The sequence below is a fragment of the Taudactylus pleione genome, unplaced genomic scaffold, assembly GCF_031769625.1.
Source record: "Taudactylus pleione unplaced genomic scaffold, aTauple2 ptg000322l, whole genome shotgun sequence".
In the NCBI taxonomy this organism is placed as follows: domain Eukaryota; kingdom Metazoa; phylum Chordata; class Amphibia; order Anura; family Myobatrachidae; genus Taudactylus; species Taudactylus pleione.
Genome location: NW_028284723.1, coordinates 4,492,183 through 4,636,361, shown reverse-complemented (window position 1 = coordinate 4,636,361; position 144,179 = coordinate 4,492,183). Strand labels below are relative to the sequence as shown.

Genomic DNA, 144,179 nt, shown 5'->3' with positions numbered 1-144,179 from the left:
CCACACGTCATAGGGGTAGTGGATGGCACTCACATAGCACTTCAGCCCCCTGCATGCAGGGAACAAATCTATAGGAACCGAAAACATTTTCATTCCCTAAATGTAATGGTGCTATGTGATGACTCTCTCCAGATCCTCTCCCTGAATGCCAAATTCCCAGGCTGCAGCCATGATGCGTATGTGATCCAGCATTCAGGGATTTGGCCAAAATTAAGCAAACTGCAAGCTGGTGACGCGTGGATTCTTGGTAAGTAAAAATCCAGTATGTATCTCTAGTAATAGTGTAAACAGGTTTTCATGGTAAATGTATGTATCTTTTGGTATCCCATTTCCATCAGGTGACAGTGGATATCCTTGCACGCCCTGGCTGCTGACTCCTTATTTGACTCCCACACCAGGACCCCAAACTCACTATAATGCTGCTTTTACTGCCACCAGGCAGGTGGTGGAGCGCTGTATCGGCCTTTTAAAGGGCCGGTTCTGGTGTCTCCATCAGTCTGGTGGTGCACTCATGTACTTGCCGGATATAGTTTCTCGCATTGTGGTCCTTTGTGGGATTTTACAGAACATTGCAATAAGGAGTCGAGTACCCATGCAGCCAGAGGAGGACTTGCCAGAGGATGGCCCCCCGGAGGAAGGTGTTGTGATGCTGTCGGGGGGGGCCAGACGCGATTATGTTGTTTCACGTTTTTTTAGGTAGGAATATTTACATTTTTTTATTAAACAAAACACTTTTTGCAAATGTATTTTAATGTGTACCTTTTTCTTTTGTTTTCTTTTCCTACCAACCAAATCACAACACTTTCCAAAACCTGCAAAAATAATGGAACCCATTGGCAATACCCTGTATGTTTTTGGACAACTAACACATTTTGCACGGATATACCCCAACATGTTTAGTTAATTTGCCTTTTGGTTTTATAATTTGTATGTTTCCCATTCAAATATCTTTTTGGTTTTTACTATCATTGTTTATGTTTGACTAAGCCAGATGTTTTCTTTGCCCAAATCCTGAGGACATTTGTTATGTGTGAATGTGTTATGAAATTATTTTTACGAGTAAAAGCCTGTTGGCAACATGTTTGTTATTTAATAAATGTTTTCAATTAAATACAAATGTTATTTTTTTTTAAAAAAATGAAAGCCATTTTGAGGTGGATAATGTATGCCAACCCCTAAATAAAAAATATACAACATTACTGCAAATGTACTTAAGGTTTACTAATACATTTTTGCAGTTCTTACACTATGGAAAAGCACCCACCTTTGTTCACAAAGTTTTTAAAATGCAGAATTACACCCTTTAATGTGTTGCAAAAAAGAGGACAAATGTTTGAAACACAAAAACTTTAATGTTTTTTGTCAACAAAATAACTATACATCCTCCAAACGCCCCACTATTCTTTGGAGGCAGCAGTAGGCCTGCATTAAATATCCAGAGGTGTCTCTTAGCTCCTCCCTTAATTCCCTCAGGATGTGGATTAGATCTGTGGAACAAAAAATTTTTTTGGAATTAAATACTTCATTAAAAGTACAAACATTTGAACATTACACATTATTCAATGTACCAAAAAGTGTTTAAACACAATGATGTTACAGTGTGTTTGAAAGTATCAGCCACACATTATTAATAGGTTTATACTATTATGTTGTTAAAATAATTTGAAACCTAAACTATGTGGCATAAGCCAAAAACCACTATGATGATGTTAAAAATAATGGGAGGTGTATTCTTAAGTCATGATGGCCATATCCTTAAAACACAATGCACGTATTCACTTCTAGAATGTTCTTGATAAACCTAAAATACAATGTGTTTGTTTGCTATGGAAAACATCACTTTGTACATTAGTACATTTAAACATAGTGTACACAACATCAACAAGGGTAGTCTGGTTCCTAGCACCTTGCCAAGGTGTGTGATATGTCTTTTTACATTGTAAAATACTAATCCGAATGTAATCATTATTTCCTAAAAATACAAAACATTTTTAAAAAACCACTAAACCTATATTTTTGTGGTCCACAATAAAAAAAAGGCCCAGGCACAAAACCTAAGGTCGTAATTGTGAAAAACAGCATTATTGCGCAATGATTTGGAACCCCAGACAGAAATTTTAAAAACCCCCAAAAAAGTAATACATTTGTACAAATACATGGATAACAGCAACACCCAAAAAAAACAACAACAAAAAAAACATACCCTCAGAGTGGTCGGACACAACCACAGATGTGGGCGGAGATACTTCCGGTGAAGGAGAATATTCGGGAGTTGGGGGAATGATGGAAGGGGAAATTGACCAGGAAAGATCCAAGGGAGGGGACATTTGAGAAATTTGGGATGAGTGGGCAGGGGAGGGAGGAATACAAGGGGAGGATTGGAAGAGGGAGGGAGGTACTGGGGGAGTATGGTGGTGGGGAGGGAGGGCTGGGTAGAGGAGAAGCAGGAGGTGAGGGCTGCAGGTTGCCACCAGCATGTCTTTGCATTCTGCGTGCCCTTCTCTGTCTCTGCTGTGCTTCTAAAATGTAAACATAAAATAAAAATAAAAAATTAGTTTTGAATTTCGACTACACAATACAAGTACACTTTACACATTCTGGACAATAGGGACAACATACAGGAGGGTTTTTTAACATTGACTAAAATAATTGGCAAAGGAACATACATTTTTAAAACAGTCCACTAATTATTACTTTTAAACAAACGCATACTTACGTCTGCGTATTTGCGCCCGCAAATTCATCAGGAGCGCAGGAGACCGGCGGCTCAGGTCAGACCAGCGCCTCTCTAATTGGGCAATATTGCGCCTGTAGCCCGCTGATCGGAGTGCTCGCCTTACCTCCGCATAGGCCGCTCGCTTTATGCGGTTGGAAATGGGCCGCACAGTGTGGGTAATCCGCCTGTCCAGGATATTTACCAGGACAAGCAACTTTCTCCTGGTAAAGGCCGCGGCTCTCATGATGGCAATGGCCGATTTTTCAGAAAATTTCAAATTTACATGGGGTACAAAAAATATGATTGGCTAAAATATTTACACTTTCCTCAAAAAAACCACTATTGGCCAATCCTTTAATCATGTGTCCCGAAAAATAAGGTCACATTTGATTGGCTACAACACGCAGTCTGCAATTGCAAACATAAGAGTGCAAATGATCCTAACGCAAAATGCACATGCATTTATAAAGTTAACACAATTAGCAAAAGTACATTCACAGTTAATAAACCTTAATTTGTTTTTCAAATTGTGTGAAAAAAAAGAGAACGGAGAAAACACCCACGAAATGAACAATAAAGTTTATTGACACATGATAAAAAACTCGTTTTAAAGAACAGCAAGAGTTAAACACTTAATTAGATAATTGACAACAAGCTAATAACAAGCTGATCGATAGTCCATGTAAACATGACATGTGACCATCAAAACAGCACGCAAACATCAGAACATAATTAGCATACAGCGACTGACAGCGCCTGACTACGATTGACTCGTTCGTTCGTTCGTTCAGATCAGTCGGTAGCTAGAGGAGGTGCAGTCACTTTGTTTACGGTCACCCTGCCGTACGATCGGATTTTGCGACCGTTGGCCGTACGACCGTGCGGCCGCTACGACCGACTCTGAATGAAGTCATATATACCTACACTACCCCCCCCCTACACTATATAAAAGTGGAAGAAGAAGGTGTACTGCATGATATGGTACTGCATGATAGGGAGGGTCAATTATTTAGGGCTATGTGATATAGTGGTAGTTATGGAAAAATAAATTATGTCAGAGAAGTAGTGTTGGGTATAGTGGGGTCAGGGCATAGGGGGTAATGCATAGAGGTAGTGGTGGGAATGGAGAGGTCAGGGCAGTATGGCAGAGTTGTAGTGGTTGGCATAGAGGTGTCATTGGGGTAATGCAGAGTGGGCATAAATATGTCAGGGAAGGAGAAAAGCAGTGAGGTAGAAGTGGGCATGGAGATGTCAGGGGCAGTAATGCAGAGAGGTAATGGTGGATATAGAGGAGTCAGGGGACAGGTGTAGTGCAGAGTAATAGTGGTGGGTCGATGATGATAATACAGAGAAGCAGAGGCAAGCATGAACGGGTAAAGGGAAGTAATGCAGAGTGGTAGTGTTGGGCATGGAGGGGACAGAGGGTAGTGTAGTGTAGTAATGGTGGGTCAGGGGATAGTGCAGTGTAGTAGTGGTGGGTCAGGGAGGTAACGCAGAGAGGTAGTGGTGGGCATGGAGGGGTCAGTGCAGTGTAGTAATGGTGGGTCAGGGGATAGTACAGTGTAGTAGTGGTGGGTCAGGGAGGTAATGCAGAGAGGTAGTGGTGGGCATGGAGGAGTCGGGGTAGTGCAGTGTAGTAGTAGTCGGTCAGGGAGGTAACGCAGAAAGGTAGTGGTGGGCATGGAGGGGTCAGAGGGTAGTGCAGTGTAGTAGTAGTGGATCAGGGAGGTGACGCAGAAAGGTAGTGGGGGGCATGGAGGGATCAGTGGGTAGTGCAGTGTAGTAATGGTGGGTCAGGGGGTAGTGCAGTGTAGTAGAGGTGGGTCAGGGAGGTAACGCAGAGAGGTAGTGGTGGGCAAGGAGGGGTCAGGGGGTAGTGCAGTGTAGTAATGGTGGGTCAGGGGGTAGTGCAGTGTAGTAGAGGAGGGTCAGGGAGGTAACGCAGAGAGGTAGTGGTGGGCATGGAGGAGTCGGGGTAGTGCAGTGTAGTAGTAGTCGGTCAGGGAGGTAACGCAGAGAGAGGTAGTGGTGGGCATGGATGGGTCAAGGAGTAGTGCAGTGTAGTAGTAGTGGGTCAGGGAGGTAACGCAGAGATGTAGTGGTGGGCATGGAGGGGTCAGGGGGTAGTGTAGTAGTAGTGGATCAGGGAGGTAACGTCGAAAGGTAGTGGTGGGCATGGAGGGGTCAGGTGGTAGTGCAGTGTAGTAGTAGTGGGTCAGGGAGGTGACGCAGAGAGGTAGTGGTTGGCATGGAGGGGTCAGGGGGTAGTTCAGTGCAGTAGTAGTGGGTCAGGGAGGTGACGCAGAGAGGTAGAGGGGGCATGGAGGGGTCAGGGGGTAGTGCAGTGTAGTAGTAGTGGGTCAGGGAGGTGATGCAGAGAGGTAGTGGGGGGCATGGAGGGATCAGTGGGTAGTGCAGTGTAGTAATGGTGGGTCAGGGGGTAGTGCAGTGTAGTAGTGGTGGGTCAGGGAGGTAACGCAGAGAGGTAGTGGTGGGCATGGAGGAGTCGGGGTAGTGCAGTGTAGTAGTAGTGGGTCAGGGAGGTAAAGCAGAGAGGTAGTGGTGGGCATGGAGGGGTCAGGTGGTTGGGAAGAGAGATAGTGTTGGGCATGGAGGGGTCAGGGGGTAGTGCATTGTAGTAGTGGTGGGTCAGGGAGGTAACGCAGAGAGGTAGTGGTGGGCATGGAGGGGTCAGGGGGTAGTTCAGTGCAGAAGTAGTGGGTCAGGGAGGTGACGCAGAGAGGTAGTGGGGGGCATGGAGGGGTAAGGGGGTAGTGCAGTGTAGTAGTAGTGGGTCAGGGAGGTAATGCAGAGAGGTAGTGGTGGGCATGGAGGGGTCAGGGGGTAGTGCAGTGTAGTAATGGTGGGTCAGGGGATAGTGCAGTGTAGTAGTGGTGGGTCAGGGAGGTAACGCAGAGAGGTAGTGGTGGGCAAGGAGGGGTCAGGGGGTTGGGAAGAGAGATAGTGGTGGGCATGGAGGGGTCAGGGGGTAGTGTATTTTAGTAGTGGTGGGTCAGCGAGGTAATGCAGAGAGGTAGTGGTGGGCATGGAGGGGTCAGGGGGTTAGGAAGAGAGATAGTGGTGGGCATGGAGGGGTCAGGGGGTAATGCATTGTAGTAGTGGTGGGTCAGGGAGGTAACGCAGAGAGGTAGTGGTGGGCATGGAGGGGTCAGGGGGCAGTCCATTGTAGTAGTGGTGGGTCAGGGAGGTAACACAGAGAGGTAGTGGTGGGTAGGGAGGGGTCAGGGGGTAGTGCAGTGCAGTAGTAGTGGGTCAGGGAGGTAACACAGAGAGGTAGTGGTGGGCATGGAGGGGTCAGGGGGCAGTCCATTGTAGTAGTGGTGGGTCAGGGAGGTAACGCAGAGAGGTAGTGGTGGGCATGGAGGAGTCGGGGTAGTGCAGTGTAGTAGCAGTCGGTCAGGGAGGTAACGCAGAGAGGTAGTGGTGGGCATGGAGGGGTCAAGAAGTAGTGCAGTGTAGTAGTAGTGGGTCAGGGAGGTAACGCAGAGAGGTAGTGGTGGGCATGGAGGGGTCAGGGGGTTGGGAAGAGAGATAGTGGTCGGTATGGAGGGGTCAGGGGGTAGTGCATTGTAGTAGTGGTGGGTCAGGGAGGTGACGCAGAGAGGTAGTGGTGGGTATGGAGGAGTCGGGGTAGTGCAGTGTAGTAGTAGTCGGTCAGGGAGGTAATGCAGAGAGATAGTGGTGGGCATGGAGGGGTCAGGGGGTTGGGAAGAGAGATAGTGGTGGGCATGGAGGGGTCAGGGGGTAGTGCAGTGTAGTAGTGGTGGGTCAGGGAGGTAATGCAGAGAGGTAGTGGTGGGCATGGAGGGGTCAGGGGGTAGTGCAGTGTAGTAGTAGTCGGTCAGGGAGGTAACGCAGAGAGGTAGTGGTGGGCATGGAGGGGTCAGGGGGTAGTGCAGTGTAGTAGTAGTGGGTCAGGGAGGTAATGCAGAGAGGTAGTGGTGGGCATGGAGGGGTCAGGGTAGTGCAGTGTAGTAGTGGTGGGGCAGGGAGGTGACGCAGACAGATAATGGTGGGCATGGAGTGGTCAGGGGGTAGTGCAGTGTAGTAGTAGTTGGTCAGGGAGGTAACGCAGAGAGGTAGTGGTGGGCATGGAGGGGTCAGGGGTAGTGCATTGTAGTAGTTGTTGGTAAGGGAGGTAACGCAGAGAGGTAGTGGTGGGCATGGAGGGGTCAGGGGGTTGGGAAGAGAGATAGTGGTGGGCATGGAGGGGTCAGGGGGTAGTGCAGTGTAGTAATGGTGAGTCAGGGGGTAGTGCAGTGTAGTAGTGATGGGCAGGGCCGCCATCAGGGGGGACTGCCGGGTCTGGAGTCCCAGGCCCGGGCAGCAAGGGGGGCCTGCACAGCGACAGACTTACCAGTCATGCAGCAGGTGTCCCTTGGGAGTAATGGCCCTCATGTATTCCCCTAACATAGCAGATCCTTCTCACTGAGGATCCGCACCGCAGCGCCGGGCATCTCACTGACAGTGATTACAGAGCAAGCATATCCTCCTTTACTTCCTGGTGGCTGTCCCCTCCTCCAGACCAACCACCTGACAATGAGCACAGACAGAGCAGCTAAGCAGACAGCATATGCCTGAGAGAGCTGCAGTGTGACTCACCAGTCTGCCCACACGGACTCTCTGCAAGTCTGACTCCTGCACCTTGCAACAGACGGAAGTGAGCCGGAGTGCCTCTCAGGACACTGACAGAGGTAAGTTAATTGGGGAGGGGAGGTGTGGGGCACCACTGAGAGACAGGGGGGGCAATGATGCAGAGGGGAATGTCTGGGGGAGAGCACTTACAGATAGAGGGGAATGTCTGTGTGTCTGGGGGGGCACTGAAAGATAGAAGGGAATGTGTGTGTGGGGGGGCATTGACAGACAGAGGGGAATCTGTGGTGTGGCACTGACAAACAGGGTGTGTGTCTGTCTGGGGGGTCACTAACAGAGGTGAATGTGTGTGGGGGTTACTGACAGACAGAGGTGAATGTGTGGGGGGTTACTGACAGACAGAGGGAAGAGTATGTGTGTGTGTGTGGGGGGGGGTCACTGACAGACGGGAGTGTGTGTGTGGTGGGTCGCTGAGAGAGGGGAATGTATGGGGGGATCGCTGGGAGAGAGAGGGGAATGTGGAGGGGATCACTGAGAGAGGGGAAAGTAGGGGGTGTCATTGAGATGGGGGAATGTGGGGGGATCTCTGAAAGAGGGAAATGGAGGGATCGCTGAGAGAGAGTGAAATGTGATGGGATTGCAACTCGTACAATAAAGTTTTTATTTTTTTTATTGAGGCAAGGCACGCATGACGCCATTACATCATGCACGCTGCACCACTGACAGAAGATCAAGGCTGCAGCACGAGCAGGAACAGCCAGAAGATATAGGAGAAGATAAATGTCTGTGGGCTGTAGGGGGCAGAATAGAGACAGAGGGGTGCTGGCTAGGGAGACACTGCGGGGCTGGAGTTGCAGAAACACGGGGAGGTGGGGGGGCCCTGCCTATTTTGTGAGTCTCGGGCCCCACAATTTCTGATGGCAGCCCTGGTGGTGGGTCAGGGAGGTAACGCAGAGAGGTAGTGGTGGGCATGGAGGAGTCGGGGGTAGTGCAGTGTAGTAGTATTGGGTCGGGGAGGTGACGCAGAGAGGTAGTGGTGGGCATGGAGGGATCAGTGGGTAGTGCAGTGTAGTAATGGTGGGTCAGGGGGTAGTGCAGTGCAGTAGTGGTGGGTCAGGGAGGTAAAGCAGAGAGGTAGTGGTGGGCATGGAGGGGTCGGGGTAGTGCAGTGTAGTAGTAGTGGGTCAGGGAGGTAACGCAGAGGTAGTGGTGGGCATGGAGGGGTCAGGGGGTAATGCAGTGTAGTAGTAGTGGGTCAGGGAGGTAACGCAGAGAGATAGTGGTGGGCATGGAGGGGTCAAGGGGTAGTGCAGTGTAGTAGTGGTGGGTCAGGGAGGTAACACAGAGAGATGGTGGTGGGCATGGAGGGGTCAGGGGGTAGTGCAGTGTAGTAGTAGTGGGTCAGAGAGGTGACGCAGAGAGATAGAGGTGGGCATGGAGGGGTCAGGGGGTAGTGCAGTGTAGTAGTGGTGGGTCAGGGAGGTAACGCAGAGAGATAGTGGTGGGCATGGAGGGGTCAGGGGGTAGTGCAGTGTAGTAGTAGTGGGTCAGGGAGGTGACGCAGAGAGATAGTGGTGGGCAAGGAGGGATCAGGGGGTAGTGCAGTGTAGTAGTAGTAGTGGGTCAGGGAGGTAACGCAGAGAGATACTGGTGGGCATGGTGGGATCAGGGGGTAGTGCAGTGTAGTAGTAGTGGGTCAGGGAGGTAACGCAGAGAGATACTGGTGGGCATGGAGGGATCAGGGGGTAGTGCAGTGTAGTAGTGGGTCAGGGAGGTAATGCAGAGAGGTAGTGGTGGGCATGGAGGGGTCAGGGGATAGTGCAGTGTAGTAGTAGTGGGTCAGGGAGGTGACGCAGAGAGATAGTGGTGGGCATGGAGGGATCAGGGGGTAGTGCAGTGTAGTAGTAGTGGGTCAGGGAGGTAACGCAGAGAGATAGTGGTGGGCATGGAGGGGTCAGGGGGTAGTGCTGTGTAGTAGTAGTGGGTCAGGGAGGTGACGCAGAGAGGTAGTGGTGGGCATGGAGGGATCAGGGGGTAGTGCAGTGTAGTAGTAGTGGGTCATGGAGGTGACGCAGAGAGATAGTGGTGGGCATGGAGGGATCAGGGGGTAGTGCAGTGTAGTAGTAGTGGGTCAGGGAGGTGACGCAGAGAGGTAGTGGTGGGCATGGAGGGATCAGGGGGTAGTGTGGTGTAGTAATGGTGGGTCAGGGAGGTAACAGAGAGGTAGTGGTGGGCATGGAGGGATCAGGGGACAGTGCAGTGTATTAATGGTGGGTCAGGGAGGTAACGCAGAGAGGTAGTGGTGGGCATGGAGGGGTCAGGGGGTAGTGCAGAGAGGTAGTAGAGGGCATGAAGGAGTCAGGGAGGTGATGCAGATTAGTATTGGATGGGTATGGAGGGGTCAGGGAGCTGGTGTAGGGGAACGCACAGACTTGGGGGCAGGCTATGACATATCTCCACCTTTAGCTGCATGTAAGTTAGTAACATGTATAATAGGTGACAATTATACCTCAGCCAGACTGACACTGGTCACAGCCACCCACTCCCCCTCCCCCAATGATGTCATGCCGGTGGGCAGGGGGTGGGAGAGTGAAAAACTGAATGGGGAACATTTTGGACTGGAATTAATTCCACATCATGAATGGGGCTGAGACTGCTGGGAGAAGGCTCCAGGTACCTGTTGCTGCTCTGTATTTGGTGACAGGCTGGGAGGAGGGGGTCTGTGTCTGATTGTGTAGGAATGGGGCATTCCTGCTAGTGCCTGTGCATACTGTGCATCCCCTGTGCATTAGGAGCAAATACTGGAACAATAAAATTACAAGACTCTTACTTGCACATTTCACTTACATTTGCTGCTTCCAGAGGCAGAATCGCCCCTTCTGTGACACAGTCAGCCAGGCAGCAGCAGGGAGGAGCTGATTCGTGTGTTTCTTCATGTCCCCCGACCCACATGGTGGAAGTGATAATCTCCCTGGCCCCGTGCAGCTTAACCCTGTGTAGCCAGTACAGTAGCCCCTGTACAATGACTGACCTTTTGCTTCAGGCTATCTGCTTTCATGCAGTCTGTCCTTCGCGGAGGAGAACAGAATGGCAGAAGGAGCAGGGTGGGAGGAGCTACTCCCACCCTGCTCCTTCTGCCTTTCTATTCTCCTCTGCGATGGCTGGACCTGGTATATGTCAATGTGGGCGCTGTGCAGGCAGCCTTCTTCCAGCCAGCGACACAGTTGTCTGACCTCCGGCTGCTCCTTCTCATTATGAAAATAAATATATATCCTTTAGCTGCATGGCGATGGTTTGGCAGCCAGGGTGCGTTTCCTCATGCATGTATGAGGAGGATCAGATTCGCTGCTGGGCTGTATTCACGGAACTGCTTTTCCTGTACTGGTCGGACTGTGGACATGGCCGGGTTGCTTCAAAAGTGCAGTGGTGGCAGGGCAGCATGTCCATGATGTCAAACATCATGACATCTCGCGGCACGTAGGAGGTGCGGAGTCAGTGTCAGTGACTGTCTGTATGCGGTGCATGGAGGGCTAATGAAGCCTTCCACTGCACCGCCGCTATGCTGGCGGCATGAGACCCGCTGCCCACAGCCAGCAGCCACGAGGAGCGGGGCCTCGGGCGGCCACAATAGTATTATGTAACAGTAAGAAAAAAATAATTCTGTCATGCTGCTGTCGGGCCTATTTTTATGGTGGGCCTGGAGCTGCCGCTCCATCAGCCCCATTGTTAATGCGGCCCTGGATATATCCGTCAGCTGTGTACCCACTTTAAGATTGGTGGTGGATTATCTTCTAGGGGGCACCAGCCAAAATCTTGCCTAGGGCACCAAATTGGCTAGGGCGAGCCCTGAATCCAAGGTTTCTCAAACTCTGCCCTCAAGGCACCCTCAGTCCAGGTTTTAAGGATATCCATGCTTGAACACAGATCGTATAATCAAACTGACTGAGGTACTAAAGAAGTTACCTGTGCTTAGGCATGGGTATTCTTAAAACCTGGACTGTTAGGGTCCTTTGAGGACTGAGTTTGAGAACCACCGATAAACTATTATACAAGATAAATAATATACATCAGGGGCACAAGTTCATACTAGTCCAATCAAAATAGACAATGGTGCCGCCCCCCCTTCCTGGTAGCTCCGTGTTGCGCATGTGCCAACGTCAATTGGCGCATATGCAGTAGTATGGAGAGCCGTACTGGGATCAAGTGGCTGATCCCAGCATCGGTACAGGCAGAGGGGTAGCCGGCGCTGGGACAGAGTACATGTTCCCTGCGCCGGTCAAGCGTCGGGCGTGGCGTTCCGTGTGGCGGGTATTTGGCTCTGGCCACGAGCCAAACCTGGCTGTCGGGCCAGCAGCCAATAGGAGGCGAACGCGACGAGCCAATCACGGCTCGCCGCATCATAGCCCCACCCACTCGCGCCATCTTGTTTTAGACGGTGCTGAGCGGGAAAAGGCAGTCCGGCGGCAGAGAGGGAGGAGAGAAGACCTCCTAAAGAGTAGAAGATCGGCGCGTCCACTGGGGCGGCAGCCGCGGAAGAGGCCAGAAGATGCCGCTGTCAAGAGAGAAGACAGGCGGCGCCGACTGGAAGAAGAAAAGAAGTGGCGGCGCCGTTGGCCAGCGGCCGAAGAATGCGGCTGAGGACCGGAGAGGACTGCGGGGGGGGGTAGTAAAAGAGCATCACGAAGTTCCCCCCCACAGCCTCTTCCAACGGAGCAGGTAGGCCCTCCGCGAGGCCTACCTTTTACCCCCTCCCTAGACCACCAGGGTTGTCGGGCACTAGGCCTGTGGGGCATAGTCGGGCACTAGCCCGTGCGCAAATAGGCGGGCACAATGCCCGGGGCACAATAGCGGGCATTAGACCCCGTATAAGGATTTCCCCTTAAGTAGGTTTAAGTGGCCTGGGTACTAGGCCCAGGCCACTAATCAATAAAGTAGGCGGGCACTAGGCCCTATATAGTAAGCCCCATCATTAGGCAGGCCCCTAGGCCTGAGCCACGTTTTGGAAAGGGGACTCTGGGCAGTAGGCCCAAGTCCCTCGTGTACCCTGCAGTAGGCAGGCATAAGCCCTGAGCCGCTGGTAAGTCCCTGGGTGTAAGGCCCATGGCCCTGAGCCCATTAGGTGTGCCACTCGTATAGAAAGGTAGCCCCGCATAGTTGATTAGAGGTTTGAGCAGTGGTGGAGAGCTGTCCGGCTCCCACCAATGAGGTAGTGTTTTCCCCAGTCACTGAGAAGAGGAGCTGGCCACCTCTGGATAGGTAGGAAGCAGGCATTTAAAGGGACAGCACCGTGTTTTGCTCTTGTATACTTATAGTCTGTGTTTGGTGTTCCGTGCAGGGCAAAAGTTTAGTTATTGTTATACATGTCGCACTACACACACTGTAGGTTGAGGGCTATGTCATTTTAGTAAGTGTAGTTGCGTGACATAGGTTTAGGCCCTGCACGGCTGTGTTGTGTATCTCCTTAATGGGACCTGTAGGCGAGTGAGAGGACGAAGAGCAAGAGTGGACACGGTGAGAAATATCTGTGTGTACTGTCTCTCCCTGTTTGTTTGTCACTACCTATCCTTCCTTCCTTCTGGGCGGACGGTGAACCTTGCAACCTAGTGCAAGGATGGATCTTCACCTGGTGTGTGAGTACCGATAGGTGAAAATTCGGGATCTGAGGCCAAAAGTGCCAATGATGATCTTCACTTAAAATCTGAATTTATCCCTCGGTTCGGTAGGGCGTGTCGGTTGACGTGAGGAGGGACGGCACTCACATTGTCTCCTTCCTCCTAGGTCATCGTGTCCGTGTCCTATACGGGAGTTCCAGGACCGTCTGTTCAACACACGGCCTGAAGGTGAGAGGGTGCGACGCAAGGTAAGGAACTGAAGTACACTTGCACGGCAGCAGACACTGCACAGCACCACCTCTTACAGTAGCACAGCTGAGGGGGCAAAGGAAGAAGTAATGTGATCGCTATTTCATCACATTACTTCTCAGTGATTGCTGGGACGGGTTCTGCCACCTTTTTTTTTTTGACAGATTTTAAGTTGTTGTATTTTTCAATTCATGGCATCAGACTCCACCATGCCCCTACATATTCCATAGCCCACGCATGCCGCCTTTAGCATCAGTGCCCCCTCATGATCCTTCTAGCTTTCAATAATCTACCAAGCAGCAGGGCAGGTAGTGTTTCTTACACATGCAGGGCCGGATTAAGGTCTGTGGGGACCCCTGGGCCAACAAACTTGTGGGGCCCCCTATCAGTGATCCGAGTATATATATATTAGGGGTGTGCACCGGCCACTTTTCGTGTTTTGGATCTGGATCTTTCTTCGTGTTTTGGATCTGGATTGGTTTTGCCAAAACCACCCTTCCGTGTTTTGGGTTCTGGGTTTTGTGTTTTGGATCTGTATTTTTTTTTAAAAAAGAATAAAAACAGCTAAAATCACAGAATGTGTTGGTTTTTCTGCTCCTATGCTATTATTAACCTCAATAAACTTAATTTCCACTCATTTCCAGTCTATTCTGAACACCTCACACCTCACAATAGTGTTTTTATGTCCAAAAGGCTATGCTAAGCGACACGAGTGGGCGGCACAAACATGTGGCCCATCTAGGAGTGGCACTGCAGTGGCAGACAGGATGGCAGTTTGAAAAACTAGGCCCCAATCAGTACATAATGAAAAGAAAAAAAAGAGGTGCAAGATGGAATTGTCCTTGGGGCCACCCACCCACCCTTATGTTGTATAAACAGGACATGCACACTTTAACAAACCAATCATTTCAGCGCCAGGGTCTGCCACACGACTGTAGCTGTAATGATTAGTTCGTTTGGGACTCCACAAAACAAGCTGGCAATTAATCTGTTCCTGCACAAACTGGCTCTACGGAGGCAAGATGTCGTCCTCATCCTCCTCATCCACCGATTCCTCACCCTCTTCAGTGTTGTGTACATCCTCATCCTCACAGACTATTAACTCGTCCCCGCTGGAATCCACCACCACAGGTCCCTCTGTACGTTCTGGAGGCTGGTCTCCCTGGAAGAGTTGGTAATTCATTTTTATGAACATCATCTTCTCCACATTTTGTGGAAGCAGCCTCCTATGCCTTTCGCTGACAAGGTTCCCGGCTGCACTAAACACTCTTTCGGAGTACACACTGGAGGGGGGGCAACTCAGGTAAAATAGAGCCAGTTTGTACAGGGGCCTCCAAATTGCCTCTTTTTCCTGCCAGTACAGGTACGGACTGTCTGACATGCCTACTTGGATGCTGTCACCGGTGTAATCCTCCACCATTCTGTCAATGGTGACAGTATCATATGCAGTGACAGTAGACATGTCAGAAATTGTTGCCAGGTCCTTCAGTCCGGACCAGATGTCCAAACTTGGTCCTGCCTGCCCTGCATCACGGCCAGCGGGTTGCTTAGGATACCTAAGTTTTTTCTTGGCAGCCCCAGTTGCGGGAGAAAATGAAGAAGGAGCTGTTGACGTGTCACGTTCCGCTTCAGCTGACAGTGTTTTCACCAGCAGGTCTTTACACCTCTGCAGGCTTGTGTCGGCCGGAAAGAGAGACACCACATAGGCTTTAAACCTAGGATCGAGCACGGTGGCCAAAATGTAGTGGTCTGATTTCAACAGATTGACCACCCTGGAATCCTGGCAAAGCGAATGAAAGGCTTCATCCACAAGTCCCACATGCCGAGCGGAATCGCTCCGTCTTAGCTCCTCCTTCACTTTCTCCAGCTGCTTCTGCAAAAGCCTGATGAGGGGATTGACCTGACTCAAGCTGGCAGTGTCTGAACTGACTTCACGTGTGGCAAGTTCGAAGGGTTGGAGAACCTTGCACAACACAGAAATCATTCTCCTCTGCGCTTGAGTCAGGTGCATACCCCCTCCTTTGCCTATGTCATAGGTGGATGTATAGGCTTGAATGGCCTTTTGCTGCTCATCCATCCTCTGAAGCATATAGAGGGTTGAGTTCCACCGCGTCACAACCTCTTGCTTCAGGTGATGGCGGGACAGGTTCAAGAGTGTTTGCTGGCGCTCCAGTCTTCGGCACTCAGTCGCTGAATGTCGAAAGTGGCCAGAAATTTTTCGGGCCACCCAAAGCGCCTCCTGCACGCCCGTCGCTTTTCAGAAAATTCTGCACCACCAAGTTTATTGTGTGAGCAAAACATGCTGGAATTTGCCCAGATGTAATGCCCGCATAATATTGGTGGCGTTGTCAGATATCACAAATCCCCAGGAGAGTCTAAGTGGGGTAAGCCACTGGGCGATGATTTCCCTCAGTTTTTCTAAGAGGTTGTCGGCGGTGTGCCTCTTACTGAAACCGGTGATACACAGCGTAGCCTGCCTTGGAACGAGCTGATGTTTCTGAGATGCTGCTACTGGTGACGCTGCTGTTGTTGCTGCGTAAGGTGATACATCTACCCAGTGGGCTGTCACAGTCATATAGTCCTTAGTCTGCCCTGTTCCACTTGTCCACATGTCCGTGGTTAAGTGGACATTGGGTACAACCGCATTTTTCAGGACACTGAGGACACTTTTTCTGACGTTTCTGTACAGTCTGGGTATCGCCTGCCTAGTGAAGTGGAATCTAGACGGGATTTGGAACCAGGGACACACTACCTCCATCAATTGTCTAAATCCCACTGCACTAATGGCGGATACCGGACGCACGTCTAACACCAACATAGCAGTCAAGGCCTCAGTTATACGTTTTGCTTCAGGATGACTTCTGTCGTACTTCATCCTCCTCGCTAAGGACTGTTGGAGGGTCAATTGTTTAGTAAAAGTAGTGGTGTTCCTACTTCCTCTCTGGGTTGATGAACGACTCCCAGCAGCAGCAACAGCAGCAGCGGCAGCAGTAGGCGTAGCAATGCAGGATCCTCCGGAGGAATCCCGGATAGGAGAGTCAGTCATGCCGAGACATGGCCTGCAGGACTGCTTCCGATCCTGACTAAGGAGGAAATTGACGAGGAGGGAGTTGACGGTGTGGTTTGCAGGCGCTTGGATACAACAGGACAATGGGATTTAAGTGTCCCTGGACTGCTTACGGTCTTAGCCAAAGTTTCTGAACTTGACAGTAACTTTTTATGAACGCGCTGCAGGTGCCGTATAAGGGAGGATGTTCCTAGGTGGTTAACGTCCCTACCCCTACTTATTTCACCTTTACATATGGTACATATGGCAAGACAGTTGTTGTCCGGATTTGGATAGAAATATTGCCAGACCAAAGAGGTGGAATGTTTGGTCTTCTGCCCAGGCATGACCATGATGGTCTTTTTCATCCCACGGACAACAACTGTCTCCCCCGGAGCCTGATTTAAACAAACCACATCACCATCAGAATCCTCCTCGCCAACTTCCTCCTCAGCGCCAGCTACACCAGTATCCTCATCCTGTTGTACTTCAACAGTGACATCTTCAATTTGCATATCAGCAAGTGGACTGTGGGTGCTCCTTTCAGCACTTGCAGGGGACGTGCAAATGGTGGAAAGAGCCACCTCTTCCCGTCCAGTGCTGGGAAGGTCAGGCATCGCAACCGCCACCACACTTGGACTCTCCTTGGGGATTTGTGATATCTTCTTAGAACGCACAGTTCTTCGCTGTGCTTTTGCCAGCTTAACTCGTTTGATTTTTTTAGCAGGAGGAGGGCTTCCATCGTCATGTGAAGCTGAACCACTAGTCATGAACATAGGGAAAGACCTTAGCCGTTCCTTGCCACTCCGTGTCATAAATGGCATATTGGCAAGTTTACGTTTCTCTTCAGATGATTTAAATGTTTTTTTTAAGGTCATTTTCCTGAACTTTGTCATTTGGGATTGTATGTGCCCTCTACTATGACATTGGGCATCGGCCTTGGCAGACGACGTTGATGGCATGTTATCGTCTATGTCATGACTAGTGGCAGCAGCTTCAGCACTAGGAGGAAGTGGTTCTTGATCTTTCCCTATTTTATTTTTATCGGAGAAAGTTTGGTCCTCCATTTATGTTATATTGATTTGATATATAATATTGATTTGATATATACGTGCGGCTAAGGCGCACACAAACACAGAAAATATTTTTTTATTTTTGCTGGAGAGTAGTGCACTTTGTGGGTTACACCACCCTTTAAGAAATGAGCCAGCCGACTCTTTACTTATGGGACACAGGCGCACGCTTGGCGCTGCTCCTTTCTTGATGCACATGCAGCCACAGTGCACACAATTCACAAACACAGAAAATATTTTTTTATTTTGTTTGGAGTGCACTTTGGGTGTTACAGCACCCTTTAACGGTCAAGCCCGCCGGCCCTTTACTTATGACACAGGCGCACGCTTGGCACTACTCTGTTGATGCACGTGCAGCTACTGCGCACACAATTCACAAACACAGAAAATATTTTTTTATTTTGTTTGGAGTGTACTTTGGGGGTTACAGCACCCTTTAACGGACAAGCCAGCCGGCCCTTTACTTATGGGACACAGGCGCACGCTTGGCGCTGCTCCTTTGTTGATGCACGTGCAGCCACAGTGCACTCAATTCACAAACACAGAAAATATTTTTTTATTTTGTTTGGAGTGTACTTTGGGGATTACAGCACTGTTTAGCGGACAAGCCAGCCGGCCCTTTACTTATGGGACACAGGCGCACGCTTGGCGCTGCTCCTTTGTTGATTCACGTGCAGCCACAGTGCACACAATTCACAAACACAGAAAATATTTTTTTATTTTGTTTGGAGTGTACTTTGGGGGTTACAGCACCCTTTAATGGACAAGCCAGCTGGCCCTTTACTTATGGGACACAGGCGCACGTTTGGCGCTGCTCCTTTGCTGATGCACGTGCAGCCACAGTGCACACAATTCACAAACACAGAAAATATATATATGTTTTGTTTGGAGTGTACTTTGGGGGTTACAGCACCCTTTAACGGACAAGCCAGCCGGCCCTTTACTTATGGGACACAGGCGCACGCTTGGCGCTGCTCCTTTGTTGATGCACGTGCAGCCACAGTGCACTCAATTCACAAACACAGAAAATATTTTTTTATTTTGTTTGGAGTGTACTTTGGGGATTACAGCACCGTTTAGCGGACAAGCCAGCCGGCCCTTTACTTATGGGACACAGGCGCACGCTTGGCGCTGCTCCTTTGTTGATTCACGTGCAGCCACAGTGCACACAATTCACAAACACAGAAAATATTTTTTTATTTTGTTTGGAGTGTACTTTGGGGGTTACAGCACCCTTTAACGGACAAGCCAGCTGGCCCTTTACTTATGGGACACAGGCGCACGTTTAGCGCTGCTCCTTTGTTGATGCACGTGCAGCCACAGTGCACACAATTCACAAACACAGAAAAAATATTTATTTTTTTTGCACTTGGGGGGAGCACCCCTGATGGACAGAGCACCCCCTGGACAACACTACAGCACCCCTCTAGGACTGGGACACTGCACAGGACTTTGGAGTGGACACAGCCCCTATGGACAACTGACTGCACAACACAGTCCAGCCAGCCCCTATGGACTTTGAATGAGTGGACACAGCCCCTATGGACAACAGCAGCGCAGCACAGCACAACACTACACTGCACTACACTACACTGCCCAGCCAGCCCTAACTCCCACCCTCCCTCTTCACTGTCCACAGCCGAGTGAGAAAATGGCGCCGACGCGGGTACCTTATATAGGATCCAAAACCCACGAGACCCGGAAGGCGGGATGATGATGTTTTGCCTCGATTTCAGATCCGAGTCAGGCGGGAAAAGTCGAGCCTGACTCGGATCGGCCTCGGATCGGGGGGGCTCGGGGGGGTTCGGATTTCAGAAATCCGGACCCACTCACCCCTAATATATATATATATATATACTGTGTGTATATATATATATATATATATATATATACAGACGCACACAGTGAGCCCTCCCCCCAACCAGCCCACCAGCAGCACCACACTTTAAGAAAAAAAAACATTAATTAACTCACCCTCTGGGCCGAGGCAATATCACAGCAGCAGCCAGTGACTCAAGGCAGCGCCTGCAGGTCCTGTCTTCGATTCACCTCCGCGGGCTCCAGACTCGGCTGTTGAGGGGGTGGGCAGGAGTGGGGCTGCGCAGCATGACCTCTGACGTCATGCCTGTATTGCTGTACAGTCCTACTGCACAGCCTGCCCACCGGCCGGACGGAGTAGCGCCGCGCTCTGAGCCCAAGTGCTCAGCTAGCGCTGTCCGGCTGAAGTGACAGAGGACTGCAGCGAAGACAGCTAAATGTGGGGATGTATCAATCCTTTAAGGGAAGTCTTGAGGGGGAACAGAGACTTACATTACGTGAGATGTTTAAAAATAACATTTTAATAATAATACATTTCATGCACGTCTAAACATAATACACTATATGATGGTATTCCCAAGTTCAGGGTTGTAATGCAGTTCTATATTTACCTCAGTATTCATATTGTCATTACTGACCACCATCATAATTTTGTTCCTTTGTTTTACCTTGTTATTACATTTTCCACACTTCAACACAATAGGAGCATACTGGACACATATGCCAATTGCTATGATGATGACCAGTATAAGGATCAGGAAGTTGCCTACGCTTGCGATCATTTCCTGGGCCCATTTCCCTAGGCCTGAGTACCATTTTACGGGGATCAACCATGACACCCATTCCTCTACTTTTTCCTCTACTTCAGCCACTGAAGCATTATGGTTCTTCCGAAATTCCCATTTCAGCTGCAGAAATTCATCCATCTTTCGATCTATTACCTCCTTGGGATCGCTGGTATCATTGGTGAAATAGGTGCAACACTTCACTCCAAATTGGGTGGCCAAAGTTACGCAATATCCTCCAGTGACAGCGGTTAAATAATTTAACACTAGCCTGTGTTGCACCAGTTCTTTCTTGTACGCTTGCAATTCTCTACCTGTATACCTGAAGGTGTCATCATACATCTTGGTGATATTATCTATCAATTTAGCAAGACCCTGAATATATCTACAATTTAGTGTACCCCGAGCGATCCTGGAGGGATCCAATGCTACTAAAACTTGAAAGCCAGTTGTCTCACTAATTAACTGAGTGGCTTTATGCAAATCACCAGGTATCATATTTCTTTTGTCTCTATGTTCATACTGTGTGTGAAGATATGGTGATGGTGTGTTTTTATGAATACCGAGCATTTCAACATGTGTGAGGGTCATAACCTCTGGGACTACTCTTCCCAGGTAACACAAACCTTCGGAACTCGGGGAGAGCCACTTATACGCTTTTCTTCCACATATAAAATATACATTATCGGGGAGAACATAAGGAATAGAATGCATCATTATCAATAAACACATTTCCCTTGCAAACAGTCCTATCTCAGGCTCTTCCATCTGGTACATGCAAGTTTCTGGTTGTATTATCTTAGCACAATATCCATCTGGTACCTTACCAATAATTTCTTTGGTGGAACTCAATGTATAACGATACCTAAAGCTTCTCCCATTAGATTTAATTGAGCGTAACAGATCATGATTCGTAGACTCATTATCAGTTCTCAGTGAGAAGGTCATCGTCTGATTATTCCCCGTCACTTCCCAATTCCCTGGTTTATTGGGGTTGGTTATGTTCAAACACAAAACTGATCTAACTGCTTGGAATTGATATAATTTGAAATGAGGTGGTTTGGATGAGAGGAATTTTCCAACCAAGGTTTTCCCTTAATGCTATTCTGAAATTTCCGTGGTATTCAGCAGAAATGGCACCAACCCTACATTATTTTGACCCTGTGGCACATGTGAGCACACCCAACAATCAGTTTTGTTTAAAACTTTGCCTATCATGCTATGATAATCCTCTAAAGGATACCCACCCCAATACGGGTTATATTTAGGTTGGCACCTTTGGATACAGTTTTCATCAACTAGGGACCCACAAAACTCACAAATACAGGAATCTTCAGACGATAAACCTCCACACCGTTCCCGAGTATGCGAAATAACAGCTCTTTTAACAATTACAGTACTAAGATTTGTCAAACACTCCCCTGATTGGCATAGCACTCCTCCTGACTCCACTCCATCAGCACTCCCATCAGCTCCCATCTCCGCTATCGGTTCCTCGACACAGAAACCGGACATTCCCGAACCAAACAGGATGGTGAACACTCTAGAAGAGAATATGAAAATGAACACAGCAGGCCAGTCCATTGTCACAACAAAGACTTGCAAATTTATTTTGGTTCAGGTATCTCACTATGACCTTTTCAATCCTCCCGGAATAAGCTTGCAATCGACAGGTCCACCTTATCAGCCTTGTCTCCACCTTGTTTCTCCACCGGTTGGTTGACCTTTTTGCAGTGAGTGGAATGGACCCAGGTATCTCTCTCAGCCACCTTCAAATATGTAGTACTTGTCAGTAGCACCTGGTACGGACCTTCCCACCGATCAGTCAAACAACCTGAATGCAAGAAATATCTGATCATAACATATTCTCCTGGTGCAACATCATGACAGTTAGTTTCAGGCATTTCATGGGACAACAATTTCAGTTTCTGCTGTTGCTGTTTTAACTGTTTACTCATTGATATAAGATACTTTACAGTTACCTCGTTGTTACCCTTCAAGTCTTCCTGTGGACTTATAATCAAATGAGGTTGTCTACCAAACAGTGTTTCAAAGGGGGACAGATTTAGAGGGGGTCTAGGTGTGGTCCTTATGCTATGCAGGACCAACGGTAATGCTTCTGGCCATCCTAGTCCAGTCTCTGCAATGATTTTACTTAACTTATTTTTAATAGTCCCATTCATCCTCTCTACCTTGGTGCTGGCCTGCGGTCGGTAGGGGGTGTGAAGTCGACTATTGATACCCATCAGTTTTGAAAAACATCACCTGTGAAATGGGTACCCCTATCACTCTCAATAATTTTAGGGATACCATATCTGCATACAAACTCCTGTACTATTTTCTTGGCAGTAAACACAGTATTAGTAGCCGCTGGGTAGGCCTCAACCCAGTTGGAAAATACGTCAGTACACACTAATACATACTTGAGATTCCTGTAGGGTGGTAATTGGATGAAATCAATTTGTATTACCTGGAAAGGTCCATCAGTCGGTGGAATGTGGGATGGTTTGGTAGGGATCGCTTTCCCTATGTTCTTCCTCAAGCAGGTCAGACAGGACATTGCTCTCTTTTCTGCTTGTGAAGAAAAACCCGATGCGCACCAGTATACTCTCACCAATTTACACATACCTTGCTTTCCCAGATGAGTCAGACCATGTGCTGCCTCAACCAGGCTAGGGTAATATGCTTTGGGGGCTACTGGCTTACCTTGTCCGTCCCTCCAGAGCCTGGAGGACTCCTGCCCACATCCCTTGGACTTCCAGATGGACTTTTCCTGGCTTGAACACAAATTTTGCATCTCAATTAGTTTCAGAATATCACCTGTTTGGAAAGACATAGGCCCTGATTCAGAGCCGCTCGTAAGCGGCCGCTCGTTCGTTCTGACCGATGTTCGCACATCTGCTCATGCGTACGTATTGTAATACGCATGCGCGAACCAGTCAGTGCGGCCGAAAATCGTTTGTTCGCTATATAGCGAATGCCTGCTACTTTGAGTGACAAGAGGAGGCGTATGTGGGTGTTAACAGGGGAAGGTGCTTGAAAACGGGGAGTGGAGAACAGAACGCAGGCGTGCTTAAAGGTCAAAACGGGCGTTTTAAGGGAGTGCATAATTAATCCAGCAGCGTCATTGACCACGTCACTTGTTTTTTTTTAACTCAGAACTGCTCGCAAAATAGCGGTTGAAAAAGCCAACCACAAGAATAGCGAGCAGTTCATACGCTGTACGATGTACTAGATTAATCTAATAAATAGCGGACATGACGTATGGTGCGAGCGGCAAGGGGCGTTTTTTTCAAAATTACAACCGCAAGTTTTGCTCGCTCGTTCAGACTTAGAGGCGTGAACAGACCGCAAAGTGCGAACGGTTCATTTGAATTGCCACCCCTTTTTATAAAACGAACGACCGCAAATAGCGAGCGGCTCTGAATCAGGCCCATAATTTGTTCTCACATGTATGGGCTTTGCACTTAATTACTGCCACTGTTTTGGGCAGTTGGATTGCTTTTAAAAGATGTTTTATGTGTCTGGAATGTGCAACTGGTGTGCCTGCTGCTGTCATAAAATTTCTCAGACACCATAGAGCTCCAAAATCGTGCACGACTCCGAACGCATACCTAGAGTCAGTGTAAATGTTAGCAGATTTGCCTGCTGCCAGTTCACACACTCTTCTTAGTGCTACTAACTCTGCCACCTGGGCTGAGTGAGGAGGACCAAGAGGTTCAGCTTCTATGATGTCTGTGTCATTTACAACAGCATAACCTGTACATAATTCACCTGTGTCTGTTTGTCTATGACAAGTCCCGTCCGTGTAAAATGTCACATCCACATTCTCTAAAGGTGTATCACGTATGTCAGGTCTAGTAGTAAAGGTCTGATTTAGATATTCCATACAATTGTGTGTATCGTTATGTCCGCTGAACTCACTTCCCACCAGCAACTTGTCTCCTTCCACCATTTGTACATCATGTTGTACACATGGTAAATACGTTGCTGGATTCAGCGTACTGCATCGTTTAACAGTGATGTTTGCAGGTGCAATTAGAGCTAGTTCCCATTTGGTAAACCTAGCTGAAGAAACATGTCTGGTTTGGGCAGAGTTCAGCAGAGCAAATACAGCGTGGGGAGTGTAGACAATCATATCATGGCCCAATACTACGTCCTCACTTTTACTCACCAATAGAGCCGTTGCTGCTACACTTCTTAAACACGTTGGGAGTGATCTTGCTACAGTGTCCAATTTGGCACTGTAGTATGCTACGGGCCTACTGGCATCACCATGTTTTTGTGTGAGGACACCTGCACCACAACCAGCGGCTTCCGTACAATACAAATCAAAGGGTTTTTCATAATCAGGTATTCCCAATGCAGGTGCTTTTGTCAGACTATTGTTAAGCTTAAGGAAAGCCTGCTCTGTTTCCTCTGTGTGTACGACACGATCGGGCTTTGAGGAAGAAACTAAGGACCTCATTCAGAGTCGGTCAAAGCGGCCGCACGGTCGTACGGGAAAGGGGCCAGATATGCTAATGATTCCTTCGCAAGTTGCGTCCCTAAGTTCAGATCGGTAGCTGGCCGACCAAGGGGAGGAAGCTGCCGGAATTCAAAAAAATAGACCCCCTTCTCGTACGCATTGCACGTCATCTCCGGGCATATAAGGAGTAATCGAGACCATCGGGATCCATCGGAACTGGTCGTAGAGCTTAAGGTTGACCATACCCTCTCTTAAGCTCTACGATCATGTCAGTGTAAAAACCTCCCATGTCACATGTGCCATGACGCTACTTTGTTAATTATGCACTCCCATAAAACCGTATGCACTCCCATAAAACGCTGTTCGCATAATTGGGCACGCCTGCGTTCGGATCTCCACTCCCCCGTTTTCAAGCACCTTCCCCTGTTACCACCCACAAACGCCTCAATCTGTCACTCAAACAACCGACCTGGCTGTGTTCAAGGAGAGAGAAATTTCTGATCGTAGCGACTAGTTTGCGCACGCGCATTGCGAACTTTACGCATGCACAGTATAGCAAACATCGGTAGCGTACGACCGTGCGGCCGCTTCGACCGACTCTGAATGAGGTCCTAAGTCCTGTAAAGGGAAGGCCAAAATAGAAAAACCTGGGATCCATATTCTACAGTATCCACACATTCCCAAGAAGGTACGAATTTGCTGTTGGTTCTGCGGCAGTGTCATGTTCTGTATAGCTTGAATTCTGTAATTTGTGAGATGTCGTAACCCCTGAGTTAGGCAGTGTCCAAAATATTTTACTCTGGATTGGCACGGCTGTAGTTTGTCCTTAGCCACCTTGTGTCCTGTGTGCGAGAGGTGAAGCAACAAAAGTTTAGCCTTTTAAAGTTACCATTACAGGGCTTACGTTTGCCATTAATCCAGTGTCCTGTCCATCCTTGGTCCAAAGTGAATCTGGAATTTGGGATAACATTTGATCTACCTGAGATGAATTTTCATTTACACTGGTAGAGTGATACATTATCCTTTGGGGAGTGTCCAATATATCCCTCACCTCGTGCGCAACTCTCTCTGGGATATCTAGAAATACACCATCAGGGGTGCAATATATGACACATCCCATCTTACATAACAAATCTCTTCCCAGTAGGTTAGTAGGAGCCGCTGCAGCCAGAAGGAAAGAATGCCTAGTATGCAGCGGCCCGATAGTAACCTCTGTGGATTTTGTTAAAGGATAATGTTGCACTTTACCGGTTACGCCCATTGCTGGTACTGTCTCGTTGGTTACCTGTAAATTAACGGGAGATTTTATCACTGACCTGGTCGCCCCTGTGTCTACAAGAAAAGGATATTTAGTACCAGCTACATCAACCATCATGACTGGCTCTTCCCTAGCACCTCCCGTTAACCTGACTATCTATAGACTACAGGTATGACCTGGCCCCTAGTGTTGGCTCCCACTCTCCAATAAAGCATTAACGGCCACAATTGGAGCTGGTGCCTGTTGGACATTTGCTGGTCTCTGTGCATATCCCTTATGGGGATATCTAGGTTTCCCCTGATTTGGAGGTGCTACCCTTTTTGCCGTACTGTTCCTACTTACATGTCCTGGCTGGTTACAATTGAAGCATGTTCTTGGATTGGATGAAGAAAAGGGTTGTTGTGCGAGTTGAGCAGGAGGGGGAAGTGGCGAGTATGGGAAAGGATATTGAGGATAAGGTGGGGGATATGTAGTTTGTGGGTAGTATGGGACTTGTGGTTGTGTAGGATAAGTGGGATAGGGCTGTTTTTGCTGTGGTGTAGGATTAGTGAGGGTGCATAACTGTTCAGGTGCAGGTGTGTGTGTGGGTGCAGGTATGTCTGCTGGCTGTGATGTTACCGTAATTCCTTCCAGAGCTTGAATACTGACGGCCATTAGTTTCTTGATCTGTGTCTCTCTCTTCTTTGAGATGTTTTTATCATGTTCTATGGGGGATTCTATGAGGGTATCTATTGTAACTCCCCTCCAGCCAGGCTGTGAGGTCTGAACCTGAGTTTTTAGGTTCTCTTTAAGGCCATCCATGAGTATGGTGACAATCATTCCCCTGTGGTGAATGCTATCTTTAATATCCTCTAACCCAGTGTACTGGGTGATAGCCTGCAGAGCCCGGTCGCAATAATCTTCTGCAGATTCACTCTCCTTTTGCTTTATGGTGAAAATTTTGTTCCAGTTAACTACTACTGGAAAATGTACACCCAATTGAGTTATAATACGGGCAATGTTACCTTGGTTTACTTGGTCTGTTAAGGGAACGTCACCATCCAATACACAATCCGTGATAAATTTTGTCACGACGATATTGCGTGGTAGACAGGCCCTTAACACCACCCGCCAATCTTTATTGGTGGGCTCATGAGAACTACCCAAATTTTTCAAAAATCTTTGACATTTGGCTAATTCCTTCTTGGGATCGGGGAAATCATTTATGATGGAATTTAGCTCTGCTCTCGTCCAAGGACAATGCATTACCACATCCCTTGTAGGTACAACTCCGTTCACATCCGCATTCCCATTCGGAACAGTGATTGTCCGAATGGGATGCAGACCAGCCGCAGTGATACCTTTGACCTTATTACCTGGCTGGGGGTTTAGGGCCTGATTCAGAGCTGCTCGTAAGCGGCCGCTCGTTCGTTCCGAGCGATGTTTGCACTACTGCGCATGCATACGGATCACAATACGCATGCGCAAACCAGTCAGTGCAGCCGAAAATCGTTTGTTCGCTAAATAGCGAATGCCTGCTATTTTGAGTGACAGGAGGAGGCGTATGTGGGTGGTAACAGGGCAAGGTGCTTGAAAACGGGGAGTGGAGATCCGAACGCAGGCGTGCTTAAAGGTCAAAACGGGCGTTTTATGGGTGTGCATAATTAATCCAGTAGCGTCATTGACCACGTCACTGGGTTATTTTATAGTCAGAACTGCTCGCAAGATTGCGGTAGGAAAAACCAATCACAAGAATAGCGAGCAGTTCATACGCTGGTCGATGTACTCGATTAATCTAATAAATAGCGGACATGACGTAGGATGCGAGCGGCCAGGGGGCGTAGTTTTCCAAAAAACGACCGCATGTTTTGTACGCTTGTTCAGACCTAGAGGCGTGAACAGACCGCAAAGAGCGAACGGTTCATTCGAATAGCCACCCCTTTTTTCTGAACGAGCAAGCGCAAATAGCGTCTGGCTCTGAATGAGATCCTTAGTCTGTTGCTGCAACGTATAGTATTAACAGCTTCTTCCACGGGCGCAGAGGAGTTTAACACTTCCCGTGCTGTTACTGATGGAGATGGTGGCACCACTTGGGCTTGTCGTGGTGTCGCATCTAACATGTGTACAGCATGGGAAACGGCAGACATAACAATAGGCTCATCATCCGCATCATAAACATTTTCTTTATGTTACTTAAGAGAGGGTAGAAATTGCTTGATACATTTTTATGAGTTTTTTCAATGACTGTACCTGCACCCCCATCCACATAAGGTGGTGGTGGTGCGCGTGAACTACTGACAATACCTTCCGCAATGCTACCTTGCCGCACGTGAGTGCCATTTTGCGGCTCGCACGTATTACAATCCAGCGCCGCGGGTGTATTTGCTGGCAATGCGTTTGCAATGCTAGTTTGCGTCGCTTGTGCATTTTTAAGCCACGCATCCCCTTCATGCTGCCACAATTTTAAACATTCATAATATTTTACATTTTTCTCTCGAGAACGCATCAGAGTGATGTGATCCTTAACATTATCCAATACATCTTTATCAAAACTACCAATTCTGGGAAACGGTCTAACACTCTTCATCGTTATTTTAAACCATACGTCACAATACCTTATTGCATAAGTACCGTACTTAGTATGCATAATACGACGGGCCGATCCAAGCGGCGCTTCCATTAGCAGCACATCATTGTCTAACATTTCTATTGTTTGCGTGGCGCCCATCTTGGGACAACTCCTACGTTTTTCAATAAAAATTTAAACTGGTGAAAGATAATTAAGATACTTTCACTTACCTGCGAACGCCTTTGAAAAAGGGTGTATCCGCAAACCCTATGGAGGACTTCTAGACGCTTCCACTCACCTACGGCAGTAAAGGCCGCTTCCGCTCAGCAATCCCTTTTTGACTACCTTTCAACTGCTAGGGGGCAGCTAAGTACCCTTTGTGTTCCAGTTGATTTCGTCCACCCTCTCACCAGCTCACAATCACAATTTAGCCAAAATTATGCGGTTCAATTATAGTGTTCAAATAAGCCTAACAGATCACACACATTGATTACTGAACGCTATAATCATGCTGGGAGCCGAACACTAACAAAAATAACAACCCATACACCTGCTTTGTGTAAAGTAAATGGTAAGCTGCACTTAAGGGTCCTACGATACCCTTAACATTTAGGGCCCGTGTTACACCCTAAACAAATACTCACAGTTACACACTTTTTTCCTGCGCAGAAAAATACACGTTAACCCAGTTATTGGCAATAATTGAAAGAATGTAAACTCAACAGCTTTGTTCAAACACATGGCAGCACTCCCGGAAGTACGTATACGCTATTGTGTGACTAGTCGCATACACAATAATGCGACCACTACACAACCGTATGACTTAATGTTAGCTGCGTATGCAAAAGTGTGTCTCTATTGCATGCGCAAAAATGCAACTCAGCCACGTGCACAATACTGCGACACCCTTTTTAGCGTAAAATACTATCAACAAAGGAAAACAAACTTTTTCCTTTCTTGTCCCTGGATTCTAGTCAGCGTCCCTTGCTCACAAGATAACGAGTAGCGATCTCTCAGCACCAAGTGGTTGCAGATAATACTGCGTGTGGCCACTATCCACCCTTTGGTGAGATATCGATAACCATAGATATATCGTGTGAGTAGGTAAGTGACCTCACTCTACGAGCCCCCAACTAAGGATACTGGATTACTACCTCTATACGCACCTGCCTATAAACCTCTAATATTGACGCAATTTGCGTACGCAGTCATACAGTAAAATAAAGACTTTAGACCTTGAACATGTGTTTCCAAAGCACAAAGTATTATTCAAGTAAAGTACAGTCAGTTACACGCTGTGATCTAAGTACAATTTAGCGCAAAGAATTATACAAACCCAAGATACAGTCATACATACGCACGCGCTCTGGACCAGATCCCGGCATCAGCAAGATAACCTCCGTCTATCAGCAATCAGCAAGAAGGCTCCCAAATGGGGTCACAGCCCACACATTTATACCCTTCCTGAAATAGACAACACAATAGAGAAGTTTGTTGCTGATCCCATTGGTTCCCCATCGTGGTGTGCATGTTACAAGGCATTTAACAGGTTGATTCAAATGGACACAGAACAGCCTCCAACAGCTTGCTGCCTCCGTTTCCCAGAAACAGACAAATCTCAGGTGCACAACTCCAAATGATTAATAATATATATAAATGCAATACAATTTTGCAATCAATAGAGGTTTTTAGCATAATCATGGCCAAGGTTATGGACCTACCCACCATATCCAGGTAACTTCTTTCAGGTAGGTCCCTAACATACTAGGGTTCAAATCCAGAGCGCAGGACTCCCCAAAACTGGCCCAGCCAAGCTGCCCCAGGGCACCACCATAGTAAGAAAAGTGCAGTGTAAAGAGATAGTTAGGAGCAGCTGCAGCACACAGAACAGCCATTTAAGAGCTTGCTGCCTCCGTTTCCCGCCTCGTGCAAATCTTGGCTGTTGGTTTTACAATGTACATTCTGGTGCTTCAAGCCTTTAAGGTCCATAAGTTGCGAATGCAAGTTGCGATCTCCACACCAATGGTACCGGGAAGCTGTTGAGAGAGTGTGGATCAGTATAATACCAAACACGGCTTCCTTATCACGTATTAAACCTTAGATACCAAAAATAGCCTTCATTTCACAGCATTTGTAATAAATGAATAAAACTTGGATCTTTTACTTTATAGCTATGGAACCTTTTGTGTAAGTGTGCATTATGTAAGTATTAGGGATATGGGTAAAGACGCTAGTTAGTTTTGTGCAGAAGCGTGCGCACTAAGCTAATGTAAAGCGTTCGCATGCTGGGCTTTATACATTCGCTAATGTGCGACATTTTATCAGTGCAACTCTGTGTATTAATGTGTGTATGAGGCATGGAAAAAGATGCGATCGCTTAATGTTAATAGTAGCATCGCCATATGTACTTAAGTATGAGTTTAGCTAAAATGGCGCTGAGTGGCCATTCGCAAAATGGCGTCTTGCCGATCTCATTTCCAAAATGGTGTCTTGCAGCCATTCGCAAGATGGCATCGTTTCGATCTTATTTTGAGCTGATCTTGTCTCAGCCAATTATCCAGCTTCGACAGCTCCCCAGCTATTCTCATACACGTCCCTGTGCCCTCCAACTTGCCACAACCCCCACTCACCAACTTTTCTCAAACATGCCCCCTGGCTCAGCAGCATTTATTAAACATGTCCCCCTCCACAGTCTGCAGCTCTTATCAAACATGCACATCCAACCACTGCTCAGCAGCTTTCACACATTGCCCTGGAACAGCAGCAGCAGCAGCCCACCCTCAGCTACAGCCGTACATGGAGATCATCTAGATGCCTTTCACAGAGCCGACACTGACATCATCAGTTATTGTCCATCATTCCCTATTATCCATGTGGATATAGAGGGGTAATATAAACCTGTGCCCGAAAGAATGGGGAGCCCGCGAGGGGACACATTTCTTTGTTTGGTGGCCTCTATGGGCATAGAACCGCACTTCCGCTCTCACCCCACGTCACTTCCAGGTCCTTTCAATGAAGGGGAAATAAGCTCAACCCAGCCACTATGCCCTACACTCGTGCACTACAGCACTCACATGATATAATGCAGCAGCTGGACATTTTCTGCAGGGTATTTAGCATAGCCATTGCCGTGCAGAGCCGAGAGCCGGGATCATCATCCAAGCACCAGAAGTGATGACACCAGGGCAATAGCGGGTGCCTGGCATAGATGGAGAGGAATCCTCAGTGCCCGCATGACAGCTGGCACACAGAGGTCAAGTCTTTCATTGCCTCAGGGAGATCCATCACTGAGTCTTATCACTTTTTTTTGTTTATATCTACTGAGGTAGTGTTACTATTATTATACTGTACCCTGTTATTGAATTAAGCTTAGTTTATACCAGTTCCCACATAGCCATTGTTTTGTGCTGATTCTGTACCTGTTACCCATTTCCAGTTGCTCTTACTAGGGAAGTCTTTCAACCATCAATGATTAACAGCCATTGATGGTTTGATGGCAATGGACAACACTTTTACCATCAATGATGGATCACCGATGGCATGAGAGAGAACCATCGAAGGGCTGCCACTGATGGTTAAAAAACATTGACCATTGATGGTAGAACCATCTATGGGCAACTCTAGCTCTTACATGCTTTTGTTTTGTGGTGATTACCTTGATAACTAGCCTCACTAGATTACAACATAAACCTTAAGGTCCATCTTGTTGATGGAATACATAATTTCATGAGTACTACTTGTTTACCATGCATTCCCTGACAAAAGTATTTCTTAATAGTATAATATTGGAGTACCTGAGCGCTGACTTTGCAGATTTATACTGTATATGTATACAAGCAACCCACCCCAGCATTGCACTGGACCAATTTGACTTTACAGCCATAGTCTTTTTTAATCGAGGACATATACAATTGCCTTGTAGATGACATTAGTTGTTTTTCCACCTGACGCCAACACTAAAAGATTTAGGCCCTCATTCAGAGCCACTCGCTATTTGAGGTCGTTCGTTCTAAAACAAGAGGTGGCTATTCAAATGAACCGTTCGCTGTTTGCGGTCTGTTCACGCCTCTATGTCTGAACGAGCGAACAAAACTTGCGTTCGTTTTTTGGAAAAATACGCCCCCTGGCCGCTCGCATCCTACGTCATGTCCGCTATTTATTAGATTAATCGAGTACATCGACAAGGGTATGAACTGCTTGCTATTCTTGGGGTTGGTGTTTGCTACCACAATTTTGCGAGCAGTTCTGACTATAAAATAACCCAGTGACGTGGTAAATGACGCTGCTGTTTTAATTGTGCACACCCATAAAACGCCCGTTTTGACCTTTAACCACGCCTGCGATCGGATCTCTACTCCCCGTTTTCAAGCACCTTCCCCTGTTACCACCCACATACGCCTCTTTCTGTCACTCAAATTATCAGGCATTCGCTATTTTGCGAGCACATGAATTTCGATCGCACTGACTGGTTCGCGCATGCATATAACGATCCGTACACATGCGCAGTTGGGAAACATCGCTCGGAGCGAACGAGCGGCCGCTTACGAGCGGCTCTGAATCAGGCCCTTAGTTTTGACGTGACACGCAAAAAAAAACACGTAAAGTTGTCATTGAGCAGAACAGTCTCCAATAAGGTCAACTCCAGCCACGTTAGGTGTCTGTCTCTGTGCTTCATTTGTTGCAAAAACAACAATTTGGTTTCAGTAAACAGAGTTAACATAAATTTTTCTGGAGAAACCGAATAATATGTAGTAATTGCTACATGGTTTAAAATAAAGGCCCTGATTCAGAGCCGGACGCTCTGACCAGAGCGCTCGCTCTGAATCAGGGCCCACCTCCATAACTATGGAGCGTCCTCCTGGATGCTCGTATAGCTGTGGGTCACCACCCACAGCCTATACGAGCGTGCAGGATGATGGTCGCGAGCAGAAGCCTGCGGCTGAGTTTCTCAACCGCAAGGCCAGGAGTGATTTTGGCTCTATCAGAGCCAAAATCACTCCCACTGACATCACTAGTGATGTCAGTGGGGCCGGCTTCTGACGGTAGGCGTTCCCTTGGGAACTCCTCCGTCTGGCAGGCACGCCCCCGGCACGCCCACCGAAGGGGGCGTACTGTCAATCAACATCGACAGCACGCCCCCTTTGATCAGACACAACGAGCGAAGGAAAGTCCTTCGCTCGTCGCGTCTCGCACATGCGCACGACGGAGCTCCCTCCATCGTGCGCATGCGCAGTGCACACCATCGACCCACTTGCGAGCGGTCAGCCGCTCGCGAGTGGGTCTGAATCAGGCCCAAAGTCCATTGTTGTGATATATCTTTAGCGGTTTTGGCAGCGCAAGCCAAGAAAGCGCTCAGACATCCGTTTTTTTATTGACTTGCTTCACTAAAATCCTCACTACTCGGCTCCCTTTATGTCATACATTAATGTTTTATACACCTAAACCTTCCTCAACAAATGCTCTATATAATAGTGAAAACTGCATCAAAATCCGTCCAGTGGTTCTCGAGATTAGCTCGAACAAACAGACAGATGCCTACCACGGACATTATTTTATACTATGCGATATTGTGTGTGTATATATATATATATATATATATATATATATATATCATCCATGTGGCGGCACTCCTTGAAAGATACTACAAAGACCACTGCTGGAAAATGCAACATTTCAGTGCTTTAATATGCGCTTTTGTCAAGCATAAGGTACAAACATGAATAACACGTACCACATTTATATAGCAACTAGACAGCAAGTGCTCCAACACCATGACTTCCTGGTTCCGAAAACAGAAGTCTCAGAGCCAGGTTGTGACATCATTTCCCCCACCAAAGTGATCGGTTGCCATAGCAACCTACCAACACACAATGTAGTGCCCCTTATACAGTGCCCCCAGTAGTGGCCCCCCTATGCAGTGCCTCCATTAGTATTCCCCCTTATACAGTGCCCCCAGGTGGTTCCCCCTATGCAGTTCACCTTATACAGTGCCCCCAGTAGTGCCCCTTATATAATGCCCCCAGTAATAGTCCCCCCTATGCAGTGCACCCACCCCTATGCAGTGCCCCTTATATATATAGCACACAATAAAAAAAACACTTACCTGAATCCCGCCATCTGCTGCTGTCCTCTCCTTCGTCCTCCTGGCCCTCTTTCACTGCGGGGGCCGGAAGATGGAACTCACGAGTGAGCACCAGGCCGACTTCGGCAGTGGGCGCAGCAGCCAGTGAGAGTCTGTCTGACTTTCATTGGCTGCTAAAACAAACACACCAACTCCGGCAGGGCTATACACTTACTGATTGGTGGGCAGGGGGGGTTTCTGGGCTTCAAAGCCATAGCAGAGGTATGCATAAATTAGGCGTTGCAAGACCCTACGCAGCCTGAGCTCTCACTGCATGCAGGAGATGTAGCAAAGACTGCGGGAGGGTGAGGTCAACCACTAATTGTTACCGATGTTTCCGCTGTCTTGCGAGGTATAGAAGACGCAAGTTAAGGGAAGTGGGTGGTATTGTGTAGTCCTGAGCGTCTACTTATTCTGCTGCGATATGCATTCATTAGCATATTCTCGCAGCGGCCGCGTGCGTGCGCACACTTGCGTTCCTTGCTGAATCAGGCCCTGGGTCTGTAAGCAGCACTGTTTGTATTTATTTTAAAAAAATTGATATGTGTAACAGATATATTAATGATGCCACGATGGTTCAATATGTTACATAAATAGCTTAATATAAGTGATGATATACTGTAATCTAGATATTCCTTTCACTTGCATTTTATAATCACTTATATATTGAGTTAATTTGTACAACATTGCCTTCTGGTTTATTTTGTACAGTAATCTATTTTATTCATGTAAATCAAGTTATAATTGATGTTTAAATGTATCCATATGATAGCTGTAACTCAGCAGTATTGCTATGGTTGGTTGCTTTGTGATGTATATCTCTCCTGTGACATCACAGTGCTTCCCCCTATAGCATCCTGCCTACAGTAATCTGCCAAGATTCAACAGTTACCTGCCTAGAAGCAGGATTAAAGGTAAGTTATTCATAGAAGGATAAGATGTGGGTGGGAAAGAAAAGCAGGGTGCAGGCTATAAGGGTGAGAGGCAAGACAAGGATGATAGAATAGGGAATAACTGTGAGAAGTACATGATATAATGACTAATATAGGATAAAAACTGTATAATGTAGTGTCACATAAATGAAGGGGTTAGTATGGAGAATAAACACAATAGACACTTTGAGTTAATTGTTCTTATTTTGACATTTGCAATGTCCTCAGTAGTTGGAGGGTCAGTATATCCCCTTTATATAGAAGTTATTCCCTCTTTACAGCGACACCAGTGTTATCATTTTATCACTCTGCTTGTTTATCCACTAACAACTTTTTCCTCCTTTTCCCCTTAGACGTCATCGGTTGCTGATATCAGGTAAGTATTAGTGGGTATTAGACCCCCGCCCCGTATCTATTAGTACACCTCTTACTGCCCAGAGGGAAGGGCGATCCTGAAGCCATGGTTCCCCAGAGGTTTCCCCCACAGGGGGTTTTTCCTCTCCTGAGTGCTGAAGGATGACTCTTCGTGAGTCCAGAGGTTGCCCAAGTTTGTGGCTTTTATGCCATTATGATGTTATTCACTTACTACATATTCATTTTATTATATATAGAAAAGTAATATATTAGGCTTTCTCCAGCTAAATGCTGCAGTAAAGCTTTGTTTTAGTTTACTAAATAGACCCCATAACTATATTTTATCATACAATAAAAATATGTTTTACGTATTCACTGACTGAGTCTCCATTATTTACTGGGTGCTACTTTCACAGGGACCTCATATTATATGGGTGTTACTGTCCTGTCCTGCTGGGTCACCTGACCTGCTATATAGCAGCCACACAGGTCATATGTCACATGCAGCACTCAGGGTCATGTCCCTCTTTCATTTAATCAGCAAATTACATTTATAACTGACAGTATCTTTGTTTTCATAAATAAGGTAAAAAAATTGCAGTACAAAATATTATTAGAAAAAGTTTCCATCTTCAGATAACGTTCTAATGGCTTGTCAGTACCCACCTGCAACATCTACTAAGTGATTTGTTTTATTCTGTAGACTAGAATAAATGGACTGTAAGATGGACCCAACACAAATGAAGGCAGAGTTAGCAAATTATTAGCTGTAGTCAGGGTTGTAGGGAAGGCGGTTCAGCATCTGTATTAGCCCATGTTAGTACCACTTGCCAATGTTGTGCCAAAGCACCTGCTGTAATAGATTATAGGTGGGCGGACACCCAGCTGTACCAGCTACCCCTAAGTTTACAGGAGAATGAACTAGACGTCATAACATCCATCAGCTCATCCCCCAGACTGCGCAGTGCAACACAGAGGAGCCCGGCCCCAGAGAGACCAGCGGTGACTTAGAACATGGAGCTTTGGGCGATTGTAATAAATAAAGTAAAGGGAACAAGCTCTGAGCTCAGGTGTGTATGTGGGGTAATAATGATAAGATGAGGAAACAGATGTACAATGTGTACAAAATCTTTACTGGTCTGACAACACATAGGTATAATCTCACATCCTATAATGACTGACAACATAGGCGAATTGATTCCTAAAGTGGATTTGGGCATTCAAATTAGGAATATAGTCTATCTCAGCATATGCTGTGGTCTCCTTATAATGGTAGATGGGTTCATAGGAACTACACAATTGTTCCAATCATTAATTAGACTTATTGGGATAGTAATAATCTGGCAGTAAATTGTCTGATCCTATGAGAAAGTTCAAGAGAAGTGAGTAGAAAAAGGTTTATCCAGGTGTTAAAATCACCTTATGTGGGAGTTTGGTCTTTAGGAAATGTTAATGTCAATTTTATTTTAAACAATACAGGAATACTGCATCCTGCACCTCCTATTCTATTGCTCACCCAGTTGCTAATAATGGATACTTGCTGTGTAGTTTTCTCTGGATCCTGCCATAGATACCTGGCTGCAGAAGTTAAAATGAAGTTGGCCTGATGCTACGATAGCTGCCCCGGCCGGGGGCTCATGCAGTTTTGTAGCTCTTGCTGACTTTAGGTGTCAGGTGATTCAAAGGCGGATCCTCGTGGCGATATAGGGTCATCACTTCTATGGATTCTTCAGTAGCTCTCTTGATGCTGAAGGTCCCAATGGTCACAGCGAGTGCTCAGTCTGCAGAGTGCACACATGTTCCAATATATATCAGGTGTGCTAGGCTCCGCTAGTCCTCTGGATCCACGAGGATGGTGTAATACAGTATAGACATTAGGTAGCCATAAGCTGGTAAATTTCAAGAAGTGTCCCTAATAGGTAGAGATGCAGCACATGAATATTTCCATAAGCCCCAAAACCTCATTTTTGACTGAAAATAAAAATTCCAAAAATTTCTGTTTGTTCATTTGTTTAAAGCGCCAACATGTTTCTGCATGATAAATTGAGTTCTTCAGGGATGTGTCCTAGTATGACCCATGGTCAGATTACATAGGGGTGCAGGTAACTAGACGTATTCCTATTGGTTACATATTAGTCAAACCTTAACATTTGGTTTATGGGTGAATCATAGGTGTATGTATCATTGGTAAGGGTAGTACTATTCTTATTAATAATATATCCAGTTATACAGGTCATGCAGGCAGGGATTAGATTATCACTCATGTATGAGTAAAGCTGGGTACATACACACTGATAGATATATCAACCGTTCCATTGAACGCCCAATATATCTATTGTACATCGGTGGGTGTGTACACCCGATATGTCTGTCTATGATGTCATTCACAGACGTATCAGATGAGCCCTGTAGCACAGCAGATGCCTTTGGGCTGTGAAGCAGCCTCTGAGCTGTGTAGCAGCCTTGAGGGCTGAAAGACTTGGCAAGAAGACGCTGAGGTGTGCTTTGTATCGCCGGGATGACACTAGCAGTTGTACACAAGATTGCATACACAGGACGCTGAGGTGCGCTTAGTGCCACCGGGATGACAGCAGCAGTTGTACAAAAGGTTGCGTACACTGCACGCTGAGGTGCACTTAGTGCTGCCGGGATGATACTAGCGGCAGTACACAAGATCTCATACTCTGACGTGCGACCTGTGGCGCCAGGTTAACACACGCCACAGGACGCTGGGTTGCGCACTCTGATGACTGAGTGGGGTCTATGCCGCCTGGATTACACAAAAGGCAGGAGGCAGGAATGCAGATCGTGCCGCCAAGATGACAAAAGCAGCATTTAGTACAAATTGCGGACCGTGCTGCCTAGATGACACAAACGACAGGAATAATGAAGCTGACTGGATACAGGTAACTCGACTGAATACAGGAGACCAAGCTAGAATCGGAAACACGTGAATTCTATCACCGGCATTGGAGTAGCATTCACAGGAGAAGGTCATGGACGCAGGAGCCAATCCGGGCTGATCACAGAATGATAGACAGGAGGCAGGTGGAGCTTCAGGGAATGTTGGCCCGGCGTTCACCTTGCACAGAATTATTAGATGGGTCGTCGAATGGCCCAAACGACCTAGTGTGTACCCAGCTTAACATAGTAACATGAGATGCTGCACGTTGATGTGCATAATCTATACAGATTATGTTCTGCACTTATGTGTGACACACATCTCTTTGTCATAGTAATGGAGTGGAGTTACTAGTATCACGCAGGGCCACCATCAGGGAGGGACTGCCGGGACTAGAGTCCCGGATCTGGACAGAAAGGGGGCCCGTCCAACTGCAGAGCAGTTAAGCTCCGGGTGCATTTTGAGGGCAACACCGGTCATGAGCCAATCGTAGCTCGCGGGCCAGCAGAAAATTATTAGTGGCCACAGCGTTGGTTCCTAATTGGTTGCCGGTCCGTGAGCTCCAAGTAACTCGCCGCTGGCACTAAATTCAAAATGTCGCTGCCTTCCGGCCCCTGTCTCTGTCCAGGTGAGGCCGTGAGCGGCAGCCAGTCCAACAAAAGCCAGCCAGTGGGGAGAGGCTGGGCCGGGAGGAAAGCAGCCGGGGTAGAGGGAGGAACAGCAGCAGCGGGGGAGAGGGAGCAGCAGCGGCAAGGGGAGAAGCTACCTTCTACAGCCGCTGTGTAGAGAAAGAGGTGCTAAGACGGGCAGGAGAGGCTGCATTTGATCCCACTTCCCGTCCAGGTACAGAGACTACTGCTATCCCACTTTCACCCTGCTTTTCCACTTTTATCCTGCTTTCCCACTTTTATTCTGCTTTCCCACTTTTATTCTGCTCTCCCACCCTTACCCTGCTCTTCCACCCTCACCTTGCTCTCCCACTTTTACTCTTCTCTCCCACTCTCAACCTGCTCTCCCACCCTCCCCCTGCTCTCCCACTTTTACCCTGCTCTCACACCCTCACCCCTATCTCACACCCTCACCTCACTTTCTCACCTTCACCTCTATATTATAGATTAACATGTTATTACACCCACGCCCACAGCCCAAACTTTGATATTTAAAAAAAAATGGTTTATGTACCAATTATTGCCACACCTGGCTCTGCTATAGTTCCACCCACATCTACAGCAACGCCCACCTCTGACAAATTGCCCCCCCTCCATCCCAAGGGGAGGGGCCTGCCCTGCCTATTTTGACAGTCCCGCCGGGCCCCACAATCTCTGATAGCAGTCCTGGTATCACTGCTCCCATCAGAGACTCAGCAGAGAGAAAAACAGCCATAATCCCAGATAGATAAGCTTTTAAAAGCTACACCCATGCCAAGATATTAATCCTAACTACTTTAAGGGAAAAAAGAGCAAATAAAAATTTGAATCTTTTGATTTTATAAAACTGTGTTATATACTCAACATTTCTTTTTGCATATGACTACATTACTGAGATTTATTCTCATATGTAAATAAAGTGTATAGCAGACAATTCAGTTTAAAATCTAATTGCCAACTGTCACTAATACCCAGGGGCAGTGCCGGTATATAGAGATTGGTACCTATATATTTTATTCCCTGGAAATTTTCCTATTTTTAATAATGATCAACTGCACAATATAAAATCCTTTTTACTGCATCTTACATACAATTTGTACAACCGATTCTTATATTTATTGGAGATGTAAGTAATATGCAGTACAGTGCAGTATATTTATTGGAGACGTAAGTAATATGCAGTACAGTACAGTATATTTATTGGAGACGTAAGTAATATACAGTACAGTACAGTATGCTGATTACAGTACTCTGAGCTCAGACTGTAACTCACTAAAGTATGTATGTAGCCATTCCCACTGAAAAATGAAACCGTTCTAAAATGTTGGCAACTGTGCACTTGATTATAGACATGTAATCCAAGGTTTCTCAAACTCTGCCCCTCAAGGTACCCTAACAGTCCAGGATTTAAGGATATCCATGCTTGAACACAGATCGTATAATCAAACTGACTGTGGTACTAAATAAGTTACCTGTGCTTAAGCATGGGTATCCTTAAAACCTGAACTGTTAGGGTCCTTTGAGGACCGAGTTTGAGAACCACCGATAAGCTATCAAGAGAAATAATATACATCAGGGGCGCAAGTTCATACTAGTCGAATCAAAATAGACAATGGTGCCATCCCCCCTTCTTGGTAGCTCCGTGTTGCGCATGTGCCAAAAGTCAACTGGTGCATATGCAGTAGCACAGCTGAGGGGGCAAAGGAGGAAGTAATGTGATCACTATTTCATCACATTACTTCTCAGTGATTGCTGGGACGGGCGCTGACACCTTTTTATTTGTCAGATTTTAAGGTTTTTGGGTTTTTTTTCAATTTATTTATGGCATCAGACTCCACCATGCCCCTACATATTCCATAGCCCACACATGCCGCCTTTAGCATCAGTGCCCTCTCATGACCCTTCTAGCTTTAAATAATCTACCAAGGAGCAGTGCAGGGCAGGCAGTGTTTCTCACACATGATCCATGTCCCCATACAAAGCAGCTTTTTCACACATGCCTCCAATGCTCCCCAGCTATTCTCATACACGTCCCTGTGCCCTCCAACTTGCCCCACCCCCAACTCACTAACTTTTCTCAAACATGCCCCCTGGCTCAGCAGCATTTATTAAACATGTCCCCCTCCACACTCTGCAGCTCTTATCAAACATGCACATCCAACCACTGCTCAGCAGCTTTCACACATTGCCCTGGAACAGCAGCAGCAGCAGCCCACCCTCAGCTACAGCCGTACATGGAGATCATCTAGATGCCTTTCACAGAGCGGACACTGACATCATCAGTTATTGTCCATCATTCCCTATTATCCATGTGGATATAGAGGGGAAATATAAACATGTGCCCGAAAGAATGGCGAGCCCGTGAGGGGACACATTTCTTCGTTTGGTTGCCTCTATGGGCATAGAACCGCACTTCCGCTCTCACCTCATGTCACTTCCAGGTCCTTTCAATGAAGGGGAAAAAAGCTCAACCCAGCCACTATGCCCTACACTCGTGCACTGCTTATATCATGTGACTGCAGCACTCACATGATATAATACAGCAGCAGGAAATATTCTGCAGGGTATTTAGCATAGCCACTGCCGTGCAGAGCCGAGAGCGGAGATCATCATCCAAGCACCAGAAGTGATGACACCAGGGCAATAGCGGGTGCCTGGCATAGACGGAGAGGAATCCTCAGTGCCCGCATGACAGCTGGCGCCCAGCGGTCAAAGCTTCCATTGCCTCTGGGAGATCCATCACCAAGTCTGATCACGTTTTATTTGTTTTAGGGGAGTGCATCGGCCACTTTTCGTGTTTTGGTTTTGGATCTGGATCTTTCTTCGCGTTTTGGATCTGGATTGGTTTTGCCAAAACCACCCTTCCGTGTTTTGGGTTCTGGGTTTTGTGCTTTGGATCTGTATTTTTTTTTAAAAAAGCATAAAAACAGCTAAAATCACAGAATTTCTGTGTTTTTCTGCTCCTATGCTATTATTAACCTCAATAACCTTAATTTCCACTAATTTCCAGTCTATTCTGAACACCTCACAATAGTGTTTTTATATCCAAAAGGTTGCACCGAGGTAGCTGGATGACTATGCTAAGAGATACGAGTGGGCGGCACAAACACGTGGTCCATCTAGGAGTGACACTGCAGTGGCAGACAGGATGGCAGTATGAAAAACTAGGCCCCAAACTACATAATTCAAAGAAAAAAAAGAGGTGCAAGATGGAATTGTCCTTGGGCCCTCCCACCCACCCTTATGTTGTATAAACAGGACATGCACACTTTAACAAACCAAACATTTCAGCGCCAGGGTCTGCCACACGACTGTGGCTGAAATGATTGGTTCGTTTGGGCCCCCACAAAACAAGCTGGCAATTAATCTGTCCCTGCACAAACTGGCTCTACGGAGGCAAGATGTCGTCCTCATCCTCCTCATCCACCGATTCCTCACCCTCTTCAGTGTTGTGTACATCCTCATCCTCACAGAGTATTAATTCGTCCCCGCTGGAATCTACAACCACAGGTCCCTCTGTACGTTCTGGAGGCTGGTCTCCCTGGAAGAGTTGATAATTCATTTTATGAACATCATCTTTTCCACATTTTGTGGAAGCAACCTCCTACGCCTTTCGCTGACAAGGTTCCCGGCTGCACTAAACACTCTTTCGGAGTACACACTGGAGGGGGGGCAACTCAGGTAAAATAGAGCCAGTTTGTACAGGGACCTCCAAATTGCTTATTTTTCCTGCCAGTACAGGTATGGACTGTCTGACATGCCTACTTGGATGCTGTCACCGATGTAATCCTTTAACAGATAGACGCACGCTTGTCACTGCTGCTTTAAGGATGCAGGTGCGGCTACAGCCCACACATTTCACAAAGAGAAAAAAAAAGAAGAATATTTTTATTGTTTGTGGAGCACACTTTGAGAGTGTCACAACTAGGGATGTGCAGGCTCGGATAGGTTCGAGTTTGCACGTGGAGTTCGGATTTTTCCCTCCAAAAAAACGGAACTCAGAAAGAGGCAAAACGTCATCTTACATGGACGAACATCATCATTCCTGGACAAAAGTCCAGGAATGATGATGTTCGTCCATGTAAGATGACGTTTTGCCTCTTTCTGAGTTCCGTTTTTTTGGAGGGAAAAATCCGAACTCCACGTGCAAACTCGAACCTATCCGAGCCTGCACATCCCTAGTCACAACCCTTTAACAGACAGACGCACGCTTGTTGCTGCTGCTTTAAGGATGCAGGTGTGGCTACAGCCCACACATTTCACAAAGACAGAAAAAAAAGAAGAATATTTTTATTGTTTGTGGAGCGCACTTTGAGGGTTACACCTCCCTTTAACAGACAGACGCACGTTTGTCGCTGCTGCTTTGAGGACAGTATCATATGCAGTGACAGTAGACTTGACAGAAATTGTTGGCACGTCCTTCAGTCCGGACCAGATGTCCAAACCGGCCCTTGATTTATGACACAGGCGCATGCTTGGCGCTGCTACTGTGTTGATGCACGTGCGGCTACATCGCACACAAGTCACAAACACATAAAAAAAATAGTTTTTTATTTTTTGGAGCACTTTGAGGGTTACACCACCCTTTAACAGACAGACGCACGCTTGTCCCTGCTGCTTTAAGGATGCAGGTGCGGCTACAGCCCACACATTTCACAAAGACAGAAAAAAAAAGAATATTTTTATTGTTTGTGGAGCGCACTTTGAGGGTTACACCACCCTTTAACAGACAGACGCACGCTTGTCGCTGCTGCTTTGAGGATGCAGGTGGAATCTAGACGGGATTTGGAACCGAGGACACACTACCTCCATCAATTGTCTAAATCCCACTGCACTAATGGCGGATACCAGACGCACGTCTAACACCAACATAGCAGTCAAGGCCTCAGTTATACGTTTTGCTTCAGGATGACTGCTGTCGTACTTCATCCTCATCGCTAGGGACTGTTGGAGGGTCAATTGTTTAGTAAAAGTAGTGGTGTTCCTACTTCCTCTCTGGGATGATGAACAACACCCAGCAGCAGCAACAGCACTAGGAGGAAGTGGTTCTTGATCTTTCCCTATTTTATTTTTATCGGAGAAAGTTTGGTCCTCCATTTATGTTATATTGATATATATGTGCGGCTAAGGCACACACAAACACAGAAAATATTTTTTTATTTTTGCTGGAGAGTAGTGCACTTTGTGGGTTACACCACCCTTTAACAAATGAGCCAGCCGGCTCTTTACTTATGGGACACAGGCGCACGCTTGGCGCTGCTCCTTTGTTGATGCACGTGCAGCCACAGTGCACACAATTCACAAACACAGAAAATATTTTTTTATTTGGTTTGGAGTGTACTTTGGGGGTTACAGCACCCTTTAACGGTCAAGCCAGCCGGCCCTTTACTTATGACACAGGCGCACGCTTGGCACTACTTTGTTGATGCACGTGCGGCTACTGCGCACACAATTCACAAACACAGAAAATATTTTTTTATTTGGTTTGGAGTGTACTTTGGGGGTTACAGCACCCTTTAACGGTCAAGCCAGCCGGCCCTTTACTTATGACACAGGCGCACGCTTGTTACTACTTTGTTGATGCACGTACGGCTACTGCGCACACAATTCACAAACACAGAAAATATTTTTTTATTTGGTTTGGAGTGTACTTTGGGGGTTACAGCACCCTTTAACGGTCAAGCCAGCCGGCCCTTTACTTATGACACAGACGCACGCTTGGCACTACTTTGTTGATGCACGTGCGGCTACTGTGCACACAATTCACAAACACAGAAAAAATATTTTTTTTTTTAGCACTTGGGGGGAGCACCCCTGACGGACAGAGCACCCCCTGGACAACACTACAGCACCCCTTTAGGACTGAGACGCTGCACACGACTTTGGAGTGGACACAGCCCCTATGGACAACTGACTGCACAACACAGTCCAGCCAGCCCCTATGGACTTTGAAGTAGTGGACACAGCCCCTATTGACAACAGCAGCACAACACAGCCAGCCCCTATGTACTTTGAAGTAGTGGACACAGCCCCTATGGACAACAGCAGCACAGCGCAGCACAGCACAACACTACTCTGCACTACACTACACTACACAGCCCTAACTCCCACCCTCCCTCTTCACTGTCCACAGCCGAGTGAGAAAATGGCGCCGACGAGGGTACCTTATATAGGATCCAAAACCCGTGAGACCCGGAAGGCGGGATGATGACGTTTTGCCTTGATTTCAGATCCGAGTGAGGCGGGAAAAGTCGAGCCTGAGTCGGATCGGCCTCGGATCGGGGGGGCTCGGGGGGGTTCGGATTTCAGAAATCCGGACCCACTCACCCCTAATATATATATATATATATACTGTGTGTATATATATATATATATATATATATATATATATACAGACCCTCTCACCCCTAATTTGTTTATATCTACTGAGGTAGTGTTACTATTATTATACTGTACCCTGTTATTGAATTAAGCTTAGTTTATACCAGTTCCCTCATAACCATTGTTTTGTGCTGATTCTGTACCTGTTACCCATTTCCAGTTGCTCTTACTAGGGAAGTCTATCAACCATCAATGATTAACAGCCATTGATGGTTTGTTGGCAATGGACAACACTTTTACCATCAATGATGGATCACCGATGGCATGAGAGAGAACTATCGAAAGGCTGCCAGTGATGGTTAAAAAACATTGACCATTGATGGTAGAACCATCTATGGGCAACTCTAGCTCTTACATGCTTTTGTTTTGTGGTGATTACCTTGATAACTAGTCTCACAAGATTACAGCGGGGTACTACTTTTTTTCATGCATTCCCTGACAAAAGTATTTCATAATAGTAAAATATTGGAGTACCTGAGTGCTGACTAGATTTATACTGTATATCTATACAAGCAACACTCCCCAGCATTGCACTGGACCAATTTTGAATTTACGGCCATAGTCTTTTTTAACCGAGGACGTATACGTTGCCTTGTATATGACATTAGTCGTTTTTCATCCTGACGCCAACACGAAAAGATTTAGTTTTGACGTGACATGCAAAAAAACAATGTAAAGTTGTCATTGAGCTGAACAGTCTCCAATAAGGTCAACTCCAGCCACGTTAGGTGTCTGTCTCTGTGCTTTATTTATTGCAAAATAGCAATTTTGTATCAGTAAACAGAGTTTACATCAATTTTTCTGGAGAAACCACATAATATGTATCAAACTCTACAGGGTTTAAAATAAAGTCCATCGTTGTGATATATCGTTAACGGTTTTGGCAGCGTAAGCCAAGAAAGCGCTCAGACATCTGTTTTTTCATTGACTTGCTTCACTAAAATCGTCACTGTTCAGCTCCCTTTATGTCATACATTAAGGTTTTATACACCTAAACCTTCCTCAACAAATGCTCTATATAATAGTGAAAACTGCATCAAAATCCATCCAGTGGTTCTCGAGATTAACTCGAACAAACAGACAGACGCCTACCAAGGATGTTTCCGCTGTCTTGTGAGGTATAGAAGACGCTAGTTAAGGGAAGTGGGTGGTATTGTGTAGTGCTGAGCGTCTGCTTATTCTGCTGCTATTGCCGAGCGTATGCATTCATTAGCATATACTCGCAGCAGCCGGGTGCGTGCGAGCGCACACTTGCGTTCCTTGCTGAATCAGGGCCTGGGTCTGTAAGCAGCACTGTTTGTATTTATTTTTTTAAAATTTATGTGTGAACCAGATATATAAATGATGCCACGATGGTTCAAAATCTTACATAAATAGCTTAATATAAGTGATAATATACTGTAATTTAAATATTCCTTTCACTTGCATTTTATGATTACTTATATATTGAGTTAATTTGTACAACATTGCCTTCTGGTTTATTTTGTACAGTAATCTATTTTATTCATTTAAATCAAGTTATAATTGATGTTTAACTGTATACATATGATAGGTGTAACTCAGAAGTATTGCTATGGTTGGCTGCTTTGTGATGTATATCTCTACTGTGACATCACAGTGCTTCCCCCTATAGCATCCTGCCTACAGTAATCTGCCAAGATTCAACAGTTACCTGCCTAGAAGCAGGATTAAAGGTAAGTTATTCATAGAAGGATAAGATATGGGTGGGAAAGAAAAGCAGGGTGCAGTCTATAAGGGTGAGAGGCAAGACAAGGACTATTGAATAGGGAATAACTGTGAGAAGTACAGGATATAATGACTAATATAGGATCAAAACTGTATAATGTAGTGTCACATAAATGAAGGGGTTAGTATGGAGGATAAACACAATAGACACTTTGAGTTAATTGTTCTTATTTTGACATTTGCAATGTCCTCAGTAGTTGGAGGGTCAGTATATCCCCTTTATATAGAAGTTATTCCCTCTTTACAGCGACACCAGTGTTATCATTTTATCACTCTGCTTGTTTATCCACTAACAACTTTTTCTTCCTTTTCCCCTTAGACGTCATCAGTTGCTGATATCAGGTAAGTATTAGTGGGTATTAGACCCCCCCCGTATCTATTAGTACACCTCTTACTGCCCAGAGGGAAGGGCGATCCTGAAGCCATGGTTCCCCAGAGGTTTCCCCCACAGGGGGTTTTTCCTCTCCTGAGTGCTGAAGGATGACTCTTCGTGAGTTCAGAGGTTGCCCAAGTATGTGGCTTTTCTGCCATTATGATGTTATTCACTTACTAAATATTAATTTTATTATATATAGAAAAGTAATATATTAGGGTTTCTCCAGCTAAATGCTGCAGTAAAGCTTTGTTTTAGTTTACTAAATAGACCCCATAACTATATTTTATCATACAATAAAAATATGTTTTACGTATTCACTGACTGAGCCTCTATTATTTACTGGGTGCTACTTTCACAGGGACCTCATATTATGTGGCTGTTACTGTCCTGTCCTGCTGGGTCACCTGACCTGCTATATAGCAGCCACACAGGTCATATGTCACATGCAGCACTCAGGGTCATGTCCCTCTTTCATTTAATCAGCAAGTTACATTTATAACTGACAGTATCTTTGTTTTCATAAATAAGGTAAAAAAATCGCAGTACAAAATAATATTAGAACATTTTTCTATCTTCAGATAACGTTCTAATGACTTGTCAGTACCCACCTGCAACATCTAGGCAGAGTTAGCAAATGATTAGCTCTTGCCAGGGTTGTAGGGATGGCGGATCAGCCTCTGTATTAGCCCATGTTAGCAGCACTTGCCAATGTTGTGCCAAAGCACCTGCTGTAATGGATTATATGTGGTCGGACACCCAGCTGTACCAGCACCCTCTAAGTTTACAGGAGAATGAACTAGACGTCATGACGTCATAACATCCATCAGCTCATCCCCCAGACTGCGCAGTGCAACACAGAGGAGCCCGGCCCCAGAGAGACCAGCGGTGACTTAGAACATGGAGCTTTGGGCGATTGTAATAAATAAAGTAAAGGGAACGAACTCTGAGCTCAGGTGTGTATGTGGGGTAATAATGATAAGATGAGGAAACAGATGTACAATGTGTACAAAATCTTTACTGGTTAACTATATAATAGATGACAACACATAAGTATAATCTCACATCCTATAATGACTGACAACATAGGCGAATTGATTCCTAAACTGGATTGTGGATTTGGGCATTCAAATTAGGAATATAGGGCCTGATTCAGACCCGGTCGCAAGCGCTGAGCGCTCGCAACCGGGTCGATGGTGGCCCAGAGCGCATGCGCGCGATGGAGCCGACTCCGTCGTGCGCATGCGCAAGACCCGAATAGCGATGGGTAATCCGTCGCTCCGGGTCTCGCACCAAAGGGGGCGATGTTGAGTGACAGCACGCCCCCTTTTGTGGACGGGCCGGGGGGGTGGCTGCCATGACGGAGGCGTTCCCATGAGAACGCCTACCGTCTGGGGATGGCCCTCCTGACATCACAAGTGATGTCAGTGGAGAGCTTCCGGCTCTGTGTGAGTCGAAAGCTCTCTGGGACTTGCGGCCACGAGACCTTTCAGCTCAAACATCATCCTGGCCGCTCGCATTAGCTGTGGGTGGCAACCCACAGCAATGCGAGTGGCCAGGAGGCCGCTCCATAAAAAAAAAAAGATGCCCTGATTCAGAGCGAGCGCTCTGTCAGAGCGTCCAGCTCTGAATCAGGGCCATAGTCTATCTCAGCATATGCTGTGGTCTCCTTATAATGGTAGATGAGTTCATAGGAACTACACAATTGTTCCAATCATTAACTAGACTTATTGGGATAGTAATAATCTGGCAGTAAATTGTCTGATCCTATGAGAAAGTTCAAGATAAGTAAGCAGAAAAAGGTTTATCCAGGTGTTAAAATCCCCTTATATGGGATATTGGTCTTTAGGAAATGTTAATGTCAATTTTATTTTAAACAATACAGGAATACTGCATCCTGCACCTCCTGTTCTATTGCTCACCCAGTTGCTAATAATGGATACTTGCTGTGCAGATTTCTCTGGATCCTGTCATAGATAATCTGGCTGCAGAAGTTAAAATGAGGTGAACCTGATGTTACGATGGCTGCCCCAGTCAGGGGTCATGTAGTTTTGTAGTTCTTGCTGACTCTAGGTGTCAGGTGATTCAAATACGGATCCTCGTGGCGATGTAGGGGCATCACTGGATGCTTCTGGATTCTTCAGTAGCTCTCTTGATGCCGAAGGTCCCAATGGTCACAGCAAGTGCTTAGTCTCCCGAGTACATACATGTTCCAATATATATCAGGTGGGCTAGGCTCCGCTAGTCCTCTGGAACCAGGAGGAAGGTGCAATAAAGTATCGACATTATTTAGCCATAAGCTGGTAAATTTCAAGAAGTGTCCCTAATAGGCAGAGATGCAGCACATGAACATCTCCATAAATACCAAAACCTCATTTTTGGCTGAAAATAAAAATTCCAATAATTTCTGTTTGTTCATTTGTTTACAGCGCCAACACGTTTCTGCACGATAAATTGAGTTCTTCAGGCATGTGTCCTAGTATGACCCATGGTCAGATTACATAGGGGTACAGGTATCTAGAAGTATTCCTATTGGTTACACATTGTTAACTAGGGATTAGCCAAACATTAACATTTGGTTTATGGGTGAATCACAGGTGTATGTATCATTGGTTAGGGTAGTACTATGCTTATTAATAATATATCCAGTTATACAGGACATGCAGGCAGAAATTAGATTATCACTCCATGTATGAGTAAAGCTGGGTACACACTGATATATCAACCGTTCCATTGAACCCCCAATATATCTATTGTACATTGGTGGGTGTGTACACCCAATATGTCTGTCAATGATGTCATTCACAGACGTATCAGATGAGCCCTGTAGCACAGCAGATGTTACATCTGTTGCAGATCATCTGCTGGCGTGTACGGGCGATCCGCTGATCGCCCGTACACATGCTGAAGGGACCCGCAGAAGAGTGACAGCTCAACTGGGCAGGCAATTTAAATGCCTGTCCAATTGTGATGTCAAGCCCGGCACATCAGGCAGATGGTATCCGATCTTTAGTTTGGCTTCAGTTAGATCGACAATACATACATCGACTACCGTACATCGACACTATCTTGTCCGAAAAGTACCTTAGATCAACAAACAATAGTTTGAACTCTCTACTAGATCGACCAAACACTACATCGACCTGCACATTAGATTGACATTACAATACATATGATTGAAACATAGCATATCGGGATAATGAAGATCGGCAAAACACAGGACAGACATAATATAAATATCGACAATTAATAGATCGACAGTACACAAATAGACATATGAACAGATCGAAAATATTTAGATCGACAGCAAATAGTTCGACATATCAAAGATCGAACAGTATTAGATCGAATTTAAATAGATCGAAATTATTTAGATCGACAGATAATAGGTCGACATATAATAGGGGGAGAGGCAGCAATTAGAGCCAAGGGGTGCAGGGTGACTTTAGGGTGCTAGCATGGCCAGGAGCGCTTGCATGGATGTAAGGGCTGGCTGGGAGCTGTGGTTCCACGGTTGAAAGTAGAGCCGGGAAATGCGCTATTAGCGGGCAGCGTGTATACCTATTTGGATTGTCTAAAACGAATGTGTCAAGCTTTAATTTGTCGATCTTTTATTTGTCGACCTATTATCAGTCGATCTAAATAATTTTGATCTATTTAAATTCTATCTAGTACTGCTCTATCTTTAAAATGTCGATCTTTTTGCTGCCAATCTATATATTTTCGATCTGTTAATATGTCTATTTGTGTACTGTCGATCTATTAACTGTCGATCTATTAATTGTCGATCTATTAACTGTCTACCTATTTTGTTTCGATCTTGTATCATTGTCTAACTGTTAGTTGTCGATCTAAGATGTGTCGCCCTTATATACCTTTCGATTTTAAATATTTGATATATTACATATCGATCTAATGTACCGTTCAACTATACTACTGTCTGACTATTGTTACTGTATATCTAAATTACATGTCTGACTAAGGTGGTTGACCTATTAATGTTTGATCAAGGTGCGTCCGATCTAATGAACCATACCACAGGCAGACAATTGCTAAGTGTGTATGTGTTAAGGCTCAGGTTAGACAATAGGGTATTAGTCCAGCAACAGCCTTGAGGGCTGGTATACCTTGGCTTGATTTGGCCATGTAGCAGCCTTGAGGACTGGAAGTGACTTGGTTGGCTGTGGCCTGTGGGCCAGTAACATGAGATGAAGCCTTTGGGCCGGTAGCAGCCTTGGCTGGTTGTGTCCAGAGGACCAGTAAGATGAGATGCAGCCTTTGGGCCGGTAGCAGCCTCTGGGCTGAGTAGCAGCCTTGAGGGTTGGAAAACCTTGGCTTGATGCAGCCTCTGGGCCGAAATATCAGTCACTGAGTAGAGTAGCAGCCTTTGGGCTGTGAAGCAGCCTCTGAGCTGTGTAGCAGCCTTGAGTGCTGAAAGACTTGGCAAGAAGACGCTGAGGTGCGCTTTGTGCCGCAGGATGACACTAGCATTTGTATACAAGATTGCATACACAGGACGCTGAGGTGCGCTTAGTGCCACCGGGATGACAGCAGCAGTTGTACAAAAGGTTGCGTACACTGCACGCTGAGGTGCACTTAGTGCTGCCGGGATGATACTAGCGGCAGTACACAAGATCTCATACTCTGACGTGCGACCTGTGGCGCCAGGTTAACACACGCCACAGGACGCTGGGTTGCGCACTCTGATGACTGAGTGGGGTCTATGCCGCCTGGATTACACAAAAGGCAGGAGGCAGGAATGCAGATCGTGCCGCCAAGATGACAAAAGCAGCATTTAGTACAAATTGCGGACCGTGCCGCCTAGATGACACAAACGACAGGAATAATGAAGCTGACTGGATACAGGTAACTCGACTGGATACAGGAGACCAAGCTAGAACCGGAAACACTTGAAATGCTATCACCGGCATTGGAGTAGCATTTACAGGACAAAGGCCCTCATTCAGAGCCGTACGCTCTGAGCAGAGCGCACGCTCTGAATGAGGGCCGGGCTCCATTTTCATGGAGCGTCCTCCTGGACGCTCGTATAGCTGTGGGTCACCACCCACAGGCTATACGAGCGTGCATTTTGATGGCCGCGATGGTCGAGACCATCGCGACCATCGAAATTGCGAGCCGGAGCCTGCGGTTGAGGTTTTCAACCGCAAGCTCCGGAGTGATTTTGGCTCTATCAGAGCCAAAATCACTCCCACTGACATCACTAGTGATGTCAGTGGGCCGGCTTCTGACGGGAGGCGTTCCCGTGGGAACGCCCCCGTCAGGGAGGCACGCCCCCGGCACGCCCACCAAAGGGGGCGTGCTGTCAATCAACATTGACAGCACGCCCCCTTTGATCGGACACAACGAGCGAAGGACTTTCCTTCGCTCGTCGCGTCTGGCGCATGCGCACGACGGAGCTCCCTCCGTCGTGCGCATGCTCAGTGCATAACATCGACCCACTTGCGAGCGGACAGCCGCTCGCGAGTGGGTCTGAATCAGGCCCAAAGTCATGGACGCAGGACCCAATCCGGGCTGATCACAGAATGATAGACAGGAGGTAGGTGGAGCTTCAGCGAACGCTGGCCAGGCGTTCACCTCGCACAGAATTAGCGGTGCGGTAGTTTTTGACAGAATGCACTTGCCAATCATCAGATGGGTCATCAAGTGGGCCAAATGACCTAGTGTGTACCCAGCTTAACATAGTAACATGAGATGCTGCACGTTGATGCCATCAGGGAGGCACTGCCAGGAATATAGTCCCTGGGCTTGGACAAAAAGGGGGCCCAGCCAACTGCACAGCAATTAAGCTCCGGGTGCATTTTGAGGGTGACACCGGCCATGAGCCAATCATAGCTCGCAGGCCAGCAGAAAATTAGTAGTGGCCACAGCGGTGGTTCCTGAGTGGTTGCCAGTCCGTGAGCTCCAAGTAACTCACCGCTGGCACTGAATTCAAAATGTCGCTGCCTTCCGGCCCCTGTCTCTGTCCAGGTGAGGCCATGAGCGGCAACCAGTCTGGCAAAAGCCAGCCAGTGGGGAGAGGCTGGGCCGGGAGGAAAGCAGCCGGGGTAGAGGGAGGAACAGCAGCAGCAGCAAGGGGAGAAGCTACCTTCTACAGCCGCTGTGAAGAGAAAGAGGTGCTAAGATGGGCAGGTGAGGCTGCATTTGATCCCACTTCCCGTCCAGGTACAGAGGCTCCTGCTATCCCACCGTCACCCTGCTCTCCCACTTTTACTCTTCTCTCCCACCCTCACCCTGCTCTGATCTATCATAGAGTCCTGCTACTTGCCATTATGCTGTAGCAGAGAATGGGAACTGAGAGACCCGTGTGTCACAGTAACCCCACGAAATTAAAGTAAGGTCACGACCCTGTAGCAGGCATTCATTTGAACCCCTATTTGTCATACTAAATTAGCATTGGACAAATAAGGGGGGAAGTTACTGGGCTGCAGGCGGGAGGTGAAAAGAATATGAGGTCAAGATATACCATTGGTTATTATTAGCCTTAGACAGCCACGGAGAAAGGTTAGGTTACAGTGGCATTTATACCATATAGTACAGAAAAATAAAGGTATGGGGTGTCAAGAGCCCGTTCCGTCAATGAGTTCTGCTGCTTCCCATCTTGCAATAAGCAGAGGCTGGGAAGTGAGAGACTCGAGCTTCACAGTGGCCCCAAGAAAAATATAGTCAATATCAAATCCTTTCAACAGACATTCGTTTCTAACCCTTTATTGTCTTGCTAATTAGCATAAGGACAAAAGTAGAAGGGGGAAATTATAAGCATATAATCATATGAGATCATTCTAAATCTCGTTGTACATATTTAATTAAATACCTTGTCTGTTGTGAATGAATAAAGTGGCAGATAGCCAGCAATTTATATCATGCAACGTTCTTAATAATTCAATTATAAGTCAACAGAAAAATAATTAAATTCTCATTGAAAATATACATATAGTTGTTATAACATAGCAATGTTAGATCACAGGAACTACATCTAAAATACAAGGGCCGTAGACTCTATATGCAAGAAAAAAATAAAATAAATAATAAAAAATCCCCAAAATAATTATATGAGAAAATTCTGAGTCTAATGGTATTATATTTATATATCTCATCTATTATGAGAAATCTAAAGTGGCAGCTTGTCAGCAAATTGTGTCATGCAGCGTTCACAGTATACAGTAATACTCATAAATTAAAAGAAACTCTGAAAATATAATATAAAATTCACATTTAAATTATAGACTTTGCTATTGTAATCTAACAATGTTGAATCACAGGGACTGCATCTAAAATATAAGAACCATAGACGCTACATGCAAGAAACATCTCCCAATAAAGTTAAATAATTAAATCCAAAAAACGACCTGGGTGTAGGGGTGTCCTACATTGTGCACATGCAGGGCACCCTGGGGACCGATGCGCGTTTCGCCTGCGATCACGGAAGAGTCAGCTGGGACGGGTTCTGCCACCTTTTTTTTTTTTCAGATTTTAAGTTGTCTTTTTTTTTCAATTCATGGCATCAGACTCCACCATGCCCCTACATATTCCATAGCCCACACATGCCGCCTTTAGCATCAGTGCCCTCTCATGACCCTTCTAGCTTTAAATAATCTACCAAGGAGCAGTGCAGGGCAGGCAGTGTTTCTCACACATGATCCATGTCCCCATACAAAGCAGCTTTTTCACACATGCCTCCAATGCTCCCCAGCTATTCTCATACACGTCCCTGTGCCCTCCAACTTGCCCCACCCCCAACTCACTAACTTTTCTCAAACATGCCCCCTGGCTCAGCAGCATTTATTAAACATGTCCCCCTCCACAGTCTGCAGCTCTTATCAAACATGCACATCCAACCACTGCTCAGCAGCTTTCACACATTGCCCTGGAACAGCAGCAGCAGCAGCCCACCCTCAGCTACAGCCGTACATGGAGATCATCTAGATGCCTTTCACAGAGCGGACACTGACATCATCAGTTATTGTCCATCATTCCCTGTTATCCATGTGGATATATAGGGGAAATATAAACATGTGCCCGAAAGCATGGCGAGCGAACACATTTCTTCGTTTGGTGGCCTCTATGGGCATAGAACCGCACTTCCGCTCTCACCTCATGTCACTTCCAGGTCCTTACAATGAAGGGGAAATAAGCTCAACCCAGCCACTATGCCCTACACTCGTGCACTGCTTATATCATGTGACTGCAGCACTCACATGATATAATACAGCAGCAGGAAATATTCTGCAGGGTATTTAGCATAGCCACTGCCGTGCAGAGCCGAGAGCTGGGATCATCATCTAAGCACCAGAAGGGGTGACACCAGGGCAATAGTGGGTGGCTGGCATGGATGGAGAGGAATCCTCAGTGCCTGCATGACAGCTGGCGCCCAGCGGTCAAAGCTTCCATTGCCTCTGGGAGATCCATCACTGAGTCTTATCACGTTTTTTGTTTATATCTGCCGAGGTAGTGTTACTATTATTATAGTGTACCCTGTTATTGAATTAAGCTTAGTTTATACCAGTTCCCACATAACCATTGTTTTGTGCTGATTCTATACCTGTTACCCATTTCCAGTTGCTCTTACTAGGGATGTCTATCAACCATCAATGATTAACAGCCATTGATGGTTTGTTGGCAATGGACAACACTTTAACCATCAATGACGGATCACCGATGGCGTGAGAGATAACCATCGAAGGTCTGCCACTGATGGTTAAAAAACATTGACCATTGATGGTAGAACCATCTATGCGCAACTCTAGCTCTTACATTCCTATGTGTTGTGGTGATACCTTGATAACTAGTCTCACTAGATTACAACATAAACCTTAAGGTCCACCTCGTTGATGGAATACATAATCATGAGTACTACTTTTTTCCATGCATTCCCTGACAAAAGTATTAAATAATACAAAAATATTGGAGTATCTGAGTGCTGACTTTGTAGATTTATACTGTGTATGTATACAAGCAACCCACCCCAGCATTGCACTGGACCAATTTTGAATTTACGGCCATAGTCTTTTTTAACCGAGGACATTTACGATTGCCTTGTAGACGACAGTCGTTTTTTCCTCCTGATGCCAATATGAAAAGATTTAGTTTTGACGTGACACGCAAAAAAACACGTAAAGTTGTCATTGAGCTGAACAGTCTCCAATAAGGTCAACTCCAGCCACGTTAGGTGTCTGTATCTGTGCTTTATTTATTGTCAAAACAGCAATTTTATATCAGTAAACAGGGTTTACATCAATTTTTCTGGAGAAACCGGATAATATGTATCAATCTCTACAGGGTTTAAAATAAAGTCCATTGCTGTGATATATCTTTAGCGGTTTTGGCAGCGTAAGTAAAGAAAACGCTCAGACATCCGTTTTTTCATTGACTTGCTTCACTAAAATCGTCACTGTTCGGCTTTCTTTTTTGTCATACATTAAGGTTTTATACACCTAAACCTTCCTCGACAAATGCTCTATATAATAGTGAAAACTGCATCAAAATCCATCCAGTGGTTCTTGAGATTAGCTCGAACAAACTGACAGATGCCTACATTATTTTATACTATGCGAATATATATATATATATATATATATATATATATATTATATATGTGTGTATTTTTATGTATAACATGCACAAATTAACAAATAATAGTCCAGTGACCTCACCTGTACAGAATTTATATGCAATGGCGTCACAATGGGGGTGCTGTCCGCACCCGGGTGTCACCTGCCAAGGGATGACTCCAAGGTGCAGACTCCCCCTCTCTGACAGGAGTCGGGTGCTGCACTGTAGCATTAAGTGCAGCACTTGGCTCCTGTCACTGAGGGAGCCGGCCGGCACTCCACACAGGGACCTCCTGCGCCCACCCTGCCCCAAGCAGGGAGTTTGGGCCGCGTGGTCACGCCCCTTCCCATGTGGTCACACCCTTCTCATGTGGCCACACCCCCTTTTCAGTAGTGCGTATCTTTCCCCACACTGGGTGACTACGCAGGGAGGGACGCCACTGTATATATGTACAGTTTATATATATATATATATATATATACTGTACCAGTCAAAAATTTGGACACACCTTCTCATTCAATGGTTGTTGTTTATTTAAATTATTTTCAATATAGTAGATTAATGCTGAAGACATCAAAACTATGAAAGAACACATGGAATTATGTTGTTAACAAAAAAGTGTTAAACAAATCAAAATATGTTTTATATTTTAGATTCCTCAAAGTAGCCCCCTTTTGCTTTGATGACAGCTTTGCACACTCTTGGCATTCTATCAATCAGCTTCGTGAGGTAATCATGAGGAAACAGCTTACACAGGATTGAGGACCACTACAGACACACACACCTCTATCACTAAAAAACAAGAATGCAGCAGGCAAATAAATACAACAAGCATGATTTATTAAAGACCCCCCCAGTAGTACCCCTTATACAGTGCCCCCAGTAGTGTATGCAGTGCCTTCAGTAGTGCCCCTTATACAGTTCCCCCAGTAGTGCCTCTTATACAGTGCCCCCATTAGTGCCATTGCCCCTTACGCAGTGCCCCAGTGGCGTATCTATAATGGGTGCAGTGTGTGCACCGCACACCCTGCACCCATATTAGTTTAAACTTACTTGTCCGTGGTCCCACATCGGGTGTCAGCGCTGCTCAGAACACTGGAAAATGGCCGCCGCAACCATTTTTCCGGTGTTCTCCGCATGTGCAGTAGACTCCAGGCACATTCTAGTGCCCGGAGTCTACTAATGCTCCAGTGCAGTGCCCCCAGTAGTGGTCCCCCCTATGTAGTGCCCCAGTAGTGGTCCCCCCTATGCAGTATCCCCAGTAGTGCTCCTTATACAGTGCCCCAGTAGTAGTCCCCCCTATGCAGTGCCCCTTCAGGGCCGAAACTAGGATATCTGTCACCCGGTGCAAGGCAGTAATTTTGCGTCCCCTCCCTTCCTGTACCTGAATTTTGTCCTTGCTCCTCCATAAGGCAGTGCACTACTCAGACGTCCCTGGTATAGTGACTTACATTATTCCACACACCATAATGCCCATTACACATTATGCCACACACTGTAATGCCTATTACCAAAGTGCAACTTACATATTTGCTCGACACCATTTTATGCCCTACAGTAAGGGTTCTAATTACTTTAAAATTACCTGCTTGTTGTAAGGGGTTTTATGCTCATTACCATTTCCATGCTCGTTGCCAGGGGTTTCATGCTCGTTGCCATGTGGTTTCATGCTCGTTGCCATGGGGTTTCATGCTCGTTGCCATGGGGTTTCATGCTCCTTGCCATGGGGTTTCATGCTCATTGCCATGGGGTTTATGCTCGTTGCCCGGGGGGTTTCATGCTCATTGCCAGGGGGTTTCATGCTTGTTGCCAGGGGGTGTCATGCTCGTTGTCAGGGGATTTATGCTCACTACCGGGGGTTCCATGCTCGTTGCCAGGAGTTTCATGCTCGTTGCCAGGGGATTTATTTTCATGGCCAGGGGTTACATGCTCATTGCCAGGGGGTTTATGCTCACTGCCAGGGGATTTCACGGGAGAAGATGCAGCTTTCAGCATCTTCTCCCAGCAGCGCCAGCGTTCCCAGCACTTCCGGGAATGCTGTGTGCATTGCGCTGGCCTAACAGACACTAGAGGTCCAGTAGGACCTCTAGCATCTGTCTCCTGCTTGGCGGCGGCCATTTTTGGATGGCCGTTTTCAGCAGAGTCCATGCGGACAGATAGTCCGCATAGAATCTGCTGATAACAGCCATACAAAAAATGGCCGCTGCCAAGGAGGAAACAGACACTAGAGGTCCAGTAAGGACCTCTAGCATTTGTCTCCTCTTTGGCGGTGGCTATTTTTGGATGGCCATTTTCTGAATCTGCAGCCCCCAAGCCACCACAAGTCAGGCTTTTTTCACCCCCTGCATTCTGGCACCCGGTGCACATGCACCTCTAGCCCCCCCCTAGTTGCGGCCCTGGCCCCTTACATACATATGTATATAGGACAAAAACACAATAAAAAAAACACTTACCTGGATCCCCGCGCCTGCCGCTGTCCGCTCCTCCATCCTCCCAGCCCGCTCTGCACTATGGGAGAGACATCATGATATCTCTGCCATCACCCACTGTGGGAGCTGGAAGAGTCCAGACTGACTTCGGCAGTTGGGGGTAACAGCCAGTGAGAATCTGTCTGACTCTCATTAGCTGCTAAAACAAACACAACGCTGCTGGGCAGTACGAGTGTACTACCTGGCGCTGGCGACGGTGTGCTTGTTACTGTGTAGTGCGAACCGCACTCACTGTGGTCTGTACATAACACTTACTGATGGTTGGGCAGGGGGGTTTTCTGGGTACTCAGAAACCCCCCCCTGCATGCACATATGCAGCCCAGCACAGTTTACTGGGCATATTGAAGCTAGTGGCTGCGTGCTTGGATTTTGCCGGACATCCTGAGTAACCTGAGGGTTACTCAGATGTCCGATGTTCACGCAGTTGATCCGATGCTGTGTCTTCGAACGTAGCAGCAATAAGACACCTCTTGCACCTTTTTCATATGTAGCACAGCCACTGCGTACAAAGTCACAGCGGCTGTGCTATAGCGCCCATCTCTGAATCAGACCCATACACATAAGTTTAATGAAATTGCTGACATTTGACCCCCAATAATCTTTCTTCCCTCAGGTTGAAAATTGTAAAGAACCAGACCCTAGAGAAGTGTCAAGTTCTCAGCTGAGCTCCATTACCTTATTAGCTATGTGATTAGATCAAGAAATGAGCTCAGTTCATGTGGTGTTGAACATTAAAATGTATTTTATTCAGTTCACTGATCTAATAAGCGTCATGGATGATTTAAATTCTGAATATGATCCTATCACCAGTGTATGATGCTCAGGAAGCTCTTGAAAGTGGCAATATCCTATAGACCTCCTCCTTGTTACATTGTACTAAAATGAATATAGAGCCTTTTCATCTGTGGAGTAAATCCCACTCCTGGTTTATCCTGTACAATTCCGCTCAAAGCAATAGAATGTGACAGGTGAAAATAGTCAAATCTGCTTTAGCTCTGTAATTTAAAAAAAGGGTACATAATCTATTTAGTGTAAGAGAGGTTAGCAGGTCACAGATGAAACAAAGCTTCATGTAGCCGCCACAAAAATTGTTTATATCAGGCAACAGAGATGTAAAATAGTCTCAATAAAAAATGGCTTTATAAGGTACATTTACCTTTGTTGTGGGAAGATCGGGAGCGGAGCATTTGTACCAAATGCAGGGCCAGATTAACAATGGGGCGGATGGAGCTACAGCTCCAGGCCTCCACATAAAAATAGGCCCATCAACATGACAGCATGATTACCAGCTGCCTAACTGGCCATACATTTTAAGTATTTAAATCGTTTTTCATTGTGTTCATAGTTTTGAGGGTGTATACACCAGGGTGACTGACTACACTCAAGCAGCACCAATCACAACTCTTCCTCCTTCTCAGTATAGGCCCTTGAACATTTTCAGCTCCAGGCCCATGTGGGCCTTAATCCGGCCCTGACCAAATGTCATGTATGATCAGACCCAGGGCCTTAACAAGGGCTCTGAACGCCATGTGCCGGCCCGCCCCCTTTGCGCATGACATCCTGCATAAGACGGTGAGGCCACCGGCACGCAGAACTGCAGCAGTGCCCGTAGAGTCTTGAAGTCACTCCGGGCAGCTCTAATTATGGCAGGGTTCCTTCTTGAAGAGCCCAAAGGACGCTACAGGTTGCACTGCCTCAGCGATTCTGGAGGCAGGGTGTCGTTTCAGGCACCCTGTTAGACAGAAGCGAGGGCCGTAGAAGAGCAACGGTGCCACCCACAGAGCCTCACCAGCCACACACCCCTAGTTATGGCCCTGATCAGATCAGGTCATTTGGCCACACACCAAAATGTTACACGATTCATTCCATATACCATTTTTCACAATTAGCATTAGAAGTCCAAAACCTATACATAACATACATTCTAATATATCTGCTATGGCTAAACCTTCAGTCTTTCCTTTCTCAAAAATTCTGCAGCACAAGTGGGCTAAGTTAGTCACGCCACATGTTGTGTACTTCTCCAGATTTTTCTGCAGTGTTATTACCAAGTATATTGGACCCAGCTAATGCCTGGTTGAGGGTTATCCCCCTTCCCCACACACTTACTTATGAAGAGCTATGGACAGAACAGCTTCATTAGCCACAGCGCAATTCTTCTCTCAGCTTGAGGTAATAGGGCATTTCTTGGCATGTACCCCACTATTTGCATGTACATACAGTTTTTATCTGTTATTTATATTATTTTTTGTGACTTTATAGAATGCAGTTAATAGACTGTATTTTAGGGAGTGGTTGTCTATATTGTGTGTAGGTGAAGTTACACTTTAAGAGAACATATTTTAATAATATTTTTAATAATACATAATGTATTTTTCTATTATTCCAGCTGACAGAATAAGTCAATCTCTTTATATGTTTGCTCATTATGTTCTCGCATTTGGGACCATGAAAACCTGACCCTGTATAGATTTGTCACCTTATACTACAAGATATGTTTTACTTGACAGACAATTCATTTTACCAGACAAACACATTTCGTTTCTGCAGTGTGCACCTACATTGGCTTCTGCAAAATAAATAGTTGTGTGCCTGCTATGTCTCTATTCTTCTCTACAAGAATTTATTTTATTCAAAGGAAACGCATGAAATTTCCATTTCAGTAAATAGCACATTTCTAACAGTTTTTGTGGCATTCCATAGCATTAAACATTAAGGGCTATACATGGAGGGAAATCAATTTTTCAAAAGTTAAAAGGTTAATTCTGCTTAAAAATAATAAACTACATTTTTGGTAGACTTAAATGTCTTTAGTAAAATTCTACATTTATTTTTATTTAGCAAATTTGAGGACAGGAACAAGGAGAATCTGCTGCTAGGACCATAAAACCCAAAGGCAGTTTCACCAAATCCATAGATCCAAGAAGAAAATCTTAGGCCTTTATTAGTTAGTGGCTGATTCTTAGTTGGGGGCACAGCAAATAAAGCAAGTAACTGTGTACCTGGTCAAACCATGTTGCACTGCAAGGGGTGCAAATATATTTATCGCAGTCTAGGCTGGTGAGCGATCCTATCAGGATTGTCTTTCGCAGCAGCCCCTCAGCAGTGCCTGTGGCTGGGGGAGAGAATGGAAGCTGTAGCTTCCCTGATTCCCCTGAACTCGGGCTGTAGGAAGGGAATACATACGAATTACCGGTGGTCCCCTGGCCGGCGTTTGGAATCCCGACACCAGGAGGCCAGCAGAGGAGGAAATCCCGATTGTCTAAGGTAAGTATACACTAATCTAATTCTAAGCCCTTAACCCTAATCCTCCTTTAGGGTGCCTAATCCTAACCTTCCCCCCTCTAAGTGCCTAAACCTAACCCCCCCTTCCACGCCGCCTAAACCTAAGTCCCCCCCGGGGGTGCCTAACCCTAACCCTCCCTCTCCCTAGCCTAACCCTAACATCCCGGGGGGGTGCCTAACCCCAAGTCCCCCCCGGGAGCCCTAAACCTAACCCCCCCCCTCCTCACGGCTGTCCGCAGCGGTGCCCAGCATCACTTCGATCGGGATGCCGGGCACCATTCTCCCGGCATCTGTAAAATGAGCGCCGTCTACATCTAGATGCCGGTCATTTCACCCTCGCCGGGATATGACAGTCGGGAAGCCAGCTGTCGATTTAATGTCAACCGGCTTCCCGATTGCATCCCTGTCTGTCTTCCTGAGGCTGCGGGTGGGTGATCCTTTTAGGATCGTCCCACTTCAGCGACCCGGCCACAGGAGGAAGCATCGGGGAGGCTGTCATGAGGGGCCAGCCAAGTGGGATGAACATAGCAGCTGGCGAAAGAATAGCTCCCAGCAGGTTCCTCTGACACGTTTGCATCAGAAGCGACTTTGTCAGGGTGAGGCCAGCTGGTGTGGCCACATGTCATGTAACCACGCCTGGCAAGTTGGTAATAAAAATATAAGTAAATATAACATCCAATTCTTATATGGGGTCTCACTCAGGTGGTCACCTCTTGGCTTTGACTCAAGACTTGAGAAGCTTGAGGCTCTTTCATCACTGGTTTGATTGGTTCTGATAACTTACTGAATTATCATGATAAAACCTTGAGATACAGTAGTTCCATTTCCCTGCTTTACAGGACGTATATGCCAAGTTACTTAGCAGGGCCTATATGTCGCCCTCTCTGTCTTACCTGATGAGTCAGGCTCCTGGTCGAAATGTGCTACAGTGCTACTCTCCTCCAATGTTTCTGGGAATGCAGTAAAATTGACCGTTCTTGGCTTATATTAATGTGATTATCAGGCAAAGTTTCCCTAAAAACCAGATTCCCATGTTATATTATAACTTTGACATTTGGATTCCTGGATTTTCAATACACCCTGATCTTAAGCTATTCCTCCTGTACACAGTTATTCTGATAGTAGCTCAAAGGGTAATTCTCCATAAATGGATATCTACCTCCCCTCCTTCACTCGCCCAAGTAAAACAAGACCTCTGAGAAATGTTATATTTAGAAAGATGCTCTACAATCCCAGACTTAGAAAAATGGGTGGAGAAATGTTATACCAGATGAGGAATATTTAGGGATATTTTAGAGCCTACTTTGTAATAGGATATACTAAAAAGGTGGCTCTATGACCTGATATCTATATAGACAATTGGGACGTGTTTCAGCCTGATCTCCTCTCTGTTACTGTAGCAGAATCATCTCCTCCTTGTTTGCATCCATTATTTATCAAGCGAGCTTGGGATGTGGGTGGGTCTTGTCAGTTGATGTGCACCCAATGGACAGACAACCTTGTTATTTAACTTATTATTTGTGTTGTCTCTTTTTGTTCTTTTTTTGATTGTTTAATGTTCTGCTCCACCACATTGGACCTCTTATGTAAGGAATGACTGTACTCATCCCTGCTGATAGGCACCATTGTATGAGAAAGCATTCTCTCCTTGATCACTATGCCTTTGTTGGGGCCTGTTGTTGGGAATGGTTTTGTTTTTCTTTATTGCTTATCATTAAAAGAAATTAAAAAAAATTAAATAGCTTCTTGTGTTATTTTCCAGCAAATACAGTGACAGTGTGTTCACAATATTGATACTTCTTAAAACTTAAAACTAAGGTTTCCAATTATATTTTCCTAAACATTTTATTTCTTGAGTACTGAAAAATGTTTTGCTATAAAACATTGTTGTTAAAAATGAGCATTACATACCAGGGTTTGGGTGTCTTATCACTTTATGAATTTAAATATGAATTTATAAGTTTTAACCACATTATTCGTTTTAAATATTGTAGTCATAAAGAACATTTATTGTTTCCCCCTCATTACTACACAAATCTATCCTTTAACATATTTGGCATATCAACCCACATATAAATTCAGCTGCTTTGGGTAGACTGAGCTTCAGGGATAGATATAATAAAGCTTCTAAAACAGACAAGTGGTGATGTTGCCCATAGCAACCAATTCGATTCCAGCTAACATTTCTCTGTTGCATGCCAGAAAATGATTGGTTGCTATTGGCAACACCACCACTTGTCTGTTTTAAAAGCTTTAGTAAATCTACCCCTCACTGTTACTATAAACAAACAATTTCAAAGGTTTAATGCGCACATCCACTAAGCGATATTAATGAGCGATTGCACGATTACGACATCGTAATCGTGCAATCGCTCATTAATCGTGCACAAATCATACACTATAATGTTGGAAACGACCAGCGATGCCCGCTCCCGCTGGTCGTTTCCGACGTCAATCAATGCCCGAACATGCCGGTCAATCTGCCGATAACGATAGATTGACCATGTTCGGGGATGAGGGAGGGTGCCTGCACTGAATGACTAATCATTCAATGTAGGCACTGCAGGGGATGGGGAATGACTGCACGATTACAATGTTGTAATCGTACTGTCGTTACCCCATCACCTAGTGGATGTGCGGCTTTACAGGGACAGAGAGATATGTAGAAATCAATTAGCTAAACAATATAGTTGGGTTGATTATTCTCTGAATTCAGTTAACTTATTTTAGCACTAATGACTTTAGGACAAGTTACTCTAATTTACTGTCTCAATTAGGCAATTTTTCATTAAAAATTAAAAGTGTCAGTGCCCCAATTTCAAGCACAAAATACATATATATATAACACATTCATTTTATCAAAAAAATAAGTGCTTTTATGTGGGTATTCCATAGGAGCTCCATGACCACCATAAAAGACTAAGAGTGCATGCATAGGCTGTAAAGAGCAGCAGATAGGCTCGGAACATAAGGCTATCTAATCTGTAGCACAGACTGAGCCAGCGGGCATGCCAGGCTTCTTCTGACTCCATTCCTTGGACGTAGGAACGGATTGATGTCAGCTCCTGTAAGATCTGCTCCATCAGTGGGTCATCTGATATAGCAGGGTTTGGAAACACATCATCTTCTATACCACAGTTGCTTTCTGGAAAGCAGAATTAAAGCCATTTCAATGAGTAAAGTCTTAAAGAGATACAATGGATACATTTTAGTAAATAAAATGCCTTTCAAACAACTGTGGCATGTAGAGTTAGCTTGTAATAATCAACAATGTCATCAGCAGAGGCAACACAAGGATGGAAGATTCTTCTCAGTAAAGAGCCATCTCATCTTTGACCACTGCACCCTGAGTCATAGGATGATGGGTTACCAGCAAACTACAAAGGGAGAGGGTCCTGAAGAAGTGTTTAGCTAATGGAGCCCATCTCCTATTTGTGAAACTATAAAATCTCTTCAGGTCAGCCTTCAGTGAATGCTAAGAAATGTATCACCTGAATTTTTGCCAGAAAGACAATTTAAACCTCTTGGAAAAGAATGTGCAGGGTCCCACTGGCCTAGATTCTTCTGAACTAACCCAACAGTCTGAGAGATAAATCCATGGGGAAAGTAATCAGTTCTGAACTGATGAATGAAAAGCCAAGTCACCCAAAACTAATTTAAGATGCCTAACTCTGTCATGACCTACTCACAACAGGATCAAATAAAACTGAATCCTGGATAGACTATAAATAGAGTGTATTGGAACCTCACCACTAATTTTATTCTGTCTCCACTAGTAACACCTACAGATAATAAAAGTCGAGTTGATGACATTAGCAGCTGCCTCTGTGCTGTTTTCTTTATTTTAAATCATTGGTGCCCTCTTTGAAGCAAGGGGATGTAGTCAGGATACCGGCGGGCGCTATCCTGCCCGTCGATATCCCAACACTTACATCAAAGATAGGCATTGAAATCCCGACGCTGATCATTAGCCCCACTACGGAATCCCGACACCCGGCATACCGAATGAGGGTATGCCGGGTGTCTTAGCGTTTAGCCATGGGGGGAGGGTTAGGTTTAGGGATCCCCTGGGGTGACTTAGGGTTAGGCACCCCCCAGGAGGGTTATGGTAGGGGAAGGGGGGTTAGGCTTAGGCATCACTGGGGTGGGTTAGGGTTAGGCACCCCCCAGGAGGGTTAGGTTTAGGGTGCGGGGAGGGGGGGTTAGTTTTAGGCACTAATAGGAGGAGGTTAGGGTTAGGCACTAGGGGGGAGGTTAGGGTTAGGCACCCCTAAAGAGAGGGTTAGGGGGGGAAGAGGGGGGGTTAGGGTACTTACCTTCAGCTTTTGGGATTTTGACCAGCTGGGTTGCCGCTGTCGGTATTTGATCCGGCAGCTAAACAGCTGCCGGCATTACATACCGATTCCAACTTCAAATGACAGTGCGTATAATAAATCACAGGACTCACATACAACACTTTTTAAATTACACATAAACATGAATTAGTTTATGGCTTTGTACAGTATATGCACATCTCCTGTCCTACAGATCAGTAAGCCAGTATTTCTCTTACTGCAGTAGACACCTGTTTCTATACCTATTTTAACATTTTCTGATCAATGTTGCCTATTAACCCAGAGATTCCCAAATGCGGTCGTCAAGGTACCCCAACAGTTCAGGTTTTAGAGATATCCATGGCTGAGCTCAGGTGGTTAAATCAAATTGACTGAGTTACTAGTTAATCACGTGTGGTCAAGCATGCATATACTTAAAACCTGGACTGTTAGGGTACCTTGATGACCAAGTTTGGGAACCTCTATATTAACCTCTGACTTTCATATAAAAAAATGTCGTTGGTGAAATGGGTTTTAAATTGACTATAAACAAAATAACCTGCTGATGCTTCAAATATTTTTGAGGGAATGTAAAAAAGACAAAATATAGTTTTTAAACATTTTGAAATAATAAAAAAATATATATCTAACAAAACAAAACAACATACACATAGTTAATAATTATCTGATGGAAAAACTTGCTTTAAGTAATGTATTCATATTCTATAGGAGCAAAATTTTAGAGTAAAGGATTAAAATAAAAGTTTCATAATTTGCTCAGAGATAATGTTTACCATATATGAAATGTACCACATGTTTTGTAGTATAGCCAGAGGAGGGCACATAAAGATACCTGCTGTTTCATTTGTCAAACCCACAGAGATATCGTCTAGGTTTTCTCCGAGATGGCTTCCTTGAGTAAGCATTGGACAACGGGATATCAGAAGACCACCTGATTCTTCTTTATCGATGTGAAGAAACTTTATAACCACAATAGATTTTCCAAGACTCAATACCATGAGGACCATGCACACCATAAAGAACACACCTATACAAAATGTTCAGGAAATTAGTTTTAACATATACATTATTGTTTTGTTTTGTTTTCAACTGTCTAGAAGTGTTTTACCTACGGTTTCAATTTAATGTGAATGGCTATGGTCATACTGTTAACTACCAAATCACTCAACTTTTCCAGTAAATTGGGGGTCTAGTTACTAAGCAGTGTTAGGACACAGAGTGAAAAGTGATAAGAAAGTGATAAGGTGCCAGCCAATCAGCTCCCAACTGTCATTTTTCAAACACAGCCTGTGAGATGACAGTTGGGAGCTGATTGGCTGGCACCATATCACTTTCTTATCACTTTTCACTCTTCACCTCATTCAGAGCCGCTCGCAGAATGCGAGCGCTCGCTCTAAATGAGGGCGGCCGCTTTTCTTTTGAAAGGCGGCCTCTTGGCCGCTCACTAAGCTGTGGGTTACATCGGGACTTGCGACGAGACCCTTGTGATAGGGTCTCGTCTACCGCAAGCCCCAGGTTGCTTCCTGCTCTAACAGAGCAGAAAGCACCCTACTGACATCACTGACATCACTTCAGGAACGCCTCCGTTTGTCCGGCCACCCCCCAACCCCGCCTACAAAACGGGACGAGCTGTCGATCAACATCGACAGCCACCCCTTTTGTAGCGAGCCCCGGAGCGAGTGCATTTGTCACTCGCTCCGGGGCTTGCGCACGTGCAGTGCGAGCGCTGCGCATGCGCAAGCCCTCGCCATCGACCCACTTGCGAGCACATAGCGCTTGCGAGCGGGTCTGAATGAGGTCCTCTGTCTCCTAATACTGCTTAGTAAATAGACCCCTTGGTCTCTAACATATAAAACAAGAATAATTTATTGACAAAAGCATATTGATAACATTGCTGGGTGTTGCTTTACTGCACTTCTAGCTGCTAATGTTGTTTGACCTGGGGCATGTTTGACCAGTTTTAAACAGGAATAAGTGGAAAATGGTAATGGGCGTTGATGCAAGTCACCCACTGCTTGGCTTTCAAGCTCATAATATATATCAGGCAAACAGAGATGGATAAAAATAGACCAGGTCTGTACGGTGATCTGAAAGATTGTGGCGCCTTTGAAACAAGAATAATAATAATAATAATAATATCAGTAATTGGGTAATTCATTAGCAGCAAAAATACAGCAGACACAAGGATGACTACGATAAGCCAGGTTAGTGAGGGATAATCAGATAAGCACATACACAGCAGTGCCATAGCAAAATAAGCTATTGCTGTGACATAGGACGGGGTGTATCAATCAGCAAAATGCAATCAAACCTAAAAAAACTATTGTTTTCTGAGGTTTTCCTCAATTCATGTAGTTCTCCATATGTAGTAAAGTGGTCTTCAGCAGATTTCAGAGATATCAGCTGTGGGCTGCCGACACTTCAATCCCAATAGAATTCTATAGAGCTGCGATGTGCTTTCAATCCCCTTCTTTCCATAGAAATCCCCAGAGAGTGATCTGAAGGATCCCTCTCCTTCCCTCTCCTATTGCGCATGTGTTTGCCGCACATTTGCAATAGGACACGCGGGTCATAAACACGGTAGACCTCTCATCACATGGGACATCTCTTATTGGAAGAGCTGTCCTTGGCATAAGTAATCATGCATTCCGGCATTAATAAACACCCGTATGCATGCGATAAGTGGCGAGATGTATCGCATAGTATATGTGATACAGAACACATCCCGCTCATAGTAATGTACACTGTGGGCCTTTCAGGGTTGATCGCAATTTTTATAATCTACTTCTGCATCTGGGATTGCATATGCAACTTTAAGTAACTTATCTTATGGCTGAGTGGGTGTAACTGGGAATTCACATGTCTGCATACACAGAGAAACTTTTCATTTCATATTGATCCCATCTACATTTACTCATTAAAAAAAAATCCCCAGCACAGAACAAGCTAGACGCTGGCACTCTGCTGGGATAAAAGGCTTGTTTAGTCTGATTCCAGCAATAGGACTGTCAGAACAAAATAGGCACAAACTCTCTGAAGAAGCAGGCAGCAATCCTGGGAAACGTGTAGTATAGTTTATGCAGTTTATCACATGCAGTACCATACGATTAAAACACTTTTGTATTAATGTCATACTATCAATCTTCAATAAACTATTTATTTCAAAGAAGTAGTATAGACTACTCAATTGGGGGAACTTGCGTCAGAAGCTGTAATGGTTAGCATTACTGTCTCACAGCACTGAGGTTGTGGGTTCGATTCCTACTATGGCCCTAACTGTGTGGAGTTTGTATATTCTCTCTGTGCTTGTGTGGCTTTCCTCCGGGTGCTCCGGTTTCCTTCCACACTCCAAAAATATACTGGTAAGTTCATTGTTTCCCAACATAAAATAACCTTAGAGCAGGCCTGGCCAACCTGTGGCTCTCCAGCTGTTGTGAAACTACAAGTCCCAGCATGCTTTACCAGCTGCTCAAGGAAATGGCATGCTGGGACGTAGGTTGGCCAGGCCTGTACTAGAGTGTAAGTGTGTATGTATGTGAGTATGTGGTAGGGAATATAGAGTGTAAGCTTCACTGGGGCAGGGACTGATGTGAATGGCCAAATATTCTCTCTATAAAGAGCTGTGGAATATATGTGCGCTATATAAATAACTGGTAATAAATAAATAAATAAATAAATAAATATAGGACATTGTTTACATTTGGATTCTTTTGGAGAATATCTGGAGTTTTCTTCTTATTTCAAGGCAGCAGAAACCACCAGTTGTTTGGACCTAATTCCCCAAGTGGTTTGGGCACTGGTCCGCATATTCCCATTCTGTTCTGGTAATGCCATATAAGGATGGCATTATCAGAACTAGGATTAATACATTGATGCTGGAGCTACAACTAAAATAATAAATGGGGATAATTGTTGACAGTAAACCCATTAGTACAGTAGATAGGTTAATGCAAAAGCAAAAATACTTCCACTGGGTAAAAAAAAACTTTTTCTTCAGGAAAATACATTTTCACCCTTTAATTTAAAGTATAGAACACAGACTCATTTTTTACTTTTTAAGGACATGTTATTCATGGGCGATTGCTGTATGGTTTGCCTGAGCTAAAATTTGCCACCCAGCCAGTCCTGAATATGAGCATATGACTGGGTCAGCTTTCACCAATTAGAACACAGTGTAACGTGTAAACATAAAAGTGATTATAGGAGTGCAATCTAATCACTGTAAATAAAGTTTCTCTAGACGAAAAATTGAGATCTCATGTTGCAGGGCATGATCAAGTAAACTTCCAAGTGTCTGACAGTGCATTTATAAGGCATTCCCAATTTAGCAAATGTCCATGTAGAACAGCTTTATATGTTTACACATCTTTGTAAATGGCACTAAATAGGCAACAGCAGGGTCGGATTAAGGCTTATGGGGGCCCCTACAATTAATTGCCCTCTTACCTTGTCCCCCTCCAATATGGCCACAGTGCCCCCTGGTGGCCATATGACAGACCCCTGCTGTCTCTCCAGCCCAGTGTTCCCCAACCTCAGTGTCTCTCCAGCGCCCAGCCCCAACACTTACCTTTTCCAGCTGCATCAATGCGGCTCCTCTGCATCCTGCTTTGTCTGTCTTTCAACAGGTGCAGTGCTGCATGACGTCCTGACGTCAAGCACACTGCGCCGATTAAACAAAAGAAAGTTTACTGCACCGGCCACCAGCGGTGCAATAATGTTACAGCAGCTCCATCGACTCCCCCCGTACCGGTACCTGCCTGTGCCCTGCCGATATATTGTTAATTCGTCCCGACGAACGATATATCACGAGTGCATCGGCAGGTGTGTGCACCCGATATGTCTGTGAACGTCATCGCTCACAGACATATCAGGTTGGCCCTGCAGCACAACCGATGCCACACACATGCACACACTCAGAAAGACAAGAGAACCCTACAATAAGCACACTTAACAAATGCATTCATTATTAAGAGTTAATCCTGCATACTGCTGCATAAAGTGAGGGATAATGTATCTGAGCAACACTGCTGTACTTCTTGGAGCTATTTTTCACATGAGGTAATGGTAATGACACGTCTCCAGCTCATCCTCAAGACAACCCCAGTGATCGGAAGGCACTGGCCACTACTGAAACAAAAAACTGAAAATCACCATCAGGGCCCAGAAGCCAAGCCGACCACCGACACGCAGAGCATGAATCCGGCAGCTATTACCAAAAAGCCTGGCAGCCTCACAGCCTCAAGCGCGCACACCAACTACTTACCGGTAACTCGGTAAGTGACATCAGTTCAAGGCGGAACGCCACCTCACACACTCATTCACCAATGGACTGATCACAGAAGCCCCAAAACAGGCACAGAATGAGACTTTGATAATATCACACAGGGTGAATATAGCTCTTACCCCACCCCCACCCCCAGGAGAGGTCCCCTTCGAATGGGAGTATACCAGTAGTCTGACTAATATACTAGTGAAACATAATCCTGTGGGATCCACCTGACAGCGAGCGTTGTGACTGTTTTGTGTTTACAAAATGAACATTGTTTTCCACCATAGATGTGTTACGTCTTTATTTATACCAGTTTAGGTCACATACCCACCACATAAGAACACACATACAGATACTGGAGTCCCATCTGTGTCTCTCTAGGCACCCCCTGAGTCTCTTTAGGCTCCCCCACCTCTTCTGTGGGATCCAACCAGACGGGCTGGCCTTCATCCCCATTTGGATCAATGCGCCTTGGGCTCCCATGACCCTGTAGCTTGTTCACCGGTTTTCCTTGCATATACCACTTTTGGTAGGTACTAACCACTGCATACCAGGAACACCTCACAAGACTTGCCGATTTGGAGATACTCTGACCCAGTTGTCCAGCCATTACAATTTGGCCCTTGTCAAAGTCGCTCAGATCCTTACACTTGCTAACTTATCCTTCTTCCAACACATTGTAATTAAATAATGAATGTTATTCACTAAGTGGATGGAAGACCTCTGGAGAGATGTTGACCCATGCCTAGATAGCTTCTCACAATTCTCTGATATTTTTGGTGCAGGATCTTGGGTGCAAATGAACTTCTCCACAATGTCCCGTAGATGCTCATTTGGGTCCATCTCAGGTAAATGTGGTGGCCACACCACTCATCGGAACTTTCCAGAATGCTCCTCAAACCAATTCTGCACAACTTTGGACCGATGACACAGTACGTTATCCTGGTGGAATGTTTCATCGTTGTGGGGGTACATGTGGTCCATGAAGGGCTGCATATGGTCATCAAGCAATGCAACGTAGTGGTTACTGGTCAATGACATGTTCAGGCAGACAAGCGGACCCAACCCATGCCACATGAACACACCCCACACCATTATGGAACCACCACCAGCCTGTACGGTGCCTTGTTGACATGGGTTCTGCACCACACCCAAACCCTACAGTACCATCAGTCTAATACAACTGGAACCGTGACTCATCAGACCACACCACATGTTGACAGCCCTCCGGGGTCCAATTAGTGACAAGCCCAGGTGAGGCGCTGTGTCCGGTGTCATAAAAGGGTCACTCTGGTGGGTCTTCTGCTCCCATATCCCATAGAAGCTAAAGAACCCAGCACTGACTCGTTGAATATGCGTATGGTACCTCCTGCGTTAAATGTAGATGTGATTTGAGCCAGTGTCACTTGTCTGCTACCATGGACAATTCTGGCCAGACACCACTGGTCACAATCATTAAGCACCCGTGGTCAGCAACTGCGCTGTCCACGGTGGGTGGTAATGTCTTCCATTATATATTCATGCAGCAGCCCCTAGTCCCAGCACAAGTGGCCCTAGTTCCCTGTCACCAGACCTGTATGTGAGGGCCCTCCTTTGTGTGCGGCCCCCCATTCCATTAATCTGGCCCTGGGCAACAGCTATTCTGTTCATATGAGCACCTTTTTACAATCTTTTGGGAAATATTTATATGTGTGCAAACACCTATTTAATTAAAGTATGAAAACTTGAAACACAATATCCAGGTTTAGGTGCGGCAACCGGCATTATCCGACTTAAGTGGTTTTAGTCAGACTCAACAGTGCGGTCAAATTAATAACTCCGAGAACTCCTTCCCGGCACTATTCACATTCATCTGAATTGAATTGCTCCCATTAAGTAAAGAGTCCAACATCCCCTTACTCTCATGACTTAATGTAACTGGGGTTGCAGCAGGCACTATTATACTGTAGGGAGAAAAAAATGCTGCAATCAAAAGGAGTGAATGAAAAGTGATAATAGATAACACTTTGAAGTGAAATTTTTACTTTTGCCAATACACATAGTATGGGCTGACAATTCACAAACTGTTAAGCAAACCATCTCCACAGAGGTGTTTCCCAAAATTAGTAATTTTGGATTCAATTGTACAATGGCCACATATGTTCATTTACATAAAATAAAAAATGATACACCTGCATTTTTATCAGTTCGTAGATGGACCCATATGAAAAAAAAAATCACCATCACTTGCCTGGCATGGTTGCATGGGATGCCACCCTAGACAGGTGAGGTTTCTCTGATGCGGTTGCACCCCATAGGACCACAGGTTCTCCTCCTCTCCCTGCATTCTTGGCAGTTTCAGAGACTGTCAGAGGAAATCATTCCTTCTTTCTTGAAGAGGCCGGACTGTGACGTCAGCAAAATGTGATTGCCGACATCACGTGTACTATGTGTGCGCAATAATATCTTGTAATCTGAATTTTGAAAATGGTGCTTCAAGTACAAAATTGTTTGTCGAGGTTGTGGGACAGATGTCTGCTAGACACCCCCCGTAGAGTGGCACCAGACACCCCCTAAGCGGATTTTTTTGCAAAAATATTGTTAAATATCCTTTTAAATATATTATTTACATAATCAATTTATGTAAAATAGTACAATTTCTGAGACTTTTAAAAAAATATATAATTTCAAGATGTTAATGTAACCAATATATCACCAATGAAGGCATCACATAACCTTCAACTGTTATCTTTTTTTGTGTACTATACAGAGAACAAAGTGTGTCGGTGTGTTCTAAGTCACCAATGGGATGACGTTATAAGTCAACTATTATTCCCACATCAAAAATCTTTAGAATATATATAATCTAGTTTCTATCTTAGGTATCAAAGTACATAACAGAATCTTAGTTGGTTAAACACACAAACACACCTACACAAGGTCATATCGTATAACGTAATAGTTTATAATTCTAGATGCAATGACATATCCTAACATTTCTTAAGTCCTTCCTTACCGAGTTTTTAATTAGATTTTCACTGATGTACTCACCAATTAATGGCACGGTTAAAGTGGTGGCTGGCAGTTCGTCTGCCATGTTAACTCTGAAAACTGTGTAGCCAACAAGGATACTGGTTTTAAACATTATCCGAGTCCCACTGCCGGGGGGCAGGTAAAAGCTCATGAGGTCTACAGTCATAAGTAGGATGCTGGGCAAGAGAATGCTTACAATGTACAGCAGGGGGCGACGGCGGATGACAAGCTGCAAAACACAATCAGATGGTCACAGGTTTTACATCGTATACTTTCCAATATTTATGTTAATTTTATTCAAAAAGAAGATAAAAGTAGCTCTATATAAATTACATTTATTGTATTTAAGTCCTGCTTTACATATGAATATATATTTATTTTTATCTCAAAACATCTACAGTTGATATGGCAACTTCATAAATGATACAAATATTATCATCATGCCCTAACAATAACCACAGCCTGAGCCTAACTGCAGTCTAACCTTAACACTAACCACAACACTACCACAAACTAGCACTAACTGCAGCCTAACCTTAACAATAACCACAACCTAACCGCAGCCTAACCCTAACACTAACAACAGTCTAACCCTAACTGCAGCCTAACACTAACCACAACCTAACCATAACCATAGCCTAACCCTAACCGCAGCCTAACCCTAACACTAACCACGACCTAACAGCAGCCTAACACTAACCACAACCTAGCCCTAACTGCAGCCTAACCCTAACACTGACCATAACCTAACAGCAGCCTAACACTAACCACAACCTAGCCCTAACTGCAAACTAACCCTAACACTAACCACAACCTAACCGCAGCCTAACGCTAACACTAACAACAGTCTAACCCTAACTGCAGCCTAACACTAACCACAACCTAACCATAACCATAGCCTAACCCTAACCGCAGCCTAACACTAACCACAACCTAGCCCTAACTGCAGCCTAACCCTAACACTAACCACAACCTAACAGCAGCCTAACACTAACCGCAGCCTAACACTAACCACAACCTAGCCCTAACTGCAAACTAACCCTAACACTAACCACAACCTAACCGCAGCCTAACACTAACCACAACCTAGCCCTAACTGCGGCCTAACCCTAACACTAACCGCAACCTAACAGCAGCCTAACACTAACCGCAGCCTAACACTAACCACAACCTAGCCCTAACTGCAAACTATCCTTAACACTAACCACAACCTAACCGCAGTCTAACACTAACCACAATCGAAACGCAGCCTAACCCTAATCACAACCTATCCACAGCCTAACCCTAACCACAACCTAACTCTAACCGCAACCTAAACCCTAACTGCAGCCTAACCTTAAAATGGACAGTCAACAATATGAGGTCAATCCTATTATGTGCAAGGGGTGCAGGTTGCCGTTGCAATGGTGTTAAAATGCCAGCAACAGACTGGCACCTTGCACTATTTGCGGCCCGCTCCAAGCCCAAATTTGCTGAATTTTGCTCGGAACCCTATGGGGCTGCGAGTAAAATTCAGCAAAACATGGCTGCCGTAAAGTATGGCCATTGCTGTGATGACTCGCACTGGCGAGATCATCGTGGCTAATAGGATTGACCCCTATGAGTGTAAACCGTTAGGTCTTTTACCTTATTATTATTATTTATATTTCCATTTATATATAAAGAACTGATATGTTACATAGGGGTCTATTTACTAAGCCTTGGATGGATATAAAGTGGACGTAGATAAAACACCAGCCAATCAGCTCCTAACTGTTATTTTCCTAACACAGCCTGTGACATGGCAGTTAGGAGCTGGTTGGTTGGTATCTCCGTTCAGTTTATCTCCATCCAAGGCTTAATAAATAGACCCCATAGTGCTGTAGGGGATCCTGATACAAATACATTACATACAATGACATAAAAATAAAAGGTAAAAAAGACCCTGTACAGATGCCGCTGCCAGCGTTTTAACACCGTGGCAACAGCAACTTGCACCCTTTGGGGCTAATTGGATTGAGCCCTAAGAGGTGTGAATCAATTGATTCATACAGTAACAGAATAACAATCATAGTTGCCAGTGGAGAAAATGTGTTTGGCTGCTCTAATGCTGGGTACACACTGTACGATATATTGTTAATTCGTCCCGACGAACGATATATCACGAGTGCATCGGCAGGTGTGTGCACCCGATATGTCTGTGAACGTCATCGCTCACAGACATATCAGGTTGGCCCTGCAGCACAACCGATGCCACACACATGCACACACTCAGAAAGACAAGAGAATCCTACAATAAGCACACTTAACAAATGCATTCATTATTAAGAGTTAATCCTGCATACTGCTGCATAAAGTGAGGGATAATGTATCTGAGCAACACTGCTGTACTTCTTGGAGCTATTTTTCACATGAGGTAATGGTACTAATGACACGTCTCCAGCTCATCCTCAAGACAACCCCAGTGATCGGAAGGCACTGGCCACTACTGAAACAAAAAACTGAAAATCACCATCAGGGCCCAGAAGCCAAGCCGACCCCCGACACGCAGAGCATGAATCCGGCAGCTATTACCAAAAAGTCTGGCAGCCTCACAGCCTCAAGCGTGCACACCAACTACTTACCGGTAACTCGGTAAGTGACATCAGTTCAAGGCGGAACGCCACCTCACACACTCATTCACCAATGGACTGATCACAGTAGACCCAAAACAGGCACAGAATGAGACTTTGATAATATCACACAGGGTGAATATAGCTCTTACCCCACCCCCACCCCCAGGAGAGGTCCCCTTCGAATGGGAGTATACCAGTAGTCTGACTAATATACTAGTGAAACATAATCCTGTGGGATCCACCTGACAGCGAGCGTTGTGACTGTTTTGTGTTTACAAAATGAACATTGTTTTCCACCATAGATGTGTTACGTCTTTATTTATACCAGTTTAGGTCACATACCCACCACATAAGAACACACATACAGATACTGGAGTCCCATCTGTGTCTCTCTAGGCACCCCCTGAGTCTCTTTAGGCTCCCCCACCTCTTCTGTGGGATCCAACCAGACGGGCTGGCCTTCATCCCCATTTGGACCAATGCGCCTTGGGCTCCCATGACCCTGTAGCTTGTTCACCGGTTTTCCTTCCATAGACCACTTTTGGTAGATACTAACCACTGCATACCAGGAACACCTCACAAGACTTGCCGATTTGGAGATACTCTGACCCAGTTGTCCAGCCATTACAATTTGGCCCTTGTCAAAGTTGCTCAGATCCTTACACTTGCTAACTTTTCCTTCTTCCAACACATTGTAATTAAATAATGAATGTTATTCACTAAGTGGATGGAAGACCTCTGGAGAGATGTTGACCCATGCCTAGATAGCTTCTCACAATTCTCTGATATTTTTGGTGCAGGATCTTGGGTGCAAATGAACTTCTCCACAATGTCCCGTAGATGCTCATTTGGGTCCATCTCAGGTAAATGTGGTGGCCACACCACTCATCGGAACTTTCCAGAATGCTCCTCAAACCAATTCTGCACAACTTTGGACCGATGACACAGTACGTTATCCTGGTGGAATGCTTCATCGTTGTGGGGGTACATGTGGTCCATGAAGGGCTGTAAATGGTCATCAAGCAATGCAACGTAGTGGTTACTGGTCAATGACATGTTCAGGCAGACAAGCGGACCCAACCCATGCCACATGAACACACCCCACACCATTATGGAACCACCACCAGCCTGTACGGTGCCTTGTTGACATGGGTTCTGCACCACACCCAAACCCTACAGTACCATCAGTCTAATACAACTGGAACCGTGACTCATCAGACCACACCACATGTTGACAGCCCTCCGGGGTCCAATTAGTGACAAGCCCAGGTGAGGCGCTGTGTCCGGTGTCATAAAAGGGTCACTCTGGTGGGTCTTCTGCTCCCATATCCCATAGAAGCTAAAGAACCCAGCACTGACTCGTTGAATATGCGTATGGTACCTCCTGCGTTAAATGTAGATGTGATTTGAGCCAGTGTCACTTGTCTGCTACCATGGACAATTCTGGCCAGACACCACTGGTCACAATCATTAAGCACCCGTGGTCAGCAACTGCGCTGTCCACGGTGGGTGGTAATGTCTTCCATTATATATTCCTGGTACACAGGTGACATCGTAGATTGAGGAATGTTGAATGTCCACACAACTTGAAATGGAATGTCCCATCCAAAGGGCTCCCACTATAATGCATGCCCCCATACTAACTCTGATAAGTCACATCATCTTGCCATGAGCAGCCTAGCTGGTGTTCAAACTGACTCACAACATGTCAGAATACTACTAATGCAGGTCTGGGCATTTCCAAAACATCACAGTATGGTGACTTCACCTACCATTACTTTTACATACTACTCAGGGTTGTCTACCTTTAATATTCTCTTCCCGGGAGAAGCCCATGTAAGAGAAGCAGCAGGGGGCCGACGGGGGCGGGGCTTGACGATTCGCGTCATTAAGCCCCGCCCCCTCATGGTAAAATTGCCGCGATTGGGCACAATTTACATAGGGGGCGGGGCCAAATGCTGTGATTCATGCAGAATCACAGCTTAAGCCCCGCCCCTTCACGGAGACCTGCGATTGCCGCGGGTATTCTCCTAATTCTGCCCACTTCACTAGGAAGTGGGCAGAATGCAGGAGAAATGCCTACCCTTCCGGGGGTGCGGGGGGTTACCCAAAAAATCGGGAGCCTCCCGCGAAAACCGGGAGGGTAGGCATGTATGATACTACTATCCATCGACTTTTGATACTTCAGTGTACATATATATATATATATATATATATATATAAAAATATATATGTGCACAATTTTATATGATGTAAGCATATTATGGCAAAGTATTGCTGCTGTTGCATTCCAACTCCCATAATTTCCTGCGTCTTGCTACAATGCTATAATACTATTATAGTATACTTTGGAAATACTGTACCTTTAAAAGGGGGTTCTGCTGTGTACACTATTGTTTTGCATTCCCATTGATGTTAATGAAAGGAATAAATCTAATTGGGAATTTGTACATGATGAGCACACAGAAGATGAAATAGAAGCCCTACGGTGTTAGCCTAATTGCTCTGCCGCTCATCTAACCTTCTGCTGGTTCATTTGATAAGGCTCTCTTTATGATGCTATGAATTTCGGAAGTGCTCATTTATTCCACATATAATTCTCCCCCCTCCTCTTTATTTCACCCTCTGCTCATTTGTGAGCCGTTGTCGCAATGATAATGATTTTGCCATTAAAGCTGAAATCACTGCTGCATGAGAGAGCTATGTCCCATGCTGGCCATTCATCTCCCTGTGTTTTGTGTGGTTAACTTTTCTTGCCAGGGTCGTTGTTCGTCCTGGACAGGCCAAGGCAGGGGAAAAGGAGTGTCAGCTTGGTGATCAGTTATCATGAAATAATAGGCCACGCAGGTTAATTATAACATAATGGAGTAAATGTATTTTTTCGGCGCTCAGCAGTGCCCTTGGCTCTACTAAAGGCGGCAATCACTGCAACTTTTGGAGACAAAGTATAGTCCTATTCATGGCATGATCCACCACTCATCATGCCATTGTGTGCTTTGCTCTCTTACGCTACGTGTTATGCAAAATAACTTTCCATAAAATAAACAATTGAGCTTTGAAGGAAGTAATTGAGTCTATCTATAATTCATTTCATGTGTGGTGACCAGCTGCATTTCACTGATTACACATATGTGCTTCACACTGCCAGGGAAGTTTACTCTGTGGGCAATGGAGTGCAGAGGTCTGAAACAGCTGTATTTGGGAGTAATGCTTCTTCCATGAGGGAAAAAACACATTTGCAATGAGAAAAATATGTCTTTAAAACTTTGTATCTGTTAATATTTCTGAATAGTAGTGAGAGTACTGAATGGGAAGTAGAGTCAATCAGCAGACAATGGGGATACGCTGGAAATAATGCAAACAATAGTAAATACTTGTCACAGAGTTAATTAACTCTTTTTAGCCAGATAGTATCCAAACTAGAGATGTGCGTGGATCCCCGTGTATTGGTTTTGCAAAACCACCCTCAAGTGTTTCGGTTTTGGATTTGGATAAAAATCGATTAAATATTGATGAAAATAGATAAAAAATAAAAGCAGCTAAACTGTCAGAATCCAAACCCTGAGTTCGTTTTTTAAATCCGAGTTCTGAACCGGCAGCAGATCGGATCCGGGACTTGGTACGAACCGGGTCACAAAAGTGAATCCGAACCTTGACTCAGTTCTACTCGGAACCCTTAAATTCGGGTGTTTTCGGATTTCAAAAATCCAGACCCACACATCTCTAATCCAAACCCCAACATATCATTACAGCATTTTCTCATCTTTGTCAACCACTCTCTCTAACCGATTCTGAACTCCTTTATAAATAACAAAATTAAGCTGGGTACACACTTGTCGATATATCGTTCGTCCAATCATCGAAAGATATATATCACGAGTGCTTCGGTGAGTGTGTACACCAGATATGTATGTGAATGACGTCATTCAGAGACATATCATATATCCGCAGCAAAGATATATCGGTGCATCTGCAAGTGTGTACGGGCGACCCGCCAACCCCCCCATACACTAGCAGCAGGGACCGTCAACACTGACATCTCAACTGGACAGGCAAATTTAAATGCCCACCCAGTTGTGATGTCAAGACAGAATATCGAGCAACCGATTGGTAAGTGTGTATAGCTTACCAATCGGCAGTTTAGAGGGCAGACCAGTCTACTGACCGATCCATCATTGTAGTGAGTACCCAGCATAAGTTATAGTAGTGAGTTTCTATTAATCAGTTGTTTAGCAATGCTGGGCTAATCAACAAATGTTTTATCTTCAATTTAGTTGTTTTATTTGTGGGTTTTTTTTTTTAGTTTTTGTTTTTTCTAAATCGAACTTACCAACCACGTACAGTGTGTGACATTTCTATCATTCTTCAACATAGTTAAGGCAAAGGGAAATATTGCTAATAGTTTTTAATTACAGTAGTCCAGGTTTCTACACATTATATTTTAGGTCTTTCATCCATCTATTTGTGTTTAGTTTTTTGGACTTCAAAATAGAAATTAGTTTAACTTGTTCGTTGCTAGAATCTCTTGTTCATTTTACAAAATGAAGTGATCTATTTGTGAAATTTGGAGACTTTGAGGCTTATAAATAAAGAGTAATTTGAAGATATTTGTAGAAGTCACTATAAATCAGTTTACTAGTTGGAAAGCAAACAGTGTGGCAGTAGAGTCTGATAGGTTACAGAGAGAAAGCTAATTCATCCCATACTGTATGCCAGCAATTCCCAAACTGGGTGCAGTGACGCTCTTAGCGTTCCCACTAGCCTGTTTTAGTGGGGCGCGGCGCCCTGCCCTCCTTCTGGAGGGCAAAAAGCACCCTGCCCTCCAGAAGGAGGGCAAAAAGCGCCCTGCCCTCACAGCCTGCGGGTGCCGTCTTCACCAAAGGACGCAGTGTCCCGCGGGTGGAGAAATGTGCGGTGACCCGGTCACCGCCGGAGAATAGACGCCGGGCGCATGCGCCCGGCATCTATTCTCCCTGTCTGCAGCGCTTGGGGGCTGCCCGGCGTGTCTGTAAGTGCCGGACACGCCCCCAAGTATGACGAAAAAGGGGACGCGTCTTATAGACACGCCCCCTTTTTATGGCCACGCCCCTTTTCGGGCACGCGCGCCTTCGGCGCACGCACAAAGTTGCCCTCTCTAGCTTCGGCGCCCTGCCTGCCGCTGGAGCTAGAGTGAACACTAACTCTGTTGTGCTGTGGGGTACATGCAGGAGTGCCACGGGTTGTTGGTCTTGCAGAATTTCTCAAGAAGAAACCTTTGGCCTAGGGCTGCTAAAAAATGCTGATACTCTAGGCGTCATGATTCAAGAAAGATTTGGAACCATTTCCATATGCAATAAGTAAATTCCATAAAAGTAATATTTAGTAGTGGTTTAGCTATCAAAATGTGTCTCTTAGAGCGATATTAGGAAGTGTCCACTGATCCATCTAAAACCACTTATTTGTAGAGATGTACGTGGATCCCTGTGAATGATTTGGTTTTGGCAAAACCACCACCAAATGTTATGGTTCTGGCTAAACCATTCTCAAGTGTTTTGGTTCGGTTTCGGTTTTAGTTTTGGATTTCTTTAAAAAATTTATAAAATCATTTGACTTAGACCTGTTTTTATTCCTGCAGTATCATTAATAACATTAATTTCCAGTCATTCTCAGTCATTCTCAGTCAATTTTGTCCAATTTTGCCTTCTGAAATCACCAGGGAGGGACTTACATGCAATCAAAAACACACCAGATCTGGTCTTTATATATATGAGATCCGACTTGCGGAGCCGGGACTGGATTCTACTAGGAACCCCAAAGTGATCCAAGCAGGGAGTTTGGTTCAGCTTGGAACCCCAAATTTCGGGTGTGTTCAGTTTTCAGCAAAGCTCAACCACTCATCTCTACCTGCCACTAAACAAATATAACCCCAAGCATAGATAAAACTTTAGACTGATGGACAAATATTTACTACCTTTTTACCACTTCAACTAAACACATTTATGTGCCATGGATTCTTACTTTCACCACTGATTTTTAGAGATGTCCAAACATTGGCAAACCCCAGTGCTTGAGGGGGCTTTCCTCTTGCAGAAAATTTTTTATGGGCATGGCCATGGCCTGCTCAGCGTACAGTGCCCTGTGAAGAATGTGGGGGACAATTTCTCCATCTCCCAAGCTGACCTTGTACGTACAGGGCCACCCAGACACACCCAGGTAATTTGTATCCACCCCACCCTGACTCAACATACCTGCTGAATTTCATACTGCCCATTGAACCACTAGTGGTAAACAATCAGAAGTGACTGAAAAGTAGGGAAAGTGGGCCTGATTCACTGCAGAACGCAATATTGCGAACGCACGCAGTTCAACTGCGAATGTATGCTAATCCATTGCAATCGCATTGTAATCTCAGCACAATATAAGGACGCCCACTTTATCTTGCACACATCCATAATGTTTAGCAAGGCTGCAAAAACATTGGCATAATCGAGTACCATTGCAGCCTCACGTACGCTTCCACAAGCCCTGACCTTACTCAGAAATGGCTGACACAACCTCGCACGCTATGAGACCTCATGCATCGAGTGGCTAATATATGCACGCCCATGCAACGCTGTTGAAATGCACTGGCATGCCTGCGTTCGCTCAAGCAGTCCCCCGTTACCACTCACAAATGGCACTTCCTGTCAATCACTCTGCGATGGGTCTGCGTAGTCCCGATCGCAATGGCTAGTTTGCGTATGCACACTGTGATGCAAGCGATTGCGTGCATATTAACAACTCAGGTCCAGTGTCCATTCCATTCCATGTTTGATTCACCATTCCTGCCTTATTGTTTTTTTAATAAAAAAAAAAACTGAATAATACATATGAAACTGCACGGATCCTAGGGATCTGTGTAGCGCTGCTAAGTCTTGTCTTTTTTTGCGGTGTGATTTGCGGTGGGTGGAGGTTTTAGAAACTGATAGGAATCGATGGCAGGATCAGTTTTAAAATCAGTGGTTTTGACTTAAAAATCCCCATCAATCTACTGCGGGTTCCATTGGTTTATTAATCCCAGCATCTGCTGCACAGGGCCATAACAGGGCAAATTGCACCCTCTGCAGCCCTGCCCCCTGAGCGCACAACAATATGACATCGCCTTTGATGTCATTACATCACGCAAAAGGGGTGGGACCAGCAGCACCGGTTAGTGCAGCGCTGACCGGGCATCCTGCACAGACTGCAGTGTGCCCTTTTGGAGCATCCAAAAGTCGCTCTGGATGGCACTGCAAAAGTGATTTGACTGCATGGTGCCATTCTAGGCACCCTGCTAGCCAGAAGCAAGGGCCATGGAGCGGCAAAGGGTCGTGGGGTGGCAACGTTCCACCCACAGAGCCATTGCACTCTATGTGGCAGCACCAGTCACACACCCCTAGTTATGGCCCTGCTGCTGTGCATGCTCAAACTACTGGCAAAATGGTGCTGTGGCTGAAAGGTAAGTGTATACAACAGGCGCAGGATGTGCAGTGTGACCTGGTACTAGTCACTTGACATACGGGCCTGTGTAAACCACACACCCTGCACCCACTATAGATGAGCCAGTGGGCATGAATAGTAAGCTCCTTAGAGCTGGGTCCTCCTCCCTACTATCTAACAGCCCTCTTCTCAAGCACTTCAATGACAGCCTTCACCTTCCCAGCTGTACTGTGTATGGAGAATGGTGCTGCTATTTGTTACTTGTGCTCTGTTTATGTTTGTAAAGTAAGTTTCTGTGCACCCTATACTGTATGTACGGCACTGCGGACGACTTGTGGCGCCATATAAATAAAATGTAATAATAATAATTTTAATGAATGTCAGAACTTTTAGTATCATGGGCATGTATAACCCCAGAACACCACCATATAGAACTCTGTGGGATTGTCGAGGTAGTCCAGTTTACCAACGTACTTTTTTGGAGCTCTGACCTGATAGTTATTGCCATCTACAGAAAGCAAAGGCACTAAGCAGGTAAAACGTACTTGTCCCCAGCCCAATGTGGGCCCAGGACTTCCTGTGTCATATAATATATTGGAATTATCTTTATTATTGTGTGCAGGAGCCAGGGAGAGCAGATGGTATGGCTGGCACAGAGAATGGGTTAGGGATGGGTTCCAACCAGGTCCCAAACTAAATGGTTTCTGGTTCCAGTTACAATATGGTCATCATGATGACAATGCAATACGGTGATCAATAGATAGGAATACGGTGATCGCAATGTAGTCAAAAAAGTAAAGTATTGATAGTGGAGGAAGATTTTGTTTACTTTACCAAATAAAAGAATAATACTGCAACGTAACAGTTGACTGTACGGAAATCATGAATACAATGTTAAGCTCTAAACCTCATCCTGACACCTGTCACAGTATCCAGGTGTAAGGATGTGACTTGAAGTACAGAGTAATTTTTAACTGCTTCTTTGATAGAGACTAGTCTGTTACACCTGACACCTACATCATGTGCCATGTGCCCTCAACCATGTGCCCTGGTACTAGTCACCTCAATCATGTGCCCTGTTACTAGTCACCTCCTCCAGGTGCCCTGCCCTGGTACTAGTCACCTAAACCATGTGCCCTGGTACTAGTGACCTCCACCATGTGCCCTGATACTAATTACCTCCACCATGTGCCCTGGTACTAGTCACCTCCACCATGTGCCCTGGTACTAATTACCTCCACCATGTGCCCTGGTACAAGTCACCTCCACCAGGTGCCCTGGTACTAGTCACCTCTATCATGTGCCCAGGTACAAAACACTTCAGGTATTGAACAGATTTCCAAAACTGCAGATCTCACGATCTCAAGAGAAAATGTACTGCATTGTTTCTGTGTTTATATATTATATACACACACCATTCCCAGCTCCTCTATGAATCTGTCCACATCCATGTATTTCTGTGCAATTCCTCTAACAGGTAATGGTGTGTAGCCTAATAGCTGTTTCCTGCATTACTTGATACTTGATACAATGCTTGCTATCCTGTTTCATGGTAATGAGGCTATATGGCTCATATGCAAATTAACGAGCTGTAGAATTTCAGCTTAGAGAAAGACGACATCTATTTGTAATTCAGAGCTAAACCACCAATTCTAGTCCTACAGAAACTGCATAAAATTCTGCTTTTGCTTTCATGGCTACTACAATCCATGCATCATGAAATGCTTAGAATAGATAGTCCAGAAGTTAACTACTACATCAAAACTATTTTTTTTAAATGTTATGTAAACATGTACAGTCAGTAGGCACATATACAGCTAATTATACGGGAAGCAATCGGGAAGCCGACTGCCTATATACCGGCAGCCGGCTTCCCGACTGTCTTATCCCGGCATGGGTGAAATGCCGGGCATCTAAATGTAGACGCCCGCATTTCCCCGACGCCGGGAGACCGGCGCCTGGCATCATGATCATAGTGATGTCACTAGTGATGTCAGTGGAGAGCTTCAGGCTCAGACAGAGCCAGAAGCTCTCCGGGGCTTACGACAAGGGAGACCCTACCCTAAGGTCTCGTCGTAAGCCCCGATGGTCGCGATGGTCTCTGACCATCGCGACCATCACCGGAGCGGTCGTTAGAGCTGTGGGTGTAAACCCACAGCCTAACGACCGCAACAGAGGCGGGCGGTCAGGATGCAAGTGGCCGCCCAGTTTCTGAGCGACCGCTTGCATCCTCCGACCGCCTCTGAATGAGGCCCTCACTGCGGTCAGCGCTACACTGCCTAACTAAGGCGGGCCAGACCATGGCCGGTGGCGCCCCCCCTCCCACCGCGCCGCCGGTCCTACGGCCCCTAGGGGAACACACCCTGCTCGACTGCCATTTTCACGTGTTTTTGGTGAAAATTTGTCGCTGAAGACGTAGTATTCGCCTGTTTTGATTTTACTCCGTATTTGATTTGAAAGACCCCCGTACAGCCTTCAGAAAGTCTCCCTAAGGTAAACTGTGTCAATTTTTAAAAAAAAAAAAGACTTAAGAACACCCCAAAAAATCACTTTGAATTTGGGGGTGAAAAAAAAATGTTGGGGGACAAAGTTAAAAACTAGCAAACTTGACTCTGGGGGGGTCTCCAAGTATGCCCCAGGTGTTTTTTTCATTGCAAGGGCTTGCGGCAGGTGGATTTTTCACGATTATTTAAACTTTACTTTAGCAACTTTAAAATATGCTGTCCCCCATTTTCAAGTACCCCAAATTTGCTGGGATAAGTTATTTTCGGCAAAAAAAACTCCTGGATACTATTCTGCACCACTTATACAAAAAAGCTATTTAGCAGCTATTGAGCCCGTTTAAAAACACCAAATACCTTCAGCAAGTCAAATCGGGGGGAACCCCATGTCAGAGAATCTTTTGGGGGTGTCAGGCTGATTTCCCCAAATCTGACATGACTTTCCACTTGTTTAAGTTTTGGCGGGTCCTGTTTTCGCCTACTTTCAAATTGAATACGGCGATAAGCGGGCACGCGCGCTATACTTTTCCGCCTGCAAAACACGCGATGTAGGTGAAAAGTCCTGGAGGCAAAAAAATATTGCGGCTCAGCTCAAATTGAATACGGGCCATAATCTCCGAAAATAACCAAATTTGGGTGGTTAACTGCAGATATTAAGTTTCCCCCAGAAGTATGACATAGGGACTAGGGGTGTGCACCGGCCACTTTTTGTGTTTTGGATCTGGATCTTTCTTCGTGTTTTGGATCTGTATTGGTTTTGCCAAAACCACCTTTCCGGGTTTTGTGTTTTGTGTAGAGATGTGCGCCGACCTCCGTGTTTTGGTTTTGGATTTGTATCTGGATCTCCCCTGGTTTTGGATCTGAATCTGGTTTTGTATTTTTTTCCTTGGTGTTTTGTTTTTAGGTTTTGTTTTTGGATTTTTTCCAAAAAATGATTTAAACAGCTAAAACTACATGATGTGGGCCTGTTTTTGTTCCTACAGTATTATTAACCTTAATAACAATAATTTTCAGGCATTTCTAGGCATGTTTAACCATCTCACAGCTCACAATATTGATTTCACTATTTTCCCCAATACAGGCCAAAGGCTGCAGCGAGCTGGCTGGCTAAAGTAAGCAACAGAGCAGCAGCACAAATGCATGGCAGTTTAAAAAAATATAGGACATCTATGACACATTGCCACACAGCAGTGGCAGACAGGATGGCAGTTTAATAAACTATAATAATATCAATCGGCAATGTCCCAAATTGTGCCAAATGTAAAAGAAAGAGGTGCAAGATGGAAATGTCCCTCCCACCCACTCTTATGTGGGATATTAAAAAGGACATGCACAGTTGAACAAACCAAGCACTTTAGCCACTAGGACTGACACTTTTGTGACTGAACTCCTTGGTTTGTTTGGGCCCCCACAAAACATTTTTTGGAAGGACTAACTTTAATGATTAAGGAGGAGGTTGATGATGAGGGTGTTGGTGGTGGAGATTGCATGTGCTGGTCCAAACTGTTTGTAGCTGATACTGGACTGCTTGTTATTAATTTACAAATTATAATTTTGTTAAACAAATTGCATGAACTCACTGCAAATGACGTAACAGGGAGGAGGTGCCTAGATGGTTAACGTCCCTTCCTCTGCTAACTTTGGCTTTACAAATGGAACAGATGCCTTCACAATTGTTGTCAGAATTTAGATTAAAATAATTCCACACCCAAGACGTTGCTTTTCTGGATTTCTTTTTATCATTAGCAAGAACTGCTGCCATTGGTGGCTGATTTACGCAAACCACATCCTCATCATCAACATCCACATTAGCGTCAGATAGGACACAGATTTGCCCCTCATACTCCTTTTTCTCTTCCTCCACACTATCATCCTCATTTTTTATTATTTCACCGTCTAATACTAGCACAGCCGTCATGGCGTCAGTGATCCGCTGTGAAACTGGGTGACAGCTGTTATACTTACTTCCTCTATAAAAGGACTGTTTAATAGGCAATTGTTTTTTTTAATTATTTCTGATCACGATGTTGATGATGATGCAGGTGTTGGTGTTGGAGATCGAAGGTGCTTGGATCCCACAGAGAGGGAGCAGGTAGGTGACACTGGACTCGTTACGTTTTGAGTTTTGGAACTTGGCGACATACAATTTGATATTTGATAAATGCGCTCCAAGTGATGTAACAAGGAGGAGGTTCCTAGGTGGTTTAGGTCCCTCCCTCTACTCACTCTTGCTTTGCAATGGTTACATATGGCTTGACAACTGTTGTCCGGATTGGGGTGGAAATAATTCCACACATGAGAAGCAGATTTTTTTGTCTTTTGCCCCAGCATGACAACAATGGGCTTTGGCTTTTTCAATCCATGGGCAACCGCTGTTGCCTTACTTACACAAAGGACATCCTCGGTATCAACATCCTCATCATCCTTAGCACCTTCAACTACCAAAATATCCTCCTCCTCCATGTGCAATTCCACAGAAGCATCCTCACTGACTACGTCTGCAAGATGTTGACTGCCCTTCCCCACATTTACAGAGGGCACACAAATGTTGGAACTTTGAGGATCCTCCAGTACACTAGTATTTAGGTCTGGCTCACACATGGCAACCGCGGACACACTTGCACTCTCCTCTTCCTAAAGAAAGGCCAAGGTCTTATCCTTTCCTTGCCACTTCGTGTAGTGAATGGCATATTGCCATTTTTTTGTTTATCTAAAGGTAAATTTCCTTTCAATTTTTTTTTCTTAATTTCAGTACAAGTAGCTTTACCATATCGATGGCGTAACTTAAGCCCTGGGGAATGGGCCTTCATAGAGGATGAGGAAGTTGACGGCCTTGCACTGCTGGTGGCAGCTACAATATGTGGTTCTTGGCCTTGCTCTCCTGTCATGTGACAGCCCTCCATATTTTCTGCGGTCTTGAAGCAGTGGCACAAGCACCAATAGTGTAGCCAAGGTGCGATTACAAAATTTACACACGTGCAGTCGTGCACACACAAAAATATTAGATAAAAAAAAGACAATTGATTTCTATTTTTTTCAGCTCCAGAACTTGAGCCCAGAGCACCGATTGATCACGACTGGAGTTGGGCAGCACTAGGTTGCAACTTGTGTTGCTAGCTGGATCTTGTGCGGTACTGCGGTTAAGCCTAACACGCACACACAGACACACAGAAAAATATAAAACACACTTTGATTGTTTTTTTTTATTATTTAGCACGACTGGAGTCGGGCAGCACTAGGATGCAACTTGCGTTGCTGGCTGGATCTTGTGCGGTACTGCGGTTAAGCCTAACACGCACGTGCACACACACCCAGAAAAATATAAAAGACACTCTGAGTTTTTTTTTTTTGACTATATATATATATATATATATATATATATATATATATTTATTTATTTTTGAGTCCAGAACTTAGGCCCAGATGGACACAGCACCAGCCCAGATGTATCTGCAGTTCTGCACCAGCCCATATGGACACAGCAGACAGAAAAGCACCAGCTCAGTATGGATCAGCACCACCAGCCCAGGACACAGCAGACAGCACAGACAGCCCAGATGGATCACCAACAGCCCAGATGGACACAGCAGACAGCACAGTGACAGCACCGGCCCAAAATGGATCAGCACCAGCCCAGGACACAGCAGACAGACAGCACCAGCACCTCTCTCAGCCCTACACTACCCACCCACCCTGTTCAGTCTCCCCAGCTGGAGTGAAATGGCATCCGTCGCGTGGTCCCTTACTTACTACATTGATCATAGAGACAAAAGCGCGAGATTTCAGACTCTATAGTTTTGCCTCGGTTTGAGATCCAAGTCAGGCGGGAAAAATCGAGCCTGCTTGGATCCGACTCAGATCTGCTAAATTCGGGTGAGTTCGGATCTCTGAAAATCTCTAGTTTTGTGTTTTGGATCTGTATTTTTTTGGAAAAAAACATAAAAACAGCTAGAATCACAGAATTTGTTTTTTTTGTTCCTACGCTATTATTAACCTCAATAACATTAATTTTCACTCATTACCTGTCTATTCAGAGCACCTCGCACCTCACAATATTGCTTTTAGGCCAAAAAGTTGCACCGAGGTAGTTGGATGACTATGCTAAGCGACACGAGTGGGCGGTACAAACACGTGGCCCATCTAGGAGTGGCAATGCAGTGGCAGACAGGATGGCAGTTTGAAAAACTAGGCCCTAAAAGGTGCTGCGCGGTGACTTATCGCGTCACCCATCGACTGCTGCTGCTGGCCACACAAGACGGGACTCAGGAGAGAGATGGGCGCCGCCATGGCTGATAGGAACACTTTGCTTTTGTCAATTTCAAACATGAGGAGTCTGTTCCCTATGGAATGGGTTTATTAAACTCATTCAAACTCTTTGAGAGGCCACTGAAAATTAAATTCAGATCAGGAAGCAGCCATGGCTCTGCAGAAGCAAATAGCGCAGCCTACTCACCACAAGGAAATTGCAGTTTTACTGGAAACAGTCCATCATCAACACATGACCGCAGGCATGATGGCAATGGGAAGTTCACAAAATACTCTGAAATTTCACCTCCTGTTCCAAACTATCAGAGATCTTACTCTTCTCTGTACAATCTTCAAAGACAAGCAATGATGAATAACTCTATAGGTCGGAAACACCTCATGGATCCAACACAGCACTGATGGCCCAACCCAGTTACTCGTCATCACATTATCCGCCTCACCAAAGTCGGTACAGTCACGGATCCGATCATTCTCCCCTACACAGATACGATTCCTCTTCCAGCCACCAATCCAGTAGAAGCCATAGCTCTCATCCTTATCAAAAGGAGAGTTACCACAGTAGCAGAGTCTCGGGATGTGCAGGCTTGGATTAGTTCGAATTTTCCCGCCAAGTTCAGATTTTTCCCACCAAAAAGAGGGTCTCAGAAAGAGGCAAAATGTCATCTTTCATGGACAAACATCATCTTTCATGGACTTTTGTCCAGGACAGCCCCTGTAAAAATTATTTTGATGAAGGGCAGCGTACAACCTACAGGACATCCCCTGTAAAAATCAGTTTGATGAAGGGCAGCATACAACCCCTGTAAAAATTAGTTTGATGAAGGGCAGCATACAACCCCTGTAAAAATGTCTTTGATGAAGGGCAGCGTACAACCCACAGGACAGGCCCTGTAAAAATTAGTTTGATGAAGGGCAGCATACAACCCACAGGACAGGCCCTGTAAAAATTAGTTTGATGAAGGGCAGCATACAACCCACAGGACAGGCCCTGTAAAAATTAGTTTGATGAAGGGCAGCATACAACCCACAGGACAAACCCTGTAAAAATTAGTTTGATGAAGGGCAGCATACAACCCACAGGACAGCCCGTGTAAAAATTAGTTTGATGAAGGGCAATGTACAACCCACAGGACAGCCCCTGTAAAAATTAGTTTGATGAAGGGCAGTGTACAACCCACAGGACAGCCCCTGTAAAAATTAGTTTGATGAAGGGCAGCTTTTCACATTGGGGGTGGGTGAAGAGAGCACCCCTGAAGGACAGAGCACCCCCTGGACAACACAGCACTACAGCCAGCCAGCCCCTATGGACAGGACAACAGCCAGCCCCTATATGGACAAGGACAACAGTAGCCAGCCAGCCCTATGTAATTTTATATGGAGAACAGTAGCCAACCATCCAGCCCCTATGGACAGGACAACAGCCAGTTCCTATAAGGACAAGACCAACAGTAGCCAGTCAGCCCCTATGATTGTATATGGACAACATTAGCCAGCCAGCCCCTAAGGTCAGCAACAGCAACGGCTCTCTCCCTCTTCACAGTAGCCAGCCAGCAGTACCATATTATTTAAGTTGTAACACACCATACTGAGTGACAACCAAAAGCTCCCAGCTCCCTAACTCTGCACACTCCACAGCCGGAATGAAAAATGGCGGAGATCACAGGAACTTTATAGAATCCAAAACCCGCGAGAATCCGACAGCGGGATGATGAAGTTTTGTCTCGTTTCGGGAACCGAGTCTGGTGGGAAAAACCGAGTCTGACTCGGTTCCCAGCTCGGATCGGGGGTGCTCGGGGGGGGGGTCGGATTTCGGAAATCCGAACCCGCTCGTCCCTAATATCTCTGATACCTGTTGTGATCCCTCCATTCCTGCTGGAAGTCGCATCTCCCATAGGTTTCTATGGGGGATGCGATGCTGCCAAAATTGCCAACTTCCGGAATGCGATGCATTCTGGAGATTGGCTACGGCAGCTAACGCCATCTCAAGATGTAGCCTATGTGCTACACATTGCATAATTACCCGGGAAAGAGTTCTCCGCAGATATGGTAATGCACAGGAAGCATTACACCTCCTGTACATTACTTAACCAAGCTGCATTGTTCAACGCAGCATCAGCTAATCTGTGTACCATAGGGTCTGGCAGCCGGCCACCGCAGTTTAGCGGTAGAGGCCAGGAAATCTCCATCACCCAACGGAGATCCTGGCCTCTTCCCTCCCCCCCAACGGTGGTGGCACGCCTCCGTATCGGGTAACACAGGCTGTTGCCACCGCCTCCCCGCCCCCAAATGGCAGCAGACTGTCAATCACTGACAGTCTGCTGCCAGTTTGCAAGCGGACTCGCATACCCGTACTACACATGCGCAGAACGGGTTTGGCGTCTGCGCAGATTCCCAAACATTCACTGCTGAATCAGGCCTTATAAACAGAGGAACAATAATGACAACAAGCATTTGTTTCCTACTTACTTCCTGTCCTCTATAGACAAATCTCTACAGCAATGGTGATTATTTATTATTATTGTTTATGGATGTTTTATGTGGAAGTTGAAATGTCAGACTTGGGCCCTCAAGCAATACTCAGCAGGGGCAGATGGTAAGTACAATTTAGACAGTTGATTTCAAAAAGTGGAAAACCCTTTTTATGAAAACAGGGCCAGGATTGCTTGCTAAATATTAACATCTGTCGTTATTGGCTTTCCATGTCTGTCGCAGTCCCACAACTGTCGACCACAAAGCAATTGGCTTGGTTACAAGCATTTCATATGTAGGAGCTAGATATATACATGAGATATATTATGTGAATTATTGAATGGATGTTCTTGTAAATTGTAACCTACAGGGGGCTTACACAGATATAACAACCTGCTTAACTCAAAGTTAGAGCCTGATTCAGCTTAGGACGGATTGCAAAGCTGCACGTAAGCAGTTTTCCAATTTCGTCCTTGCAATTATGGTAATGCTCAAAAAGAACAAGATATCCGCACAGACTCTCATCTCATCATTGCCTTTCCCAAATACGTATCCCATGTCATTCTTTACTTGCTGCACCCAAGAATAGAAATAATCACAATCAAAACAGAGAAGAAAGTATTCTTATACGGGGCACTCACAGGCTAAATATAAATCAAAACAAATTCTATAGTGACCTAAAGAAAATTGTTAAAATATAGCTTTTATTAGTTCATATGTAAAACAGCAAAATATTTTATTTAATTTTTGTTGTATATAATAAAATTAATATTAAAATCGTATATTGTCCACAATTATTCCGCTTTGTATCACTGTGCTGTATAATTATATCACACTATTGTGAATATACTCCTAGTATCTAAATATTGTCACGTTCCATAGATCCAGAATGCAATGTATCTTATTTTGTTATCAACCATATCCTTCAAAGGGGGGGATGTGATATAGTACCCCTTCCTCAGATTTGTCGTAATCACTAAATAATCAAGGATATGGTTAAAGCATATAGTACAGACCTACATCATAATATACTCATATTCTCTCATAGGGACAAATACTAGTACCAGTTATCGTTGATCATGGTCTATAGTACAAGTCAAATGATACACTGTATCCTATGAATCATGGAATATTGTTACAGTTGCTCTCACTGACGCCTCCTTAACATTAACAATGAAACTACCTGTAGCCCCTGATCCAGGTATAATGGCAGTCACTAAATATGTCTTTCACAAGTAAAAAATTGGAGGCGTCAGTGAGAGCAAGCCGGCCACCGTAGATGAGAGAGAGAGGGCAGGAAATCTCCGTCTGCCGACGGAGATCCCGGCCTCTCCCCCCTTCTAACTCAAAGGAGGAAAATGAGGCCGTAGCCGTCCCCTCCACCCACAAATGGCAGCAGACTGTCGATCACTGACAGTCTGCTGCCTCTCTGCATGCGATCACGCAGCACCCATACTGCACATGCGCAGTACGGTTTCTCTTAGCTTGCTAGCAGGGGCACCGAGAGGTGGGGGAGCTGGTACTAATTACCTGTGCCCGGGCTTGATGGAGGGGCCCAGCAGGGGCCCGGCCCGCCTCCTATCTCCCTCCCCCTTAACTGTCAATGGTAGCCTGTATCTCCTCAGCCCAGCAAACACAACTGTGTGCTGGGCTGTATTCGGACCAGGGAGGCTGCATAGTAACAGCGCTGGTGTAGAGGGATGATTACATGTAATGGAAATGAGTTAGCCAGATGAGGTGTAATTAGTAGTAAAATGTTGGAAATTTAATACATATCAATAAAAACAGCCAATATGACACAAATTCAATGATTCAACATAGTACAGGCATACTGCACCTAGACTCTGGGTAATATTGATTAGAATGATTGAGGAGAAATAACAATGTCTTATTCCTATATGACTCCGTATGGTGGACAGTTGGGATGGGGGTAAATCCAATGCGAATTACCCAGCGTAACACGCCAGGTGTGGAGCACCAGTACTCTGTGGGACACTCACGTTGGACATTCCTATTGTGCAACTTATGCACCGTGACTTGGACCAGACTCCGTGGATTTGATTTACCATTGTCATACCAGCCCCGCTGGACAGACATTGCTTCTACTTCCAAGGGGGATTTCATCAGTTCTCACCACTCCACGGGACGTCATTCAAGCGAGATTGTTGGTCCGCTTCCAATTCAGGACCTCTACACATTGTAAGTTGGATTGAGATAACTCGCATTGGATTTACCACCATCCCAACTGTCCACCATAGGGAGTCATATAGGAACAAGACATTGTTATTTCTCATCAAACATTCCGATTAATATTACCCAGAGTCTAGGTGCAGTATGCCTTTACTATGTTGAATCATTGAATTTGTGTCATATTGGCTGTTTTTATTGATATGTATTACATTTCCAACATTTTACTACTAATTACACCTTATCTGGCTAACTCATTTCCATTACATGTAATCATCCCTCTACACCAGCGCTGTTACTATTTTTGCTTTGTATATCTCCCTTGGGGTTGACTATACCCATTACATACAGCAGCTGTGGATCAAGTACCAATTAAAGCACCTGATAATTGAAAGTAACTTCATTTTTTCACATTTCTAGCTACTCTAGCTACCCCCTTTCTAATCCAACTAAACTTGGCCTCTGAAAATTTGCAATTGGGAATGCAGCAGTGTTTCCAGACCTAACATGTGGCATTCCCATAACACCTCCATGAAACAGCCCTTTTTTGCAATCACTGTAGGTCTCCTCCCAGTCTCCACCCTGAAACGCCCAGGGATCGCAAGGGGTTAGCAAGGGAAGACATACTATGTAACTGCACCCTCTGGCTATTTTGATAGCGGGTATCAAGGCTTATAGGCTTGACAGTGCATAACTAATTGTAGCATTGCCTCACACTGCAACATACTTGCTTAATAAAAGGTTTCGAAATGTTGGACATCTAATTGTAAATCAAGTGTCTCTGAGTGCTGCCAAAATCCTCTGTTTGTATTCATGTACTTTGGGGTAGAACTTTGGGAGTTACCGTAATTCTGATTTCCAGAAGAGTCACTGTAAATTTTAGACAGATAGATAGATAGATAGATAGATAGATAAATAGATAGATAGATAGCTATATAAATACACTGTGTATATCCACAATATATTAAATTTACTGTATATTGAGACAAATTCCATCAACATCATTGTACACACTAGACCACATGACCATTAATTATTTCCCAATGACCGCACACCTGAATCCTGATCTACTTTCCACTGTAATCAAAACCCCATCACAATGCTACAGCTGTATCACTCTGCAAGTGTAAACATTAACATCTCTCAAAGAGGCACTGCTCACAGAAAAGTAGCACATCACTGCCACACTCCCAGGAATATACATTTAGAACAGAAAAAAATGTAAAAAAAAGGACCTGACATCAGTCCTCATTAAATATTGATTTGTACAATGGTGATCTATTCAAAGAACTGGAACAGAACTTACGTGAGCAGGCACTTCAGAATCCAGCACAGCAAACAGTGAGTAGACATGCCAGTCTTGTCCCTGAAGAAGCATTTAGAACTTCCTGGCAGTACAATTCACTGTTCAACACTACAACGTTTAATGCTTTTTTTTCAAAATGAACTACTCTTAAGTGACAGTAGTTATTAATGTTTAACTGTTTAAAACAGCCTATTCTGAATGTTCAACTGTTTTAGTCATTTACACTGTGTTATCCAGTTAAATGTTTATTCATTAAAAATAATTCAAATTAAACAGCCTATACTGAACTATTTTGTTCTCCTATTTTGTGTCTGTTCCACCCTACATCATTCTCCACTTAGAACTATTTTGTCACAACAGGGACCATTTTATAAGATAAATATACCACTCTTGGGTGTGCGGTCACGCTCTGATATACGCACGCCTTGGGTGGTTGAACACACAACCGCAAACCAAAGAGAAATATATCTATTACATACAAAGGCGCTGGGGGGCGCCAACATTTGAAAGGTGCCAGGGAGACTGGTGCAGTAGCTGAGTACAGCAGGGTGCTGTTGGCAGCAGGGGACAAAGGTTCTGACAGCCTCCTGCTCCCTTGTGCGCTCTGCAGCATCCATTATCCAACGTCCGCAGCAGCCCCAAGTTCCCACACTCAGGGCGGGAGCAGCAGCAGCCTCCGTCCAATCAGCGGGTACCGTAGCGATAGTGACGGCTGACTGCACCAATAACAGGTGGAGTGTCATTGTGGGCTGCTGGGACTGGCGTTTGCTTTGCGTCATGACACGGACACAGCGCAAGAGGTAAGTAGTGGGGTGTCGGAACGATTTTATTGTCCCTCCCAACAAAAAATTGTTCCGATGCCCCTGATTACATACTGTATACATGTGTACACATTAAACAAAGATACAGATTGTATTCAGATACATACATTGAACTGGACCTGAGCAAAGCTTCCCCCGTGGGTATGTAGGATCTCGTAGTTGGAAGGCACAGACAGAAGCTCCCACTCGCCATCATTAAGAAATATGCTTTTATCATTGCTGATTTCTTCAACGCTCCTCCAAATGGACAGATTGACATCATTCACTGAAATAAACCACATGATACTGTTTATGGAGGTTCCCCAGACTAGAATAAATTAGCAGAGTGACATTTCAATAGGGTCGGTTGTGGCTACCCTTGCAGTTATACTACTTGTTATAACACTGATGATTCACCTTTCAGTATTGTACTAATATTCTATATACACCTGACTGACTAACACATGTTGTTCTACTTGGCTACCTGCATAAAAAGGTAATTGGCTTTAAAATGTAATTGCCTCTAGTAGACCTGTCATTTTCCTGGAGCTCTATTTGGCAATCATACGGGTTTATTTCATAAATAAGATTGAAACAAATGGTAATGGCAAAAACTATTCTTTGATTAGAGCCCAGTTACAGTACTACTTTGCATTGCTCTCTTTAATTCTGCCTTATCTTGTAGTGACTGTTCAGGGAGGATGTACAGGTAGCTCAGCCTGATGCAAAATCTAAGCCCTACATCCCCTTCATCTGTCTGCATAACTTCCCCTCCATTACATAATACATCTTATGTTGTCCGTTATATAATATAACTAATATTGCCAAGCATATAAATTCCCTATTATATCTATACTTGTCGACTTTTTATATGTCCTCTTCGGGAGAAGCCCGGAGAGGAGATGCATTTGGCCACTTCGGGAGGCAGAAGCCGGGCTCCTATGTCATTAGGCTCCGCACTTGCCCCGGCAAACTGCGGCAAATCGCAGGACCGCGAGGAGGGGCCTGAGCTAAATTACATGGATTTGCTTCATTTAGCCCCACCTCCTCCATACATATCCGTGATTCCCGGCACTTATCTTCCCATCCTGCCCACCTCACTAGGAAGCGGGAGATCGGAACACTCTTACGGGGGTGTGGGGGGGCTACCCGAAAATTTGTGAGCCTCCCTCAACTTCAGGGAGAGTAGGTAGGTATATATCTATAATACAGAACCCAATATAGCATGTACAGGGACTAATTAAGGGTTCCAGATGCCATGGCTAATACATGTCATGCTGCTAAACACAGCACAGTGCATATGCATGCTCAGGAAATAGCCATCCACACTGCACATGGCAGGTAATGAAGGTGACAGCTGACATGTTTGATCTTGGCATTTGATGATCTAATGAGGTGTTTGGAGTGTAAAGTAAACTTTGGCTTCTGCGGAATGCGAGGAAGACTCAGTAGACAATCGCATGCAGATATTCTGGCTACCCAGATGGTGCTGTACCACAATGTACATAAAGTAAAGGTTGTAGCAGTAAGTTACATGGTACGATGTCAACAGCCATCTGGTAGTCACTCTATGAACTTCCCATAACATCGCCTCATAACTAACAAGATTTTTTAATTAAGCTGTGCAGCTGCCGCGAATATGGAATGTACTAGGTCTTCATTTTATTCCCCCAACTGCCAGCTGCTGGCACCCTAGGCTGGAGCCTAATTAGCCTAAAGGACTGATCAGGTGCTAATTATATATATATATATATATATATATACTAGGGGTGAGCGGGTTCGGATTTCTGAAATCCGAACCCCCCCGAGCCCCCCCGATCCGAGTCCGATCCGAATCAGGCTCGACTTTTCCCGCCTGACTCGGATCTGAAATCGAGGCAAAACGTCATCATCCCGCCTTCCGAGTCTCGCGGGTTTTGGATCCTATATAAGGTACCCACGTCGGCGCCATTTTCTCACTCGGCTGTGGACAGTGAAGAGGGAGGGTGGGAGTTAGGGCTGTGTAGTGTAGTGTAGTGTAGTGCTGCTGTTGTCCACTACTTCATAGTCCATAGGGGCTGGCTGTGTTGTGCTGTGCTGCTGTTGTTAATAGGGGCTGTGTCCACTACTTCAAAGTCCATAGGGGCTGGCTGGACTGTGTTGTGCAGTCAGTTCTCCATAGGGGCTGTGTCCACTCCAAAGTCCTGTGCAGTGTCCCAGTCCTAAAGGAGTGCTGCAGTGTTGTCCAGGGGGTGCTCTGTCCATCAGGGGTGCTCCCCCCAAGTGCTAAAAAAATAATATATTTTCTGTGTTTGTGAATTGTGTGCGCAGTAGCCGCACGTGCATCAACAAAGTAGTGCCAAGCGTGCACCTGTGTCATAAGTAAAGGGCCGGCTGGCTTGACCGTTAAGGGTGCTGTAACCCCCGAAAGTACACTCCAGTCCAAACCAAAAAAAAAATTATTTTCTGTGTTTGTGAATTGTGTGCGCAGTAGCCGCACGTGCATCAACAAAGTAGTGCCAAGCGTGCGCCTGTGTCATAAGTAAAGGGCCGGCTGGCTTGACCGTTAAGGGTGCTGTAACCCCCGAAAGTACACTCCAGTCCAAACCAAAAAAAAAATTATTTTCTGTGTTTGTGAATTGTGTGCGCAGTAGCCGCACGTGCATCAACAAAGTAGTGCCAAGCGTGCGCCTGTGTCATAAGTAAAGGGCCGGCTGGCTTGACCGTTAAGGGTGCTGTAACCCCCGAAAGTACACTCCAGTCCAAACCAAAAAAAAAATTATTTTCTGTGTTTGTGAATTGTGTGCGCAGTAGCCGCACGTGCATCAACAAAGTAGTGCCAAGCGTGCGCCTGTGTCATAAGTAAAGGGCCAGCTGGCTTGACCGTTAAGGGTGCTGTAACCCCCGAAAGTACACTCCAGTCCAAACCAAAAAAAAAATTATTTTCTGTGTTTGTGAATTGTGTGCGCAGTAGCCGCACGTGCATCAACAAAGTAGTGCCAAGCGTGCGCCTGTGTCATAAGTAAAGGGCCGGCTGGCTTGACCGTTAAGGGTGCTGTAACCCCCGAAAGTACACTCCAGTCCAAACCAAAAAAAAAATTATTTTCTGTGTTTGTGAATTGTGTGCGCAGTAGCCGCACGTGCATCAACAAAGTAGTGCCAAGCGTGCGCCTGTGTCATAAGTGAAGGGCCGGCTGGCTTGACCGTTAAAGGGTGCTGTAACCCCCGAAAGTACACTCCAGTCCAAACCTAAAAAAAAAATATTTTCTGTGTTTGTGAATTGTGTGCGCAGTAGCCGCACGTGCATCAACAAAGTAGTGCCAAGCGTGCGCCTGTGTCATAAGTAAAGGGCCGGCTGGCTTGACTGTTAAGGGTGCTGTAACCCCCGAAAGTACACTCCAGTCCAAACCAAAAAAAAAATTATTTTCTGTGTTTGTGAATTGTGTGCGCAGTAGCCGCACGTGCATCAACAAAGTAGTGCCAAGAGTGCGCCTGTGTCATAAGTAAAGGGCCGGCTGGCTTGACCGTTAAGGGTGCTGTAACCCCCGAAAGTACACTCCAGTCCAAACCAAAAAAAAAATTATTTTCTGTGTTTGTGAATTGTGTGCGCAGTAGCCGCACGTGCATCAACAAAGTAGTGCCAAGCGTGCGCCTGTGTCATAAGTAAAGGGCCGGCTGGCTTGACCGTTAAGGGTGCTGTAACCCCCGAAAGTACACTCCAGTCCAAACCAAAAAAAAAATTATTTTCTGTGTTTGTGAATTGTGTGCGCAGTAGCCGCACGTGCATCAACAAAGTAGTGCCAAGCGTGCGCCTGTGTCATAAGTAAAGGGCCGGCTGGCTTGACCGTTAAGGGTGCTGTAACCCCCGAAAGTACACTCCAGTCCAAACCAAAAAAAAAATTATTTTCTGTGTTTGTGAATTGTGTGCACTGTGGCTGCATGTGCATCAACAAAGGAGCAGCGCCAAGCGTGCGCCTGTGTCCCATAAGTAAAGAGCCGGCTGGCTCATTTCTTAAAGGGTGGTGTAACCCACAAAGTGCACTACTCTCCAGCAAAAATAAAATAATATTTTCTGTGTTTGTGTGCGCTTTAGCCGCACGTATATATATCAATATAACATAAATGGAGGACCAAACTTTCTCCGATAAAAATAAAATAGGGAAAGATCAAGAACCTCTTCCTCCTAGTGCTGTTGCTGCTGCTGGGAGTTGTTCATCATCCCAGAGAGGAAGTAGGAACATCACTACTTTTACTAAACAATTGACCCTCCAACAGTCCCTAGCGATGAGGATGAAGTACGACAGCAGTCATCCTGAAGCAAAACGTATAACTGAGGCCTTGACTGCTATGTTGGTGTTAGACGTGCGTCCGGTATCCGACATTAGTGCAGTGGGATTTAGACAATTGATGGAGTTAGTGTGTCCTCGGTTCCAAATCCCGTCTAGATTCCACCTGCATCCTCAAAGCAGCAGCGACAAGCGTGCGTCTGTCTGTTAAAGGGTGGTGACACCCTCAAAGTGTGCTACACAAACAATTAAAATATTGTTCTTTTTTTTTCTGTCTTTGTGAAATGTGTGGGCTGTAGCCGCACCTGCATCCTTAAAGCAGCAGCGACAAGCGTGCGTCTGTCTGTTAAAGGGTGGTGACACCCTCAAAGTGTGCTACACAAACAATTAAAATATTGTTCTTTTTTCTGTCTTTGTGAATTGTGTGGGCTGTAGCCGCACCTGCATCCTTAAAGCAGCAGCGACAAGCGTGCGTCTGTCTGTTAAAGGGTGGTGACACCCTCAAAGTGTGCTACACAAACAATTAAAATATTGTTCTTTTTTCTGTCTTTGTGAATTGTGTGGGCTGTAGCCGCACCTGCATCCTTAAAGCAGCAGCGACAAGCGTGCGTCTGTCTGTTAAAGGGTGGTGACACCCTCAAAGTGTGCTACACAAACAATTAAAATATTGTTCTTTTATTTTTGGTCTTTGTGAAATGTGTGGGCTGTAGCCGCACCTGCATCCTTAAAGCAGCAGCGACAAGCGTGCGTCTGTCTGTTAAAGGGTGGTGACACCCTCAAAGTGTTCTACACAAACAATTAAAATATTGTTCTTTTTTTTTCGGTCTTTGTGAAATGTGTGGGCTGTAGCCGCACCTGCATCCTTAAAGCAGCAGCGACAAGCGTGCGTCTGTCTGTTAAAGGGTGGTGTAACTCTCAAAGTGTTCCAAAAAATAAAAAACTATTTTTTTAATGTGTTTGTGACTTGTGTGCGATGTAGCCACACTTGCATCCTCAAAGCAGCAGCGACAAGCGTGCGTCTGTCTGTTAAAGGGTGGTGACACCCTCAAAGTGTGCTACACAAACAATTAAAATATTGTTCTTTTTTTTTTGGTCTTTGTGAAATGTGTGGGCTGTAGCCGCACCTGCATCCTTAAAGCAGCAGCGACAAGCGTGCGTCTGTCTGTTAAAGGGTGGTGACACCCTCAAAGTGTTCTACACAAACAATTAAAATATTGTTCTTTTTTTTTCGGTCTTTGTGAAATGTGTGGGCTGTAGCCGCACCTGCATCCTTAAAGCAGCAGCGACAAGCGTGCGTCTGTCTGTTAAAGGGTGGTGTAACTCTCAAAGTGTTCCAAAAAATAAAAAACTATTTTTTTAATGTGTTTGTGACTTGTGTGCGATGTAGCCACACTTGCATCCTCAAAGCAGCAGCGACAAGCGTGCGTCTGTCTGTTAAAGGGTGGTGACACCCTCAAAGTGTGCTACAGAAACAATTAAAATATTGTTCTTTTTTTTCTGTCTATGTGAATTGTGTGGGCTGTAGCCGCACCTGCATCCTTAAAGCAGCAGCGACAAGCGTGCGTCTGTCTGTTAAAGGGTGATGACACCTCAAAGTGTTCTACACAAACAATTAAAATATTGTTCTTTTTTTTTTCGGTCTTTGTGAAATGTGTGGGCTGTAGCCGCACCTGCATCCTTAAAGCAGCAGCGACAAGCGTGCGTCTGTCTGTTAAAGGGTGGTGACACCTCAAAGTGTTCTACACAAACAATTAAAATATTCTTCTTCTCTTTTCTGTCTTTGTGAATTGTGTGGGCTGTAGCTGCACTTGCATCCTCAAAGCAGCAGCGACAAGCGTGCGTCTGTCTGTTAAAGGGTGGTGTAACCCTCAAAGTGTGCTCCACAAACAATAAAAATATTCTTTTTTTTTTTCTGTCTTTGTGAATTGTGTGGGCTGTAGCCGCAATTGAATCCTCAAAGCAGCAGCGACAAGCGTGCGTCTGTCTGTTAAAGGATTACATCGGTGACAGCATCCAAGTAGGCATGTCAGACAGTCCGTACCTGTACTGGCAGGAAAAAGAAGCAATTTGGAGGTCCCTGTACAAACTGGCTCTATTTTACCTGAGTTGCCCCCCCTCCAGTGTGTACTCCGAAAGAGTGTTTAGTGCAGCCGGGAACCTTGTCAGCGAAAGGCGTAGGAGGTTGCTTCCACAAAATGTGGAGAAGATGATGTTCATAAAATGAATTATCAACTCTTCCAGGGAGACCAGCCTCCAGAACGTACAGAGGGACCTGTGGTTCCAGCAGGGACGAATTAATACTCTGTGAGGATGAGGATGTACACACTGAAGAGGGTGAGGAATCGGTGGATGAGGAGGATGAGGATGACATCTTGCCTCCGTAGAGCCAGTTTGTGCAGGGACACATTAATTGCCAGCTTGTTTTGTGGGGGCCCAAACGAACCAATCATTTCAGCCACAGTTGTGTGGCAGACCCTGGCGCTGAAATGATTGATTTGTTAAAGTGTGCATGTCCTGTTTATACAACATAAGGGTGGGTGGGAGGGCCCAAGGACAATTCCATCTTGCACTTCTTTTTTTTCTTTGCATTATGTACAGTTTGGGGCCTAGTTTTTCTAACTGCCATCCTGTCTGCCACTGCAGTGTCACTCCTAGATGGGTCACGTGTTTGTGCCGCCCACTCGTGTCGCTTAGCATAGTCATCCAGCTACCTCGGTGCAACCTTTTGGACATGAAAACACTATTGTGAGGTGTGAGGTGTTCAGAATAGACTGGAAATGAGTGGAAATTAAGGTTATTGAGGTTAATAATAGCATAGGAGCAGAGAAACCAACAAATTCTGTGATTTTAGCTGTTTTTATGCTTTTTTAAAAAAAAATACAGATCCAAAACACAAAACCCAGAACCCAAAACACGGAAGGGTGGTTTTGGCAAAACCAATCCAGATCCAAAACACGAAGAAAGATCCAGATCCAAAACCAAAACACAAAACACAAAAAGTGGCCGGTGCACACCCCTAATATATACTGGTGGCTGTCATGGATACTATAAATGACACCCACTGGGTCAGTTCTTTCCTACTAGGAGCGCTGCTCTTCTCCTACTCCACCTATTCCCTCACAGAGGAACCACCCCACTGGATAAGTGCTGGGCTGTTTGTTGACTCAGGGCTTCCACTGGTGTGTACCTACACTCTGCCATACCACCGCCAGTTATACACACATATTCCTTGGTCGGATCTCTCTTTGGTGGAGATGGAAGTTTCTGGGCGGTAACTAGCTGGCACCAATGCAATTGCATGAAACTGTTCTGTCCTGTGGGAGTGTGATTTGAGTGTTGTGGGCATGTACTGTAGCTGTACTTCCATGTTATGCTGAGACGTGTGTACAGAGAAAGGAAGCCTGATCTCTTGCACCTAGCATGGGGCAGATGCAAGTGCCGATACTAATGATGACGATGTGGCTGTAGACAGAAAATTAGTGAGTGGAGCGAATTCCTGCTTGAAGCGTCAAAGCTCCTCACATTAGCCCTATGGAAACTCACATTACTGTAAGGAAGAAACTAGGCTGCGCCCGACTCAGAACCAGGCCCAATGTGCAGAACATGCTGCTATGCATCATAGAAGAGCATTAATAGATTAAATTGATACACAAGTATCTAAACTTTAAAGCAAATTAATCTTCTTCTGGGGCTCATGCTGAGGGGCATATACAGGTATATGGCTAATTTATGCCCATATGCTGAGGCGCAGGCATTGGAGGATGCATCCAGCTCTACACCAATAACATACAGGCCTGGTTTAGATCAGGCATACTTACACCCAGATACACTTACACCCAATTATATTTGATTTTGTCTTTAAACTAATTACTATTTAAATCTAGTGACTATATCGCCGGAATTGCTCTCATATTGTGGGCTATGGCACTAAGGGGTCTATTTACTAAGCAGTGTTAGGAGACAGAGTGAAAAGTGATAAGATACCAGCCAATCAGCTCTTAACTGCCATCTCACAGGCTGTGTTTGAAAATGACAGTTGGGAGCTGATTGGCTGGCACCTTATCACTTTTTACTCAGTCTCCTAACACTGCTTAGTAAATAGACCCCTTAAGGCCTGACTCAACGCAAGTGAGAGAACACACACACTCGGGCGATGTTCTCGCACTACGCATGCGTATGCATCGCATTGCGCGTGCTCACACTACCAACTGCAATGGAAACTGTGTGTGCAGAAGCCACGCAGACCCTTCTTTCTTGTGTACAAATTAAAGTAGCAAGTCATGCATTCTAAAATATGCCCAGAAAATGGTATATAATAGGCTATCAATGGTCATAGTCATGATCAATGAAGAATGCAACTACAGTATGAGGTAAATCCGCAATCAGAGATTGTAATCATAATCATCATCATCATCATCATCATCCCACCTTTGCACCAGCCCCTAGTAACCCATAAGTGATAGGGCCACTAGCAGGGACATCTGCATATCCAGACGGGTTTGCATCAGTTTGTAAATATGCAAACATGCTCATTCAGTACTTGGTCTGCATTGGCCAGCCACCGTTTTGCCTCTCCAAGTGTAAGGAGGAGCAAGTGCCAAATCTGCATAGAGATGGAGATGTGCAACTTCATCTGTGGGCATGCACAAAACAAATGTACATATTTTACATTGGTAAATGGGTATACACCCAACTCAGCATGAGCCTATTAAATCTCCAGGTCAGTGATAGATCTATAATGGGTACAGAGTGTACTGGCTCCGGCGGTCATTTTCCTGGTGATTTGCACATGCGCAGTAGTGACATCTCCGGGAACTAGATGCAGGCACCATGTTCCCAGAGACCTGTGCATGCACAGTAGACTCTAGTACAAAGCCAAAGTCTACTGCACTGCCAGAGAGAAGAGGGCCCACACAGAGGCTGCACACGGGCCCCTTCCTCTCTTAAAAAGACCCTATTTATTATTTACTTAATGTTTCTTATATAGCGCATCATATTCCGTTGCGCTTTACAATTGGAATCAACAGTAATAGAAGAAAACTGGGTAATAACAGACAAACATAGAGGTAAGAGGGTCCTGCTCGCAAGCTTACAATCTATAGGGAAATAAGCATTGATACACAAGGATAGGTGCTACATATTGCATATTGGTCCAGCCAGATTGCAGAGGTTCTTTCTGTGCTGTATGATCCAGGAATATTGGCCTTGGGTTAGGAGGATGTGAAAGTGAAGAAAGAGAAAATATGTGAGGTTATATGTGGACTGTAAAAAGGGATGTAATTAATTATATAGAGAGCTATGAAGGCCATGTGGGTGGTTATGGAATCTGATAATCTTATCTATAGAGGTGAATTTCAGGGAGCACTTGAAGATTTGGAGACTAGAGGAAAGTATTATTGTGCATGGGACGGCAATCCACAGAGTGGGTGCAGCCCGAAGAAAGTCACTGTAACCATGCATGTGGGCAAGAAATGCATGTATATGGGAGACGCAGATCATGTGCAAACTTGGAGAGGTCGGGATGGGAGATATTTTGAGATAAGTGAAGAGGTATATTGGTGTGGTTTCTGTTAATAGTTTCATGTGCTAGTAAAAGTATTTTATATTGAATACGGTAGAAAACCGGTAACCAATGGAGGGACTGACAGAGTGGATCAGCGTAGACGATGAACATTTGACAAGAAATATTAGCCTTGCAAAATGGATTTTAGTGGCAGGAATCTGCTTTTGGGAAGACCAGTAAGGAGACTATTGCAATAGTCAATGTGGGAAATAATGAGTGCATGGATTAGAGTTTTTGCAGTGTCTTGTGTAAGATATGGTTGAATTTTGGATATGTTTTTTAGATGTATGTAACATGATTTAGAGACAGATTGAATATGGGGAATAAAGGATGGTATAGAGTCCAGAATAGCACCTAGGCAGCTGTCTTGTGGAGTGGGACTGATTGTCTAGTTATCAATGGTGATAGAGATATCCAGTTGGTAACTACTATTGGCTGGAGGAAATATAATTGTTTTGGATATGTTACGTTTGAGGTAGCGAGATGACATCCAAGATGAAATGGCAGAAGGACATTCAGTGACAAGGACCAATACAGATGGTGACAAATCTGGGGAGGATAGGAAGATTTGAGTATCATCCACGTAGAGATGATACTAAAATCTGAAAGATCTAATAAGCTTGCCAAGAGAGGTGGTATAGATTGAGAAAAGCAGAGGACTTAAGACTGAGCCTTGCAGTACTCCAACTGATAGCGAAGAGGAGGCAGAATCAGAAAAATGAACATCGAAAGAGCGGTTAGATAGGTAGGATGTGAACTAAGACAGGGCTGTGTCCTGAAGACCAAGGGATTTGTACAGTTTGAGGAGAAAGTGATCAACAGTGTCAAAAGCAGCAGAGAGCTAGCAGAATAAGTAGTGAGTAATGGTCTGCTCCAGGTTGTTTAATATAGATATTAGGTTGCAATATGAGCACTTAGATGTAGGAGGCCAATGCTAGACATCATATGTGGGAAGCATTTGTGGCTCTGTGAGGCATAGAACCTCCTTGTATGGACATTTCTGTACATTGTTAGGAAGATAGAATTTGTTACCTGTATGCAGACAGCTGCTAAAGGTCAGACTGCAGTTCTGTATATCAAATGGGAAGGCATAGGTCTCCAAGCTGCAAGCTGACACCACCTGCATGGGCTTGTAGTTCCTGATGGTCCCAGAAGAACTGACATAGACATAGGGCAAGTCAGGTGACTTTCCATCTTCTACACTACGGGATGAAATGTCTTTTACTCCAATGCACTTTATAACAATAAACTAACACAAATACAAAATATGTGGTAGAGGAACCATAAATGAACAAATCACCTGGGTATAGGATTCTACTGTATTATTTTTTTCCTGGAACACTCCCTTGTTTCTGCCACCAAATGCCATCAGCATGTCAACTGTGCTGTGGCTTTTGGGGCACTGCCAGCAACTGCACATGCAGAGATTTATGTAAATATTGGATTTACGTAAATCTCTGCATCAAGGCCCAAAACGCAAGTCCCTCTATCCAACTACTATAGTGGTGCTAGACTCCCTACCACTGCCCAAACACAGTATTGTTACAGTACTTTGAGGTGATGTGCAGTGGCTTAACTAGGGTATTTGGAGCCCAGGGCAAGTTAAACAACGGAGCCCCCCCCGCGCCGAAAATGTGGGCATGGCCACATGCCACAAGGGGCATGCCCACTGGAAAATGGGGGCATGGCAACATGACACCACCATTTCTCGTCACTCTGGGAACATTCCTTTCCATTCCATATGCACCTTAATGCCCCAAGTAGTAGTGCCCATCTCTTCCATCACCCACTGCGGGAGCCGGAAGATGGAGCTCATGATTGAGCTCCAGCCCAGCTCCGGTTGTGGGCACAGCAGTCAATGAGAGTCTATATGACTCTCATTGGCTGGCTGCCAAAACAAACACACTGCAGCCGGGTAATACGAGTGTACTAGCTGGCGGCTGTGTTTGTTACTATTTAGTGTGGACTACACTCCGTGCGGTCTACACTACACTGACCACCCGTGTCCTAGACCGCAGTCGGAGATGTATGAAGATGTGTATGGAAAAGCGGAGAAGTTACCCATAGCAACCAATCAGCTCTGAGGGAGCATTTATTAAGTACATTCTCTAAAATGATAGGTAGAAGCTGATTGGTCGGTATGAGCAACTTCCCCACGTACCCTCTTCTCCACTCTTAACACTGCTTGATACATCTCCCACCAAAGTCTCCAAGCAGTGGGCTCTGGAATAGTGATGCAGTATTATGGAGGTTTGGACAATGGTATAAAAATGCCTAACTCTGGGTAAAATGTTATTTGTAGCCAACATTCTCATTCCCCCACCAATCAGACTCATGGGGACCCTGTATCAGGGTACTATCCAATTAGCTCAGTGTTAGAGGCTGATATAGAAATATCTGAATATAAATAATCTGCTCCCAGCTTTAAATAGAGTGACAAAAGCACTAATTATAGAATTGGTGGGGGTGAGGTCTAGTAACAAGGAAGGTTTCTGGTGACTAACATTCTGCTAGTTGAAAAAGGGGAAATTTTGAATAAAAATGACATTTTAGATAGATTTACCCAATATTTTAGCTAAATAGTGTGTAGAAAGTCCTTTACTAAGTTCAGCTAAGAATTGTTTAATGGTAATTGGTCAGATAATGTCCTATATTTACAAAATTAGAGGTGGACACATATGCAGTCACAAAATCCGTAGGCAAAAGACATGCTAATACATATTGGGTTGGAAACATCTCAGGATGCCTTAAGCTCAAATGTTTTAAATGTGTAATTTATGCCACGTGATAGTGTAGACATGGCACAGAGAAAGAATACAGATAGAGGAGAGCCTTGATGGTGTTAGTGGTGTATGTTAACGTTGCATTAACCTATTTGTACACAATGTAAAACTATAATAAAGATTCAAATACAGAAGAGAGAGTTTTGTCGTGACACTGTTATTAATGAAATGCAATTAATTGTTTATTATTATTAAATACAAATGCAAAATAAAAAGGAAATGAAATTCAACTGTATTCATTTTTTTGTATCTACAATAAATTCTGAATGGAGATGACAAATAATGCAAAATGTCTTCCACAACTTCATATGATAAAGCTTAAATGCCTATGATTTAGTACTATCAGCTAGAGGGGTCCAGCCATAGTCAGAAGCAGCTAGCTTGTTCTGCTGATAGTCATTATTATCATATCGTATCTTTGCTAGAAGTTCAATGTGATAGTGGATATATAACTATCAAAGTTTGCAGGACTGAGTATCTAAGTTGGCCAATTAGACCTGTGTATGAGGGTATGTCAATGCAACTGCAGGCCATGCAGAACTGTGTGAAAGTGCAATTGCTGTACATCAGCTTTCAGATAGATCTTTTGCACAAAGGATGAGGCTTGTGCATCTGTGCAGTCACAAGGAGGAAACCAAGCAGACAGATAGGGGCAGTTCCCCTGTGTGCAAGTTGCAACACTGCATAAAGGAAAGAAAGATAGCAAATACACATTTAGCACGCAATACAGGAACAATTGCAGCTGACTTGTGTTCAACTATGCGTACGCTTATTTGTTGTTAAAATTATGGTGTATACCAGAAAAGATAAAAGCACCATCAAAAGCTCAGATGCCCCTAAGCCACTATTTCCGCATCATCCCCCACCAATCCTCTAACCCCACTATTCTTGCTGAAAGCATTCACAGGTGTGACTATATTCAGTAGTCTTAACGAATTGAAGTGCAGAGCTTCTTTACTATGACATTAACTCTTACGCACAATTCATTAATGACAATGTCTGGTATCCAAATGGCATTAAGCGGGAGGGAGATCTCTCCAATTCCATCAAACTGACTCGAATTCCAGGCCAGAAATTCATCATTCCACATCTAGAATTAAGAAAATATAGGCCGTAAACTGTACAGCATACACTATGGCTTTTGACATTTTCAATATTAATATCTCTTTTTGTCAGTATACGTAGAAATAGGTGTTCATTAGCAGTCTGTAACAAAAATCCCTAATACGTACCTGCCGATACCAAATACTGGTTGTCAGCTTTTGATTCTGTCCATCCTGTAAAACATAATACATACCACATCAAGTAATTGGTATATATTTCTATGCATAACTGTTGACTATATAGCTACAAACAGTTTTATATAATTGTTTCTTTTATGCAGGCTAGCAGCATACTGATGGCGCTATATCTGCCACCTCTTTGTCTGCTCTGTGTCATATTTTAGTCCTTTATAGACCTTGTTATATCCTCAGTGCTGTCATACTCTACCCTCAATATATCACACAGATCCCGCCGAGCCCCCAACTAATGCTTTGAGTAGGAGGTATTAAGCACAAAATGTGGTCAGGACTCAGAGGAGGTTTGACCACATTCCCCATATGCACCAAGCTCCGGAAAGTGAAACCTTACGGATTTTGTACCCCAATAGGTAATGCCATTTATAGAAGGTGTTGACTAATAGAAACCTATGGGCTTCTTACCATAGCATTCCCCGAGAGGGATCCATTAGGATCCCTCCCAGTGTTCCCTGTGGTTTGCGCATGCGCTGACTGACGGCGGTGCTTGCATACAAGTACTCTCGGGTCATAAACCCAGAAGTCGTCACACCGCAAAGGACCTCTTATCAGAAGAGCTTTCCTTTTAAGTTTTAAAGGTAATTGTACATGCATATGGCTTTACTAAACGTCGCTGTGCATGCGATCAGAGGTGAGATGTATCACATTCAAAATGCGATGCTTGATGCATCCCACTCATTGTCTGATAATGACAACTCAAAAAGATCAATAGAAGATCTCAGAAACATGGTAATAGGATTACTGGAAAGAGAGGGTAACTAATGACAACTAGGGAAAGTGATGAGGTACTGTACAAGCTGAGCAATCAGCACTATCATACAACAAGAATACTTTTCTACATCCATTCTTTAATATTGCATAAAAACAAAAATAAAAACTAGGGGTTAAGGTTTAATGGAGACCCCGCATTTATTTAGAACAGAAGTTCTAACACTAGAGATGAGCGAGCCAGCTGCAGATAGATTTGTGGATCTGTTTATTATTGTTAATTTTGTCACAGAGAGGAAACTTACCAAACGGTCTCATGCTAAATGTTGTGGCTGATGACACCAATTTCTTTTCTAACCAATTATTCCCCATTATACATTATAAATGTTGACCATGGGGTTTCCCAGAATCCCAAAGCTTCAATCTAACTGAAGCTTGTACCAAACTGTGTTTCTGTCTATAAAATGTTTCAGGCCAAGGTGACGCTGCCATAGCCATACAAAGTAAGAGACTGGCCTAACCTCTCATGTCTACCTGAGCTTTTTATACTTCTATACAGTAGAAAACTGTATAGAAAACTGGATTGTCCTGCATTAGTCAGTGTTCAAACTATGCCACCTTTAAAACAATATGTACTGTGCAATTATATAGTGTCAGGTCACTGGGTTTTCGTTGACCCAGATCAGGTTCTCTAGGGTGATTTGATGAAGCTCCTCCTCATGCAAATAGTAGTGATGAGAGGCAGAATACAGAGCAGACTGATGAGCCGCCTTGTGGCCTGGAGTGCAGAAAACCGTAACAGGAATACTTGATGCTTGAGGAGATATTATATACAGGATCAGACTGGTAAATACAGCAGGCACTGAAAAACCAAAAGGCAGGAACTGTAAATAGTCTTTAGCAAAGACCATACACACCTAGAGTTAAATTGAAGGTATGATTACACCTGGTACTTGACTAGAATAGCTGAAATAAAGGCCAACTCAGCATGAGTTGAATAGCACTGGGAAGTTGGTACTGGAGCTATTCAATTCAGAATGGTATTTAGTTAATTTATTACAACTTAAGTCGGAGAATGCCGGTTCTCACTAGTTAACCTGGTTTTTTAGTCGTGAGAACCAGCATTCTCCAACTAAAGTGCCGGCCGCGAAGCTGTCGGCACTTTAGTCAGATTTCTCCTTGCACCCTTAGGAAGGTGCGAGAAGAAATCCTGTAGCTGGATTAACAGCACGCTGAATTTAATTCTGGAAACTCCATCCCGGCGCTATTCAACTCATGCTGAATTGAATCGGTCAAATAGTTTGTGGTGTAAAGCTAGGAGCGAATGCTGGTGCTGGATGTTTATAGTGCCTAGCCTGGAACATAGTGTAGAAATTAAAGTTGTGTGCCAAGTAGAATTGTGATGTAATACTTGCTGTAAGCAGCAGACTACCTTGGATTGATGTTTGGTACTTATTGTGAATAGCACACAACTTGGAGTGGATGGTGGCACTTGTTGGGAGTAGTGCACAGCCTGAGTGGATGCTGCCACTAGCTAGGAAGTGGTGAACAGCCTGGAGTGGATGCTGGCACTTGCTCTAAGTAGCACACAACCTGGGGTGGATGCTTGCACTTGCTAGGAGTAGCGTACAGCCTAGAGTGGATGCTGGCAGTTACTCGGAGTAGCACACAGCCTGGAATGGATGCTGGCACTTGCTGAGAGTAGCACACAGCTTGCAGTGGATGCTGGCACTTGCTGAGAGTAGCATACAGCTTGGTGTGGATGATGGCACTTACTGAGAGTAGCACACAGCTTAGAGTGGAACAGAGTTAGCAGCAGCAGCAAAACAAATGGAGACAGACTGGAACAGATGTAGACATTCTGAGCAAGATGCCAGGAAGCAGGGTTCAGGAGAAAAGTTCTTCTGGCAATGGGATGACTGCAGATCAGGTTTAAATAGGGCACCCTGGTCCCTCATAGCCTGCACAGGTCAGATGATCATATAGCATCTTCTGGATGGTGGTTAGTCAGTCAAGTGATAGTGAGCAAGTTGACGGCATCCACAGGAACACCCTTGGCAGTGATTCAGCACCGTTGAGTAAGGTGACAGGGTCTGGAACCCCAATGTGGGACAAATAGTATTAATGCCATGTCTACATTATTGTTCTACATTAATGTTCTACATTATTGCATATTTTTCAGAATTAATTTGTTCAGATGGTTGTGTTGCTATATAGAGGAGAGGCTAAATGCAAAATTACACCAAAATGTGGCACTTTTGTTTGGTATGCAAGTTAAACAACATCTAAACCTTACCTGTTTTAAAGCTACTGATTTGTGCCCAATTTAAGATTAATGCCCGTATTCAATTAGACATGAAAAGTCTGACACTTTTTGTCTATTTTACTTTCCACCACATTCGCCTGTTTGAGAAGCGAATTTGCGGCACGTGCGTCCCCGCGATTCGCCCTATACAATTACAGAACAGGCGAAAACCCAAATGAGCAAATGCATAACAGGCGGAAAGTACTGAATAGATTGGGGGAATCAGTCTGTACCCCAAAATAAGACGCCCTGACACTGAAAATCATTACAGATGTGTACTATTAGTCCTAATAAAGTACTTTGTGTCCTTAAGTTGTGTTAAAAGCTTTCTAGAAGCATATTTATAAAAGTGGTGAAGAATGATAGAAAACAGTATTTTTCGTGGAAACGAAATAGTCCAGTCAAATTTGGGGTACTTGAAAATGGGTGCTAGCATATTTTTCTGTCTCTAAAGTGCACTTTTCAAAAATGTGAAAAATCCACCTGCTGAATGCACCTGCAATCCTAAAAACACCTGACCCATCCATACAGCCCCCCAAGAAGCCTATTTCACTACTTTTTATCCTTGTCCCCACATTTTTTTTTTTCATTTTTGCCCCAAAATTGATGTCTTTTTTGGGGTGTTCTGAGGTATTTTTTTCTATTTGGCTGATTTGTCCTTTGGGGGCATGTCCAAAGGGTTCTGAAACAATTCCCCACATCTGCACCCCAAAATAGAGATTTGCACTTTTTTTTTTCCGCCTGTCATTCATTGGAGAAACTTTTCTGCCTGTTTCAGTGCATTGAGTTTCCGCTTAGGCGAATTGGTCCCGGAATTGAATTTGGAGATAAGATGCAAACAGGCCAAAAAACGGCAATAGACAAAACTTTTTTGTCGATCACGGCTTTTCGCCTCTAATTGAATCCGGTCCTAAATTGCAGTTTTGTTTATTGGAAAAATGGTTTTGTAATCACTGTTGGTGCTCTTTATTTGGGTTTACACAGACCCATAGCTGTATGCAGCTGTCTTGATTTAATTATCATTATTTTTTAGCCTTGATTAGCACCAGGCTGATAATTCTCTTGAGTTTTGTTTATCTTTCAGATATCTGCAACACCACACCCCAAAAAGTGCACTCAAAAAAACATTCCCAATGAATGGTAATGACCACTGGTTATAATCTAATGGTGATACAGAAAAGCCAGAGCAAATGCCTGAAGTTGGAAACAAAGCAAAAGCCTGAAGTTGTAAACTCCTGTATTAACTAGTACTTCATATAAGAACAGAATTTTATGTTTTTGTTACACCGAGGATACAGTTGTATCTATTTAAAACAAATGAGGGCAAAGATTGGACTTTGTAGAGTATTACAACAATAATCTCATTATTCAGTATATCAAGAAAAATTGTACATTTGTTCATGATTCTGCAGATGGTTACTTTTAGTACAATCTCCAAAATGTACCACAAATTGTGATCAACTACATCTCCCAAGTACCACTTATCAGGCTACAGTATACATAGCCCAAGTGGTATCCATGTGCCCACAATCTCAAAACCCTAACAAGGTGGGTATGGTACTGCATACAGATTTACTTGTTGCTCTATGATCATCTTGATAGACATAGGAAGGGTTGATCTACTACTAGACTCACAAGGCAATTTAGGAGGCCAACCTGCAATGTGGGATAAAGGCACACTTCAATTTATAAGACCAGTTCTGCAGAACTGACTCTTGTTAGTCCTAACATGCTGTTGCGTTCTCAGGGGTAGTTAGTGTGGACGCTGACCCATATTAGGGGATTGGTTAATATCCAGGTGTTATGAATCCCTGGGGAGATTCACACAAACAAGAGGTAATAATGAGTCCCAGGAGAACAGATGAGAGCTAGACTAAGGTACAGTCCTATGGTCGAGTTGTGGCTTTGAAGGCAGAAAAGTACTTGGCGGAGGTGCGGCCTCAGGCTGAGTTGCAGCCTTGAGGGCTGATGAGTACTTGGCAGAATTGTGGCCTTGGAGCTGAGTTGCTGCCTTGAGGGCTGATGTGTACTTGGTTGAGCTGCTGTCTTGGAGCCTAGTTTCAGCCTTGAGGGCTGATGTGTACTTGGTTGAGCTGCTGCCTTGGAGCCTAGTTTCAGCCTTGAGGGCTGATGTGTACTTGGTTGAGCTGCTGTCTTGGAGCCTAGTTTCAGCCTTGAGGGCTGATGTGTACTTGGCTGAGGTGCGGCCTTGTAGCCGTGATGCGGCTGAAACTGGCGCGGTGTATGACACAAATGTCCACTCAGAAGCTGCAGTGCGACTGAGACCGCTATGATGTTAAGGAACTAAAAGTCCACACAGACGCTGCAGTGAGGCTGAGACCGTTGTGAGGTTAGTGACAGAGAGTCCACTGAGACACAGCAATGCGGCTGAGACTGCCGAGATGTTGAAAGGAACTAGTAGTCCACTCAGATGCAGGCGTTCGGCTGAGTCTGTAGAAACACGCTGGACAGGAGGAGCTGGAACATACATGAAGATGATCTCCACACACAGGAACCGGAAGGCACGTACTGAACGCCATCACTGGCATCCGAGCAGAGAACCAGTAGGGAAGAAAAAGGAGAAGGATCCAATCCGAGCAGGGCGGAGATGACGGAGTGGACAGGTCCTTGTCTCCTAGCAACAGGCCTAAGAGAGCTGCCTGGAGTACTGCTGTCAGACAAGATGCATCTTAGTTGCATCACAGACACAGCAAAATGCCGCTCACAGTGTACCAGAGAGGCTAGGTCGCACAGGAATTTGTATAACACACGTACAAAGACACAGATGAAGCACAACGAATCATGGTGTGAGGAAAAGCCACGGCTGCTCGCATCAGAGCCCTTTTTACACAGATGCAGACTTAGGGCCTTACTCATAGTTGTAGAGTGTTTTTTCATTTTTACATACTTTTCTGATGTTGTCAGATCTGTGCATGCGCAGGTTCTGTATTGCCCATGTGCAGATCAAATTCTGCAGCAGCGGTCGAAAGCCACAGCATGATTAACCGGAGGCATTACAGAATAGGAGGGGTGTCAGACCCTTTTTCTGGCCCGGGCAGCGCTGCTTAGCCAGACATCCTGAGTAACCCCCCTGGGTCAGTGTAAACTACCCATGGGGTTTTGCAGCTTCTAGCTGTTTCAACTATGCTAATAAAATGCACACTTTGAATGAAAAAAAAACATTTGGTGCAGCCAAGTCGCACTGGACCTGGCGCGCCGAAAGGGGCTATTTGCCGTGACGTGAGCCACAGTGTGAAAGGACACATCTCTATTACACCTTTAAAATTAAACAAAAACAATAAAACAAAAAATAAGGAAATAATAAGGTGACAGACCGTATACTACTATACTTGCGTTTTTTTTTTTTGTTTTTTTAAAGTCACCATTAGAGAAAAAGAAACATTTGCATATTTACATCTTACCAGGTACAACCTAATACAACCTGGTAAAACGTGATGTAATTGCAACAAGAATTTAACTGTGATAAATTGAGGTCACGGTTTGCCCTCAATAACTACTGTATGATTCAATGTTAATTTTCTTTAATTATAAACGTTCTGGTGAAATAAACAGACTTTATTCAATACCTTTGTCATAAATCTGTTGCAAGGATTAGCGTGCATTTTAATTGATTACTTGTTGTCTGAATGGTTGTTCCTGGTTTATCTTTGATAAAATGGACCGTCACCTTCAGATGACACATTAAACAAATCACCGGCTTCTCCGGCAATTTTAATTAGTTGCTGAGTCATTAATCAGGATGCTGAAGAGAATGATGCTACTCAGGGGTTTGCTCTTCATAATAAAATACGTGGGAGTGGAAGCTTGTTAGTAGATTTGGTATTAAACTAGATAGATATTGCAAACATGTTTGTATGTCTGAGATCAACAGTAGTATACAAACATGACATTTATATTTGCTGTATTGTCATTATCATTCATTAATAATATTAGCAGTGGCTGCAGCACCCCCAGTAAAAATCTGTCACCTCAGTGTGCCAGCTGCAATCCGTGACTGCATTGGCTACAATGAGACTGGCAGTTGCTGCAGCAGATACAGGGGTCTATTTACTAAGCACTGTTTGGAGACAGAGTGAAAAGTGATAAGGTACCAGCCAATCAGCTCCCAACTGTCATTTTTCAAACAGCCTGTGAGATGGCAGTTGGGAGCTGATTGGCTGGCACCTTATCACTTTTCACTCTGTCTCCTAACACTGCTTAGTAAATAGACCCCACAGTCCCTAGAAGCCAGTGTTATGCGAATGAGTGGCGCTTGTGTGCATTCTCCGGTCCCAGCACTTGCCAGATCCATTACGCAGGCGCCAGGACGTGGCCGGATGGACCAACAGCAACGGCAGTCCCCCACATGCAGTGGCGTCACAAGGGGTGTGCAGGTCCCACCTGGGTATCACCCGCCGAGGGGAGATACCAAGGTGCAGGCTCCCCATTAGTGACAGGAGCCCGGTGCTGCACTGTAGTGTTAAGTGCAGCAATTGGCTCCTGTCACGGTGAGGAAGCCGGAACTCTGCACCTCCACGCCCCCCCCACAAGGGCATAACCACTGAATGTGAGGCCACGCCCCCTGTTCAGCGGCATGGCATCCCTCCCCACACCGGGTGTCACCGTGTGGAGGGCAGCCACTGCCCTCATGCAAGGGGGTAGGAGCCACTGTTGATTACAACAAGAAAAGAGGAAGAGGAAATGTCTTCGAATGGTGCACTGAGCTAGTGTATATCTTAAAACTTAACTTTTATTGGTAAATAATAATAAAGTTCTAATATCTTATCAAGACAAAATAGCGAAAATAAATATAAAATACAGATAGAAAATGTGAATAGAAATAAAGATGTGACTAAAACATTATGTTCTAAAAAGAACATGTAAAGCAGCGCTTCTACCAAATTTTACAATTTATTGGTGTTGTTATGGATATCAGTGGGGTGTGTATATTTAATTATATATGTATATAGTGTTCTCACACTCCAATACATCACCACACAAATAGAAATAGAAATCCCTGTTATTGATGTTAGTTCTCCATATATTATCCTGTTAGTAGCTGTGACATAAATATTTAAGAGACTCTTATTCATCTGGTAGTGTCCCATATGTCCTTATACAGGGTTATAATAGGGACATCAAATCACATTTTATGACCTCAATCAGATCTGCGGTTTTTTATATGCAATATCCTTGCCAAGGTTCTATATAGGTATTTGTATTCTTAATAACGTCATTCACATATAGTAATTTTATTGTCCTTCTTAGATAACCCTTATGGCAGGTCTCAAGGTATTAGGTGTTTAATATTCTTATCAAGTCTGCTGTTATAAACCTGGGTATTACAGTATATAGTGTTCCTGCTGAAGTTTTGTGGAGGTATATGTATTGTCAATAAAGTCATTCATATATCAACCAATTCATGGAATTGAAAATACCATGAATTGGTTGATATATGAATGACTTTATTGACAATACATATACCTCCACAAAACTTCAGCAGGAACACTATATAATACCCAGATATCCTTAAAACCTGGACCGTTAGGGTGTCTTGAGGAATGAGTTTGTGGACCTCTGCTCTAGAACAACATTCTTATAGAGCACAGACAGCAGAAAAGTATATGTTATAAACAGGGGCGGATTGGCCATTATATTTTGCAGGATAAATCCCGGTGGGCCGATTGGTTGTGAGTCCGCTTCTCAATTGTGGCCCTGCCCACTGATTTGTATCAGCTGTAATCCCTTGCAGCCCGGCTGTCAGTGCCTGCCCGCGGCCCGCGAGAAGAGAGGCCAGCTAGCCTATTAAAGCCCCACCCGGCACGCCATCTACATTACATGCGCCGTCGGCGTCGAGGACTTAGGAAGTGTGCGGAGAGCACACCAGCAGGAGCGTGGTCCGCGTGTGTCGGTGGCTGGCTTGCGGTAAGTTGCGGGGTCGGGGGCCACCCAGGCAGTCAGCCTGATTCTCCTCTCCACTCTGTTTCCTCCCAAGGCTGTGACTTGTGAAGTTAAAGTTTAATCTCACAGCCTGGGGAGGGAGCAGAGTGGAGAGGAGACATTTGGGCTGGCTGCAGTCAGTACCTGGTAGCGCGGTAGCAGTGGACTGGTAGTAGGCTAGCTAGAGGATTCAGGTCAGGAAGACCTGGGCTGGGCTGAGGGTTTATTGAAAATTACAATTCATGAAGAGATGATACCCAGCCGGGGAAGGACAATGGCAATGGGGCTGGGCTGACTGCTGGGAGACTGGGACTGAGAGACACAGCAGCACTGCATGCAGGACTCACTCTCTGTCCTGTGACATGACAGGTTGGGGCCAGTCTGATCATAGGGAGATGGAGTCTGGAGAGATAGATCTCTCACCTGTATCAGGGGGAATGTCTGGGGTGGTGGCCCTGGGGGGATTAATAATGATCTGAGGGGGGCGTTATTGTGTACTATTAGAGATGATCTGTCTGTGGGGGAGGGTTGGAGGGAGCAAATTTATGCTAAGAGGTGAGGATCTGTCTGTGGGGGAGGGGGGTCTGCTGTACTATGGGGAGATGATGATCTGTCTCAGGGAGGGGGGTCTGTTGTACTATGGGGAGATGATGATCTGTCTCGGGGAGGGGGGTCTGTTGTACTATGGGGAGATGATGATCTGTCTTGGGGAGGGGGGCCTATTGTACTATTGGGAGATGATGATCTGTCTCGGGGAGGGGGGTCTTCTGTTGTACTATGGGGAGATGATGATCTGTCTTGGGGAGGGGGTCTGTTGTACTATGGGGAGGTGATCTGTCTCAGGGAGGGGGGTTTGTTATACTATGGGGAGATGATGATCTGTCTCGGGAGGGGGGTCTGTTGTACTATGGGGAGATGATGATATGTCACGGGTAGGGGGGGTCTGTTGTACTATGGGGAGATGATGATCTGTCTGTGCTAAGGGGAGATGATCTGTCTGAGGGGGCTATTCTGTACTATGGGGAGATGATGATCTGTCTCAGGGAGGGGGGTCTGTTGTACTATGGGGAGATGATGATCTGTCTCAGGGAGGGGGGTCTGTTGTACTATGGGGAGATGATGATCTGTCTCGGGGAGGGGGTCTGTTGTACTATGGGGAGATGATGATCTGTCTCGGGGAGGGGTGTCTTCTGTTGTACTATGGGAAGATGATGATCTGTCTTGGGGAGGGGGGTCTGTTGTACTATGCGGAGATGATGATCTGTCTCGGGGAGGGGGTCTTCTGTTGTACTATGGGGAGATGATGATCTGTCTCGGGGAGGGGGGTCTGTTGTGCTATGGGGAGATGATGATCTGTCTCAGGGAGGGGGGTCTGTTGTACTATGGGGAGATGATCTGTCTCGGGGAGGGGGGTCTGTTGTACTATGGGGAGATGATGATCTGTCTCGGGGAGGGGGGTCTGTTGTACTATGGGGAGGTGATCTGTCTCAGGGAGGGGGGTTTGTTGTACTATGGGGAGATGATGATCTGTCTCGGGGAGGGGGGTCTGTTGTACTATGGGGAGATGATGATCTGTCTCGGGGAGGGGGGTCTGTTGTACTATGGGGAGATGATGATCTGTCTCGGGGAGGGGGGGTCTGTTGTACTATGGGGAGACGATGATCTGTCTGTGCTAAGGGGAGATGATCTGTCTGAGGGGGCTATTCTGTACTATGGGGAGATGATGATCTGTCTCAGGGAGGGGGGTCTGTTGTACTATGAGGAGATGATGATCTGTCTCGGGGAGGGGGGTCTGTTGTACTATGGGGAGATGATGATCTGTCTCGGGGAGGGGGGTCTGTTGTACTATGGGGAGACGATGATCTGTCTGTGCTAAGGGGAGATGATCTGTCTGAGGGGGCTATTCTGTACTATGGGGAGATGATGATCTGTCTCAGGGAGGGGGGTCTGTTGTACTATGAGGAGATGATGATCTGTCTCGGGGAGGGGGGTCTGTTGTACTATGGGGAGATGATGATCTGTCTCGGGGAGGGGGGTCTTCTGTTGTACTATGGGGAGATGATGATCTGTCTTGGGGAGGGGGGTCTGTTGTATTATGGGGAGATGATGATCTGTCTCGGGGAGGGGGGTCTTCTGTTGTACTATGGGGAGATGATGATCTGTCTCGGGGAGGGGGGTCTTCTGTTGTACTATGGGGAGATGATGATCTGTCTCGGGGAGGGGGGTCTGTTGTACTATGGGGAGATGATGATCTGTCTCAGGGAGGGGGATCTGTTGTACTATGGGGAGGTGATCTGTCTCAGGGAGGGGGGTTTGTTGTACTATGGGAAGATGATGATCTGTCTCGGGGAGGGGGGTCTTTTGTACTATGGGGAGATGATGATCTGTCTCAGGGAGGGGGATCTGTTGTACTATGGGGAGGTGATCTGTCTCAGGGAGGGGGGTTTGTTGTACTATGGGAAGATGATGATCTGTCTCGGGGAGGGGGTTCTGTTGTACTATGGGGAGATGATGATCTGTCTGTGGGGAGGGGTGTCTGTTGTACTATGGGGAGATGATGATCTGTCTCGGGGAGGGGGGGATCTGTTGTACTATGGGGAGATGATGATCTGTCTGTGCTAAGGGGAGATGATTTGTCTGAGGGGAGGGGGGGTCTGTTGTACTATGGGGAGATGATGATCTGTCTGTGCTAAGGGGAGATGATCTGTCTGAGGGGGCTATTCTGTACTAGGGGGAGATGATGATCTGTCTGTGGGGAGGGGGCTATTCTCTGCTCAGGGAAGAGTATTTGTGTGGGGCAGGGGGGCTACTATGTGCTAAGGGGAGAATATGATCTGTGGGGGGAGGGACTATTTCATGCTAAGGGGAGATGTTTATCTGTCTGCTACGGCAGGAGGATGATGCTGAGAAGATGTAGCATAATGGCGCTGGGGAGATGCAGGATGATGATGCTATAGAGATGCAGGATGATAGCGCTGGGAAAATGCAGGATGATGGAGCTGGGGATATACAGGATGATGGCATTGGGGAGACACAGAAGGATGGTGCTAGAGAGAAGCAGGGGGGACAGCTCTGAATTGACACATAGGGGGCGGATGGGCTGAAGACACACCATGGTCGAGGGTGCTGGAGACACACATAGAGGATGGTCGGACCACTGGTACTATTAGAAGAAAGGGCTGGGGGACAGTAATCATCAGTAAGACAACAATTCTAATTAAATCATATTACTGATGCAAATGGTACCAAATTATCAAATATATTTTATTAATATAAAATAGTTTGATATGGGAAACTCATATTTTGTTCTGCCCAAAAACCTCTGTTACTATCTGGTTGAACCTATGGTGCATAACGATGACATTGGCTTTATTACAACACAAACAGGCGGCTTCCAAACCATGTGATGTCCCGCATGAATAGTGAATATCGACTCAAGACACTGCCTGTCCAGGGAAGAGAAATTTCTTAAGAGGTTCCCCGCTGCAGAAAAATCATATAGGTAAGAAAACTCATTCACATGCTTGCTGTGCTTATTCACTAGAGAGAAGGACTGTGGTCATGGCTATCAGCTCCTGGAGCGGCGGGCATGCCCCCAGTATGATGAAAATGGAGGGAGGTGCCTTGCGGACATGGCATTTCACATTAGGCCACATCCCTGCCACAATGCCACACCCACATTTTTTCGCGCGCATTCGGCGACCACACATGGGGCTGCTATTACGTTTTTTGCCAGTGCCACTTTAAATTCCCAATCCGCCCCTGGTTATAAATAACATATATAACATTTATATACAATAGGATCTGCATGGAGCAATGCACCAATATTTACAATTTCAAACTGCATATATGCTTGAGATTTAATACTGTGAAAGGGGTCAAATAAACATATTGCACAAATGAAAATGTCACCAGGTTCAGATTCGTCATAGAATTTCATCTAGAGTGGCAGCTATCCTGCCTACTTTACTCATTATCTACAGTATACATAAATATATATATATATATATATATATATATATATATATATATTGTGGCAGTATCACCAGAGATGGCGTTGGTGAACAGCAGATTCTGTGTGGGATTGGAGAGATCCTCCCACACAGGGTTGAAATACTGAGTGGTGATACACCTGTGAGGTGGAGAGAGCTCAGGTGTGAGCTAGTGAGAAGGCCGAGCAGTCAGGCTGCTGGGAGAGACAGTCTAGTTGGGACTGTAACAGTCAGAGAGCCCAGTGAAGCTGAGCGAACCATTGGGGGCCAGGAGGCCGGTGTCCGGACCTTGCAGGAGGCAAGGGGGGACCACAAAACTCTCTGACCGTGGGACATTGAAGCAGTAAAATGGGTGCTGAGAAAGCCAGGGCCTATATCTGTGTGATACAGGGAAGGCCACCAGGATTGTGTTTTGTTATTTTCTGTATCCTGAATTTCACAAGCTGGAAGTAAAAGCATTGGCCCTCATTCAGAGTCGTTCGCTATTTGCGTTCGTTCGTTCAAAAACAAGGGGTGGCTATTCAAATGATCCGTTCGCACATTGCAGTCTGTTCACACCTCTAAGTCTGAACGAGCGAGCAAAACATACGCTCTTTTATTTGTTAAAAACGCCCCCTGGCCGCTCGCACCATACGTCATGTCCGCTATTTATTAGATTAATCGAGTACATCGAACAGGATATGAACTGCTCGCTATTCTTGTGGTTGGTTTTTTCAACCGCTATTTTGCGAGCAGTTCTGAGTTAAAATAAAACAAGTGACGTGGTCAATGACGCTGCTGGATTAACTATGCACACCCATAAAACGCCCGTTTTGACCTTTAAGCACGCCTGCGTTCTGATCTCCACTCCCCGTTTTCAAGCTCCTTCCCCTGTTACCACCCACATACGCCTCATTCTGTCACTCAAAATAGCAGGCACTCGCTATATTGCGTACAAACGATTTTCAGCCGCACTGACTGGTTCGCGCATGCATACTAAAAACCGTACACATGCGCAGATGTGCGAACATCGCTCAGAACGAGCGTACTGCCGCTAGCGAGTGGCTCTGAATGAAGGCCATTGTTTGTTTACTTGAAAACCGTGTGTGGACCTTCAATAAGCACCTAAACACTGCACCCATCCACCCTCTGCCGAGCTAAATACCCCAAGTCATCACAATATATATATATATATATATATATATATTTACACTGTATATGTATTCCATAGACAAAAAACCTTACGGTTTCACATGTCCCATTAAGGCTTCTTAGACATGATCTGAAATTTCACAAAACCTATAGAATTTCTGCCAGTCAAAATTAAAAAAGCAATGAAATTCTGATCATTAAGGCTGATACCTTAATGGACGTGTTCCTTGCACAATACAGTTATGGTATGCCATCACACTCTGTGGTTAACTGCAGATTCAGAACGCTCACAGAGTGAGATTGCTGTCACTCACAAAATGGTGGAGCTGCTAATTCACAGAATTGTGTGGAATACACAGATGGGGCGCCAATTTTGAAATTCAAAGATGGCTGCCGCGAGCCAATAATGGCTCGCTGTGGCCATCTTTGCATTTCAAAAATGGCACTGAGGTGTCATTTTTTAAATGGGCATGCGCGGTTCTCACCATTGAAGTCAATGGTGAGAACCGCTCATTGGCTGAGAGGCGGAAGGCTAGCCTCTCTCAGCCAATGAGCGCTCTGCACCGGGATTTCTGTACTGAATTCATTCGGGTAGTACTGTTCTTAGAGAAGGCGGCTCCGTCGTGCACATGCGCGAGACCCGAATAACGACGGCCAAGCCGTCGTTATGGGTCTCGCACCAAAGGGGGCGTGCTGTCGATGGTGAGTGACAGCACGCCCCCTTTGGTGGGCGTGCCGGGGGCATGGCTGCCCAGACGGAGGTGTCCCCATGGGAACGCCTACCGTGAGGGGCCGGCCCCACTGACATCACTAGTGATGTCAGTGGGAGTGCTTTTGGCTCGGATAGAGCCAAAAGCACTCCAGGGCTTGCGGCAGACGAGACCCTACCACAAGGGTCTCATCGCAAGCCCGATGGTCACTATGGTCTTGACCATCGTGAGCATCATTTTGGCCGCTCACTATAGCTGTGGGTGGTCACCCACAGCTATGCGAGCGGCCAGGACGTCACTCTTAAATTCAGAGGGACGGCCCTGATTCAGAGCGAGCGCTCTGTCAGAGCGTCCAGCTCTGAATCAGGGCCTATAATTCCACAGCAAAAGACAATATTTTAACTCTTTACTTACACCACACTTTACATAATCAACCCAGCACCCATCAGCCTGGGGTGCCCTGGAGAGGGGAACCTCTTTATTGTGAGGGTCCCCAGCTCCCCAAGGATCCCTGGCCTGGGTTGACTAGCAGTCAGGGGTGATGCTTCGGCGAAAGGGCTCCCCTAGCTGTGGCATCACCCCCCATTAGAAAGGGTCCGGTGCTGGTTCTGGTAAATACAGGGGAACCCTACACATTTTTTCCTCTTGTATTTCCAGAACCAGGACCGAATCAGAGCCCAGTGCTGGTTGCGCTAAATACGGGGGACCCCTACATCATTTGTCCCCCGTATTTTGGCAACCAGGACTGATTCTGAAAAGCCTGGTTCTGGTTGTGCTTCATATGACCCTTACATCATTTATCACCTCTATTTAGCACAACCAGTACTGGCTTTCCAAAGCCCGGTGCTAGTTGCTTTTTTTGGGGGGTGCCCACGCCATTTTTATTTTTTTTACCCAAGTTTTCTTTTTTTTTAAAAACACACAGAAGTACAGACAGGTCTAACTGATCCTGCCCCTGCTTCTGTGCTTGTTTATTTATACACAAATGCAGGTATCACGGATCTTTCAGATCCGAGCCTACATCTGTCTGCTGCTACCTCCCCCAGGTCCTGCCACCTACACGCCAGCACTGACACTGCCACCGCACCACCACTGCTAACGCAGGCTACCGTCCCCGGGACCCGGCCACAGCTAACGACCCCTTTCTTCCCCGAGCCCACCACCGCTACCGCTCGCATTGGCCAGCTATCTCGGTGCACCCAAGTGAAGCCACAGTGAGAACACCTGCTGGAGGCTCCTACTGAGGCTGCACAAGGAATTGAAACTTCCTATCTCTATAATGGCGCAATTGTGAGGTAATAGTTTAAAAACTGTAACTTTCTCAATTACCTGAACCCCAAAAGGCCCTACCCTGGAACAATAGCCACCTAATAAAACAAATCCCAAGTCTAAATTTGCCTCCTACCCTGAGTTATGCCTTCCCAAATATCCCCCATGGAGAACTGCAGAAAAGTGGTCCTAACTGAAAGTGTCAGAAAAAACTGACAGTTGGTATTTTAGATTACTCCCAAATAGTATTTTTTTATTTTTTAGCAGCCAATAGCTTTTGAAGTGTAGCCCCTTAAACACCATGCCCCCCCGCCCAGAATTCTCTAAGGAGATTTCCATTTTTTTTTCGATTCAACCTTAATATAAGGGCACGAATATGCCCTTATAATATATATAAAGTCAATGGTTTAGAGGTCTGCCTGTTCCTTCGGGCTAATCTCTTGTACCACTGGACGGATTTTGATAGGGTTTACACTATTCTATACAGCATTGAGCAGGGAAGGTTTACAGGTTATCATTTGTGACAAAAGGGATCTGAGCAGCGATGATTTTGGTGAAGCAAAGTCGGTGTATAGGAGCTGGCCAGGGTGCTGAAACAGCAAGAGACATTGAGAGCCAATCAGAGATAGCAATGTGCCCTGTTGCTTAGCAGCAGTGTAGAGAGCAGAGGGGGTCAGGGACTTAGCAGGGTCACGTCTGAGGCAGACAGAGAGTGAGTGACAGCCTCCAACGAACCCATAAAGATATCCTGTTGCAGACACAGTAGCCAGGAAGGAGCCAAGGGAGGCATAGCTATCAGGAATAAAAAAAAAAAAATCATTGGAACACTATCGCATGATTTCCATACGATGGTGGCAAACATCGGACCGCCACCATCAAATGGTAAGAACACTACCATCGGAACAAAAACATCAATGGTTAGTAACCATTGGATTCTGATGTCCATCCCTATGCTGAACCTGCAGACGAACTCCGTCCACCACTCCTCCACCGTGAAGTGCTCCCTCGCCAATGTGATGTTACCGCTAAGGCACCTCCCTTGGAAGTCAGCACTGTTCTCGGACAGGGGCAACATGCTGAGGAAGCTCAACAGGAAGCCCAGGAAATACATGGTACATTGTGCAAAGAGAACATTGCTCATCATCATGTTCAGCAGCTGGGAAGGGGTGCACATGGAGGCTGCAGAAATATGCACAAGTGCCCCAGCCCCAAGGACATGCTGCTGATAATGCTTATGGTAGCTGCAATACAAATCTCTGATCCATGATCATCCTGCCCTTCCCAGCACAGCCCAGTGGCCAGGCCCCAGCAGGGCAGCAGCAGTGGGGGTTGTGGTGACACTGGTGAGATGCAGGATGCAGGAGGTTGTGGTGAGATGCAGAGGCGTGTGGTGTGATGCAGAGGACTGTGGTAAGAAGCAGGAGTGAGAAGCAGGGACCTGTGGTGAGTTGTAAGGGGCTGGGGTGAAATATAGGATGCTGTGGTGAAATGCAGGGGGCAGTAGTGAGAAGCAGGGGGCTGTGGTGACATGGTGTAGGTCGGTATGAGATGCAGGGGGCTGTGGCGAGATGAAATTGCTCCCGTGCGAAGCCGTGGCAGGTTGCTTATATATATAAATATATATATATATATTTATATATATATATACCAGTCAGTTATTATTTATCTATAATAGACATGTAACAATAGGCTCAATTAGGATACCATGTTCATTTTGTACAGATGAGAAATCCTTGGATGAAAGTTATCTCAGTAGGCAGGGGGGTATGTGCTGGCAAAGAAGAACTGGCCTTTGTAGGAGAGGGCAGAAAATTGCCTGCCGTGCAAAATCAAATTTTATTAGAGCAGGTGACTAATCAAGTAATTCACTACAGCACTCCCACTGCAGTGCGGAATACCCCCAGCTATCCCATGAAACATCTGATCCCTTCAAATCTTACACCATTTACTACACAACTCCATGCATTGTCCGAAATAAATACAGTAACTGCACAATTCGCAAATGGATTTGTGACATTACAACAGCATTTGTATCGCTCTTGGACTGTTCCTTTTTCCATCAGAATTGTAGATACAAAACTGAGTCAGTTCATGGTAGATGCTATCTGTGCAGCGGCGTTCCTCCTCGCGGTGTCACCCGGTGCGGGGAGGGATGCCTTCGGCGCGGCATAGCCGTGCTCCGCCGAAAAGGGCAGCACCCAGCTCCAGTCACTGAGGGGGAGCCTGCACCTTGGTGTCACCCCTCGGCGGGTGACACCTGCATGCGGCCCGCACCCCCTTTGAGACACCACTGTATCCATGCGCAGGATGACAGACTGTAATACAATTCTTTGTTCTCTGGCTGCTGTGGGACTAGAATCCCAGCAATCCAGAGGCCGGCAGAGAATTCTATAACTGTTTTGAGACCTGTTTACCCTAACTCAAAAGGATATATGTCTGAGGATAGAAAACAATTTACTTACAAAAATGATATAAATAAAATAACCATTTACTCATCATTAGTACTATTGTAGGTGGCAGATATATTGTGACTCTTTGGCATCAAAATAAACAAGTAGATAGAATATTTTTAGCCCATAGTCTTATCCTGTGATGCTCCACTGTAGCTCCCTATTGAGCACTGGCGTCACAAGGGAGGTGCGGGCCGCACAGGGTGTCACCAGCTGAGGGGTGACACCAAACTGCTGGCTCCCCCTCAGTGACAGGAGCCGGGTGCTGCATTACTTGCAGCACTCGGCTCCTAGCTCAGTGAGGGAGCCTGCACCTCTAGCACCCCAAGTGTAACAAAAAATGGGGGTTCGGCCCGCGGGACCACATCCCCTAAATTCCCAGCCGCGCGCGGTGAAGGGTACCTGTCCTCCCTACCCGCACCAGGTGCGATGTCAGATAAGGACGCCATTGCTATTGAGATACTCCTCTCTACTTATCGGTCCTAGGGGTCTATGTATTAAGCCTTGGAGAGAGATAAAGTGGATGAAGATAAAGTTCCAACCAATCAGCTTTACAGGCTGTGCTTGAAAAATTATTTAGGAGCTAATTGGTTGGTGCTTTATCTCCATCCACTGTCTCTCTCTCCAAGGCTTAGTACATAGACACCCTACTGTTAAAACCCAGAAAGTATAAAATTGGAGTAGGTGTAAGGAAATGTGGAATACCTTCTGAAACACCAAATTGAGGAGAAAAATTAAATGTGGTATTTCCATAGTAACATTACAGACTTGCTTACATAGCTACATACTGTATGTATACTGAAGTCAATTACAACTTCAAAAGCAAACATTTTTTTATGACTGCCCATCAAAGGAAGAGCTGGCCGGAACAACAATGACTTCACAAACGTTAACATACACAGATGTATAAGAAGATCTTAGCTTACAACATCTAACACCGCGTGGACAAAGAGATCTATGTACACTGTGGTGGCGTGGGTCCAGTTTTTCACGGGTCTGACATCTCTACTGTAGTTGATCAAGAGATTTTGAGTCAGATGATGCAAACTTGAATTCTTCATCTGTATACTTTCATTGGCAAGGCATTCTAGAGTGGCCCCTGGAAGACAAATAACAGGCAGTAAAACAGTACAGCATTAAACCAAGCTGCTTAAAAGTATCCTTACTTAATGCAAGCTGTGCAAGGCTAACTGTATTTTCCTCACCATGACAATTTGATAGCTTACATGATTCTGGTCTAAGTACAGTATGTAATTTAGATAAAAGAGAAAAGATACAATTTTCAAAAAAATATGCAAATACAAGCAACAAAAAAACCCATACTTTAATTTCAGCTCCAAAGTTTAAATATATTATTATTATTATTATTATTATTATTATTATTATTATTATTATTAATATTAATATTATTATTATTATTATTATTATTATTATTATTAATCATACTAATCATCATGATAATTATCATAATAGTTATTATAACAATTGCTAGTTACATAAACAGCATTTTGACTACTAAATAAATTAGATAACATGTTTAAAGTACATCATTATTTACTTAACGTACATCAAAGTTGTGAAAAATTATGTAAAAATAAAAATAATTAAAAATGTAATTAACTCACTGGTGTATTTTCCTAAATGTTTCTAAATTGGAATAACTCGGAATAAAATATTTTCAAAATAAGACTACAGCAGCCAAATTATACTTTGGAATCACATAAAAAGATCAATATCTCTTAATTAGTATCTTCAGGTAAACAGGTGTCTATATTATATTATATAAAAAACAACTAAGGCTAAAAATCTAAATAATAGCAAAGTGTTTGATAATATTTTCTAAATCATATCTGGAGCATGCATGATAAACTATAATGCAACTATAAAAATATATATTTACGTTTTGGCTTACCTGCCACAGAGATGATCAATACAGATAAAAAAGCCATCTGATTAAGAATTTCAAATTTAGATCTGAGTCACGGTGATGAAAAAGCAGCCTGAGGCTCAGCACTGGGTAACAGGCTCACACAGACACCACCAACAAACACTCCAAGGCCTGAATGAAAAGTCAGCAGTTACCTGTAAATTAGCAAGCTGTCCATCTAACCTCCTCTTTCTCAGTAATCCTATTACAAGTCTGATTTCATCTTTTCCAAGAGGACAGAACAGAAGATACCACAAGTTCTTAAATAAGCAGCAAATGCACAGTTAATTAGATTTTCAGAAGCTCTTTTACCTGTGGCTTAGGTCCAGCTTATAAATCTGACTCTTATCCCAATAATTAGAGTATCTGTAAAAGAGACGATAACCCAACCTCAGATCACAGTGACCTGATGGAAGGATTGAGTAAGGCATGGAAAGAGGGTGCATAAATATAACTCTATACCTATATAATATCTAAATTAATAATTGTTCCTTACTTTGTACAGAAGGACTTGCTTTTAAAAAAAAGGTTATATAGCTGAACAGAGGCAAACATGTGGAAAGCCATACATATAGTATATGCACAGCACTGTACTGCATACACTGCAGGGGGCCTGGCGAACACCAGCTCTAGGACAGAGAAGTGCCCAGTGATTGCCACCATTGGTGGAGGACTGTGCCTGGTTTGGGGTCCTGGAAAACCAGTTCTGGTAAGGATGAGCAGTCTTACTTAATTGGCAAGCAAGACCAGCCAATCAAATTTTGTATTTGCCACTACCTGTGAATGAGTCAATTATGGAGTCACGGGCTGGCTGGCCACTCGGGAGCAACCACTGCAAACTAATTAAGTGTCACTGTGACATAGATCCCCCCTCCCCTGCTTAATAAACCATTGGTTTATAATTTGTTCTGTATCACTGTAGTGACTGTATGCATCTTGTTACAATTCAGAGGACTCAAATTATAATTTAAGATTCATATAGTTTTGTTAGCTTCTGTAGCATAAAAAAACCACCGGGAGACCGTACTAAGGGGGCGATTCAGACCCATTCGCAAGCGGGCGTTTGCTCGCTAGCCGGCGATGTTTAAGTACTGCGCATGTGCAAAGTACTCAGGACCTCATTCAGAGTCGGTCGAAGCGGCCACTAGGGGTGAGCGGGTTCGGATTTCTGAAATCCGAACCCCCCCGATCCGAGTCCGATCCGAGTCAGGCTCGACTTTTCCCGCCTGACTCGGATCTGAAATCGAGGCAAAACGTCATCATCCCGCCTTCCGAGTCTCGCAGGTTTTGGATCCTATATAAGGTACCCGCGTCGGCGCCATTTTCTCACTCGGCTGTGGACAGTGAAGAGGGAGGGTGGGAGTTAGGGCTGTGTAGTGTAGTGTAGTGCTGCTGTTGTCCACTACTTCAAAGTCCATAGGGGCTGGCTGTGTTGTGCTGTGCTGCTGTTGTTAATAGGGGCTGTGTCCACTACTTCAAAGTCCATAGGGGCTGGCTGGACTGTGTTGTGCAGTCAGTTCTCCATAGGGGCTGTGTCCACTCCAAAGTCCTGTGCAGTGTCCCAGTCCTAAAGGGGTGCTGTAGTGTTGTCCAGGGGGTGCTCTGTCCATCAGGGGTGCTCCCCCCAAGTGCTAAAAAAATAATATATTTTCTGTGTTTGTGAATTGTGTGCGCAGTAGCCGCACGTGCATCAACAAAGTAGTGCCAAGCGTGCGCCTGTGTCATAAGTAAAGGGCCGGCTGGCTTGACCGTTAAAGGGTGCTGTAACCCCCAAAGTACACTCCAGTTCAAACCAAAAAAATAATATTTATTGTGTGTTTGTGAATTGTGTGCGCAGTAGCCGCACGTGCATCAACAAAGTAGTGCCAAGCGTGCGCCTGTGTCATAAGTAAAGGGCCGGCTGGCTTGACCGTTAAAGGGTGCTGTAACCCCCGAAAGTACACTCCAGTCCAAACCAAAAAAAAAATTATTTTCTGTGTTTGTGAATTGTGTGCGCAGTGGCCGCACGTGCATCAACAAAGTAGTGCCAAGCGTGCGCCTGTGTCATAAGTAAAGGGCCGGCTGGCTTGACCGTTAAAGGGTGCTGTAACCCCCAAAGTACACTCCAGTTCAAACCAAAAAAATAATATTTTTTGTGTGTTTGTGAATTGTGTGCGCAGTAGCCGCACGTGCATCAACAAAGTAGTGCCAAGCGTGCGCCTGTGTCATAAGTAAAGGGCCGGCTGGCTTGACCGTTAAAGGGTGCTGTAACCCCCAAAGTACACTCCAGTTCAAACCAAAAAAATAATATTTATTGTGTGTTTGTGAATTGTGTGCGCAGTGGCCGCACGTGCATCAACAAAGTAGTGCCAAGCGTGCGCCTGTGTCATAAGTAAAGGGCCGGCTGGCTTGACCGTTAAAGGGTGCTGTAACCCCCAAAAGTACACTCCAGTCCAAACCAAAAAAAAATTATTTTCTGTGTTTGTGAATTGTGTGCGCAGTAGCCGCACGTGCATCAACAAAGTAGTGCCAAGCGTGCGCCTGTGTCATAAGTAAAGGGCCGGCTGGCTTGACCGTTAAAGGGTGCTGTAACCCCCAAAGTACACTCCAAACCAAAAAAAAAAATATTTTGTGTGTTTGTGACTTGTGTGCACTGTGGCTGCATGTGCATCAACAAAGGAGCAGCACCAAGCGTGCGCCTGTGTCCCATAAGTAAAGAGCCGGCTGGCTCATTTCTTAAAGGGTGGTGTAACCCACAAAGTGCACTACTCTCCAGCAAAAATAAAAAAATATTTTCTGTGTTTGTGTGCGCTTTAGCCGCACGTTTATATCAATATAACATAAATGGAGGACCAAACTTTCTCCAATAAAAATAAAATAGGGAAAGATCAAGAACAACTTCCTCCTAGTGCTATTGCTGCTGCTGGGAGTTGTTCATCATCCCAGAGAGGAAGTAGGAACATCACTACTTTTACTAAACAATTGACCCTCCAACAGTCCCTAGCGATGAGGATGAAGTACGACAGCAGTCATCCTGAAGCAAAACGTATAACTGAGGCCTTGACTGCTATGTTGGTGTTAGACGTGCGTCCGGTATCCGCCATTAGTGCAGTGGGATTTAGACAATTGATAGAGGTAGTGTGTGTCCGGTTCCAAATCCCATCTAGATTCCACGTGCATCCTCAAAGCAGCAGCGACAAGCGTGCGTCTGTCTGTTAAAGGATGGTGACACCCTCAAAGTGTGCTACACAAACAATAAAAATATTCTTCTTCTTTTTTCTGTCTTTGTGAATTGTGTGGGCTGTAGCCGCACCTGCATCCTTAAAGCAGCAGCGACAAGCGTGCGTCTGTCTGTTAAAGGGTGGTGACACCCTCAAAGTGTGCTACACAAACAATTAAAATATTGTTCTTTTTTTTTCGGTCTTTGTGAAATGTGTGGGCTGTAGCTGCACCTGCATCCTTAAAGCAGCAGTGACAAGCGTGCGTCTGTCTGTTAAAGGGTGGTGACACCCTCAAAGTGTGCTACACAAACAATAAAAATATTCTTCTTCTTTTTTCTGTCTTTGTGAATTGTGTGGGCTGTAGCCGCACTTGCATCCTCAAAGCAGCAGCGACAAGCGTGCGTCTGTCTGTTAAAGGGTGGTGTAACCCTCAAAGTGCGCTCCACAAACAATAAAAATATTCTTTTTTTTTTTTCTGTCTTTGTGAATTATGTGGGCTGTAGCCGCAATTGCATCCTCAAAGCAGCAGCAACAAGCGTGCGTCTGTCTGTTAAAGGATTACATCGGTGACAGCATCCAAGTAGGCATGTCAGACAGTCCGTACCTGTACTGGCAGGAAAAAGAAGCAATTTGGAGGTCCCTGTACAAACTGGCTCTATTTTACCTGAGTTGCCCCCCTCCAGTGTGTACTCCGAAAGAGTGTTTAGTGCAGCCGGGAACCTTGTCAGCGAAAGGCATAGGAGGTTGCTTCCACAAAATGTGGAGAAGATGATGTTCATAAAATGAATTATCAACTCTTCCAGGGAGACCAGCCTCCAGAACGTATAGAGGGACCTGTGGTTCCAGGGTGGACGAATTAATACTCTGTGAGGATGAGGACGTACACACTGAAGAGGGTGAGGAATCGGTGGATGAGGAGGATGAGGATGACATCTTGCCTCCGTAGAGCCAGTTTGTGCAGGGACAGATTAATTGCCAGCTTGTTTTGTGGGGGCCCAAACGAACCAATCATTTCAGCCACAGTTGTGTGGCAAACCCTGGCGCTGAAATGATTGGTTTGTTAAAGTGTGCATGTCCTGTTTATACAACATAAGGGTGGGTGGGAGGGCCCAAGGACAATTCCATGTTGCACCTCTTTTTTTTCTTTGCATTATGTACAGTTTGGGGCCTAGTTTTTCAAACTGCCATCCTGTCTGCCACTGCAGTTTCACGCCTAGATGGGTCACGTGTTTGTGCCGCCCACTCGTGTCGCTTAGCATAGTCATCCAGCTACCTCGGTGCAACCTTTTGGACATAAAAACACTATTGTGAGGTGTGAGGTGTTCAGAATAGACTGGAAATGAGTGGAAATTAAGGTTATTGAGGTTAATAATAGCATAGGAGCAGAAAAACCTACAAATTCTGTGATTTTAGCTGTTTTTATGCTTTTTTTCAAAAAAATACAGATCCAAAACACAAAACCCAGAACCCAAAACACGGAAGGGTGGTTTTGGCAAAACCAATCCAGATCCAAAACACGAAGAAAGATCCAGATCCAAAACCAAAACACAAAACACGAAAAGTGGCCGGTGCACACCCCTAGCGGCCACACGGTCGTACGCGAAAAGTGGCCGTATATGCAAATGATTCCCTCGCAAGTTGCGTCCCTAAGTTCGGATCGGTAGTTGGCCGACCAAGGAGAGGAGGTGGTCGGAAGACAAAAAAACACGCCCCCTTCTCGTACGCATTGCACGTCATCTCCGGGCATATAAGGATTAATCGAGACCATCGGCAACCATCGAAACTGGTCGTAGAGCTTAAGGTTGACCATACCCTCTCTTAAGCTCTACGATCATGTCAGTGTAAAAACCTCCCATATCACATGTGCCATGACGCTACTTTGTTAATTATGCACTCCCATAAACCGTATGCACTCCCACAAAACGCTGTCCGCATAATTAGGCACGCCTGCATTCGGATCTCCATTCCCCCGTTTTCAAGCACCTTCCCCTGTTACCAGCCACAAACGCCTACATCTGTCACTCAAACTACCAACCTGGCTGTGTCAAGGAGAGAGAAATTTCTGATCGTAGCTGCTAGTTTGCGCACGCGCATTGCGAACTGTACGCATGCGCAGTATAGCGAACATCGGTGGCGTACGACCGTGCGGCCGCTTCGACCGACTCTGAATGAGGTCCTCAGTATGCGTGTGCAAACCTATTACAGTGATCGAGAAGTGATCACTTGTAGCACACCAAAGGCTGTTAATGGGTGTTGACGGAGGAGTGGTTGAGTGAACGCAGGCATGTCAGAGTGCCTGAACGCCGTTTCATGGGCGTCCTTAATTAACATGCATCATCAGCATTCACGTGACAGAGCTGTATTAAAGTCAGCAGCTCTCGCAGTACTTGCAGTAGCCTCAGGTCTACCTTAGCAGTGCAAATGGGTTCAATGGAGCATGATGGTACCAATGTTCCCCTTACGTAGCGGCGTCTCACCGTTCACTCATAGAGGGAAGTGGGTGGACTTTAGTAGCGGATGGGCATCTGCATGTTTGAACAGCGATTGCCTGTGCAATTGCATTTTTGCATACACATGCTACGTCACACACCAAGCGATCGTATGCTAGTGAGCGGGTCTGAATCGCCCCCTAAGATCCGCTGGATTTTCACAGGACATTGAGGGACAGATGGGGTCAGTAACAATATTTTATATCATTCTGTACTTGGTAAATATTTAGTTGTTTTTTATGTTTTTGGTGGATAATCTCTTTGTGAAAAAACCCACACAAGACACAGCTACAATGACCACCAAACATAAATAAACATAAATACTCTGTAGAACACGGATGACTTGCTAATGCTCTGTCATTGAGTTTTTTGCCCTGTATCAGAAACCCTTCAAGCACTTTAATTTAATATGCTTCTCTAATATGGGGGTCACCGAATTGTAATCTGCTTTTTAACTAAGCAGCAAACTAATCAGGCTAAGAGTAAACAGAGCGTTTTCATGTTTCTTCTATGAAAATGGATATTTGTACATTTGTGTGACCATGCATCGTGGCTGTACCCCATTCATTTAAACCATACCTCTTCTCTGCCTTGTTCATTTACTTCTTGTATATTGTATTGTAAGAGTTTTAAACAGTGAAGGCAGCTCTTATACAGTAGATCTGTGTTTGGGCACTGCTGATAGATTTCCTCCCAGCAGGACATGAGATATGCTGGATTGGATGCTTTGGCATTCTGCGACCTCCAAGACCCTTACTAGTGCACCACTGATGTAAAATATATCAACCTGGGTGCAAGTCAAGAAGAGTCATTTCAGTTGTCAATTATATCTACCTACAAACCTGCACATTTTGAACCCAATAACAGAGCATCAGTTACACATTGCAACTTACTAAACTCTATAAAATGCAGAATAATGCAGAGGTGCTACAGGTATACAATTGGTTGTCTCTGTGCTCTGTCTGTGACTTTCATCAAGGCACAGACACAATAAGAAGGTGGTCGGGTGGCAGAAGAATGCTCCCATGCTATCTTATAATACCATATAATATTGTGGTTTGCAGAGATGACTGACAGGAGAGGCAGAATGGAGCATCCATTAAAAACTGAAATGTGAAACTTACCATGTCACATACTGTAGAATTTAACATAGCTGCAGAGCCCCTTAAAGGTGTCATAGTCTAATGGTGCATACATACGGGACGATTGTCAACGATAACGATATCGTTGAATGATCTCCCGAGTGTGCTGGATGATCGATATCGATCATCCAGCACACCACCAACCCACTAACGACAGCCAATGACCCGCTTCCCTATAGTAACCTGGTCTATATCGACCAAGTTGGCCTGCATGCACAGTCGATGGACGATATCTTTATCGTCAATACGTGCCCGCGCATCACAGGTCGTTGGTGGGTTGGAGGCACCGAAAAATGCACGATATGAACTATAACGATATGATCGATATCGTTCATAACGTGCATTTTAATCGTACCATGTGTACGCACCATAAGTGTTGGATGGGTGAGCATACTATTGTAATGCTTTAAATGTAAAAGTATTTGTGATACAAGAAGTGTATGATTCCCACAGAGCCATTTAATGTTCTTTAAGATGCACATAAGCACGTTGTTGAAAACAAATCTGTTTCTATCCACTAATCTTAAGTGCCTGATTGTTTTTTAAAAGTAATTAAACACTAATGACCCTTCCTCTGAAATATCTACAGTTGATTAATTACTGAAATGAAAATGAGATATTTAATCAATTTTTAGTAGCTGTTCTTTAAACTCCTGAATTGTGAGATGCACACATAGAATATTGCAAAACAGGTATTATATGTGGGATGTATGCTGCTAGAATACAATGCTATAATATAACTAAGGACATGAGCAGTACACACAGTATATCATCAAGTGAGTCTGATTAAGAGACCCAATGGGGACCTGGTCAAGATACTGGCTTGGTTGCCGCCATAGGGGTCTGGGCCCCTTAGTGTCCACTGGGCTTTAGAGAGGTGTCTAAGTTGCTTTATGGATCATCTGACTCTGATATCAAATGTGTGGCTCCTGTATCAGTTTTCGCCACTCGCTAAATCAACTTTAACTTAATATGAAACATTTTAACTACTGCTTCAGTTTGAAAATACAGTGTATGTGTCACCCATATGCAATAGTTCTTGCCATATTCTTGGCTAAACTGATGTTCATGAGAATGTGGACTATGAACCAAACAGAACAGGTTGTGTTTTTTTGACGAGTTTGGCCTCAAAGAGGTTGAACGTAATAGCCGTTAATTTAAGGCTTATTAAGTAAATTGCCATCAGTATTCAGTGATTTACAAATTCCTTATTTCTGCTCAGTTTTCTTATAATTCCAAAAGGGCTGAGGTGGTCCCATGATTCTCTTAGGACATTTCCATTTAGTTTTAGATCTGAAACTTTCTAAGTTTTCTTGCCCTGGAAAAGTCCCTACCCAGAGTGATTTGAAAACTTTTGTAGCATTTTAACTAAGGGCCTGATTCATTACCGATCGCAACTGCAATTAGGCACGCGAACAGCCGATTGTTGCGTACTGTGTAGTGCAAGTGCGCGAACCGGCCACTGCGATTGGGACTGCGAGTGACCACGCAGACCCATCACAGAGTGATTGACAGGAAGTGCCATTTGCGGATAGTGATGGGAGGGTGGTCGGCGAAGCGCAGGCATCCCAGTGCATTTGAACGCAGTTGCAATGGCGTGCATAAATTATCCACTGCGATGCCCGAATGTAGCTTGAGTACTCATAGTGTGCGATGAAGTTAGAAATTCCTAAGTAAGGTCAAAGCAACTGCAAGTGTGCGTGAGGCTGCGATGGTACTCGATAGTACCGATGATTTTGCAGTCTTGCTAAACATTACGGATGTGTGTAAGGTAAGGTGAACATACCTATGTTGTGTTGCAACGGCATAGCAATCGCAGAGGATTAGCATACTATCGCAGTGAGACTGCGTGCGAAATCGCTATTGCAATCAGGCCCTAAGTTTGATGTTTGAGTTTCTATGAGGTCTGAAGAACTTATGAGCCTACTGGCCGTGACTGTACTAACTATTCCCATAATACTTATTCATGTACCGTTTTAATTTTTTGCTGATAAATGGACCCTACGACACTCTAAAATGATCTCCATTCTCATTATCACCTTATCCAATCATGCCTCACTGCTTGGGTCTGGAATCTCAGCCAGTCTTGTGTTACACTCTAGCCCCTGGCTGATCCTTCCTGCTCTTTTAACTTTGGCTTACGCTAAGTCGGCTTTGGAAGAGCGCCTGACAGCTTATCTAGACACAAATTGCCCTGCTGGTACTTCCAATAAATGTTTTGGTGTGCCCGTAAAGGCTATTCATAGAGGAGTGGCCATAAAACAGGCTATTGTCTCAAAAAATAACAGGTGCAATTGCTTTGAGACGTTGAAGACATAATAAATGTCAACACACCTATGGCCTTAACAAAGAATTTAGCTCTTTACATATTCTAATTCAGTATATTCTTCTTTCCCATACAGAAATTTTATATGGGGGCAATTTAGCTGGAAAGTTGCTTGCCCCATAAATTGAGAGCTCACCAGCACTTCTCCGAGAGGTGGCCGGATAGCCAATCCAGCAGTGATTGCCAATCAATTCGCCCACTATTATTCTCGTCTTTATAGCCTGAAACATGACAGTGCTAATTTCTAGCTGATACAGTTAATTCCTTTCTCACTGGCGCTTACCACCTCTTACTGATACAGAAATATGTGCTTTAAATACTCCTTGGACAGAGGCTGAAGTTGAACAGGCGATTAAATAACTCCTGGCTGATAAGGCAGCTGGTCCAGTTGATGTCTTTAATTTATGTTTCTTTCTGTGAAAAACTTGTGCCTACCCTTACTTCTTTATTTAATGCTTTGCTTAATGCTGTGTTGCAAGGAGGTGCCTTTTTTCCTGAAATGCTAGAAGCCCAAATTGTGACAATTCTGATACCTGGGAAGGATCTTGCTGAATACAAGAATTATAGATCCATCACTCTACGTAATAGAGACCTTAATGGTTTATGCTAAGTTGATTGGCAAACGCATCTACTCCCTTATTCTCAGCATTGTCCATGCAGATCAGGTGGAATCCATAACAGGTAAGCAGGCCTCCGATAATACCCATACAGTATAGATTAGCAAATAAGCTATGACTGACACTTGAGCCAAAGTTGTCCTGCTTTCGTTGAATGCAGAGTCAGCATTCCTCAGACTTCATTGGCTCTATATAAAGGAGGTGCTTTACCATTTTGTTTTTTGCGATTGAATTCTTGCCTCTATTATGGTTATTATAGGGACAGTCGGCAGCTCAGTTATTTAGTAATGGGTTCCTGTCTGACACCTTCCCTTCTTCTAATTGGACCCGATAAGGCTGTCCTCTCTTCCCCTCTATTTTTATCTTAGCCATGGAACAATTGGTTGCTATGACAAATGAGTCTTTACCAATGCCTCATGACACTTGCCACAAATTATTTTTGTTCTCAGAAAATAGCTTTTTATTTGCAACCTATCCACAGTCTCTGTTACCAGTTCTTCATTATATCCTTGACTGCTAAAGACGGGCGTCTTTTTTCCGGCTCAATGATACAAAGTCGGATGTCCTTCCTGTGAATATTACTAATTCGACTCTGGCTGTCCTGCAGGCTAAGTTTCATCATGTTTGGAAATTGGACTCTTAATCTCAATGTACTACCCACATTAGATACTATTTTTGAGGTTAATTTAGATTATCACTTAGGCAGTGTCAGCTCTTGGTTTTCATTTGAAATATTTTGGTTTTGTTGTGTGTCAGCTTATAAAATGATGCTTCTCCTCAACGTAATATATTTAGTACTATCCCTTATTCCATCAGTAAGATATACATTATTCAGCTACCATCTTAATTGTCCTCCTATGTGTGAAAATGTAAGCCGTGAAGATTGCCCAATCCCGTATAGT

General features: G+C 45.1%; 1 protein-coding gene and 1 long non-coding RNA gene across 2 annotated transcripts; one reads left to right on the top strand and one right to left on the bottom strand.

Annotated features, from left to right (window-relative positions):
• Positions 1-12,757: 12,757 nt before the first annotated feature.
• Positions 12,758-35,854, top strand: LOC148509514 (uncharacterized). The gene is made up of 3 exons (XR_015869424.1): positions 12,758-12,841; positions 13,109-13,190; positions 35,594-35,854. It is a non-coding gene; the product is annotated as an uncharacterized LOC148509514 (long non-coding RNA).
• Positions 35,855-65,863: 30,009 nt separating this feature from the next.
• HTR3B (5-hydroxytryptamine receptor 3B) lies at positions 65,864-133,525 on the bottom strand. The gene is made up of 9 exons (XM_088443019.1): positions 133,489-133,525; positions 132,503-132,675; positions 113,006-113,050; positions 112,754-112,863; positions 110,023-110,192; positions 99,291-99,448; positions 75,621-75,831; positions 68,154-68,348; positions 65,864-66,132 (listed from the first exon to the last, which is right to left on the bottom strand). The coding sequence occupies exons 1-9, from the start codon at positions 133,523-133,525 to the stop codon at positions 65,864-65,866; spliced, it is 1,368 nt and encodes a 455-aa protein (XP_088299145.1).
• Between the last annotated feature and the right edge of the window lie 10,654 nt (positions 133,526-144,179).

Coding starts and splice junctions, on each gene's coding strand:
- HTR3B (XM_088443019.1), bottom strand. CDS start 133,525: ATGGCTTTTTTATCTGTATTGATCATCTCTGTGGCAG. Junction 110,193..112,753: donor GACATTGTCATTAATGAATT/GTGCGTAAGAGT, acceptor TTCATCCCGTAG/TGTAGAAGATGGAAAGTCAC. Junction 66,133..68,153: donor TTTGACAAATGAAACAGCAG/GTATCTTTATGT, acceptor TCTGCTTTCCAG/AAAGCAACTGTGGTATAGAA.